The sequence below is a fragment of the Gopherus evgoodei genome, chromosome 4, assembly GCF_007399415.2.
Source record: "Gopherus evgoodei ecotype Sinaloan lineage chromosome 4, rGopEvg1_v1.p, whole genome shotgun sequence".
NCBI classification, from domain to species: Eukaryota; Metazoa; Chordata; order Testudines; family Testudinidae; genus Gopherus; species Gopherus evgoodei.
The window spans coordinates 99,208,412-99,341,283 of record NC_044325.1 but is presented as its reverse complement, the minus strand read 5'-3'; the positions used below and the strand labels follow the sequence as shown (position 1 = coordinate 99,341,283).

Genomic DNA, 132,872 nt, shown 5'->3' with positions numbered 1-132,872 from the left:
GTCGCTGGTGTAGATATATGGGCAGAGTTGGCATTGAGGTTTGTTGCATGGATTGGTTCCTGAGCTAGAGTTACTGTGGTGCGGTGTGCAGTTACTGGTGAGAATATGCTTCAGGTTGGCAGATTTGTATGTGGGCGGGGACTGGCCTGCCACCCAAGGCCTGTGAAAGTGTGGGATCATTGTCCAGGATGGGTTGTAGATCCCTGATGATGCGTTGGAGGGGTTTTAGCTGGGGACTGCATGTGATGGCCAGTGGAGTCCTGTTGGTTTCTTTCTTGGGTTTGTCTTGCAGTAGGAGGCTTCTGGGTACACATCTGGCTCTGTTGATCTGTTTCTTTATTTCCTTGTGCAGGTATTGTAGTTTTGAGAATGCTTGGTGGAGATTTTGTAGGTGTTGGTCTCTGTCTGAGGGGTTAGAGCAGATGCGGCTGTAGCTCAGTACTTGGCTGTAGATAATGGATCGTGTGGTGTGCCCGGGATGGAAGCTGGAGGCATGAAGGTAGGCATAGCGGTCAGTAGGTTTTCGGTATAGGGTGGTGTTAATGTGATCATCACTTATTTGCACCGTGGTGTCTAGGAAGTGGACCTCCTGTGTAGATTGGTCCAGGCTGAGGTTGATGGTGGGGTGGAAACTGTTGAAATCGTGGTGGAATTTTTCCAGAGACTCCTTCCCATGGGTCCAGATGACAAAGATGTCATCAGTGTAGCATAGGTAGAGAAGGGGCGTGAGTGGACGAGAGCTGAGGAAGCGTTGTTCCAGGTCAGCCATAAAAATATTGGCATATTGTGGGGCCATGCGAGTGCTCATAGCGGTGCCACTGATCTGGAGATATATATTGTCATCAAATTTGAAATAGTTGTGTGTGAGGATAAAGGCACAGAGCTCAGCAACCAGTTGTGCTGTAGCATCATCAGGGGTACTGTTCCTGACAGCTAGTATTCCATCTGTGTGTGGGATGTTTGTATAGAGAGCCTCTACATCCGTGGTGGCTAGGATGGTGTTTTCTGGAAGGTCACCAATGCATTGTAGTTTCCTCAGGAAATCAGTGGTGTCACGGAGATAGCTGGGAGTACTGGTGGCATAGGGTCTGATTAGAGAGTCCACATATCCAGACAGTCCTTCAGTGAGAGTGCCAATGCCTGAAATGATGGGGCATCCAGGATTTCCAGGTTTGTGATCTTGGGTAGTAGATAGATCCCCGACCAGGGTTATTCTAAGGGTATGTTGATTTGTTCCGGTGTTAGTGTAGGTGTGTCCTGAGTAGATGGTGCAGTTCCTTAGTGTATTCCTCAGTGGGATCTGAGGGAAGTGGCCTGTAGAATTTGGTATTGGAGAGTTGTCTGGTGGCCTCCTTTTGGTAGTCGGACCTGTTCATGATGACAACAGCACCTCCTTTATCAGCCTCTTGATTATAATGTCAGGGTGGTTTCTGAGGCTGTGGATGGCATTGCATTCTGTGCGATTTAGGTTATGAGGCAAGCGATGTGCCGACGTGCATAGGCAGAATTGTGAAATACAACATCAGCTCAGGATTAAACAAGAACTGAATGGCTTGCCAACTACAAAATCAGTTTCTCCTTCCTTGGTTTTCACCTTACAAGTTTTTTTTTGAATTCTTCACCACCAGTTCATCCCCAACACTTCCCCCACTCCATTTCCTTTTATTGATGGATGAAGACCTGCACTTGAAAGAAGTTAGTTCTCCTCTATAGCAACTGCTGCTCAAATAGGGTACGTCTACACTATGAGATTATTCCGATTTTACATAAACCGGCTTTATAAAACAGATTGTATAAAGTAGAGTGCACGCGGCCACACTAAGCACACTAATTCAACGGTGTGCGTCCATGGTCCGAGGCTAGCATCGCTTTCTGGAGCGTTGCACTGTGGGTAGCTATCTCATAGTTCCCGCAGTCTCCCCCGCCCCTTGGAATTCTGGGTTGAGAGCCCAGTGCCTGATGGGGCAAAAATCATTGTTGCGGGTGGTTCTGGGTACAGCCTCACCCCTCCCTTCGTGAAAGCACAGACAACCATTTCGCACCTTTTTTCCTGGGTGAACTGTGCAAACGCCATAGCACAGCAAGCATGGACCCTGCTCAGGTCAATACTGCAATAGTGGACATTGTAAACACCTCGCGCATTCTTGCCCAGTCTATCCTGAACCGGGACTTGCAAAGCCAGGCGAGGAGGAGGCGGCGGCTACCGCAGCGCGGCGATGAGAGTGATGAGGACATGAACACAGAATTATCTCAAACCGCGGGCCCCTGCGCTTTGGAGATCCTGCTGGTAATGGGGCAGGTTCTAGCCATTGAACGCCGATTTTGGGCCTAGGAAACAAGCACAGACTGGTGGGAGTGCATAGTTTTGCAGGTGTGGGGCGATTCCCAGTGGCTGCAAAACTTTCGCATGCGTAAGGGCACTTTCATGGAACTTTGTAACTTGCTTTCCCCTGCCCTGAAACACCATAATACCAAGATGAGAGCAGCCCTCACAGTGGAGAAGCGAGTGGCAATAGCCCTCTGGAAGCTTGCAACGCCAGACAGCTACCGGTCAGTCGGGAATCAATTTGGAGTGGGAAAATCTACTGTGAGGGCTGCTGTGCTGCAAGTAGCCGAAGCAATCATTAAGCTGCTGCTACGAAAGGTTGTGACTCTGGGAAACGTGCAGGTCATAGTGGATGGCTTTGCTGCAATGGGATTCCCTAACTGTGGGGGGGCGATAGATGGAACCCATATCCCTATCTTGGCACCGGAGCACCAGGGCACCCAGTACATAAACCGCAAGGGATACTTTTCAATAGTGCTGCAAACACTGGTGGATCACAAGGGACGTTTCACCAACATCCACATGGGATGGCCAGGAAGGGTTCATGACACTCGTGTAAACCTTCTGCCCCTCTGAATTGGCAGCAACAAGGGCCAGGTTCAGTATCCAGGGGTTCTGTTTCAGTAACACAATGCATAACCAGCTCGAGCCCCCACCCAGTGACCTGAGACACTTACATACCACACCCCCCTGGGCGCCCCTAGGAGGCAATACTTCCCCTCTTGCAAGCATGGAGTCTGAGTGTAGCAAAATCTTTTTAATAAAGGAAGGAATCAATGCGGCATCCCATTGGAGAAACACCACAAACAGGGTTATAACACAAACCATAAACAAAAACCCACCTCCAAGTACTTTTGGCAATGTCCTTTTTCCCCTTAGGGTTTTAAGTCCAATCACCTGAAAGTCCAACAACCCAAAAGTCTCTGGTCAGTGCCATCCCAGAGTTCGAGAGTTTATCTGTAGAGGTCCCTCCCCCCAGCCTGGGTAGAAAGGGGCACCTTACGTGGTCCGGGGCCAACTGCACTCCCTCTCTGTGGGTTCTGCTTCCGCCTTCTCCATGAACTGCTCCGCTTTACAGCCACTCCACTCTGCTCCTCCAGCCGTCCTCACAAACTGCTCCGCTCCACCAGCTGCTCCGCTCTACGAGCTGCTCCAGTTCTCGCTGCAAACTGCTCGGCTCCACTCGCTCTGTGGGCCGCTCCACCCGTCCCACAGCTACTCCGCTCTGCCAGCCGCTCCGCTCCACCAGCTGTCCCGTGATCCGCTCCAGCTATCCACACAAACTGCTCCACTCCACCAGCTGCTCTGTTCCACAGTATAGCTTCAGGCTCCCCCACTAGTTAGCACAGTACTCAGTGCTCTCAGCTCAGTAATTTCAGCTCTTTAGTGATTTCAACTCTTAGTAGGGGAGCCCCAGTGCTAGTGCACCATTAGCCCAAAGTGCGTTCAGCTCAGTAACCTGTATCTAGATTCTTGGGGGAATAAAAAAATCAACTCTGACATTCCACAATGGAGAGAGGAGGGGGTGGAACTGGTGCTTCTGGCTCCACAAGGAGACTGCACCACCAGGCACAGATACCTGTCCCCAGCCTCTTGCAATTCACTGGGTTTTGGAACCCATGTCCCTTGTCTAGCAAGTACCACCCAACTGAGGTTGAATCATTTCTGTCACAAAGCAGTCCCACAGCTCGGCAGCCTAGGATGGGGTAGGCGTGCCTATGCAAATACATTCTCTGAAATTCTTTCCACCAGATGTCAGGGCAGAGCTCATCCTGACTCTGCTTACACTCGCATCTTCAGAACCACTTCTCTGTTTCAATGGCTCCAGCAAGGGAATTACTTCCCAGACCAGAAAATAACAGTTGGGGATGTTGAAATGCCTATAGTTATCTTGGGGGAACCAGCCTACCCCTTGATGCCATGGCTCATGAAGCCATACACAGGCAGCCTGGACAGTGGTCAGGAGCTGTTCAACTACAGGCTGAGCAAGTGCAGGATGGTGGTGGAACGTGCTTTTGGCCGTTTAAAGGCGCGCTGGCGCACATTCCTGACTCGCTCAGACCTCAGCCAAACCAGTGTCCCCTTTGTTATTGCTGCTTGCTGTGTGCTCCACAATCTCTGTGAGAGTAAGGGGGAGACCTTTATGGTGGGGTGGGAAGCTGAGGCAAATCACCTGGCCGCTGATTATGCACAGCCAGACACCAGGGCGATTAGAAGAGCACACCAGGAAGCAGTGCGCATCAGAGAAGCTTTGAAAACAAGTTTCATCATGGGCCAGGGTACAGTGTGACTGCTGTGTTTGTTTCCCCTTCATGAACGCCACCCCTTTATTGACTCCTTCCCTGCAAGCAACCCACCCTCCCCCTTCGATTACAGCTTGCTTAAGGAAATAAAGTCACTATCATTTAAAAATCATGTATTCTTTATTAAGTCATTCCCTGTAAGCAACTCACCCTCCCCCTTTGATTACAGCTTGCCTAAGGAAATAAAGTCTCTATCGTTTAAAAATCATGTATTCATTATTAAAAAGTAATTATAAAAAGAGGCAGAGAACTGACAAGGTATCCCGGGTGTGGTTTGGGAGGAGGATAGGAAGGAAGGAAAAGGCCATTAAATACACTTCAATGTAATGACAGCCTTTTGGTTGGACTGTAAACTGGGGTGGAGTGGGCAGGTGCACGAAGCCTTCCCCCATGTGTTCTTACATGTCTGGGTGAGGAAGATATGGAACATGGTGAGTGGTGAGGGTGGTTACACATGGGCTGCAGCGACACTCTGTGAGCCCGCTGCTCTTCCTGAAGATCCACCAGACGTCGGAGGATATCAGTTTGATCACGCAGCAGCTCCAGCATTGCATCTCACCACCGCTGATCCTCCTGCCTACAGCTCTGATCTTCCTGCCGCCACCTCTCATCTCGAGCGTCCCTCCTCTCCTCACGTTTGGTCCCTCCTGTCCTCACGTTCACTGGCATCTTTCCTGTACTTTGCTACCACGTCCTTCCACTCATTCAGATGAGCTCTTTCATTGCGGGTTACTTCCATGATTTCTGAGAACATTTCATGTCGCATCTTCTTTTTCCTCCGCCTTATCTGAGAGAGCCTTCGGGATGGAGTAGGGAGGCTTGGAAAAATGTGCAGCTGCATGAGGGAGGGAAAAAAGGGAGAGAAGTATTTTAAAGGATACATTTTACAGAACAATGGTTAAACTCTTTCACAGTGATCAACACTATTCACCTTACATAGCACATGTGATTTCACTACAAGGTCGCATTTTGCATCTTAATATTGAGTGCCTGCGGCTCTGGTGTTACAGATCTCACAGACGCAGGTCCGGGCATCAGAATTCAGCTTGCATGAGGCCATGGTAAGCCATTGTCTTTCGGCTTCTCCAGTCTTCATATACACAGTGCCCTCTGATGCTTCTTTCCTGTTAACATGCAGCAGCAGAAGCCAACCTCTCCATCCAGTTCTCTAGGATGATTGCTTTACCCTTCACCCCACCGCATGGCTGGTATCATGGAAGATCACTGCTCTATGTGCAAGGAAGGATTTCTTTTAAGCAACAGCCCAGTAGGAAAATGGCCATCTCTGTCCCCTTAATTAAATTCCTGAATTTCAACCAGGTTACCATGAACGATATCACTCTGCTGAGGATAACAGAGCGAGATAAAGAACGGATGTTTCTAGAATGCCAGCCATCACCGGGACCATACGCAGCTATGCTTTGTCATGCAATGATACCCGATTACTTGCTACACGCATGGCGTGGTAAACTGTCCTACCATGGTGGACAGAACAAGGCTGCCTTGCCCAGAAACCTTCTGCAAAGGCTTTTGGAGTACCTCCAGGAGCGCTTCTTGGAGATGTCCCTGGAGGATTTCCGCTCTATCCCCAGACACGTTAACAAACTTTTCCAGTAACTTTACTGGCCGTGAATGCATCCCAAGCCCTCATGGCAAATCAATCATTAAAAAACGCTTGCTTTTAAACCATGTTTTATATTTACAAAGGTACACTCACCAGAGGTCGCTTCCATGGCTTCACTGTCTGGGCTAGTGGCTTGCGAGGGCTAGGAGGGTAATTCTGTCTGAGTCACAAAAAGCTCCTGGCTGTTGGGGCTAATGGAGTACTGTGTGCTCGCTGCAAGGTCGTCCTCTTCCTCCTCCTCCTCATCTTCCCCCTCTGCAGAATCCTCATCCATGGTTGAGATTACAACCCCCACCTCGGAATCCACGGACAGGGGTGGGGTAGTGGTGGCGCAGCCCTCTAAAATTGCATGCAGCTCAACGTAGAAGCGGCATGTTTTCGGCCCTGACTCGGACCTTCCGTTTGCTGCTTTGGTTTTCTGGTAGTCTTGTCTGAGCTCCTTAACTTTCAGTCTGCACTGCGGTGAGTCCCTGGTGTGGCCTTTGTCCATCATAGCCTTGGAAATTTTTTCAAATATTTTTTCATTTCGTCTTTTGGAACGGAGTTCTGTTAGCACTGAATCCTCTCCCCATATAGCGATCAGATCCAGTACCTCCCGTGCGGTCCATGCTGGAGCTCTTTTTCGATTCTCAGGAGACTGCATTGCTACCTGTGCTGATGAGCTCAGTGTGGTCACCTGTGCTGATTAGAGCTCCACGCTGGCCAAACAGGAAATGAAATTCAAAAGTTCGCGGGGCTTTTCCTGTATACCTGGCCAGTGCATCTGAGTTCAGACCGCTGTCCAGAGCGGTCACAGTGGTGCACTGTGGGATACCGCCCGGAGGCCAATACCGTCGATTTGCGGCCACACTAACCCTAATCCGATATGGTAATATCGATTTTAGCGCTACTCCTCTCTTTGGGGAGGAGTACAGAAACCGATGTAAAGAGCCCTTTATATCGATATAAAGGGCCTCGTAATGTGAACGGGTGCTGCGTTAAATCAGTTTAACACTGCTAAAATCGGTTTAAACGCCTAGTGTAGACCAGGCATAGACTTCATCTCCTTCCTGGGACTGCTGTTCTTGTCCCTGCAGCACTAAGAGGAGGTAGGAGCTCTTGAGTGTCAGCTGCTGACTTAGGAGGTGGACGTAGGTGCTAAACCTCCTATCACCAGTTCCCCTTCATGATAAAGTGGTGGCCTTTGTAGGCCAATCTGTCTCCACCCACCTTATGCCACTGGGGATACTGAGGTATCATGTTCCTACTCCAGATTTTCATTAAATTTACTTGTAATAGATCTCTGCCCTGATCATCTGGGACTTAATTGTTTGGCTTGCAGTTTGTCTCTTCCTGCTTGAGTGATGTATGGTGGAAGTCTGAGAATTGTATGATTCCGGAGACTGCACAATGAATTCAAGTATGATTTGACTGTGAAATATAACACTCTAAAAGTGGCCTTATGAGGTTCTATTTTTGTCTACTTACTGTATCTCAAGTATCCTCAGTTTACAAGTAGAAAGATCAAAGGCTGATAGACTTTTCTTTTAAATCTAAGAATCAGACTGTTTTTGTTCTCATGCAGCAACAGTAATACATTCTATAGGCTTACATAGGGATTCACTTGCATCTAATCCATCTATTCACATGTAGAAATCAAATTTTACTGTTAACGAAGGTGTAATAAAATAAAATTAAAAGCTTACATTAATTGCCTAGGTAAGCATGTTTGACTCTGGACACAGGATCAGATCTGTTGAGTAAAAAGGTACCATCTTCAGTCACTTTTTTAGATTAAAATTGCTCTCTTAGTCCCTGGCTATGTGGTCCTTGTTAAATCCATAACTCGCTTATTTTTTGTTAGGTTTACAATAAGCATATCCGTAGTATGTTTTAACATGTGAGGGACACCAGTCATCAATTGCTTTCTTCATGTGTCCATTGTTCTGACATTTCTTGAGGAAGCCATCCCAAAAATTACCAGAGGAAAATGCCAGCACACCAATGACAGACTAAAAGTTGAAAGCATGGTGCTTTTTGTTTTAAATGCCAATATCCAGTCTAAGTATTTAGCATAATCAAACTTTCATGTTGATATGGAGATTGCATAGAGTCTTCTGTCTTATTATCTCATCTCTGGATTGAACAATGGTCAGATGATTATGTTGGGTATATTAGACTTTTTCAGCAGTCTGATATTGACTGTGTAGCCCAGGGGTGGGCAAACTGTGGCCCACGGGCCACATCCAGCCAGTGGGACCGGCCTGCCTGGCCCCTGAGCTCCTGGCCTGGGAGGCTTCCACCCCCGTGCTGCTCCGCAGCCTCAGATCACTCACTCCACTGCCGGCACACTGCTCTGGGAGGCAAGCTCCTGGAGCAGTGCAGCTGCAGAGCCTGGCCTAATCTGGTGCTCTGTGCTGCGTGGCAGCATGGCCCGGCACCGCCAGCCACTGGTGCTCCAGGCAGTGTGGAAAGGGGGCACAGAGCAAGGGGGGTCAGAGTGGTGGTCAGGGGGTGGGGGTGTGGATGTGGACGGTGGTCGGGAGGAGGTAACCTGGGGGTGGAATGGGGGCAGAGATCCCGGGGGCAGTCAGGAAGGAGAGGGGGTTGGATGGGGTGGCAGGGAGCAGTCGGGGCAAGGGTTCTGGGGGAAGTCAGGGAACAGGGAAAAGGGGTGATTGGATGGGGCAGGGGTCCCATCAGGAATGAGAGGATGGATTGGATGGGGCAGCGGGGGTCTAGGAGCAGTCAGGGGACAGGGAGCAGAGTGTGTGGATGGGGCATGGATCACAGAGGAGCCGTCAGGGAACAGGGGGGTTGGATGGGGCAGGAGTTCTGGGAGCAGGAGAAGATAGGAGGTGGGGGCCACGACCCCTTACCATAACTAATCCTCCATACAATTTACAAAACCCGATGCGGCACTCAGGCCAAAAAGTTTGCCCACCCTGGTGTAGCCTATAGGTATGGATATTTGCTAGGTGAGGCATAGGTATAAAGTAAGGCAATAATGCAATGAGCTTACTAGCTTCAAGGCCTGGAAGATAGTAGCTTAGTTAAATTAATCAAGGCATAAAGTCCCAAAAGCATAAGCTAACCAAGTGCATGGCTATGTTTGCAGATGTAGAGCGCTGTGAGTTAAAGCAGCCCTCGGAGAGCGCAGAAGGGAAAGCACTGCAGTGTATTCACATTGTCAGATTCAAGTGCTCTGGTGTGGCCACATTAGCAGCTCTTGCAATGCCACAGAGAGCAGTGCATTGTGGTAGCTATCCCAGCGTTCAAGTGGCTGCAATGTGCTTTTCAAATGGGTGGGGTGGGGGGGGGAGTGTGACAGGGAATGTTGTGTGTATTTGGGGGAAGCGGAGTTTTTGGAGTGCTGAGAGTGTCAGCATGCTGTCTTATAAGTTCAAACAGCAGCAGACCCCCACACCCCGTCGCCTCTCGTGACATGCTCACAGCAAGCAGCATTTCAGCAAGCATAGTTGTTTTGTCCCAGAGCAGATAAGCATGCCGGAGTCAGAAATGGAGCTTTGAAAGGGGATATCAGCATTCCTACAGCCAAGTTCAAAACAATGAGAAGAGTGACCACGTGACTTAAGGGGATTATGGGACATTTCCAGAGGCCGGTCACAGTGCAGTAATGCAACACCTCGTTCACACTGATGCCTGGGCGCTTCAGCCAAGGCATAGCAAGCGTTATGCTTCTTGTGGATGTGGATTACCAGGAGTGCTCCAGCTGCAGAGTCCAAGCACTCTAGGTGTCTTGCCAGTGTGGCCGGGTTTGGAGTTAGGGCACCTGGGGCTGTAAGTTGCTCTAACTTGCAAGTATAGCCAAGCTTCAACAGTAACTCTAGATTTTAAGATATTACAAGATAGAATTCTGTAATGACTTAACTGCTGACAGGTAACTACAGGATGTTACTTTATACCATCTTGGAATATTTTAAGTTTGGGACATTAGCAGATGTCTGAATACAAGAATGCCATAGTAACTAATGGGTATCCATGTTAATAAGCTTGAGGTAAAAGGATTAATAACTGATGGGAGACAGGTGAGGAACTACAAATAAGGTAAAGGGGCTGAAATCCCTACTCAATATGCATTAGGCATAGTGGCAACAGTATAACACACCATAAAAGCTGTATCCTGGCCAGTGTATGCTGGGAGATGCCAGAATGATGACTGATGATGATGGTTAGGGGGAAGATGAAGATATCTAAAACTTCTGGTTGCTCTGTAAGTATATGGATGCTCAGATCATTCTGTACTATCTTTACCTACATTACTGGGTTGGAATGTTTGTAACTTTGCTAACTGTGTTAATAAAACTATTAGTTACAGAAGGTTTTACCTAGATGTGAGTGTTGTCATTGGTGTGCACACTGGGGCTCCCAACAGTAATTCTGCTAATGCTAGGCCTGATCTTGGGACAAGAACCTACCAGATTTCAGAGTGCTAATTAGGGAAACGAAATTAGTCATATAATCAATATATAATATATATCTTTATCGGACAATAGTGGGTGGGTGTTGCTATGTATGACATGGGTCGAAGAGGTTACTGTATTTTGGTTCTGTTATTTCCTCGGGCAGCTTCTGAGAGAGCAGTGATTGGCTATTGCTCATACTTCCCATGACTCTCTTGGGGAGAAACTGCCAGATTTCATCTTTTTAAGCCTGTTTGTATTAGTGTAACTGAGACTGCTGGGGTAGACCACAATATTTTGGGTTGGAATATAATTAGTATGATGTTCTGAGCTACACTTTATCCTCAGCAAAGCCAGAATTTTTATCCTTCTTGTTCACCCAATGGCTGGTTTCATGTTCTTGAGTGCATTCCAGACTAGTGAGAGGTTGTCACCACCTGCCCTGTAAGCCTGGGTACCTTAGATGCTCTGCTGCTGTGGCTCACAGCCTAGACAGTCAGCAGACGAGCTTGCTGCAGTTTCCTGAATGTCTGTGTGCTTTGCAGCCCTGATTCAGCACTGTGACCCCAGCAGCTTGCCTGTGACACATTAGCCTTGCCCTGATCTCCACCAGCCTTGGTTACTATTTGTAGGGTGACCCCAAGACATCCCCAGTCCTGAATTTCCCCCAAATCATTTGCCCTGCAGTGTCCATCCCTCTCCTGGGATGCTTAGGGAAGACTAAAGTTCTTTGCTCCTTTTAAAGAGACAAAAGAACAGCAGCTTGTTGCTTTAACTGGAGTTAACAATCATTTCAGTTCCAACACATCACTGGGTTGGTTGGCTTAGATTGAAAGTAAAACAAGTGTATTAATAAAGAGGTTTTAAATGACATTAAGCACAAGGGATAAGGAAAATAGTTACAAGCAAATAAAAGTAAAATATGCTTTCTAGTGGCTAAGGCCTAGTCTAAGCTAGAAATTGAGATTAGTTTACTATGTTGGTCAGGGGATGAAAAATTCACATCCTTGAGTGGCGTAGTTAAGGTAACCTAAATCCCAGTGTAGCTAACTCTAAGTTGATGGAAGAATTTTTCTGTCAACCTAGTTGCTGCCTCTTGGAGAGGTGGATTACCTATGATGATGGGTGAATCACTCAGGTTGGCCTAGGTAGTGTCTATACTGAAGCTCTACAGTGGTGCAAATGTGCTGCTGTAGCGTTTTATGTATTGACAAGCCCTTAGGCTTAACTCAACATGCGACACTTGATTCAAGGTAGATGTCTTACCAATCTCTTTCTTTCCTGCCGTGGCTGAGTTTCTCTGTCATGTGCTGGTTTCCATTGACTTTGTTGATGAAAGAGCTTTGTGGGTTTCTCACCTGTATGCAGTCCCCAGACACTTCAGCACTGTTGGTTGAAGGGCCTATCTTTCTCAGCTTGCAAGAGCTCTGGCTCCATGTGTCCGTGCAGTGATAGATGCCATGATGTTTTTGACTCTCTCCTTATATCTTTGGATGACCTCATGCTTCTGTCCTTTTTCTGAGGACTTCCCTTCCCACGCTACTTCATAAGTAGATGGGGCTTTCATTGTTTGGATTCCATCATGCTTAATTTACAGAGGAGACAGGTAGATAGCGGTCTCCCTTCTGTCTAGGGGAGAACGTGTATCTCTCCCTTTGTTTGGTCATAGACTTTAAAGTATAAAATTGGTGAGTATCCATAATTCCTTATATAATGTTAATACATTATGGGGGAAAATATGGATTGGCAAGAAAAGAAGGTATGAAAACTGACCTCGGCTGCTTCTCACACCGACCCTGTTGCCAAGTTACAAACCTGTGGCAGGTACTGCACTTATACAGACATCCACAGGCAGAGACACACCCAACTGAATAACACAAATGCTTCTCCCAGCCACTCATGAACCAACAGTAGTGAGGCTCCAGTTGGTTCTCTCCATCTCCCCAGTCTTGCACCCCAGAACTGTACCATCTTGTACTGGTCAGAAACCTGACCAGTGTAAGTTCATTACCTAGTCTGTTCCCCCTGGATGTGGAGGAGACACACTAGCCTTTGTAAACTGAGCTGAGATTTCCTTAGCTCTTCAACCAGAATGCACTGTTTAGGTAAATTTTAAAACAGATTTATTAACTACAGAAAGATATATAGATTTTAAGTGTGTAAGTAGCAAGTGCAGAAGTGAAAGTAAGCCAGTCCAGTCCGTTACGGTGTACTGGCAAGAGCCAGTACGCCGTGCCGGACCACACTGGCTTCCGTAGCGGGAATTTAAAGGGCTCTGGGCTCCCTGCCACAGCGGGCAGCCCAGAGCCCCTTAAATCCCACCCGTGGCTCCGGCGGCCAGCCTGGGGCTGGATTTAAAGGGCTCTGGGTTGCAGCGGCTGCGGTCAGCCCAGAGCCCTTTAAACCCCCTGCCCGTGGCTCCGGCGGCCAGGCTGGGGTCGGATTTAAAGGGCTATGGGCTGCTGCGGCTGGACTCTGGGCTGCCTTGGCTGCTGTCAACCCAGAGCCTTTCAAATCCTGTCCACAGCTCCGGTGGCTGGGCTGGGGCCGGATTTAAAGGGCTCAGAGCTCCCCTGGCTATGGGAAGCCCAGAGCCCTTTGAATCCCGCCCGCGGCTCTGGCAACCGGAGCTGTGGTGGGGCTTTAAAGGGTCCGGAGCTGGGAGCCCCGGGTTGATTTAAAGGCCCTGGGGCTCCCAGCCACAGCCGATGCCCCAGGACCTTTAAATCTTGAGAGGCCACGCTTCCGGTTGAGGCCACGCTTCTTCCGGGAGAGGCCACGCCCCCCTCAGGACTCCGGCAGTACCGGTAAATCCTGTAAATTACACCCTTTGGCAAGTATGGAGATCATAATTCATTACCTAAGAGACTGAATTTATTTTATTTAAGCTCTATAAACTAAACAAGATTTGAATCAAGCAGTGTCTCACCCTGACAGATGGGCCACAGGTTGCCCACCAATGAACTATACCATCAGGGTAATCTGATTGTGGGGCGCAAGACATTTTGCTGATGTTGACTGTCCGCAGGCACGGTCCCCCGCAACTCCCAGTGGCCACGGTTGGCTGCTCCTGGTGAGTTTGATTCCCCAGCCCTCATTTGCTTTTCAGTTGCCTATGATGTAAAACTGAGCATATGGCTGCATACATTTGTTGACTAATAACTAGAAATAAAGCGTCAAACCTAGCTACATTATTATTAGACAAACGAGGTTTGGGGATTTCCTTTAATGTTCTTCACTCCCATTTTCCATCCATTATATTATATTTTAAATAAATTGCCAAAATAATTGAAACCAGTGTGATTATATTGTGTTGTTTTGACAAATACAATATGCAGAATTTTAAAATATTGTGTGCAGAATTTTTAATTTTTTGGAGCAGACTTCTTAAATTTTTGGTGTGGAATTCCCCCAGAAGTAGATGTATAGCAAGCAGAGTTAATAGCAGTGCTGCTTCAGAATTGTAAACCTAGTGCTCACAGCCTCATTCAGATAGGTGTTTTACTCAAACTAAAAAGGATAATACTGTATCTAAAAAATTCATGACCGTCATGTCATGTACAAACCATGACAAAAATTGTCAGTATGTAATAAGCTCTTAAAGGCAAGTCAAGGTGGGGAGAGAGAGCAAAGATTTAGGAGGAATTGAAAATGGTTTGAGGAAGTGACTTTGCTTATTGCCTGTTATGCCTCTTGATCATCATAGTACAGTTCATCTAGCCATGTCAGCTTCTAGCTGAGCATATGTTTTTTTTAATTTGACTTAAACCGATTTACAGTTCTGGACTAATATAAAAAATAAACAGGTTTCTTTCCTTTAGTAGTTGTATATTAGGTTAGTTGATCATATCAGATTGCGGGAATAGACAATTAGCCTGTTGTAACTGAAAGAAACCTGGGAATGTACTTGCCCCGCCTTGCCTACATCTTCACGTAGTCTGTTGGAAGGTATTCACCTTGCTGGTGTAGCCATGTAGATGTATCCCATTCAAACTGACTTAATGGGATTGTTTCTGACACTTATTCTTCAGGATTAGATTAATTTAGGAATTCTGGTGATGTACAGGCCAACCCTTTATTGCTTTTGACAATGCTGACTGAGTTGTTTTGGGATGTCATGGCCTCTTTGACAACTGTGGGAATTCTCTGGTGGCTTCTGACTTCTTTTTAGGTGTGCAAACACTAAAGTTTGGGGTATGACTGAGTGGGAGTGTAGTGATAACATTGTCATGGTCTTGGCAAATGCTTACGTCAGCCTTACTTCAAGACCTTCCTAGATCCTGTTTTGATAGTTATCCAGAACCAAACAGATCCATTTGAATTTCAAGGCTGGAGATATAAATACTGTCCAGCTACTGGATCAGTGCATTGTTGGTTTGGGCTAGGGGTTCTCAAACTGGGAGTTGTGACCCATCAGGGGGTCACAAGGTTATTATGTGGGGAGTTGTGAACTGTCAGCTTCCACCCCTAAATCACGCTTTGCCTCCAGCATTTATAATAGCGTTTAAACCTAAAAAAAAGTTTTTTAATTTATAAGGGGGGGAGGGGATTGCACTCAGAGGTTTGCTATGTGAAAGGAATTGCGAGAACCACTGGTTTAGGCCATCCCTCCTGCAGATTACTGTGGTTTACACTTTGCCTATGAGTTGACCTTGTGGGGAAGAAGGCTAGAATGCAATGGAAGAAGATGCATTCTAAATCTAAAAAACTACAGATACTTTTTACATGCTATTCTGTAGTTGTAGGAAGCCTAGATTATGTTCCTTTGGCTAAATGCAGTTAGTAGAATCAATGATGGGCTACTCAAGTGATCCAGATGGCCTTAGCTTGGTGGCAGAGTATTGTTGTGAAGAGTTTCTGTTCTCCTCTCCTACCGTGAAGATTTATTTCACAGTTGAGGTTATATCCATTGACTAACATTGGAACAGAAAGACAACATGCCACCCCTCTTTGGAGGAGTTTTGCTGACAGAAGTTTAGGATATACTGGTGGGTTTTGTCCAAATAAAATAGATCCTGGACCCTCAGGATTAGTGAAAGCATGCGGACCAATTATTGAGATTCATTAACTTCCCTTATAGACCAACAGATTTATCTAGGCATAAGCGTTCATGGGCTAAAACCCACTTCATCAGATGCCTGGAGTGGAAAATACAGTAGTATTATAGTAGGAAGCTATATATAGCAGTACATGAAATGATGGGAGTTGCCTTACAAATGGGGGGTCGAGACAAATCAATTAAAGTAGGCTATTATCAACAGAATGAAAAATCATTTTGTAGTGCTAATCAGGGTGACTCATTTAAAACAGTTAACAAGAAGGTGTGAGTAACAGTAGGGGCAAATTAGCATAGGGGGGAAATTAGGTGGGTTTTTTTTTTCTATTCTTGTAGGGACCCATCCACTCCCAGTTTTTATTCAGGCCTAATTTGATGGTGTCCAGTTTGCAAATTAATTCCAGTTCTGCAGTTTCTCATTGGAGTCATTTTTTTTAAGGTGTGTGTTTTTTGTTTGTTTTGCTTTTTAAGAATTGCCACATTTAAGTCTGAGACTTTTCATGTACTGCTGTATATATCTTCCTACTGTATTTTCCACTCCATGCGTCTAATGAAGTGGGTTTAAGCCCACAAAAGTTTATGCCCAAATACATTTGTTAGTCTGTAAGGTGCCACAAGTTCTCCTTATTGTTTTTGCTGATACAACGCTATCGCTCTGGAACCTAACTTCTCTTTGTGAGAACAAAATATCAACCACAGCAAAACATGTTGTGACCCAACCCATGCTCAGACTCATCTGACAATAACCTTGTCTGGCCACATTGGAAAGTTAATGAAAAAGCATTGGCTGGCCAATTTATCTGAATCCCTTTAGTTTCTTCATTACTCGTTAGTCTAGCACCACACCTCAATCTGCCATAGATTGCGTGTTTTAGTATTCTTGCAAGGTAACATGGTTTAAGGCTGGTGGGTGGTAATTTTTTGGTTTTTTTGTTCTGTTGTTTTTCTTCTCTATAACCATTTGTCCTTACCCAATCGGGGGCTATGTACACCCGCCATCCCCATGTGCATCCTTATAATATGATTGTGTGGTATCCAATGCAAAGTTTGTCATGTCGGGTGTCTTCGGAAGGCTTATGATACACTGAGCATTGTTATAGTAATGTTATAGGTTGTAATTTCATGTATATAGTTATGAGGCTGAAAATGTGTCCTCATGGCTTAAAACAAGCCCAGGCAAAACTCTTCAAGAGCAGAGGGGCAGTTCGCACCTCTTCAGGGCATGTATGGGACAAACCCAGTCCGGCCTCACTAGAACAAAGGACACTGGCCTAGGCAGCAACAAAGGATCTGTTGGACTCTCGAGTGAGTTACCTCCCCCTTCCCTTGGTCAGTTTGGGACTGCAATGAGGTAATGCTCACCTGACTCTGAAAGAAGGGTGTAGGGGGCAAAGCCAAGAGGGAAGAAAGACATGATAAAAGGGAGAGATGTTTGCCATGCACGCTCTCTCTTCAACCTCCATCTACAGACACCACCACCAAGCGACTGAAGTGCTTATCAAAGGGGAAAGCCTGGCTGAAGGGCAACCAGCCAGCCTGTGGTGAGAAGCATCTAAGTTTGTAAGGGCACTGAAAGTATTAAGATCAGCTTATAATCCATTTTGCCTTTATTTCATTTGACCATATCTGACTTCTTGTGCTTTGATTTAGATTTTAAATGATTTTATTTTTTGTAGTTAATAAATTCGTTTGTTTTATTCTACCTGAAGCAGTGCATTTGATTTGAAGCATGTCAGACTCCTCTTGATCTGGTACATATCAATTTCTTTGTTAAATTGACAAACTTGTAAGCCTGCAGCATCCAGTGGGCCATAACTGGACACTGCAAGACGAAGGTTCCTAGGATTGTGTCTGGGACTGGAGATATTAGCTCGTGTCATTCGGTTGCACAGTCCAAGCAGTGGCTGGCCAAAAGTGCTCACTCACGTAGCTGGGAGCAGCTTACATGCCAGAGGCTGTGCGTGAACAACCCAGGAGTGGGGGTTCTCACAGCAGAGCAAGCTAAGGGTGGCTCCCAGAGTTGAGGATTGGGGTGACCTAGCAGATCACCAGCCCAGATAATGGGAACGTCACACCTGCTACTTGTGCTTGCCAAAGCTCAGATTTTAGGTATGCTTCTAGTCTTAAATGGTCCACTTGTTAGCATTATGTACCTTTATTTCCCATCCCATCTTTCTTATACCCACTCTTGTCTCTTTTTATTGGACTTAAACTAAAACTTGAACATCTGTTGGAGCTAAACTCTTAATACAGAATTTCAAGAAAGTGTCGGACAATAGAGGGATGATCCTCCCTTTGGAACTTTGTTACTAAGGCAGCCAAATCCTTTGTGTCCAGACAAATCTAGAAAATATCCTTCTGATTCAGCAAAACATATAAAATAGCAATGTAGATTTCAGAAGTATCTCTTATCTAGAGATTCAATTATCTTAATGTATTACAAAGCAATAAGTTAAATATTTGCTGCACTGACTGAAGAAAAACAGAGCAGCCATTATATGCCCTACAATACTACTTGCTCAGTCTTAGACACTAGAACGTTTTACTGAAAGAGGAAATATTGGCCAGGAAGCTAGACTTATTGTTCCCCATTGATCTGTTTGTTAAGTGCCTGGTGAGTTTTAATGTCCATCGGAGGTGGGCTGAAGGAACCTTTTTTGAACATTTTATTCAAAGCATCTCTGAATTTTCAGCATGGAATTCAGGCCCTGAATTCTGGGCTAAACTACACTGACATAAATTCTCTCCAAAAGTGTTCAACAGAAGCTTCCCATGGAGGATACAGAACTACATGGTTAAGAAAAAATTGTCTTGGTCTTTTATGTGAACGAACAGTACAGAAATAGGCTAGTCACCCAACTGTTTAAATTATTTCTGCTTTAAATCAAGAACCTTTAAAAAACCATTTGTATTAAATCCTCTAAACTGTCATAATCTCTCTTCCCACTCTTGCTTGTTACTAGTTCTGTGAATAATGGCAACTGTCGGTCTGCCAGATTCCAAGTGACCCACTTCCCAGAAACCCAAGAGATACTACTTTGTAAGAATTTTGGTGTTGCACGTGCTAGATTTGACATCACTGAAGCGATCAGGAATATCTGGATGTTTGTAAAAGAAATAGCTGTTTTATATAAATCATATGGTTAACCCAAGGAACAAAAGCACTTCTCTTTCTAGCTTAATGATGATTTTTAGCACTTTGTATCTCATCCAAATCTGAAAGGAATTTTTCAAACAAAGATGACCTGCTGCAAACAATGATGGTGGGAGCTTCTAAAAAGAAAAGGTAACAAGAATCCCTTAAGTGTTAGGCCAAAGGTTCTCAAACTGTGGTCCATGGACCACCTGTGATCCACAAGCTCTATTCAGGTGGTCCGCAGATAGTTCCCTCTAAGGTGCGTGCCTGGGTGGCTGCAGACAAGAGAATGAAGGGCCACCTGCCTAATTAGTGGAACCACGCAGGTGTGACTCCACTAATTAGGTGCCTAAACCCTGGAGAAGATGCACATGTAAAGTGAGGTGGTGGCCTTGTAGGGGGAATAGAGGGCAGTGGAGTGAGAAGAGGAAGTGGGGGGAATTTGGAACATGAAGGGCTGCAGCGTCCAGAGAGAGGCGACTTTCCCCAGCTCTAGGGCTGAGGCTGGTGGGGAGAGATGGCCCTCCTTTCCAGCCTCAGCTCTGTGGCTGCCGCGGTGGGGGAGATACCTCCTGCTTCTCAGCCCCAGTTCTGGGGCTGCCATGATGGGGGAAGGGGGGAGAGACTCCCCCCATCCTTCTTGGCCCCAGCTCGGGGGGCTGCCACAGCAGAGGAGAGAGGACACATCCATCACATTAGAAAGGTCAGACTACTGATATTAAAATACGAGTTGTGTGCTTTTATTTGTAGAACAGAACCCCCTCCCCTTTTTTTTTCCTAATATAGTGCTTTTATCCCAAGTGCTTTACAATATCTATCTAATGGTGCAAACAACATTTGGAAAGATCATTAAAGGTCCGCCGAGACCCTCAGCAATTTTCAAGTGGTCCACAAAGAAAAAAGTTTGAGAACCACGGTGTTAGGTAATATTAGTTTCTTCCTTAAAATATTTATTAATGTCAAAAATGTCATATGGCTAGCCAGTGGAATTCACATCTTTAATACAAGTACCGTCCAACTTCAGATAACCTCAGATTATTCATGAGCTGGCTTTCAGTCCCTGCATGTGCTAACGGGTATGATTTTTGCAAGCACTGTTGCAACCATAAGTATTTCTGTAACACAGTCAGTGCAAAAGTTGCTATGTACAGTGCATTTGTATTGACTCACCGTTAGCCTTGCTCAGAGCAAGTGCAATCCCTAAGCACCATGTCTCCATTAGCGTTGCTTGCTCTGCTTTGGTTCAGTGTCTGCGTAGACAGCAAGCACTGGTTTAATGTTTGCAAGGAGTACTCTCTGTGAATATGGTATACCGTGTGCAGCAAAAACAGAGACTATTTGAATTTGCTCCCTATTACGGCTTTTACTGGCTTAGTGGCGCTGTACTAGTTTTAGCATTGCAGTTGAGTTATTTTAGACTTGATAAATCACTATAGGTAACACCTCATAAAACAAAATAGAGGCTTGGATGGCCACAGTCTAAAACAGTCATGCCTGGGAACTTTTTGACCTTTGCTGTCCTTTTTCTTTTCACTTTCTTTTCTAGTATCAGACTCTGTCATAAGCTGTATCTCTTGTTTACTAAAATACGTATCATTACAAAATGCTTTTTTGGAGAGATTAAAATATGTTAATCCTGTTTGTACTGGGTTCTGTACAAACAGGTGAAATCCTGTTTGAGACCTCGGGACACTACATTAGAAATAAATAGCAACAAAGGTAATTCTTACTCCCTATATAATTTAGAATCTAAAACACACTTGTACAAAGGTTTGGGGATGAGGATATAGCATTAAAGCATCTGAAGATGTTGGTGAATTAGTACAGTTTTCAGTTTTATGTTGTGATGGAGGTAGGGTAAGGAAATGGCAGAGAGAGAACTTAGAGTAAGAGAGTAGGGAAGGAAGAAAAAGATAAATGGTTACAATTCTTCACCTTCCTAGCAATCATTAGTAGGCAGGATTTTATAGGCTCAGCTGCAAAAGGGAGTGTTAAGGAGAGATTCTTGAAAAAATAATTGCTGTATTTTTTTAAGTGTTTTGCCCACTGTCATGCATAAGGGGAATATCAGAGAAATCATGGAAGTGCTTGAGGATATGTCCACACTGCAATAAAAGAACTGAGGCTGGTCTGGGTGAGCTAACTTGGGCTCACGGTGCAGGGCTATAAAATAGTTATGTAATTGGGGCCCTCCCTCCTTGCAGCCCCAGAGCTCAGGCTATAGCTGAATCCAAACATCTACACTGCAGTTTCATAGCCCTGCAGACTGAGCCCCATGAGCCCAGGTCAGCTGACCTGGACCTGCCGTCGGTCTTTTATTGCAGTGTAGACTTACCCCATAGGAGAAGATGGGGAAGGTAGGAGTGAAAGCAGGAATGTTGGACATAATGAGTCACTTGATAAGAAACTTTTGCTTTCATGCAAAGCTGAAAGGGGAAATGACTAAAGGTCAATGGGCTAGTCATTTTTCTTTAAGTTCATAGTAATTAAGGATGAGGGTGTAGCCTCAAGTTACTATTAGACAATATTGCCCTCTGCCTTTTCAAGTGAACTTATTCAAAAGCTTACTTGCTCGAAGTTCTTTCCAGTATGAAATCTACCAGATGATAACTTGGTCAAAATAATTGTCCAATTGGAGATTTAAGTGTTGTTCTGTTCAGGGACCGTCACAGGTGTATGGGTGTGGCTTTAGGTGCTTCATATAGTCCTTTAATGTGTACAGTGCAAGAATTCATATTCTCATTCTCAGCTCTTGGATAAGAATCTTTAGCAAATAATTAACAAGCCGTATGCCTTGCTGCCTGAAACGTCTAGAATTGAAACCTAGCCTACTCAGGTAGCTGGACTGCTTGCTAGAAATGACTTGGCTCATAATTCAATACAAGAGGAGGCTCTGAGGAAAAGCACTGTAGAATATTGTTGGACAGTGACTTCAGTATCAAGGATACTGGTGGTGTGGCTACATGGCTTGATATTGATATAAGAATATTATTTAGTCACCTACCTCACGGGTATTGTGAGGATTGTAAAGAATCTTGAAGATGGAAAGCAGGCATAATTATCACTATAGTGCTAGATCAGGGGTTGGCAACCTGTGGCACGCATGCCAAAGATGGCACGTGAGCTGATTTTTAATGGCACGCTATGGCTTGCCGGGACTCCAGTGTGCCATTAAAAATCCTGCCAGCTCGGCAAGCCGCAGGGTGCACGCTCCAGGGCCGAAGTGTCTGGCCGAGTGCACAAGCCGCTGGCCCCTCCCCCGCCTTCCCTCCTTCCCTTGGAGCTCTGCCGCCGCGCGCACAGCGCTCAGGGAGCCAGGGCTGCGCACTCCCGCAGGGCAGTGTTTGGCTCTGCAGGGAGGGAAAGACGCTCCCTGCTCATCCGGAGCCCTGCTGCCGTGTGTGCAGCATTCTGAGGAGCGGGGCTGCGCACTCCCGCGGGACAGCATATCTGGCTCTGCTTGGAGCCTCGTGGTAAGGGGGCCGGGGGGGAGGGGTTGGATAAGGGGTGGGGGCAGTCAGAGGACAGGGAGCAGGGTGTGTTGGATGGGGGTGGGATCCCAAGGGGGGGTGGCTGGGGTGGGGGTCTCTGGAGGGGGCAGTCAGGAAGCAGGAGGGTGGATGGGGCATGGGAGTCCCGGGGTCTGTTAGGGGGTGGGGCGTGGATAGGGGTCAGGGGACAAGGAGAAAGGAGGCTCCTGGGGAGGGCAGTTAGGGTGGGGGGGGTCTCTGGAGGGGGTGGTCAGGGGACAAAGAGCTGTGGGGGTTGGATGAGTCGGGAGTTCTGGGGGGGAGCTGTCAGGAGGCTGGGGTGTGGAGAGGGGTTGGGGCAGGCAGGGAGCAGGGGGGGTTGTATGGGTCCAGAGTTCTGGGGATCCTCTCAGGGGGCAGGGAGTGGTTGGATAGGCATGGGAGTCCAGGGGGTCTGTCTGGGGGCGGGGGTGTGGATAAGGTTAGGGGCAGTCAGGGGACAAGGAACAGGGAGGCTTAGATAGGGGATAGGGTCCTGGGGGGCAGTCAGGGAACAAGGAGCATGGGGGTTGGAGGTTCTGGGGGAGGCAGTCACCCAGCCCCCTGCCCTGAGCCCTGCCCCCAACACACACACCGCAGGCCCCTGCCCTGAGCCCTGTACCTTCTTCATATGTACCCAGCCCTCTGACTCCTTCACCCCCCGCACGACCCCAGTCTGACTCTGGCACCCCCACACATACCCAGCCTCCCCCCGTCCTGACTCTTGCACCCCCCTCACATGCCCCCAGCCCTCTGCCCTGACTCCTGCACCCCCCTACATCCCATGCATTCCGCATATTCCCACCCCTATCCCCACCCTGAGCACCAAATGGGAGCTCCTGCACCCTTCCCCCACATCACCACCTGCACCCCTCACACCAAATGGGAGCTGCCCAGGTAAGTGCCCACACACCCAAACCTCCTGCCCCAACCCTGAGCCCCTTCCCTCATTCTAGCCCCTGGCCAGATCTTTCACCTATGCTCAGTGCACTCCCACCCTCAGCTCAGTACAGAGAGAGGAAGAGAATGGGCCAGAAACAGGGAGAAGGTAGGTACCCACTGTATGTGGCCAGGGCCAGGACCCCAAACTGGCAGCAGGGCGAGCGAGTCTGGCAGCTGGGATCCCGGCTGACAGGAGCTGGCGGATGGAACCCGAGCCCACTGCCAAACTGGGGTCCCGGCCGCCAGCCCTGCACAGCCTGCTGCCGGTCTGGGGTTCTGGCTGCCGGACCCTTCCCAGCTTGGGTCCCAGATGCAGGCCCCACTCAGCCCGCTGCCAGCCTAGGTGAACAGAACCCCAGACCAGCAGCAGGCTGAGCAGGCTGGCAGTGTAAGATCAACATTTTAAATTAATTTTAAATGAAGCTTCTTAAACATTTTGAAAACCTTGTTATATAATATATAGACTTGTAGAGAGACTTCTAAAAACATTAAAATGTATCACCGGCACGCAAAACCTTAAATTAGAGTGAATAAATGAAGACTCGGCACACCACTTCTGAAAGGTTGCCGACCCCTGTATTAGATCTTCTCCCGTGTGGAAAATTATGCTGCAGTTCCTCACTATTGGAGTAGGCAGTGTCATGTCTCATGCATGTCTTAAGAGTTTACTGCTTGCAGTGGTTCAGATGAGTCATGGAACTGCAGATCAATGCTTCAGATTAGTTAGGAAAGTCTACCTTGTGGCATTCTCAGTTCCTCTTCTTCCACCTACTCTAAAACCTTCCTCTTTTCATTAGCTGTTCTAGTAAGGTAATCATTAGTTGGGTAAGAAGTGTGAGACAGCTACAAGAATAACATTCTTTGAATATACTGTTTGTGTAGATCTGCACTAACACTCCTCTTCCCCCCACCAATGACTTTCTGGTTGTAATGGCTTGATACACAGTTTTGTAGTGTAGATCTTCATAGATAATTGTGTATACAAAATGCAGTTACTAATAAGTAACCTTCCTGTTAAGGTAGATATTTCTGTATTCATGGATTGTTTCATCGTAACAAAATATAAAGCCACATTGTTGCAGGCACAGAGGGTGCCGGAGGCAAGCAACAGTGGTTCATTGCCCCGAGCGCGTAGCGCCAATAAACACACCAGGATGGAGAAGCAAGCAAAGTTTATTTGAGATCTCAAAGCGGTGCTGGGAGACTTAGCATGCCTCAGATCCAGCACCCCTACGCAAGCGGCTTCCTCCTTTTATATCCCAGTTGCTTTCTGAGAACTTTTTCTTGCTGACTAGCTGATCTCTCACTCCCCCCTCCTTTCCCATCCAGCTGCAGTATCTTTTCTCACTCAATCTTTTGTCTTCCCCTTTCCTCCCCCCTCTCCGCTGCTGAGACATGTATACTGTATCTAAAAGCGACCTTGAAACTTGCTTCAATTTAGCTCCAGTGTGTTACAGCAGGGAGCTGGCTGCTACAATTAGAAAACTAACTGCTGACATTACATTTTACAGCTCTTAACATATTAGGTTACACTAGGTTACACAAAGTGTTTAACATGGAGGAACATTGGTTCATTGAGGCCTACAGCAGGAGGAATTCACTGACACTTGTGGTCTATCACCCTCCCGAGTTACCTAGGGTTATGCCTAGTGACACCAACAACATGTTATAGTATTTATTTTAAAGATATGCTCCTTAAATAGTAGGAGTAATTATGTTCCAGGAGCAGTGGACTGTCTGGTATATTAAACTTCACCAAATAATTTTGAAAGAGCAGAAACACGAAGGTTGACTTTCCCAAGATCACAGTCGGAGTTAGTTTAATTTCAGATTTCTCACTCAAGATATATTTCTTGCTTCTAGCCCAGTTCTTTAGTCACTAGAACTTACTCTCTGCATCTATAACTAATTGTAAGGAGATGCTTTAAAATTTGACCTAATGTGTCAGGGTTAGTGGAATGAATGTTGAGGATTGCCTCTTAAGATTCTGACATGACTTTTCAGTTGCCATCTTTCTCCCTATGATTTCCTCCTTTGTGATCTTGGATAAATGCGAGTTAAGAAAGTCAAATAGTCTTTTGAGGTCTTTACTTCAGCCACACCTTGAGCATGCTGAAACTCAAAACAAGGGTGTGTGAGTATTATGTGACGCTTATGCTAAAGTGCTTTCTTGTAAAATCTATAGTCTGTGTGACTTCTAAAACGTATGCTGCTAAACAGTTTATAGCAGGAAACCAAAGAATACTCTAGGTCTCTTGGATTTGCTAGCCTTTTGGTATTGCACCTCATATAGTATCCAGCAAGTGCCCCATAACACACAGTCCTTGGATAAAGAATAGTACATACATCTACTAGGTGCAGTATACTTGTCACATCATGGTGAGATTTGTGCTTTGGAATGTATTATGATCAGAGGTTAGAATGCACATAACGTGGATGGCTTATTCTTTTGCCTCATCCTATTATCCCTGTGTCCATTTCTGTCTCAGTTAAACTTCATTTGCAACAAGGATGCCTCTAACTTTCATCTGGAAGGAGTGAACTCATAAATCCTAAATCTGGTTCTGTCCTGACTACTACGGTAGCATTGGGGAAGAATCTTTGGTTTTATCTGTAAAAGGGGGATACTACTTAATTTCGTCCAAGTATAGTGGTGAGGATAGATGTCCGTACAGGATGTTGAAAAAATAATGTACTACTTAAATACTAAGTACCATAATCTAAATATGGGCCCAACCTTGTGAGTTTGGATTTTTATGTGAATTTTCCAAGTTCAGATGTGTATGCATCCAGATATCTGTTTTAATTGTAATTTTAATTCCTCCTCTCACTGACTTTGTTCCTTTTGTTCACTTTCACTTCCTTGTCTTGGTTTAGTTTCTGTAAACCCAAAGCAGAAAAAAAATCTTGGTTTTTGTTAGTTTTAATATACTTTTAAAAGTTACGTGCATTTTCCTGCAAAAATTGCAATATTTTCCAACTTTGCTTGTAAAGAAATGGCTGAAAAACTAACAGGTAATTAATTAGACATTTTCTAAATTTTGGTTTGGTAACTAGTTTAATAACAGGAGCACAGAGAATTAGACTAGACTGAATAAATTCTGTTGTGCTCTGTTTGAATCCAAGCAACTATATTTGATTGTAAGAATCTTCACTTTATTTAAAAAAAAAAAAAAAACAAAAAAAAAAACTTCTGAGGAAAGTGTACTACATTATTAAGTATCTCTAGATAATCGGAACCTGGCTGTAACAAAAGGTGAATGTTGGCCATAAAACAGCTGATGCTGTCAACATATTGATACAGCTTGCTTGTTTCTGTTTGCTATTAAGAACTTGAAGAATAATTTTTCCTCTGGGAACTAGGATTGGCTTTGTTTGGCTTTAAATTATTGCAAGTAATAAAAAGCCATACCAAAACTAATACTGTTAACTAGCACCTGCAAATAGAACTGTATGAATAACTGACTTTTTTAAAATTTAATTTAATTTTTTATTTTATTTGCTGGCCCTTCTGAAAAATCAAATTTTAGTTTTGGGTCAAATGAACTTGTTTAAATTTGAGCTTTTTAAAACAATTTTCTGTTTTTAATAAACCTGAAGTAAATACTGAATAAAAAAATTAGAAAATTTTCAGTAGAGTTTGTCAAAACCAAACTTATTTATTTTTTATGCCTAGCTTTTGCAGATGAAACAACTTGGCAAAATTAGATATACGTTCACAATGTTTCTGTCAGTCAATCTGCTTTTTGGCCAAAACAGTTTTTTGGCCAAAATTCACCCACCTCTATTTTCAAGTCCTCAATTTTTGTGTGTGAGGGGTTGGGGTGGGGAGGTGTTTCAGTTATGTGAAGCTGTAATTCTGTTGTCTTCCTGAAATATATTAAAGGATTCAACCAAATGTTTGCCCAATGAGTGGGACACCTATTGACTCCCAACAGGTTCAAGATTGGACTACAACTGTTGTAAACAAAGTCTGAGAAATATTGTGATAGTGGGTATGTAGGTAGGAACAAGAATTTTAGTTGATCGTTGAAAAGGTTCGTATATCTCTGAAAACCGAAGCAAAGCACTTCCGTGCTATCCTGTGAGTACTATGCAGTTTGGAGTAACACTTTACCTTTCACAGCAGGCCCCAAGTTTTGTTCTTTTCTTGGGGAATTCTTTAGTGCAATTTTTGTGAATTTTCCAAATCTTTGGCTTGTAGGCATGTTCCAATACACAAGTGATATTATTGTAAGAAATTACTACGTTATCTTTGAGGTGTAAGTACTTATTCTTGTTTTTGCAGGTACTTATTTAAGGCCATATCTACACTGCACTTTCGTTGTTAAAACTTTTGTCACTCAGAGTTGTGAAAAAAACACACCCCGAATGACAAAAGTTTTGGCTACAAAAAGCACTGATTTGGCTGCTGCAGGTGCGGCCTGAGCCCGCCGCCCCGGGGACATCGGCTGGCCCCGCTGCAGGCAGCGCCAGCGCCTTACGGGGGAGCTGGGGTGACCGCGGCCCTGCCAGTACAGCCTCCGCCTAAGAACCCCCCCCCCAGGAAATTGGCGGGGGCCCGGCCCCTTTGTGTATCTCGGGCTGTTTGTGGCGCCCATCACCCTGAGCGCCTCTGACAGACAGTGGCAAGGAGTAGGCAATCCATGGCACCTGTGCTGAAGGCGGCAGTGGCCCTTGCACTGCCCGGCTCCTGGCCACCAGCCTGGGGGGCTCTGCATTTTAATTCTGAGTGAAGCTTCTTAAACATTTTACAAACCTTATTTACTTTACATACAACAATAGTTTAGTGACCGATATATATTATAGACCAGGGGTTGGCAACCTCTGGCACGCAGCTCGCCAGGGTTGGCACTCTGGTGGGCCGGGTGATTTGTTTGCCTGCCGCGTCGGCAGCTTCGGTGGATTGCGGCTCCCACTAGCTGTGGTTTGCTGCTCCAGGCCACTGGGGGCAGCGGGAAGTGGTGCAGGCCACGGGATGTGTTGGCTGTGGCTTCCTGCTGCCCCCTTTGGCCTGGAGCGGTGAACCACGGCCAGTGGGAGCCGCAATCCCCTGAACCTGCTGACGCGGCAGGTAAACAAACCAGCCTGGCCCGCCAGGGTGCTTACCCTGGCGGGCCACGTGCCAGAGGTTGCCAACCCGTTATAGACTTATAGAAAGAGACCTTCTAAAAAGATTAAAATGTATTACTGGCACGCGAAACCTTAAATTAGAGTGAATTAGAGGGTTTGAGCATTGGCCTACTAAACCCATGGTTGTGAGTTCAATCCTTGAGGGGGCCATTTGGGGATTGGTCCTGCTTTGAGCAAGGGGTTGGACTAGATGATCTCCTGAGGTCTCTTCCAACTCTAATAATCTATGACTGTGCTTTGTTGGTGGAACCACTCTCCCACTGACGAAGCTACTGCCCCCTGTTCAGGGTGGCTACATTTTGTCTCCAGGAGAGCTCTCTCCGGGGACAGACGCTACACTGTGCACCATATAAGGGCACAACTGTAGCAGCACAGCTGCGCCATTGTAAGGTGCTCAGTGTAGACATAGCCTAAAACTCCCTGCCCTCTTTGTGCTTTTTGGTATAAGGGACTTTGCTGCGACAGGGAGGTATACTGTCATAGTCATTGAAGGTCAGAAGGGACCACGAAATCATCTAATGTGACCACCTTTATCACAGGCCACCAGCACGCACACACTAATGCCAACAGCTGAAATTAGACCACAGTCTTACTGCCCACTGAACACTATACTATTATATACCAAGACAGAGAATAAAAGAGACCGAAGTGCACCAGTGTCTGAGGCTACCCTATCCACTGTCTGATTTCCTGGCCTCTGATGCTTCAGAGGGAAGAAGACCAGGTGACCTCCCCCTAAAACTTATTCTTGCGGGCATTGAGGGGAATCCTTTCCTGACTACTGCAGGTAACTGTCTGAAGCCCTGAAGCATGAGCTTTAGGAAAATAAGTTATAAACCAGGAGGGACCTCTAGGGCTGTTGAGCCTGTCCTTACCATCACAAGCAACCCCATCATACAGTTAAATTCATCAGTTTGTCCAGCTCTTAAAAAGTGAGGAGTTGTGTAGGCAAACAACTAGGGGAAGGGGCTTGTTCCAGAACCTCACTCTTGTTTGATGGTTAGAACCTTCTTCTAATTTCCAGCCTGAATTTGTTCATGGCCAGTTTATATCCATTTCTTCTTGTGCCTGTATGGCCCTTTAGCTTTAATAGCTATTCACCCTTCTTGCTGTTTACACTTCGCCCACATGTGTTGATGGAAAGTAATCATATCCCCTTTCAGCTGCTTTTTTTGCTAAGCTAAACAAGCTGAGCTCTTCCTCTCTCCTCATAAGATAAGCTATCCATCCCCATAATCATCCTAGTAGCGCTTCTCTTCAGCTATTCTAATTTGAGTTAACCTTTCCTGAACATGGGTGGCCCAGAATTGTACACAATATTCAAGGTCTTACCCAGTTTCTTGTACAATGGCATTAATATTTGTCTATCTCTACTGGAAATACCTCACCTGATGCATCTCAGGATCACTTTTGCCTTTTTTTGCAGCCGCATCACGTCAGTGGTCTGAATTCAGCCAGTGATTGAGCAGTGTACCCAGGTCTCTTTCTTCCTCTGTTTTTCTTCCAACTGATGAGCCTTTAATTTGTAGCAGAAATTCTTAGTATGAATCTTTTAGAGCCAGCAGTTGGCATACCTGGGTCCTGTTTTCACTGAACATTTTTCAAGTATCTACATGTGATCGTGTATTAATGATCTGAACACAAGAACAGCCGTACTGGGTCAGACCAAAGACCCATCTAGCCCAATATCCTGTCTTCCGACAGTGGTCAATTCCAGGTGCCTCAGAGGGAATTAATAGAACAGGTAATCATCAAGTGATACATCCCCTGTCGCCTATTCGCAGCTTCTGGCAAACAGAATCTAGGGACACCATCCCTCCCATCCTGGCTAATAGCCATTAATGGACCTATCCTCCCTGAATTTATCTAGTTCTTTTTGGAAGCGTGTTATAGTCTTGGCCTTCACAACATCCTCTGGCAAAGAGTTCCAAAGGTTGACACTGTGTTGTGTGAAGAAATACTACTTTTTGTTTGTTTTAAACCTGCTGCCTATTAATTTCATTGAGTGACCCCTATTTCTTGTGTTATGAGAAGGAGTAAATAACACCAGTCATGATTTTATAGACCTCTATCAGATACCCCCTTAGTCTCTGTTCCAAGCTGAAAAGTCCCAGTCTTATTAACCTCTCCTGATATGGAAGCCATTCTATACCCCCAATCATTTTTATTGCCCTTTTCTGAACCTTTTCCAATTCCAAAATATCTTTTCTGGGGATGGGACAACCACAGCTGCATGCAGTATTCAAGATGTGGGCATACCATGGATTTATATAGAAGCAATATATTTTCTGTCTTATTATCTAGCCCTTTTTTAATGATTCCCAACATTGTTTGCTTTTTTGACCGCTGCTGCACATTGAGTGAATGTTTTCAGAGAACTGTCCACAATGATTCCCAAGATCTTCCTTGAGTGGTAACAGCTAATTTAGACTTCATCATTTAATGTTTATAGTTGGGATTGTGTTTTCCAATGTGCATTACTTTGCATTTATCAGCATTGACTTTAATCTGCTATTTCATTGCCCAGTCATCCAGTTTTGCAAGATCCTGTTGTAGTCAGCTTTTGACTTAATTATCTTGTAGTTTTGTTTCACCTGCACTATTTACCCCTTTTTCCAGATTGTTTCTGAATATGTTGAATAGGCCTGATCCCAGTAAAAACCTTTGGGAGACATCACTATTTATCTCTGTGCATTCTGAAAACTGATCATTTATTTCTACCCTTTGTTCCCTAGCTTTTAACCAGTGACAAAGAGTCCTGTGGCACCTTATAGACTAACAAAAGTATTGGAGCATAAGCTTTTGTGGGTGAATACCCACTTCGTCAGATGCATGGGTTGATGGATTTCCACTCCACATGGCTAAATGCAGTGCCTTGCATGGTGCGTCTGACAAAGTGGGTTTTCATCCATGAAAGCTTGTGCTCCAATACTTCTGTTAGTCTATAAGGTACAACAGGACTCTCAGTCTGGATCTGTAAAAAGTGACAAACATGGCTGCCCCTCTGATCTTTTAACCAGTTACCAATCCATGAGAGGACCTTCCCTCTTATCCCATGACCACTTACTTTGCTTGAGAGCCTTTGATGAGGAACCTGGTCAAAGGCTTTCTGAAAGTCCAAGTACACTATACTCACTGGATCCCCCTTGTCCACATGCTTGTTGACTCCCTCAAAGAATTCTAGTAGATTGGTGAGGCATGATTTCCCAACAAATTATGTTCATCTGTGTTTGACGATTTTGTTCTTTACTAATAGTTTCAACTGGTTTGCCTGGTACTAAAGTCAGGCTTACCAGCCTGTAATTGCTGGGATGAGCTCTGGATCCCTTTTTAAAAATTGGCATCACCTTAGCTATCTTCCAGTCATTTGGTACAGAAACTGATGTAAATGATAGGTTACAAACAACAGTTAGTAGTTCTGCAATTTCACATTTGAGTTCCTTCAGAACTCTTGGGTGAATACCATCTGGTCCTGGTGTCTTCTAATTGTTTAGATTTGTTCCATAACCATCTCTAATCTCACCTCAGTCTTGGACAGTTCCTCAGATTTGTCGTGTGAAAAGAATGGCTCAGGTTTGGGAATCCCCCTGAGATGTGAAGACAGATACAAAGAATTAATTTAGTTTCTCCGCAATGGCCTTATTGTACTTGAGTGCTCCTTAGCGTCTTGATCGTCCAGTGGCCCCACTGGTTGTTTAGCAGGCTTCTTGCTTTGGATGTGCTTAGCAATTTTTTTTTATTATTGCTTTCTTCGTCTTTGGCTAGTTATTCCTTAAATTCTTTTTGGCCTTCCTAATTCTATTTTTACACTTCATTTGCCAGAGTTTATGCTCCTTTCTATTTTTCTCGTTAGGATTTTAACTTCCACTTTTTAAAGGACGCCTTTTTGTGTCTCACTGCTGCTTTTACTTTGTTGTTTAGCCATGGTGTCACTTTTTTGGTTCTGATTATGTTTTTTAATTTGAGGTATACATTTAAGTTGAGCCCCAATTATGGTATCTTTAAAAAGTTGCCATGCAGCTTGCAGAGATTTCACTTTTGACACTGTACCTTTTAATTTTGGTTTAACTAACTTCCTCATTTTTGTGTAGTCCCTCTTTCTGAAATTAAATACTCCAGAAGCCTAGCACTGTAGCGTTTTCCCTGCCACAGGGATGTTAAAGTTAATTATGTTATGGTCACTCTTACCCAATGTTCTAGCTATAGTCACTTCTTGGACCAGATCTTGCTCTCCACTTGGGACTAAATCAAGAATTGCCTTTCCTCTTGTGGGTTCTAGGGCTAGCTGCTCCAAGAAGCAGTCATTTAAGGTGTCAAACTTCATCTTTGCATCCTGTCCTGAGGTACCCAGTCAATATGGGGATAGTTGAAACAGTCACTATCACCATCCTGGTGAGGTGATCGGTAATATATCTTATCTGCTATAATCTTATTATTAGAGCATGGAATTATTATACATAGAGAGTCTATGGTACCGTTTTGGTTCATTTAAGATTTTTACTTAATTTGTTTTTATACTTTTTTTCCATACATAGTGCCACTCTCCCACCAGCACAACTGGTTCTGTCCTTCCGATATATTTTGTACTCTGGTATTACTGTGTCCCATTGATTATTCTCTTTCCACCAAGTTTCTGTGATGCCAATTATATCAATATCCTCATTTAATACAAGGCACTCTAGTTCACCCATCTTATTATTATCTTCTAGCATTTGTATATAAGCACTTTAAAAACTTGTCGCTTTTTAGCTGTCTGCTGTTACATGATGTAATTGAATGGGACTTCCCCCCCACCACCCGTTCAACTGTTTCTCATCAGATCCTACCTGTATTTTATAATCTTCCATCCTCTCCTCCTTATTGGGACACAGAGAATCTCCATTAATAGATCCTCCCCTAAGGGATGTCTCTGTCTGAACAACATGCTCCTCTGCACCTGTTGGCTTTCCACCAGTCCTTAGTTTAAAAACTGCTCTATGACCTTTTTAATTTTAAGTGCCAGCAGTCTGGTTCCATTTAGGTTTAGGTAACGCCCATCCCTCCTGTATAGGTTCCCCCTTTCCCAGAAGTTTCCCCAGTTCCTAATACATCTGAGCTCCCCCCTACACTATTGTCTCATTTACACCTTTAGACCCTGCAGTTGTCTGTCTAACTGGCCCTGCGTTTGGAACTGGAAACATTTCAGAGAATGCTACCATGGAGGTCCTGGACTTCAATCTCTTACCTAGCAGCCTAAATTTGGCCTCCAAGTCCTCTCTCCTATCCTTCTGTATGTCATTGGTACCTACGTGTACCACGACCACCAGTTTCTTACCAGCACTACACACAAATCTATCTAGATGTCTCAAGATCTGCAGTCCTTGCACCAGACAGGCAAGGAACCGTATAGTTCTCCCGATCATCACAAACCCCGCTATCTATGTTTCTAATGATCAAATCCCCCATAACTATTACCTGTATCTTCATAATAACTGGAGTTCCCTTCCCTGGAAAGTTATCCTCAATGCGAGAGGATACCACGACATCATCTGGAAGGAGGGTCCGAACTATGGAATTATTTTTCTGCTCCAGTTGGATGTTCTCCTTCCCCTCCTCAACAGCACAATGGCTGTCAGACTGGAGGTAGGACCATTCTACGGTGTCCTGGAAAGTCTCATATATGTACCTCTCTGTCTATTTTAGCTCCTCCAGTTCAGCCACTCTGATCTCCAGAGCCCGTACACAGTCTCTTAGGGCCAGGAGCTCCATGCACCAAATGCGCACATACACTACCTGCCCATATCATACATGCTTTATTCAGTGCAATAAACTGAATAGCCCCCACTCTGTTGCTGGACTTCTACCTGCATTCTCTTTTTACTCCTGTAGCTCATTCCTTTGATGTTTAGTTTTTGTCAGGGGGTGGTTTTGGCTTTAAGTTTAAAGAATGTTAAGTATATTTAGCTGCCCCCCCCCCCAACAAACTTACTTGAAGGGTCATGTAAGTGCTCCTCCTTCAGCTTGAGAACTCCCTTGCAGAACTCCCCTGTTAGCCGCTCCTGTTCACTAGCTCCTCCGGCCGCTTAGGAACGGGCTTCCTGAGTAGCCCCGCCCCCTGGTTAAGGATTGATGGATGCTAAAGGACTTGGGGATCAAAACCTCATTAAGAAGCTCTCAGCCTTGCCTGGCAGGCTGCTAGGTTCAGCACACAGTTCCCCAAACAGAGCACGTGACCAGTCCAGCAGCAAGGATACCAAAAACACGCACACTACAGACAACAAACTTACCTTAAACTTTCTGTATCAGCCACCCAGTTTTTATTGGTCCTATAAGTGGTTAATTAAAGTGGGTATATACACTTTTTGTTTATATTGTACAGTCTCTTTAAAACTCCATCTATCTAGCTCTGCAAAGCAGGTGGCTTATTTCACTCAATGAAAAAAGAAAATATTGTTGGCTAAATACTTAGAGCCAGTTCTGAATAACCAAAAACTAAGGGAGAAATTGGGATGGGGCAGAGGGAGAAATCTTGAATTGTGCAAGTGGCATGGATCCAGATCGTGTAAAAGATGTAAAAGGTATTCTGTGAATTGCTTCTAAAACCTATGGCATTTGCTTAAACTTAATACCTACTTGTGTAAGAAGGAAGGGGATACCGATAGATAAAGAATGTGGTCCGTGAGCTACTTTCAACCACAGGACTGAATGTTCATATCTTTGCATTATAATGAAGGAGGTACAGATCTATAGGCCTGCATAAAGTGAGATTTTTCTAATATATTCTTATTAAACTTTAAGGTCATAATGGTATCCATCCCTGAATACTATGAAGGAAAGAATGTCCTCCTCACAGGAGCTACTGGCTTCATGGGAAAGGTGCTTCTGGAAAAGCTACTAAGGTCCTGCCCTAAAGTGAAAGCAGTTTATATATTGGTGAGACATAAAGCAGGACAGATGCCTCAAGAACGAATGGAAGAAATGATCAGCTGTAAGGTATGTCTCTGGAAGCTTTGTGTTAACTGACTAAAGAAGTGATACAAACCGTTTTTCCCCATTATAAAGAAACTTGTGAAATAGTGAGCAACCGTCAACATGTTGGAACAGGTTTTTTGCTGTACAAACTTCCAGATAACTGACTGCTGTGGTATTGATAACTAAATATCAGGATTGCATTGACTTGTAACAAATTTAAAGGAAAATAGACGTCTCCCTCCTGGAGACAGAGGGACACATACAGCAGATGAACATAATGAAGCTTGTTTTCTGCCATTTAAACTTGCGGACAGATACACATTCTTTGAATGTCATATACCATATTATATGCTTTGTTTTTTAAAGTTCTGCTGATGACTTTTTTTGTGCTTTGCATTCAAATGAAAAGCCCAGTGATAAGTTTTACAGTGATGGTAAGAGGATGTACATTTCAAGTGGAGTGTCTTGCCCACTTTCAGCTTTGTTAAAAGGTCTTGTTTTTAATGCAGCTATCTTGTATGTTAGAGTACAAAGCAGTGTTGAAATGTCAAATGGTTGTCATGTAAATGACTTGTGTTTTACAGTCTGCTAATAAAATGTGTAGTCACCTGTAGGGAGATAGTGTTTTCCCTTATGGATAGAGCATTGACCACTGACTCAGGAGACTTGTGTTCTAGTCCCAATTCAGCATCTGGCCTGCTGTATGCCCTGGGACAAGTTACTTCAGCTCTGTGTGCCTTAGTTTCCCTATCTTTAAAATAGGGAGAAAAATCCCTTCTTTTTAGAGTGCTTTGAGGTCTATTGATAGAAAGCACTCTAAGAGCTAGGTAGTATTTATTATTATTATTATTATTATTAGAGCTTCCCCAAGGTGAATTAGCTGGAAGACGGTGTGAAAATATTGGAGAAGATGTAAAATTAAATGTGTGGTTTACAGTGAAATTAAATTACCCTTGTCTACAGTTTCTGTACCACTTAACTATTGTAGTTTAGAAATATGGTCAAATTGGTGCAACCCCTTAGTGTGCATGAAGTTATACTGTATGGAGGAGGTGCTTATCAACATAGCTTATTTCTTTAAACTTACCAAAATAAGCTATGCCCATATTTCAAAATATTCTCAGTAGATTTTTTTATAATAGAGTTGTGGAGGTCTAGCACCCCACATTTCCCATGAATTTTGGTTGGTTAGTAATCTACATTACAGTGTGAGCCTACTATGAAACCTCTTTTCAATTTTGGAATTTCAGTGATTTCTCTTTGACAAAGTAACTGTTAATATTTTGCTACCCTAGGTACTTGGTGCTTTGGGCTAATGAAAGTAAATAATGCTGGAGATGCTGTTTAAAAGTGCAAAGTTTCAAAAAGTTCAGTGAATAGATTGTTGGATCTGGAATAGATCTGGGCAAGGAGAAGTCTGGAGATATATGTGAGAAGGGAGGGACAGGCGGTAGAAACAAAAATGAAACCATTTGAGCAACATATTTCAGAAGTCTTGATCTTTCTGGGTGTAGCCTTCATTGATTTGAGTTCTACCATACTATTCTCTCACTAGAAAGGAAAACCTATAATGGCAGCAGGCTGTAAGCAGACCCAGTTTGAGTCTTTTATCTCATCGATCTCCAAGTTGTGAAGAACGTGTATTAAGGTTATAACAACCAACAGGAATGCACTTTTATGTAGAAATCCATGATTAAATAGTCTTCCTGACTAGTGATTTAAATCAAATCAACCCTGGTTGGCTGGCAGAGTTCTCACTTGCACCTCAGGAGGCTTGGACGTAGCAATAACTGGCAATATAGTAGTATCTGACCTCATCCTAATATCATCTGGCATCTCCTCTGTGTCCAGCACAACTCCACATTTGTACTCCTGTTCAAACACTCCCATGAAGCCTTCCTGTCTTCTGTTACACCACTGTTCTAGGGACTGCTAACAGTAAATGGTATACATTACCCGGGACAATGAGTCACATTTTGAGAGCTAAGGTAAATTGCTCTGAGGAACTCCTCAGAGCAAGGATCAGTGGATTTTAAGAACTTAAGTTTCCCCAGCGTTGCTCCTCCTCCTCCTCCTTGCTGATGTCCATATCTTGGGAATAGATGTAGTACTCTAATTAGTTGGGCAAATTTATTTTGTCTGAATCTCTTCTCTCCCCCTCCCCCCCCCCCCAAATAAATAAATAAATAAAAGATCTCGGGTTAAATAAAACATTTCATTAACTTGTGTCTAGTTTACATTGTTGTGGTCAAAACAAAACTTGAGAGATGCTGAAATACAGCACAACTAAATATTAATAGAAGCAGAAATAAGAATTTGGGCGTGTCCTCTCCTACCTCCCAGGTGACTGCATAAAGTCTCAATGAATGTATATCTATGTATTTATACAAAGTAAAATAGCTTCAACAGGAGAGACTGGGACACCCACCCCAGAATACCATATAACCTGGTGGTTAGGATGTTCAGGTAGGATCAGGGAGTCCTGTGTTCAAATCCTTGCTCCAGAGTGGGGATTTGAACCTGGGTTCCCCATATCCCAGGTGAGTGCCCTAACTGCTGTGATAAAGGTTATATCAAGACACAACCAATAACAACAAGCTTGAAATGAAATGTTTTTTAACTTTTTTCAATTCACTGAACCTTAAGTTCAGTTCAGATTGAATTGAACAACTTTCAATCTTCCAGAACTGCCAGCAAACTGACAAATCAGTTATTCATACAGTTCTAACTGTAATCTCCCTGAGGGACTCCCTAGGGAAGCAATTGGAAAGACCTGAGTTAAGACTCTGTGGGGCTGTCATGTATCAGGCATTATCTTAACAGGTGTTTTGAGTTTGCTGGATCCCACAGGTTTGTGTTTTGGCTGTCAACTTCTGCATTCTGGAAGGCTGCAAGGTACTTGCAGCTAAACAGCATTGGCTCCCTTGTTTATGGACTATTTTTTGTTAAAGAATTTCCTGTCTAGAGAGAGTAGTGGCAGCTGGGAGGAATGACTGAAGGACCCTTCTTAAGAGGGCTTCCGGGACACACTTTGCTGTTTTAGTTGGGATTGGTCCTGCTTTGAGCAGGTGGTTGGACTAGATAACCTCCTGAGGTCCCTTCCAACCCTGATATTCTGTATTTCTATGATTCTATGACTAGTGGCTTCCAGCCTCTCCCTGCCCCAGTACAGTTGGAGGGGTTATGGGAAGAATCATGGGACTGGAAGGCACCTCAAGAGGTCATCTTAATCCAGTCCCGTACCCTCATAGCAGGACTAACTACACCTCTACCCCATTATAACGCCACCCAATATAACACTAATTTGGATATAAAGCAGTAAAGCAGCGCTTGGGTGGGAGAGCGAGGGGGGGCTGTGCACTCCGGTGGATCAAATCAAGTTCAATATAATGCGGTAAGATTTTTTTTGGCTCCCGAGGACAGAGTTATGTTGAGGTTGAGGTGTATTATCTAGATTATAGACCATTCTTGATGGGTGTTTGTCTAATCTGCTCTTAAAAATCTCCAATGATGCATATTCCACAAGCTCCCTAGGCAATTTGTTCCAGTGCTTAACCACCCTGACAGGAAGTTTATCGTAATGTCCAACCTAAACTGCCCTTGCTTCTTGTCCTATCCTCAGGTTATGGAGAAATTTTTTTCCCTTCTTCCTTGTAACAACCTTTTACGTACTTGAAAACTCTTATCATATCTGCGGTCAATCTTCTCTTCTCCAGACTAAACAGACCCAGTTTTTTCAATCTTCCCTCATAAGTTGTGTTTTCTAGACCTTTAATCATTTTTGTTGCTCTTCTCTGGACTTTCTCCAATTTGTTCACATCTTTCCCGGGATATGGTGCCTAGAACTGGATAAAATACTTCAGTTGAGGCCTAATCAGCACCGAGTATAGAGGAAGAATTACTTATCGTGTCTTGCTTACAACAGGCCTTCTAATACATCCCAGAATGTTTGCTTTATTTGCAAGTGTTACACTGTTGACTCATATTTAGATTGTGATCCACTATGACCCCGGATCCCTTTTCTGCAGTACTCCTTTGCAGGCAGTCATTTCCCATTTTGTATGTGTGCAATTGATTTTTCTTTTAAGTGGAGTATTTTGAATTTGTCCTTATTGAATTTCATCCTGTTTACTTAGACTACTTCTCCAATTTGTCCAGATCATTTTGAATTTTAATTCTGTCCTCCAAAGCACTTGCAACCCCTTCCAGCTTGGTATCATCTGCAAACTTTATAAGTGTACTCTCTATGCCATTATCTAAATCATTGATGAAGATTTTGAACAGAACCGGACCCAGAACTGATCCCTGCAGGACCCCACTGGATATGCCACTGATAACTACTCTCTGGGAACAGTTTTCCAAACAGTTATGCAGCCAACTTACAGTAGTTCCATCTAGGTTGTGTTTCCTAGTTTGTTTATGAGAAGGTCATGCAAGACAGCATCAAAAGCCTTACTAAAGTCAAGATATGCCACATCTACTGCTTCCCCTCTATCCACAAGGCTTGTTACCCTGTCAAAGAAAGTTGTTAGGTTGGTTTGAGACAATTTGTTCTTGACCATGCATGCTGACTATTGCTTATCACCTCATTATCTTCTAAATATTTGCAAATTGATTGCTTAATTATTTGCTCCTGGTACTGAAGTTAAGCTGACTGGACAACCTGGGGAATTACAGACCTTATGTCTTTAGACTGGCACTATATTTGCCTTTTTTGAAGTCCTCTGGATTCTCTCCATCTTCCAGAGATAATCACTGATGTCTCAGGTATCTCCTCAGTCAGCTCCTTGAATATTCTAGGATGTATTTTATCAGGCCCTTGTGACATGAAGACATCTAACTTGTCCAAGTAATTTTTAACCTGTTTCCCTATTTTAGTCTTTGATCCTACCTCATTTTCACTGACATTCACTATGTTAGATGTCCAATCACTGCTAACCTTTTTGGTGAAAACTGAAACAGAAATGATTTAGTACTTCTGCCATTTCCACATTTTCTGTTGTTGTTTGTCTCTCACCCCTTTCCCCTGCCCCAATTGAGTAATGAGCCTACCTTGTCCTTTGTCGTCATCTTGCTTCTAATGTATTTGTAGAATGTTTTCTTGTTAGCCTTTATGTCTCTAGCTAGTTTAATCTCATTTTGTGCCTTGGTCTTTCTAATCTTGTCCTACATACTTGTGGTGTTTAACATTCATCCTTTGTAATTTGATCTATTTTCCACTTTTTGTGGGACTCTTTTGAGTTTCAGAAAATTGAAGATCTGGGTAAGCCGAACTGTCTATCTTTCCTACTCAGTGGGGTAGTTTGCTCTTGTGCCCTTAAATTCTCTTTGAAAAACTGCCCACTCTCTTAAACTGTTTTCCCCCTTAGACTTGCTTCCCATGGGATCTTACCTACCAACTTCCTGAGTTTGCTAACATCTGCCTTTTTGAAATCCATTGGTTTTTATTGTGCTGTTTTCTCTCCTACCATTCCTTAGAATCATGAGCTCTACCATTTCATGAAAACTTTCACCTAAGCTGCCTTCCACTTTCAAATTATCAGCCAGTTCCTCCCCATTTTAACTGATTAAAGAAAACTGATTTACTATCAGTTCATGCCTTCTGTGTAACTATATTGGCATTCAGCCAACTTCTCTCCTATTCCAATTGAAGTAACTTTGAGGAACAAAGAACCTCTGTTAAATCCAGAAGCATGGCGGCTGTTCTCAATTCCTTCTGGGGATACAGGAATCAAGAGTTCAGGAACATTTAAATCCTAGTCAGATGCTTAGCCACTTCATTGGATTTCATTTACTGCTTCAGTTGCCATTTGGTTATAGAAACTAAGGAGTCTTTCCTTTTTTATTCTTTTCAGCTTTACTCTACCACCATGCACTGACCTGTATAATGGTATAGTCAAGAATAGCAGTTGTGTTTTAAGCTCGAAGAAGTCTCAGGTTGACCAAATAACTTCTGATGTGTCTATATAAATGTGAAGAGAACTCAGCACAAAGCTATGTCTAGAGCAGTGGTGAGCAACCTGCAGACAATCAGAGTAATCTGATTGCAGGCTGCGAGACATTTTGCTGGCGTTGACCATCTGCATTGGTCCCTGTGGCTTGCTGCTTCCCACAGCTCCCATTGGCCGGGGACGGCGAACTGCAGCCACTGGGATCAGTGGCGGGCCATGCCTGTGGACAATCAACATTTGCAAAATACCTCACGGCCTGCAATCAGATTACCCCCAATGGGTAATGGTTCTCGCATGGTTCTCGCCACTAGTCTAGAGAGATTCTTCACATGATCTGACATCTTTAACTCTGATTTGCAGTAGCACTTTATATGTTCAAAAAGTAGTATTTGAAAAGCATAGACGTCACCATTACTTGTTTTGCAAAATTAGGTGTCTTAGCAAAGTTATACCCCCTTTTCATGGAAAGCACAACCTTGAAAGCTCAGTCTTTAAACAACACTTTCAGTAGTAGTAGTTGCTACCTAACTGGAGGCTTCTTTCATTTTTGTTAATGTGATGTTGGATTAAAACATTTTGATATGGTGTTCTGTTCAAATTGATGTTAATCTAAACTGAGCTTCCTGTCTGACTGGGATATTGACGTAAACGCTAAGGTTCTGTTGTACTGATACATTAAAACCATAGCATGTTGAACTTCCATTGCTGTTAGTTTGTTACCCCTGTAAATTTTCTGGGCATCTAATGGAGAGGAAAAAGACAAGGATTTTGTATTTGTATGTAATACACCAAATATATGGTGATAATCCATGCAATTAAAATACAGATGTGATTAACACATTTATTGTACCTCTCTAACAGCCTCATGTCATGGTATATTTCCCCAATCTGAACCTTAGAGTCCAAAAGTTGGGTACCAGCATGAATTCCTCTAAGCTTAATTACCAGCTTAGATCTGATAAGCTGCCACCAATCAGGAATTCCAGTGCCTGATACACTCTGGTCCCCCCAAAACCTTCCCTGGGGACCCCCAAGACCCAGACCCCCTGGATCTTAACACAAGGAAAGTAAACCCCTTTCCTCACTATTGCCTTTCCTAGGATTTCCCTCTCTGGGTTACCCTGGAAGATTACCATGATTCAAACTCCTTGAATCTTAAAACAGGGGGGAATGTCCCCCCCCCTTCTCCCTCACCCAGAGGCAAAACAGATTCAAGCTCCATGAATCTAAAACAAAGGGATTCCCCTTCCTTCCCTCCCTCCCTCCCTCCCTGTTAAGTACAGACTCAATTCCTTGAGTCTCAACAAGGGGGAAAAATCAGACAGGTCTTAAAAGTAAAACTTTTTATTAAAAGAAAGAAAAAAGTAAAAGGTGTCTCTGTACTTTAGATGGTAAAAGTTACAGGGTCTGTCAGCTTATAGAAACTGGAGAAAAAGCCGCCTCCAACAGAAATACAATTTAAAATACTTCCAGCAAACTACACATTTGCAAATACAGAAACAATCAAAAGACTATAACCACCTTTCTTACTAAAATACTCACTATAAAAACTGTAGCAGGGAGATTGGCAAGAAAACTGGTTGCCCGTCTAGTCCCTTCCAGGACCCAGAGAGAACAAAGCCAAACCCAAAAACACAAACAAAGGCTTCCCTCCACCGAGATTTGAAAGTATCTTGTCTCCTGATTGGTCTCCTGGTCAGGTGTTTGGTTCCCTGTTTGTTAACCCTTTACAGGTAAAAGAGACATTAACCCTTAACTATCTGTTTATGACACCTCATTTTTCATCTGCCTACTAAACTGTTGTTCCTGGGATTTACTCTGACATTCCAACCCATTGAGCAATCTTAAATCCTCCCGTCTCTTTTGCAACTACCTGCAAGAGAAGTGAGGTTTTTATTCATTCTTTGTCAATTGTGAAATTTTCCCCAGAATGACACCTGGCTTAAGCCCATGGTGTGTGTTCATTCTTGGATCATCAACACATCTTCTAGACCTAAATGTCATGGGATTAAAGACTGATATCTGGAGTCCTCTCACTTCTAGACTGTAGTATTATACAGGGGAAGATGTTTTGCTTTTTAGCTCTGAATGGGCCAGAGATGATAGACTGTAAGTTGACTATAGCTACTTTAGTTAATTTTTAAATGCTTTCTGTGGCTCTGTTGGAGCCCTGAGCATTTGGACTTGTGGGAGCTTAAGGAGTTTAGCTTTAAGGACAGGAAAAGTAGTTCCAATAAATAAAGTTGAAAAAAAATAAAAGCGTCATGCATGTTCAGCTTTATCATTAACTTGGAATGACCTGCAAAATTCACTGACTGCTTTGCCAGTTGAATAACTTGCCCATCCCAACTTGTACTGATATGTGATATGAAATTTTACAATCATATTTTTAGTATCCATTATGTTTGAGGGAAATAAAACTCCATGTTATAGGCAGAAAATATTTTTAGTTAATTGCCCCCTTTCCTGCTACATTTAAAAAAAAAAAAAAAAAAAAGCTCATTTCTGAAATCTTTGTGTGAATTTTTATTTTTAGTCCTGATTTTCTTTTGACAGCTCTTTGACAGGTTAAGAGATGAACAGCCTGAATTTAAAGAGAAAATAATAGCAGTTCCTAGTGAACTTACGCAGTCTGAACTGGACCTTAGTGAGCAGGACAAAGAAAAGCTCATAGACTGCATTAATATTGTATTCCATTGTGCTGCTACAGTCAGATTCAATGAAACACTGAGGTGAGTATAAAGCTTGATATATATATAAAAAAAAAACTAATGTAATTTAATTATATTAGTGTATTCCTCAAGAGAACACCAGCTTGAAAATAACATTTATCTGCAAAATCTTATAAACAAACAAAAACCCTTGGTTCTTCCTGAATTTCACTGCATATAGAGTCAATTTAATTTTTTTCCTCTGTATAAAGAAACTCCCCAAGAAGCTTTTAACCCTTAGGATTTAAAGGATAAGTATAAAGGTCCATCATTGAGGAAAGACCAATATGAAGATTGTGCCAGGCCCCAGGCTTGGTACAGGCACAAGGTGTACAGAAAGTTAAGTTATGTTGCTGCTTGTACTGGTCTTGGCACCTTCATGTGTCTTGTGAGCTCCTGCTGTGATGGCTCCTGATATATGTCTAGCTGGTGGATAATAAATGGATGTGGATGGGCTAGAGCAAGATTCATCTGGCTCAGCAGTTGAGCTGAACCACCACCCATTTCATGAACCACTCATGGAAAGAGTGCACAGGTATATGTAATTTCATGGTCAGCCTTTTTGGAAGGTAAGGGTGTACTGAGAACAAAAATGTTCTCGTTCTGAGGGTATGGGGATAAAATTCTAGCTCTTGCTGCTTCATCTGACAGTGGGGTCAGAGAATCAAATATATGCTAAGGGTGGGGGCAGGGGAAGAGAAGATATGTGATGAGGTGGAAGGAGAAAGTAATGGCAGAGGGATAGCAATACACATTAGAGGAAGTGTGGGGAGAAATAAGAAATAAAAAGGAGAAGAGTGAGGTGAAAACTACTAGGAAGATTTCTAAAGAGATTGAGGGGAAAACTACTGAAAGCTTAAAGAAAAGACTTTTGTAGGAGAAAAGGACTAACAAAAGCAAAAGAGATAAAGTAAGCTTTGGTATATCCATTTTTAGTAGAAATTTTTTTAATATTGAAATGTTACAGTACATTTTTGACATTTATTGCTATATGAAAAATCTCTCTTCAGGAAGGAGGAGGGAAAGAAACTTGGCCATATTAGAGTGAAAGGCAGGGTTAGGAACCCCTCGTTTCTGAGTCCCTGCAAATACTGATCATGGCCCTCTGGGACTGCTACATGATGAAAATGAGCAAACCCCCTTTTTATACTTCTCACAAATTCTTTTAATTAGGCGGTTCCCTTGTGTCACTAGCATAAGAATTTAGCTAAAGAGCTAGGTTTACAGAGGCCTTTAGTGGTGAAAAATCCTTCTGGATTGGGGACATGATGCCTCAAGCCTCCTGTAATTTCCACTCTGCTGGCAGATCTGGAATCTCCTGAAGCAGAACACAAGTGGACGGAGCTGGCTGGGAAGGGCTACTGGAAGTGTGCTGAACTGATATTTCTCTTGGGCAGTCTTCGCTGACAAGTCCCCCTAGGAAGCCCTTGGTCAGAACTTAATTCGCTGCTGTTGAGTCTCTGCCTCATCTCTCTCCTGCACCCAGAGAGTTGACTCAAACTCAAAATATTCATCTTCTGAACTAAAAAGCAAGCACAGAACATGTTTGGACTTTGTTTCAGAACTTTTTCCATTTCCTAAGTTAGAAATGCAGGGAATTTTTCATGGGTCAATTCTTTTGGTCTTTTGAAAGCGCTGAAGATTGAAGCCAAAATAGGTTATGAAAAAATCTAACACTTGTTTAGATAACATTTAACTTGGTCCTGCTAGTGAAGGCAGGGGAGTGGACTCGATGACCTTTCAAGGTCCCTTCCAGTTCTAGGAGATAGCTATATCTCCTATTATTATTTATTATTATTTTGTAAAATGATTGTGCTTTTGCTGCAATGGAGTGGGGATTGTTTGAAAAATTGATATGAGATTACTGAAAAACTGTGATCTCTATGTAACTCTACTTATGTTAAAGCAAAAAAAACCAAAAAACCCTCAAACTTATATTCAATATTAATATAACACTTTATCCCAGCAAAATTTTGACAACCTTATAAATAGTCCACCAGTATTACTGAAATGCCAGTCAGGGGAGGAAGGCAACAGCCCATAGTAATATAATAGAAATGGAAAGAATACCTTACTTATGTGAAATTTTATAGGTGAAATTTGTGTGTCCAGAAAGTCACAGCCCAGATACTAGCTAAATTAAATTTGCATTCATCCCTAGCCTTTCGGAAAGTGCCATGGAAATTTTAATTAGAAGCAATCAATACCGTGGTATCTTTGGTTGCCTTCCTCTATACAAGACCCCATGACTAACATAATGCCCATCCTTCCCCCAACCCTCCCCCGCATATCTGGTTATTACCTGAGCACTGACTCAGAAGGGAGAGTTTCACCTATTGACTTGCCAACATGAAGTCTTTGGAGACCTCCCACTGAAGTATTGACCAGGGCAGATCTTGCCTAGCTTGATGTGTTAACTGCCTGATGTGGATGGCTCTGCAGGTTTATATATGAATATCTATTGATACCGGGTTAGACACCTTGTGTGAGGGTCAGAGGTGAAGAAAACAAGAGAGCTTAGCATTATAGATTGCATGTAAACATTTTTCACTCCCTTGTTTTTAGTTGAGAAGAATTTTATTTTAGGAAAATAAAGAAGTTTCATAACTTGACTAGAGTGTATGCCATATAAGCAGAGGAATTTTTTTAGATGGTACACAAAGATGGAACTAAAAACAGTGGCATGAAATTAGTGAAAACTAGTCTGAGTACTTAAAAACTTCCATATTATGGGTTCTGAGACTGGAACAGTCTTGCAAGGAAAGTGGTGCAAGCCATTTCTAGGGACACCTGAAAATCAACTGGACAAGATGTGGGAAAATGTTATGTCTGCGTTGGTAGAGGGATGTGAATAGATGACCACATGAGACTTTTCATCTCAATTTATGATTCTCTGACATGATTACTCTTACTCATCTTCATTTGTCTATTTTCTTTAACAGAGATGCTGTTCAGTTAAATGTGATTGCCACACAACAGCTCATCATCTTGGCCCAGCGAATGAAGAATTTGGAGGTGTTCATGCATGTTTCAACAGCATATGCTTATTGCAATCGAAAGCACATTGAAGAAATCATATATCCACCCCCTGTTGACCCCAAGAAACTGATAGGTTCTTTGGAGTATGTTTTGAATCTTTATGGTTTTTTCCTGACTAATCCACACCCACTTGCTGTTCTCTTCTCGAGTACTATTACACATTGATAAAAGGCTTTGAAAAGCATAATATAAAAAAACTATAACATGGGTGAGGCAATTATCTCCATTTTACAGATAAGGAAACTAAGGTATAGGAAGGTCGTGACTTATTTTAGATCACTTACTCAAGAATTGAGATAAATGTCTGTTTTTCCATACAGAATACTACCTCCTCAAAGCCAAATGATAAATATTGAATATATCAAACTAAACATACAATTAGATGCCAAAAGTTAAAACCATCTAAAGCACTAGCAACCCTATAAAACCCCATCAAGCAATCCTAATAAAAAGATAGTGTCTATTATTTAGCAATTCAATATAAAGTTAAATGTCTATGCTGTAGCATGTAAACATAAAATATAGCAAAACTTAAAGTTCAAACCAAACAAATCTTTGTTTTCCTAAAGTATTCTAAAGTTGCATGGTTTTAAACTTCAGTTTCCAATTCACAATTCATCATCTCGTTGAAAGAAATTGAAGATCATTGGGGGAGGGGGTTGTATTTGAAATAAGAGTAGTTTTAAAAAAAATCAAATTTGGACTCAAGAATTGAACCTGGATTCAGAACACTGCATTACAATAAAAATAGTGTGTAGAGGCAAACTTTTTTTGCAGTCTGCCTGACCGTGAATGGTTGTAGTGATGGGCAAGTGTGACTGCAACAGGGACTGAGATGGAGACTGCAAAGGAAGGATAACCTCTTGCTCTTTGTATTAGAACCTCTTGATGTCAAAAATAGCCAAAACTAAACTTGTTCTTCATTAATCCCGTGCTGTTTTTCTGACTACTCTGAGGGGATATCTCGAGAGCAGACAGAGCCCCCTTCCAATTGTGAAAATACAGCATACTTTCTGCCCAACAAACTTCAATGAATAAAACAAAACTATATGAAGGGTAAACTCCCTCTGGTTCAGATGTGTGGTATAGTTGTGGCAAATACAGTAAAGTTTGAGTTCTAGCATCAAGTGGGAAAAGCAGTAAACAAGCCGAAACTAGCTGCCCATCTGTAAGGTGCACAAAAGATTTCATTTAGCCAACTGTAACTAGACCTAGGTTCTAGTGGGTTAATTTTCTGAAGCTGCTGCAGAGGATAGACAAAAAGCTTGAGTGAGTTGGAATAAAATGTAAGGTTTAGTAGCCTGGATTTCAGTAGGGAAGAAAAGAGAATCTGATTCTAGTAAAGAGAATAAAGAATACCCATGGATAGTAGTTAAGGGGACATCAGTGTAATAAATTTCACAAAGGTGTAATTTTTGCAGTATGTAACCTCGGATTACTGTAACAAATATTGAAGATGAGTTGTTTTTCTTGAACATTTTCACTGTTTACTTCTACAATAAATGTAGATCCAAAAAGATTTCAAGTTGTTATCTTTCCTCAAAGTAATTTCAAGTATTGTAACTGCCCTTGACTCCCCTATCAATTTTTGTGGTAATTTTTCTCTTTAAGGTAACTGTCCAAATTTATTTTTTTTATTAGATTCTAATTAATTGGATCTCAACTTGATCTCTTAAACGTAAAGTGGCGGATGATGGTGGGTAGAATATGAGCCTTTCAAAAAGGCTGTCTGTTATGGCAGAAGTAATAGAAATAATAAATGTAGTATAGGAAAACTTTTTTTTCATAAGAATGCATTTGCCATTTTTCTTATTTTGGAGCAACAAGAAACACTTGTAGAAATTCTCAAATTTTTATTTTATGAATCTGAAGGCATGGATTAACTGTGCTGTGAATACTTCATAGACAAAGTTAGGGGTTGGATAGTCTGTTTAGCACTTGATTGAAAGGCCATTGGATCAGAGTTCAGACAAGCATGCACTTAAATGCAGAAATAAGACACTGCTTTCCATTGCAGCTTTGCTGGATTTTGTCCAAGTAACTGAAAGCCTGGGTAATGAAAGATTGTGAATCCTTTTTGAAGTAAGTTGATTGCATGCATTATTGGGCTAATCTGAAGCTACAGATAAAAGTACTATGTATTAACCCAATAACATAAGGATAGACAGGATATGGATAATTGAGTTATGAAGTTAGAAATTTAGCTTTACCAACTAGAAAAAACCAAATATATCTAAATGATCACTATACTCTCTTTGCACTAACTTCCTCTGTAAAATCAGAGTCTTGAAATGAGCTTAATCCTCACATCAGTTTATAGAAGTTGACTATTTGGGAGCTTCTACGTGGAAGTGTAGAATTACTTTTTTAAGTTTTGTAACTGCCTATTCAGGGAAGAAGGTGTTGGGCTGGTAGGAATCTAGCATGTAACTAATTTAATGTGTGAAAAACTTGGCAAAACTAAAAGCTGGTCGAGTAGGGAAATACTTTTTTTAAATAACTGATAAGGGCCTTGTGTAAAGCAACATATGTTGTGGCATCAGAAATGGCTGCATAATTAGTATTAACAACAGTTGTCAAGACGTTGTATAAATCTTTCTTAAGACCCAAACACGGGTCTTCAGTGCCTAGGTAGAATAGGTAAGACCTCAGTGTTAAGTAACCATGAAAAAGTCCTCTATAGAACACATTCTAATGATACTCCATTATCTATCTTAAAGAATTAAGGCCTGAACTGAATTTCACAGAATTTGAACCTGTTTCCAGAAGTCTAGATATTTCAAAGCTAGTGCCTAGGTTTCATGAATAAATATATGCATCTAAAGTGAAAACAAGGCAGCATCAGAATATGGGAGGGATATTGAGAGAGATTAAATGTATTTCTGGTTCTGCTGCTGCTTTGTGTGACCATGACGATGTATGTAAGCCTTTCAATGCCTCAGTTTCCCCAGCTGTAAACTAGTCATGATACTACATCGGTGAGGTAGGTATTATGATGCTTGGCCTTTTGTAGAATGCTTTGAAATGCTCAGATGAGATGCTGTACAAGCATGGTGGAAAAAATGGTATTAAAAATAAACATTTAATTTTTAATTTGAAATTATTGCTGCCATTTTGTTGTAATATTTTTAAAAGCACAAATCAAAAAGGAAAAATTAAGCAGTACAATGTTTGCGACTGACCTTGTAAAGAAAGTCATACTGCTGAACTGGTGATAGTCGGCACCTGAAATTACAGTTAGTTGAAATGCTAAACCTGTTTTTTACAGTAGTATTCTCTTCTGCAAGGGCAGAGAGAATATTCTTCATTTCAGTTTATGCAACTACTTCAGTTTCATGACCAATTGATTCAAAATTAAGAAACAGAGTGATTGGGAATCAAAAAAGTAGGAAAGCTTTTTTCTCTTAGTCTGTGCATAAAACAGAGGTGTGAAAGGATGAGATCTCCTAATGCTGAAGTGTTTCTAGTCACCTCAAGAATCAATTCAATTCACTAACTACAGATCATCTTTTCTTTTTTTAATAATTATTTTAAATGCAAAACATATTTTAATAAACTTTGTTCTTAGGTACCCGGTGCATTTGATGTTGTTTAATAAATATGTAATTTTAAAATGTTATTTGTACATTTTAACTGAATTTTACTTTCTATCCAATTGGAGTTTGACACAAGTCAGGAGTTATTTTAAAAAATTGAATAAATAGAAAATGATGAATGATGCATTTCTTAACATGATAAAATAAAGTAAAAATTAAGACAGACTAAATGTATATTAAACTATATAATTGCTTAAAATATGAAGTTAAATATAAGGTATCCTGGTAATCAAAAAGTAACAATTTTTATAAAGGCTATAGTTAATTGCAAATTTCATTTTAATGATTACCAGCCAGGAGACTAAACATTCTTTTAGGGTAAATAACTAAATTCAAATGCAAAACAAGATTAAAATCAATTTAAATCAAGGTTTCCTACTTACTGATTTAAACCATAATTAAAATTGGTGACTTAAATCACTATAATTTTAAATCCTTTCACCCTGTGTACAAATGCATGTCAAAATGAATACTGTGTGCATTTGGTATTTTTTCTAATAAATAACTTCCTTCATTTTTAATGTTAGTGTTAGGTAATCCTGATGTCATGTGTCATTCTGTATAAAGGGGAGTTACTCCCATGTTCCTGAGGCTGGTACTCAGAAGCTTAGAGATAAGTACCTCTACTTGTGATAGCTATTGAAATGTGGAAGTAACTCAGCAACCTCTTGATGTGTTAGATGTTGGGACTATGTAAATATGAACACGTTTTGTGTGAAATACAGTAGAAATTGCTTATTCAAAGCATAAGAAGTCTAAGCATTGTGTGGCTTGAAAGGAAGGAGAATCCGTTATTTTTCAAGATAAATTTAGGAACATACCACCACAAAAAAAAAATAGTTCCATGCTTCACTGCAGTGTATGTTAAATTCTACCAGCTGCCACAACCCCTAGTTTGGTTGGAACCTAACAACTTGATGATACTAAGCCAGCAGAAGTGTCACACAATCTCTGGCCTTTTTTGATGTGTGACTCTTCTGGAAAATATCTGGAATACTCACATCAAATGGATTAGATTATCATTTCGGCTTTATAGCACATGCATCAACTGGAACTATAGATGGGTACGTTGGAGAATAATAGATCCCTTTCTTTTTTTGGCACCCAGAACAAGATACTTAGTTAACAGCACACTTATAAATCTATAACTAGTTATGGGAGTTATATATTGGTTGAAAATCGTGTTTTTCAGAAATGCAGAGGTAGAAACCAGTTCCTTTACTGTTACTTGAGTATTGTGGTAGAGGAGGACACAGTGTAATTTCTGCTGGTCTGCTACTGCATATAAACACTCTGAAAACCTGGACAGTTGCCTGCAGAATTCAGCTGAAGGACAAACTTGGAGATGTGGAGAAAAGCACTGGGGGTGTTGAAAAAGGGAAAAGGATATGGGGTTGTTTGACTGGCAGTGCAACATGCTCTCCTATGCGTGCATACTGCAAATGTGCTCTAGTGGATGTGGGTCAAGGAGTGAGTAGCTTTTTGAAGGCTGCTTGAATGTACAGCAGGCACTAATGTGGGTACAGGAGTAGTTCATGTAAATTGGGCTGAAAGTGAAGGCAGCAACCAGGAACCTGCAGCACTCAGTGACTCTACAAGAACATAACAACCTCACTGCGACAGTCCTGGTTCAAACTGTGTGGCCTACTAGAGAGTGGGAAACAGAAGTGGGGCCACAAAACGCAGGAAAAGGTATAAAAGTTGGTTCTATTTAAAAAACAAAAAAAAGCCCTAAATAGGTGCTAAACAAATAAGATGGACTGAAAATGGACCAAAAAACATTGGCAGCCATTGTTCTGTGACATGGTGCAGAGAAACATGCATCCAAAAGATCTGTAAGCAGGGGATGGGCTGTGAGCTGCTTGTTACTAAGCCTGTGCTACTATAATTTCCCTTAGAAATGTTACTTGTGGTTTTCTCTCCAGATCCCTCCCCTGAAGGAAGGGTGGTATCCCATTTGTGCAGTATGCTGTTACAGGGCAAGAATCTTCAAGACTAGATTAAGTTTAAAAAACAGAGGAAGCATTCAGATGAAGTAAAGGGTTGGAAAATAAGGATGAGATTCCCCCAGTGCACGTACAGCTCTCATTAAATATATTAGGGGTTTGCATGTGTACATGACAAGGCAGAATTTGGGCCCAAATGTGGCGGGATTGCTACCTTTCCAGCTCTTGTCTTTGCAGAGATCACTGAAGAGCGCTGCATATAAAAGCATGGGAAGAGATCTTTATGGGCTAAACTAAGTTGTAGTTTACTGTAACTTTCTGCCCCGCACCTTGAAAAACATTTAAAATGCACCAAATTAGGTTCCCTTTGGATTCCTTCATTTTTTAACCCTCTGTAGATCCAGGCCTACCTACCAAAGTGTGAATTACATACACCCTTGCACATCATATCTGGATTTGATTCACTAAATGTAAGGGAACATAAATTGTAACTAATACTAAGGAGCCAGAAGAGAATAGTAAAGCAAGAGGAGCGTGTACAGAAAAGGCCTTAAACATCTTTTTTCCTAGTCTAAAAATAGCGTTCAGTGTTTTAAGTGCTGTTTAAATTGTTCTGTGGCCTTTTTTTATACAGTGGTCCCTTCTCTGGCTCAAAATTTATGAAAAACCTAGTATAAACAGCTTTTAATACCTTTTAAAAACATGATAGCTGGTTATGGTCTCCCCTGATTTTACCAATACTAGCTGATTTTTAAAGGTGTTTAAAACTCGTTTTTAATAAATACCAATATATTCAGCAAGTCTGGACAAAGTGTAAGAAGTAAGTCTATTTCAGTTTTCACCTTCTAGATGTTTAGTATGTAACTTACACCATTTTAGGCTCCCTTGTAAGGTAATCTAAGTAGGTGTAAGGAAGCTTTCAGGTGTGGTCTATACGCACACGGTTGCACCGGTTTAACTAAAGGCGTGACTTTTTAAATTTTTTTAAAATTGATTTAATTTAAACTGGTAATGCTTCTATGCTCAGACAAACCTTCATTACACACCAACTAACATGACTTCTCTCAGTTTGAGCCTATGCCTATAGGAGGGTTTTTCACCTTGCTCACTGTGTTATTTGGAAAAACTGTTTAACATCTTGGAAGAGCCAAGAAAATTAACTTAACATATATAGCTGGCATGTAGTAGAAAATGTAAACATTAAATCAGAAGGGGGTAGGCAGAAAAGTGGCAATATAAAATCTTGAAGATGACAGTCTCGTCATTAGCCATAACTAATGGACCAAGTCCACTAATTGTGTATCAAATATGCACTCTGTCCCCTCACTTTTTTAAAAAAAATATGGTATGAATTAATTCACTACAGAAAAATGGGGGAGAATGAATTGTGAATTGATATGTATTAAAAAGTATGTTTTGCTTTTATTTTAAACCAAGTTTGCAAGCAGTTCTGGGATTTTACTGGATATTATTTTATTTTGTCCTATCAATTTTTGTGTTGCAATTGAACTTCTGGAAATGTGGTGGTGCACAGTGCATTCAGTTGTGGGTTTTCTTGTGCAGTGATCTGTTGCTTTTGAGAAATCTTGTATTGATCAGAGATCAGTTTATATCCATTTTCTTCTTTTTATATTGCCATTTAATAATTCCTGTAAATTCTTCTTCCTTCAAAAATAACCCTTCAGATTTTTAACTCAATTCATAAAATAAACTTTAATTTCTAGAGCACATTGCAATGTTTCTAAACATAATGGGGTTGGTCTATGTAAGAAAACTTTAACCTGAATAATTAAATAAGCTACGCCAGTGCAAGCCCTTATTTTTAGATATACTTACAAGTTTAAATTATACTTGTACCCATGTTGCTTTGGGATAAGTGATTTGTTTTTTTAAATCTCTTTTTAAGTATAGTGGGTTTTAAATCAATTTAGCCTTTATTGGTGCAAGAGTTCTAATGTAGACCAGCCCTTAGTCTCCTGAAATTGACATCAAATTCTTCTTTCAGTACAGTTCTTCCACACTTTACTCACCTCCAGTCTGAGAGAGCTGTTGATTAAACAGAGTGAGCATTAAGGGCTAAATGCTGTTAGTGTTCAACTGTTATTTTTTGCTTCTAATGAGATCAGGCTTTGGCTTCTAAATAAAGGAAACTGTTTCTCATAAGTGAAATCTGAGGGAGTTGTACAGATTGCAAAACTGAGCTTGGTGTAAATTATCTGCAGAACATCACTATTGTACAACCTACATATATGTGCTTGCATACCAGCGTCAAAAGTGCTGATTTATCTGAGAACTGATTTTTCAGAGGTGCTATGCTTGTTAGTTTTTGTGCAAAATGGTGCTCGCATCTCTGAAAATGAGGCTATTGGGTTTTTAAATTCATTGATGATCTGATATTGGACACTAGGGCTGTTACAGAGCTTTGAAGTGGCAGTATTAAATTACTTCCAAAGCTTTTCCTAAAGCAACTTGTAAAACTTACCAATAAAACACTACAGCAAAATTCCTTGCTTTACTGTGTTTATGCCATTCTTTGTCTACCTTGCTTCTGTGGAACTTTACAGCTTCAATTTCTCATGATTGTTGCTTTGAAATAAATGAGGCAGTCATAAGCATTTTTTCTTGATAAGTTTGTTTTTAATTTCTCTGCTTTCTTTCAGACTTATGTACTCCTTTTAAGTGAATTGTACAGTAAATTAAATTGTTGTCTTTTTTGATTCTTTAGGTGGATGGATGATGGTCTAGTGAATGACATTACTCCAAAACTGATAGGAGACAGACCTAATACTTACACTTATACAAAAGCCTTAGCAGAATATGTTGTGCAGCAGGAAGGTGCAAAATTAAACATAGCCATTATACGGCCATCAATTGTTGGTGCCAGCTGGAAGGAGCCTTTCCCTGTAAGTCTTTTTTTTGAGCCTCCCTCTGAATGTTCTACAATCCATGTTTCTTGACCTGTAACCTATGCATGCATCCTTGATAGCCTGTATTGCTAGGGATCTAGTTCAGAAGTTTATAGAAATCCAAGTTGAAACTTAGTCACTTGTGGATAGCAAACTGAGTTACAAATCTGCCTCATTTGGTTGACAGCTTTCTGTGTGTAGGTTTTTGTATAAGAAACCCATAGATTTAAAGGATAAATTACTCTGATCTCTGGATTGTATGGGCCTATCAAGTGAATTAAGAAATATTTGTTAAAATGCAGGAAGGGTATATTTAGTTGGAACTACTGGAGTGAATATGATGCTTTCCTAAAGCGATATTTTTCACTATATACACACTTAACTGTTCATCCAAAACTTTTTCTGATAAGGAGACTAAATAGTGTAGCCTTTTGGAAAGTAGTTTTGTCTTCAGTGAGTTTCTGCGTATCTATAAAGAACGGAAGTTTCTCTCATTAGTTAGTTCCCATGACTTCTAAGTGACTAAAACACATGCAAAACTAAAGCCTTGATCTTTTATTTTTCTTTGCCACATTTGTGCTTCCTGATCCTGGAGATGCCTTTACGGACCCTTCTCCCCTTCAACTTGCAAGAGAAACTAGGGATTAACAGAGCACAGAAATGCCCTGGAGCGCCCCCTGTTTGTAACCACCCTACATGACAGCCATAGGAAAGGGAGTGTTTTAGATGTTCTTCTTCGAGTGACTGCTCATATCCATTCCAGGTAGGTGTATGCGCCGCGCGTGCACGTCTGCCGGAAACTTTTTACCCTAGCAACTCCAGTGGGCCGGCAGGTCGCCCCCTAGAGTGGCGCCAGTATGGCACCAGATATATACCCCTGCCGGCCCGCCCGCTCCTCAGTTCCTTCTTACCGCCGTGTCGGTTGCTGGAACTGTGGAGTGCGGCTTGCTGACCTCCACGTCCCTAGCTCTCCTGTTTGTCGCTTGACTTGTAAATAATTCTTAGTTAAGTAGTAGATAGTCTTTTAGTATAGAAATAGTTAGTTAGAATCTTGTAAATAGTTATCGAATGTTGCCTGCGGTTGGGCTGTTGCCCTCCCCGGCACCCGGCACCGGTCCCATGCCTGGCGCGCCGGGTTTCAAGCAGTGCTCGGCGTGCAAGAAGCCGATGCCCACGAGCGATCCCCACGACGCGTGCCTTAAGCGCCTAGGGGAATCGCACATTAGCGACAAGTGCCGCATTTGCAAGGCTTTTAAGCCTCGCACTAAAAAGGAGAGAGACCAAAGACTCCATGCTCTCCTTATGGAAGCGGCTCTGTCTCCGGCACCGGCGGGGCAGGCAGCCAGTTCTACTTCGGCACCGGACTGCACCGGCACCGGCAAGACTCCCCGGCACCAACCATCTCCAGCACCGGGAGCAGATCTACGTCCCTCGGCATCTGCGACACCATCAAGGCAGGCCCGAGTGGACCACCCAGCACCTACCTTAGCCGCGGCACCGCCTGCAGGACTGCTGTCAACTCCGGGCCTGGAAGGTCCGTCGAGTCCAGCCCCAACTAGCTCCCCCATAAGATCAGGGGTCGAGCTAAGGGTCCCGTCGACGCCGGAGACTTTCGCCTCGGCTCGGGACTTAATTGCACTGACGGAGCCATCTCAGCCTCAGCCTGCACCCCCGGGACGCATAACTTCCAGGGGCAAGCCGATGCTTCAAGCACTGTCTCCCGAGTCCCGGCACCGATCACCCCGGAGGCGTGAACACTCACGCTCGGGGCGCCGCTCGGAGTCCCGGCACCGGTCGCCCAGACGGTACCGATCGTACTCGCGGCACCGATCACCATCCGCACGGTCCCGGTCGGGCTCATCTCACCTCCGGCACCGAGACTCCAGGAGCCGTTCACCTCGGCGTTCGGCCCCACGGTCGACCTCCCGGCACCGAACCGGTGGCAGGTCCTGAACCCGGTCGACCTCCTGGCACCGCGCTGGTGGTAGGTCCCGGTCTCCGCTGCCGTCCCGGCACCGTGTTCTCAGAAGGTCGCGGTCCCGCTCCCGGCACCGACATCGCTCCCGATCCCGGTCGGGTTCTCGGCACAGATCATCACGCCGTTCTTGGTCCCGATCCCGGTACCGATGTGGGTCGTGGCACCGAGCCTCGGCACCGAGGGGAGCGTCAGTCAAAGCGCATAGAGCTGCATACCAACCTAGCTCAATGCCCCCCTGGCCTTCTAGGGAGCCGTCAGTCTCCTCCCACACTGACAGTGCCTATGCCATGGCACAGGACAGGCACGCGGCCTTGTTCCAAGACCCTCCACCACAAGAACGAGGGCCTCCACAGTGGGGGTTTTGGACCCCATGGGCATACTCTCAGGCCCAGGGTCCGCAACACATTACCCCCCGCCCTGTGGCGGAGCGCAGACCACCGGAGGCGACGGTGTCTAAACCCCCTCACTCCCCGGAAACAGACGGTACTCACCAGGACCCAGAGCTCCCTCCAGAAACGGAGGTGCAGCCCCTCACGGAACCCCCCCGTGGACACTTTGTTGCCGGGGGTCTCCTCGTCCTCGTCTCCGGATGAGGCAGTGGTGGGTACCTCGTCCTCCAGTCCCCCCCCCACTGGATTTGTGGGCACACCAAGACCTCCTCTGCCGAGTGCCACAGAACCTGAACTTGCAGGCAGAGGAGGTGTCGGAAATTGAGGACCCGGTGGTGAGCATCCTTTCAGCTGATGCGCCCACCAGAGTGGCCCTACTCTTCATAAAAATGATCCAGACTAATGCCACTAACATCTGTCAGTCACCGGTCTCCATCCCTCCGACCGCTCGAGGGGTGGAGCGAAAGTACATGGCCCCCTCAAAGGGCTATGAATACTTATATGTTCACCCGACCCCCTGCTCGTTAGTGGTCCAGTCAGTGAACGATAGGGAGCGCCACGGGCAAGAGGCCCCAGCGCCCAAGTCGAAGGAGGCGAGGCGGATGGACCTCCTGGGCCGCAAGGTCTATTCGGCGGGGGCGCTGCAGCTCCGGGTATCAAACCGAGAGGCCCTCCTCAGCCGCTACTCCTTCAATTCCTGGGTAGCGGCAGGGAAGTTTGCGGAGCTCTTGCCCCAGGATGCACGCCAGGAATTTTCCACCATCCTGGACGAGGGCAAGAAAGTAGCAAGAACATCGCTACAGGCCTCCCTTGATGCTGCCGACTCGGCCGCTCGGACTCTAGCTTCGGGGCTCATGATGCGCCGGATCTCTTGGCTGCAGGTCTCTGGCCTTCTGCCGGAGCTCCAGCACACAATCCAGGACCTCCCCTTCGAAGGCCAGGGCCTGTTTTCGGATAAAACAGACCCTAGACTGAAAGATCTTAAAGATAACAGGGTCATAATAAGGTCGCTGGGCATGCATACGCCGGCGACACAACGCAGGCCATTCAGGCAGCAAAACCAGCAGCAGCAGCGGCGGCCATACCCTCAGTTCCGCCCGCGGCAGGACCCTTCGAGGCGCTGAGGCAGGAACAACCTCCGCAGGCAGTCTGGTGAGCAAACGGGGCAGAACCAAGGCTCCACCAAGGCCCCTCCAGGGCCTAAGCCTTCATTTTGAAGGTGCGCCCGAGGGCGCAGTACCAGTTTCCCCTCCAGATCTTTCCCCGCAGTTTTCCAACCGCCTTTCCTTTTTCCTCCCGGCGTGGACCCAAATAACGTCGGACCGTTGGGTCTTGCGTACGGTGCAGGCCGGTTATCACCTGCAGTTTTCTTCGCCCCCACCCTCCCATCCACCATCCCCGTCCCTCTTCAGGGACCCCTCTCACGAGCAATTCCTCCGTCAGGAAGTGCACGCACTCCTTGCCAAGGGAGCCATAGAGGCGGTCCCGGAGAACGAGAAGGGCAAGGGGTTTTATTCCCGTTACTTTCTAATCCCCAAATCCAAGGGCGGTCTCAGGCCCATCCTTGACCTGCGGGAACTCAACAAGTATATCGTGATGTTGAAGTTCCGCATGGTATCCCTTGGAACCATCATCCCATCCCTGGATCCTGGAGACTGGTACGCCGCCCTCGATATGCAGGACGCCTACTTTCATATCTCTATTGCCCCCCAACACAGGCGTTTCCTCCGCTTTGTGGCCGACCGCCAACATTACCAATTTGCGGTCCTTCCGTTTGGCCTCTCTACGGCCCCGAGAGTGTTTACAAAATGCATGGCAGTCGTCGTCGCACACCTTCGACGTTGCCGCATCCACGTCTTCCCCTACTTGGACGACTGGCTGATCCGAGGCACGTCGGAACTGCAGGTCTGCGACCATGTCGCCAGGATCAGCACCCTCTTTGCGGCCTTGGGCCTCGTAATCAATGTATCCACGCAGCGGATAGAGTTTATCGGGGCCGTTCTAGACTCTGCCCTGGCCAGGGCCTTGTTACCCTTGCCCAGGTTCCAGTCGTTGTCGGATATCATTCTACGGTTGCGAGAGGCCCCGCTGACCTCAATACGAACATGTCTGGTCCTCCTAGGCCGCATGGCAGCCTGCACGTTTGTAACGGCATATGCCCGACTCCGCATGAGACCTCTTCAATCATGGCTCATTGCGCAGTATCGGCCGGCCAGACAATCGTTGGACACGGTCGTCACCGTCCCTCAGAGGGTGCTGGACTCTCTTCGCTGGTGGCTGGACCAATCCGTAGTCTGTGCGGGGCTCCCGTTCCATCCGCCCCAACCTTCGGCATCCCTGACCACGGACGCCTCCGATCTGGGCTGGGGGGCTCACTGCGGCACCCAGAGAACTCAAGGCTTGTGGACACCACAAGAGATCAACCTCCATATCAACGTACGAGAGTTGAGAGCGGTCCGCCTTGCTTGTCAAGCGTTTGTCCACCTCCTTCAAGGTCGTTGTGTCCCGGTGTTCACCAACAACACGACGACCATGTTTTACATCAACAAGCAAGGCGGCACCAGGTCCTCTCCCCTCTGTCTCGAGGCGATATGTCTCTGAGAGTTTTGCATAGCCCATTCGATTCACCTTTCCGCCTCCTATCTCCCGGGAGTGCGGAACACCCTAGCGGATCGGCTGAGCAGATCCTTCCATTCGCACGAGTGGTTCCTCCGTCCGGACGTCACCCTCTCACTCTTCCAGAGGTGGGGTCGTCCCCGGCTGGACCTCTTCGCGTCCAGGGTGAACAGGAAGTGTCGGACATTCTGCTCCTTCCAGGGTCGGGAGCCAGGGTCTCTAGCGGATGCATTCCTGATCCCATGGACAGCCCACCTGTGTTATGCTTTCCCTCCCATTCCACTGATTCACAGAGTTCTCATCAAGGTGCGCAGAGACAGAGCCCGGGTGATTCTCATAGCTCCAGCATGGGCCAGACAGCACTGGTACCCCATGTTGCTGGACCTCTCAGTAGCCAACCCAGTTACCCTGCCCCTTCATCAGGACCTGATCACTCAGGACCATGGCAGGCTTTGTCACCCGGACCTTCCGTCTCTACACCTTACGGCATGGCTCCTGCGTGGTTGACAGACTCCGAGTTGCGATGTTCCACCCCGGTTCGCGAGGTTCTCATGGGCAGCAGAAAGCCTTCCACCAGAGCGACTTACACAGCTAAGTGGAAGCGTTTCTCCTGCTGGTGTTCAGAGAAAGCTCTTCGCCCTATGGAGACTCCCGTCACCACTCTTTTGGACTACATCTGGTCCCTTAAGACCCAGGGTCTGGCATTGTCGTCCCTCCAAGTCCACCTAGCCGCCATCTCCGCGTTTCATCCTGGAGTGGACGGATGTTCTGTCTTCTCTCACCCTATGGTGGCGAGATTCCTGAAGGGGCTGGAGCGGCTTTATCCACAGATTCGCCCTCCGGCCCCTTCATGGGACCTCAACCTGGTCCTGACTCGGCTCATGGGCCCTCCATTCGAGCCATTAGCTACTTGCTCCCTGCTCTACCTCTCGTGGAAGACCGCCTTCCTTGTGGCCATTACCTCTGCTAGACGAGTGTCAGAGCTGAGGGCCCTCACGGTGGACCCACCATATACCGTCTTCCATAGAGACAAGGTACAGCTGAGGCCTCACCCTGCCTTTCTTCCCAAGGTGGTCTCAGCTTTCCATGTGAACCAAGAGATTTTCCTCCCAGTCTTCTTCCCCAAGCCCCATTCGTCCCGCAGGGAGCAGCAGCTCCACTCGCTAGATGTCCGACGGGCACTAGCATTTTATGCGGACAGGACCAAACCCTTCCGCAAGTCCCCTCAGTTATTTGTGGCAGTAGCGGACCGGGTCAAGGGGCTGCCGATTTCCTCCCAAAGGTTATCTTCATGGGTTACCTCCTGCATCAGGACCTGCTACGACCTGGCCCAAGTTCCGACAGGCCGTGTGACTGCTCACTCCACCAGAGCACAGGCATCATCGCTGGCTTTCCTCGTCCGCGTGCCAATACAAGAGATCTGTAGGGCGGCGACCTGGTTATCGGTCCATACATTCGCTTCCCATTACACCCTGGTCCAGCAGTCCAGAGATGATGCGGCCTTTGGTTCTGCAGTGCTCCAGGCCGCGACTTCTCACTCCGACCCCACAGCCTTGGTAAGGCTTGGGAATCACCTACCTGGAATGGATATGAGCAATCACTCGAAGAAGAAAAGACGGTTACTCACCTTTGTAACTGTTGTTCTTCGAGATGTGTTGCTCATATCTATTCCACACCCGCCCTCCTTTCCCACTGTCGGAGTAGCCGGCAAGAAGGAACTGAGGGGCGGGCGGGCCGGCAGGGGTATATATCTGGTGCCATACTGGCGCCACTCTAGGAGGCGACCTGCCGGCCCACTGCAGTTGCTAGGGTAAAAAGTTTCCGGCAGACGTGCACGCGCGGCGCGTACACCTACCTGGAATGGATATGAGCAACACATCTCGAAGAACAACAATTACAAAGGTGAGTAACCGTCTTTTGCTTTAGCAGCTGAATGCTATCTGACTTTTCTCCCAATCTGGGCTAGTCCTCTTGTGACTAGTTTTGGGGCTGTTTTCCTAACTCGGGAGAAAATCTTTCTCAGGCTCTTACAGATCACCAAAATCAGAACTGTCCTTCCTTTTGATACTGAATGTAGACATTAAAAATTGAGACTCCTACTCTAGAAAATGACAAGAAATCTAATAAGGGACAGCAAAATTGTTTATCTACTTCTCTGGGTCACTGGAAGTAGCTCAGGTCAAAGTATGTCTTGACTTCATAGCTGCTGTTAGGAAACTTCCTTCAAACTGTAAACCTGTGTTATAAAATTATTTTAATCCCACCATTTATTTGGTAAGAAGTGAATACACAGCAGCTCATTTTGAGGAGCTAGTTAAATTGCGTGTGGCTCTTCTGCTGGAGGAGTTGTAGCTGTTAATTAAATGCTGTCACAGGTACACAAACTGAAAGCACCTTTTATATTTGAAACAAAAGTAGGAGTGAGGAAGTAAAATGTTGTCTCCTTTAAATTGTAACAGTAAATGTTTGTCAAATACAAACTCTATGTTGAACTCAGTAAACTTCTACTGAAATTGCTTTTGGTTTCTTTACGCAATAGGGATGGATTGATAACTTTAATGGGCCCAGTGGTCTTTTTATTGCGGTAAGTAAACATTTTAATACAACTGTCTTTGAAAGGAAACACATTACTTGAAATGTTTTATTGATGTCTCTTCTGTTTTTGTTATTTAAGGCAGGAAAAGGAATTCTTCGAACAATAAGAGCCTCCAACAGTGCAGTTGCAGATCTTGTTCCAGTAGATGTAGTTGTCAACACAACACTGGCTGCAGCTTGGTATTCTGGAGTTAATAGGTATAGCAGGTGACAATGCAGTTATTTTTAATTAGCCCCAAAAGTGGTTGTGTGATGTTTTTATAAACCTAACCATCTATTGACTGCTCGTCTATAGTTTGCTTTTCCCACACTATTATGGAATTTAAGATTCACCATATTAGCCCATTAAGCCAATGGCCAGTATCTGATGATGTGTTTAGTCAGTAGTGCAATACTGTAGATGAGGGGGAAATTCCTTCCTGATCCTTATAGCTGTCAATTTAAATTATAAATATTAGAGTTGAAGCTTAAATATTTGTTTCATGAGAGAGAGAGGAATTATTACAACAGCTGTTGGGAAGAAAAATTCTTGAAGTACGGAGATAAAATAAAGGTAATTAGATTGGTCCTCCCCTTTATCCAAACTCCAGAATTCAGGGGACAAGAGTGATTTGGATAAATAATTCTGGTTTGGGCTATTGTGTACCAAATTTTAGTTTATTTTTAATTAATTATATGTGCTGCTTTTTTCAGACCAAGAAACATCATGGTGTACAATTGCACAACAGGTGGCACCAATCCTTTCCACTGGGGTGAAGTTGGTATGCTGTGTTCTTTCTATACATGTTATCTGTAAACTTCAATAGAAATTTTTTTATTGAATAATAAAAGGCCCAAAATGTGGCCGTTAGATAATGTGTATTTTTATAAAACCCTTGTATCAACTTTAATAACTTCTCTGTAAGGACTTGAGAACACAGATTTTAAAATGTTAACATTTTTATAATCCAAAATTCAGCTGTCATACCTCTCAACTTTGCAATGTGTTCTATCACTTTTTAATTTTATCCTCTGTTCCATGTTTCTTCCCCCTCCATTCACTGTTTATTTTCCTGGTAGTAGCTCTTCCCAGTCCCACCTTCATCTGAAATGTGGAAGTACTACAGTTTTCCTAATAATTCCCACAACCTAATCTGCCTGCAGTTCGTGGGTAGAGTGAGTAAAGCACTGATCACAGGGAGCAGTAGAGACCCCATGATGTTGGCAAAGTATTCACCGCTGGGTTTAGCGGCTGTCTTGCTAAACGCACCTAGAACTTCTTGTTCTGTGTTTGTACAGTGCCTACCACAGTGAGGTCCTGGTCCATGACTCGTAAGCACTACAGTAATACAAGTAACAAATAATAGAACAATAGTCCAAAAGTGAGATGGATTTTGCACAGAGCAGTACACTTGAGAGGTATGATGGCAACTTTTGCTTTTAAGTAGTCAGATTGATGTAGTTATTGTTTTTTTACCTTTAGATAGTCACATGAGGTATCAAATACAGAAAAATAATCCTTAAATTTGGCCACCTATTTTCAGCTCTTAACATACTTTGAATTAGTCTAATCTGTTTCTGCAATATTTTAATATTAGACATATAATGTTTGTTTTCTTATATGAAAATGTAAGATTTCTAACATTTTAATGCATATGTTCTCTTATCTTTATGATCAGAAGTTTTAATAGGTTTGGAATATATTTATTCCAAATGTATAAATATTTAATTTCAGAGACTGCCCTGTAGCTAGTTTTAAATTAGTTCTAAAGATTTTCTCTGCACTGAGGTTTTTTCTTAATTGGTGCAGTTCATATTCTCTCTCACACACACACACAAATAAATAAATAAATAAATAAATAAAAACATTTCAACCATTTAATCTTCCAAGCAACTTGGTTTCAACCATTTAATCTTCCAAGCAAATTGGTTGGAGAACTACTGGTTTTTAGTTAAATCACAACTTACTTTGGTTTCTTGGAGAAAATGTGTTCTTACTACAATGTGAAAAATATGGGAGATATTTAGAAAGCTGAAGTAAATATGCATGTACCTACTTAAGGGCCCAATCCTGCATTTCTTTCACAGCTGAAGTTTCTGTTGACCTCAGTGAGTGTTGGATGTGCAAGAAATGCAGAATAAAACCCTAATACAGTTTTTTTCTTTAAATGTTTAAGAAGTGAATCATTTGTTAAAATGTCTTTTGAAATGCAGATCAAATGTTTAGAAATGGCAATGATATCATTAAAAGGAAGGTTAAAATAATTTGTACTATAACAGATTAGGATTATTGCTAAATATATAGTATACAAAGCTATTTTATTTAAATTGTTTACAACCAGAAGATTGAATAGTGTTTTTTTCTTAAGTAAGAAAGAGGGACAGAAAGAGAGACGCTACAGTGAAGTACAATATTAAAAACAAACAATAGAATTGTGGGTTTATGAAGTACCTCTTGGGACAAAGAGTGACAGTCCAATAGCAATTCAAGTTGAACAGTTTCATAATTTTGTTTTAGTTGATGGGAGGTGGCAGAAATGTTAGAAAAGTTTTTTGTATTTAAAGTAACATTAAGAGTAAGTACTGTACTGTAATGTACTTTGAAAACCATTAAATTTTACATGGTTATTATCAAACCTATTACACAACTTTTCTTCTTCAGAATACCATGTAATTTCCACTTTCAAGAGGAATCCTCTCGAACAGGCCTTCAGACGGCCCAATGTAAATCTAACCTCTAATCATCTTTTATATCATTACTGGATTGCTGTAAGCCATAAGGCCCCGGCATTCCTGTATGATATCTACCTCAGGATTACTGGAAGAAGCCCAAGGTAATGGTGACTAGAGCTGTCTTACCTGTTCCTCTGTTTAAACAAACCCATGTTTACATGAAAATGTATATTAATACTGAATTATTTTCCAGATTTTGCTTGCTTATTAAGGTCGAGTCATCTCTAAATAAGAGAAGATCCTTGAATTCAAGACTTTTTCACTCCCTGCCAGTAATGAGAATGCATTGTCTGGGTATTTTATTTTGTTCTAGGATCTGAATAATCATTGTGATGTTGGGATAACTTGAATTCAAGACCTAACTACAGGCTCTCTTGGAATAATAAATATTCAAAATATTTTAATCCTTATTTTTCCTACAGTGTATTACCTAAATTTGAATTTCAAGATGAATCCTTTAGAACAAGCACTAAGGCGCCCCAATGTTAATATGCATTCCAACTTCCTTTTGCATCAGTATTGGACTGCGGTCAGCCATATACTACCTGCAGTATTGCGTGATGTTGTTCTCAGGTTGACAGGTCAGAAACCGTGGTAAGAATGACAGTGCTAAAAGGTGGTGGAGGCTTGTAGAGATGATAATCGCATGAGCTTTACCTTAGATCTACTAATACAAGCAATAACAATAAACTGGCTGGGAATTCCGAGAGGATTAATGACTGTCTAGGAAGAGTTGACTTTGAACTGTTCCTCAGGCTGGTAATGCTTGTCAGTCACTAAGCCCTAAGAAATGTCCTGCTTTGAGGTCATTATTGCTATTATAAACTGAATGTGGAGAGAGAAATTCCACAAACATGGCACGCAATTTTTATATTTTGTTGTAGATGATGCAGTTTCATATCTTATGCAGGACTTTTCCAGATAATTACTTGTATTGTCTCAACATTCCATTCAGTTTATAATATTTAATTTCTTTATTAGGCTAACTTTTTGAAGTGGGAAAATGGTATAATGTTTAGCTTAAATAATAAAAACTAAATTACACAGAATGAGGTCTAACTACTACTTCCTTTCTATTGTTCCTGACTTCAAAAGCAGTATAATCCTCTAGACTTCTCTGCTGCATTTATATGGCAAGCCTGGTTTTCGAAATATTTATTTTCCAACTACATTGCAATCATAGTAGAGAGTCGAAATAGTGTATATGATCAATGAGTCATTCACTATCCCAGAATCTAGATCTTGTTATTGGGAAAAACAAAGTTTTTCATCAGTCCATTTTTAAAAAATGACTCTCACTGGGCCAGTAAGAATATTTTAAGATTTATTTAACATATGCCAGACCTGCTTGACCGTGGAATTGTCTCAATAAAAGATATTGGCAAAAAGTGAAGAAAACACTCCCGTTTGCACATAACATGCAATAACATTTCTTAGACTGTAATATGTTCAGGGCAAGAACCATCTCTTTATTTTTTTGTTTGTACAACGCATAACACAGTGGGGCTCTAGCCTCTACATGCTACCACAAGACAAATAATAATTTCTTATAATAATTAATGATGTATACATTTAATAACTTTCCACTCCATCTGGCTAGCCTTTAGCTTTCATTACTAGATGGCACAAGTTAGAGCAGTCCAGAGTCTTCCAAACGTGGTGAAATCTGTACAGTCAAACTGACATCAATATTGTTCTCCCTGTAACTACTTCACAATAGTGTTTTGTTTGTTATTGTCCTTTGTGTGCTATTTCTATGCTGTGTCTTGGAGTATTAACACACTTAAAATGATTTTCTGAAGTGTGTGTTCAACTGCTGTATCTAATATGCAAATAATGACATACTATAAATGAGAAATCCACTGTAATTTTTATTCCGCAATGCTTTGTCATGTAATTGATGTATGATACTGCCAAAGGAGAAGGAAAATCTTAACAGAAGTAAAAAACTTTCTTGAGGTTACTTCTACAGTTCAGACAAGTTGTATGACATTCCCTACAAACTGTTCATCAAAGTAACAGCAGGAGCTTTGTGTTCACAGAATTTTCTTTCCAAATTCTTAGTCTCGCTTTACATGATCAAATCATGTTTTCTGACATGCTTCATTTAATCATGTCAGCACTTTAAACATTTTTATTCTTGAGGTGTCTGTTTTTGTTTATCAGAATTTCTGCATCTGGAGGAAATGTTAGAAAAATTAAAAGCAATTTAAAACTCTTAGGTTAACCTAGGTTACAGTGTCATACAAAAACTTGAGGAAGGAGTAGGGATGGTGGAGGGGTTTAACACTTGTCCCAAATTTTGTGCAAACAGTATTAGTGTAGGCCTTGTATCTATAGGTCTATAAAGTCATGACTGGTGTTAGAAAGTAAATAAGGAAGTGTTATTTACTCCTCATAACACAAGAACTAGGGATCACCAAATGAAATTAATAGGCAGCAGGTTTAAAACAGAAGTATTTGTTCCACACAACACACAGTGAATCTGTGGAACTCCTTGCCAGAAGATGTAAAGGCCAAGACTATGACAAGGTTCAAAAAAGAACTAGATAAGTTCATGGAGGATAGGTCCATCAATGGCTATTAGCCAGGATTGGCAAGGATGGTGTCCCTAGCCTCTTTGTCTGAAGCTGGGAATGGGCAACAGGGGATGGATCACTTGATTACCTGTTCTGTTCATTCCCTCTGGGGCACCTGGCACTGGCCACTGTTGGAAAACAGAATACTGGGCTTGATGGACTGACTCAATATGGCTGTTCTTAAATTCTTCTTTTTTTTCTTATAGGAATTGATGTGAGACTGATCTGATTTTTATAATTATACAAATGTTGTTCTTTTTGGTAAATGGTATAATAATCATCCTTGGCAGTGTTACTGGCAGCACATCCTTAGCTCAGAATGTGCTATGTGTGAAGTAATCTGACCACTTCTATTTAAAAACTAAACAAACCCCAAAAACGTAACAATGCTTTGCACTTACCTTATTTGTATGTTTGTACAGGGCACAATAATGTCCTGTCCTCTAGGCATTACAAATAATAATTCAGCATCTTTTATCTAAGGATTTCAAACCACTTACAAACACTAACTCATTAAAGCTTCTCAGTATCCCTGTAGAAAGATGGAAGATATGGCAATCATGAATTTAGAGATCTATCCAAAAGCTGTTGTTTGAAGTAGTTTTAATAAAAAATGAAGTGATAAATTGTGAAGCCAGGGTTAAAAATATCATTTTATGTGATCTTATTTCAGATCTAGGTTATCTAGAGTAGGGATTATTTTAACTTTGTAAAACACCCCACACGTTGTTGATGTATTATAAACCATGAGTGAATGAAGGGTACATTTACTCAGAAAATGGAGGTGTATTTTTCTGTTGGGCATGAAAATTTTCCCTTCCAAGCCTGATGCATCTGTGAAGACTGCAGAGTTGTTGGAAAGATATGTAGGATTCCAACTGATGCATAAATGTTATACACTTGTATTGGAATTTTGGTCCAAAAAATGGACATAATTTAACAAGGAATTTAAAAGCTTACTGGGCACTTTAAAAAAAACAGTTTTAAAGAAACTAATGCTATAATTATTCAGGTCTATTCTCAGTCACCTCCAGGTCTGTTCTCTTGGTGTTTTCTTCCTAACTGAACCTTAAAACAGGCTGTCAAATGGCACAACAGTTATCATTACTGCTAATGTTACAAGAGTCCTGGTGAAATCATTATTGTTTACCAACTGGTTTATAAGATGGTAGGTTATAAGATGTATTCCATCTTCACCACTGGAGCTGGCCTGGCCTGGCCTTACTGCTTTGAATTTACAACTCTGTTATCGCATGTCTCTGGTGCTTTTCTCCTTCAGTTTGTATGTGTGTTTTGGTTTTGATTTTTAAAAGGCATTTGTGGTGCTCAAGCCTTAGTGTGACCAGAATATTGAATCCTCATCCCCATGTTTTTGGCCTGAAGTGATGTCTTAGCTGTCTCCCTTTTGACATCCATCCCATCTGTGCATGCATACACCTTCTGTATCATATAAAAGCCAGTAAGAGGGAATTATTGCCGCTTCTTTCATCCACATCTTATATTGGAGTTCCGTTAAAATATAGCATTTTTAGCTTGTACGCAATCCCAAGTCCTTACATAGCATATTGCGCAGCTGCACCATTCCCTACTACTCACATACTGAGCACCCATGAAGGAAATAAGAGACTGATGCATGGCACATTCCAGCACCACATATATCTGCCTTTCCTTTCTGTGAGTTCCTTTGATACAGCTCTTTGCTGTGTACTTAGGCATGAATATATGCCATTCTATATGACTATGTTCCACAGCACACTAAAACTTTGCAGGTATGTTCTCCTGTCATGATCATAACATTGCAAGTGTTTGATGAACTACACTGCGATGTTTGTGGCCAAGGACCTACCAGTAGTCTGCCCAATGGAACATATAGAAACAGTGAATTAAGTATCTAGCAGAAAAGCAGCTAGATAAGGGCTTTAAGAAATTGTTTGAGATCTTCTGTCCTTATTTTGTTTAGGGGATATAAATGTTTGTTTTTATTACAAATTCTCTCCTGCACTTTCATTCCATGCCTCATGAAGAAACTGCAAAAATTATGCCCTATTTTAAGGTGGCAGATTTCTCTCAGTAACTTTTTCTGTACGTAGAATACATATGCAAACACTCGCAAAGAGTTAAGAGTAATAGCAATAAAAGATTATCCAAAGGCTTATACATCAGCAGAGCTATGTTTTAATGAAGGCACTAGCTCTTATTTTTCAGTAGAACTATTTGTAACGTGGAGATGTTTTCTAGATTTTTTTCAGCAAAACTTTAATAAAGCAAGGGAACTTTGAATGAAACTTGTACTTTTGATGATATTTTACATATTTGAATTGCTTAGTTAACTGTTTTTGTTTTTAAATCCTTGTTCATATTTAATATATTCTATTTTTTCTCTTATTTAATTTTGAGCTCATGAAAGTATGGGATGAGTAGCACCGGCTAACCTCTACAAATTATTAGCACATTCTCTGTGTGCCTCATTAACAATGGCTGGCATTTAGTTCTTTGAGATAAATAAATATATTGAAAAACTCTGACCATTTTATAATTGTTAGGAGAAAGTGTGATACAGTATTATCTGATCATATTGTTCTATTGCCTCGTTATTTGTGTATGTTATGTTTATTTACATATGTCTAACAATTGTCTTTGCAACAATCTAAAATATGTATTTTAAAAAACACTTCCGGTTGTTAATGTCGTCACAGAGGAACTTGATGTTCTTTGTGTCCTCTGAATTCCCACTTGTTGGTGGGGGATGGTGCCCCCTGAAGTTGAATTACAGAATCTCTACCAAAGTCGTGTCCGTTGGAGCTGCACTAGTGTCTCCTAGTGATGTCAACTACTGACATCTTATTGTACATAAGGAAGGGTATTCCCTATCTCTCTCAGTTCCTTCTCTTCTGCAACAAGGAGCATTAGGAACTTTGCTACTTCTGCTTAGTATAATCTCCCTGTTTAGTTTAGCTTAATCTAATTTTTGTTTCTTTGTCTGAAGAAAGAGCAGCCCTTTCCCATTTGCAGTCTCAGAATGCTCAGAGCAGCCTAAGGCATTAAGCCAAGTTCTACTTGCTCATTCATTTACTGAGAATCAGACATCTGCACTATTTGATTGGTTTGGGCAAGGCCACTCCCTTTGAGAGTGAGCCAGAAGAGGAACTTTCAGGATCTCCACACCACACCTCCTCATCTGAATAACTCTGGGTTCCTCCAGCTGGTGGGGTTCCTATGGGGTATCTTAGGGAGCCCTAAGAGTTCAGTTTGATATGGTTTGTCAGACTGGCTCACCGCACAAACATGGCATCAGCATGGTCTCTGTACCTGGTCCCAGTGACTTTGCCTCTGCCACAACAACTTTTCACTTGTGCTGGCAGTGGCAACTATGCAACCAGAAGCCTCACCTTGAACTCCAGCCTTGCCAATAAATCCATCAGTTCCAGTACCTGCTTCATTATCCTTACTGAAATTGCCACTTCAGCTTCAGACAGGATGATGACAATGACCTCCCTATTAATGGGACATCAGCAGATGAAAACACTTACCCTTCAATGGTTTCCCCACCATTTGCATGAGCCACTGAACAGGATGGCGCACACACTGCAGCAGGATTGCCTGTTTGATATCTTTCAACCAAAACTGAAGGGTGGACTTTTTCTCCCTATCTGAAAGTGCCTACTCAATTCAGATAGATAGATAGCTTGCTCACACCCTTCTCATTGCCAGCAGTCTCCTGCAGGGACAACAGATGTATCCAGTTCCGATAGAGGATTTTTCCTTTTTCTCCTAGCACCTCATTTCTGAGGGCATGAAAAGAAATCAGAGCACAAGATCTCAAGCACTCAGCTCCTCTGAACAAGGAAGTTCATGATTCTCCCACAAGTGGGAATGCACAGAGGTCCTTGAGGAAAGTTACTAGTAACTGTTTGAATCTCTTTTGTGCATTTATGCTTTCTGCCCACATTCCCTTCTATCTCAGAATTCTCTTCACATTTTGGGGCTTCATGGTCCAGGAGAAAAAGCTGAGGGCAGGGAGAAGGAGGGGGTAATAGCTGAACTCCCTTATACATTGATGTTGGCCATTGACCTCACTAAGGGGTGCATTCATATAGTTCAATGGACTCTGTCTTGGTTGAGGTTCCCTGACTCAACATCAAGGAGCACCATATCCCACCTATAAGTGTGACTGCTCAGAGGCAACTCTCAAAGAACAGTTACCTGTAAGTGACCTTTGTTGCTCACTGTGAACGGTCATTCAACTATCTGAAGCAATGGTCCAAAAGCAGTTTCATATTGGTGGTGGGTTTTGTTTCTTGTGCCTCTCCTTCCCCTTGTTTACACTGATTAGTATATTCAGTTATAAGGATCGGACTGGAAATGATTTATTTGGAGTCTGCAAAAGCAGGAAAAAAATGGATCCCTTTTTGAGCCAGTAAGGTAAAGGATGATGGTTTGTATAAGTGCCATTTGGAGCCAGATATAACATGACTGACTAGCCTTGGCATTACAGTACCAAGCACAATTCGCTGTCTGGCAAGACGGAGAACTTGCTTGTTATGCACACTTCCATTTTGGGCAAAACTCATTGTTTCATGAATCCATGTTCAGCTGTTCTGGTCAGCAAGGAATTTGCCCAGATCGATTCTTATAATTGAATCCCACTGTACTCCAAATGTTATGTTTTACAAAGTGGCTTAAGTTGAGCGATAAAGGATGATAGAATATTTCTGCATGTTTGGGGTTAGATCCTCCGGAGTGGCTGCTTTGCACTGCTCTGTAGGCATTGCCAGTTAGGAATGGATTGCGCCTCTCAAGGAAGACCCTCCTTGAACCACTCTCCACTTTGTGGCCAGCAAAGCAGAGACAATGACTGGCAGCGGGGCCAGGCCAGGCCATGCATTTGCTATGTCAATCCTCTGCTACTTGAGGCTGTTTCTAGCCATAATAGGGCTGCTCTCATTTGGGCCAGTTCCCCTGAACTTGAGCTGCCACTAAGCTTAGGGGAGTGCAAATACAAACTTCTTTGCATACACGTTCCTCCTTTTCCTCCTCTCTCCCTGCCCCCCATCAGCCGCACTATAGAATTTGGCTGTAAATACTTTTCATCAAGTTAAATTATTATGCATAAGAATAGATATTTTTATTATGAATAATAAGTCTTTTCACCTGTTAATGTTTTAGAATTGCAAGAAAAATTAGTAGGAAGATGCTCTTCTAATATCTATCTTCTTTTGTTATATTTCTTTTCTAAATACTTTGAAAGGTAGAACCATTAGAACACCATTTTAGGTTGCTGAATCAATTTCAGATTGCAGCAGCTGGCGACAATTGGATCTCCAGTACATTTAAAAATAAAAATATAAAATATGCAGGAATATTCTATTTATCTGTTAAAGGTGGTCATGCTTGGTTTGCTGGGTGATTTGGGAGTTCCTGTATTGGTATTAATGCACTGTGTTATGGGGAAATTGAGAGGTGGTTTGGACAGTATGGGTATGTTGGTTTTGGATATTTTTTTTTTGCTATTGTAATCTGTAAATCCCTTTCCTTGGGCAATAGGATGATGAAAACAATAACCCGTCTTCACAAGGCCATGATGTTAATAGAATACTTTACAAGCAATTCTTGGATTTGGAACACTGAGAATGTCAATATGCTAATGAACCAACTAAGCCCTGAAGACAAAAAGGCAAGTAAACTTTGTGTAATACACCTCTTATCAGTCATTTAAGGATTTAAAAGAAGTGAATCTATTTTCTTAAGACTGGATAATGGAAGTTTAATTAAAATAAATAAATTAATTTAAAAAAAAAACCAAAACAACTGATTAACTATAACTGTCTGTGATTTTTTGTACACCATGAATAAGGTAGGTGAAATGGTCTTTGAAAACACACACACGTAGCATAAATTTTTTGCCCCAGTGTGGTAAGGTGTAATATGGACAAAGCAGTTTTTTCAATATTAGGCAGCAGCGTAACTTGATGTTTTTTTTAATTAACTGTGCTCTTTTCATATGAGGGGAAAGGAGCTGCGCTTGCTGAAACAATTTATGAAAGTAGCTTCCGCCCCCATTTTGATAGTAAAAAATGGCTCCATACTGTGATCTGTAAGAAATAGGACCTTATGTGGTTATTGTGATGCTGGCAGACCAGATACCAGCTCTTGCCAGGGCTTGAGGCCTCAGCTGAACATTGACAAATTCCTGATGCTAAAACAATCTAGTTCCCCTATATGTTAGCATGGTTAAGATGGGTACTGGATTTATAACAATGTGTTTTGTGTTTATGAAATGCTTGTAGGGTGCTGCATTTATTGATCTCACTTATCTCTGTAGCCCATGGTATAAACTTATATTGAGTGTTTGCATTGTAAACCTCTGTAATTGTGTAGCTCACCAAACCATAAAAGAAGCATTGATTAAGGTAAAGTGCTTGTCCTATAGACAGGATGGACCTTTGAAGGCAAATTATATATTGTACAGCATTAAAGAACAGAGACTTTGACTGCATTTCTAACTCCCTCCAGGAAGGAGAGGTCTGCGCATGAACTCGTCCCATAAGCTTAGCTTCACGAGTGAGAGTACATAAAAATTCCTGATAGGGAGCAGCTGGATTTTTATGTGGTCTGGACTGTCGGAAGGGGGGGTAAAGATTCCTAAACATAAGTAAGAGATCCCCATGCTGCTTGGCATTGGTTAGCCCTAAAAGACATTCAGTGTTGACAGATTGCTATAACTCTCAGCTTTTGGAACCATAGACTGTAACTCATTTCTGTATATGTTTGTCTGCTTTAACCTGTAAATAACATGCTCGTTTCTTTTTCCTAGTTAACAAATCCATAGTTAGTTTACTATAGGATTGGCTGTAAGCATTGTCTTTGGTTTGAAGTCTGAGATACAAATTGACTTGGAGTAAGTGACTGATCTGTTGGGACTGGAAGACACCTGAATCTTTTGTGATCTGTGATGTATTGCAACCAGCTGTCACTAAGTCCAGCATGTCTGGGTGGCAAGATTAAACTGGAATGCTCAAGAGAACTGTCTGTAACGCCAGATAAGACTATTATAGTGCTTTAGGAGGTCGCATTTGTTACTGGGTTGGTGAATTCTAATTATAGAACATACCACCAATTTGAGGTGTCTGCCCTGCTTTTTAACTATGCAGTTGGCATGCATAGTCATGGGTCACTCCAGACGGTGTGAAAATTGGTGTAGTGTTTGCAGGATTCACATGCCACAATTGGGCTTCTAGATCATAACGCCAGTGCTGTTAAAAGTTTAAATTTAAACTTTTTTGAGAGTTTTTAAGGGTTAAAGATTAGTCGCAATGAGTGAATCAGCCATATCATGGTCTTGACACAAAAGACCTTGGAAAGTTATGTAAAAATAGGGGGATAGCCCATTAAAAGCCTCAGATTAGGAACTGAGAGCTTGGCTCATAAGCTTTGACCAGGGGTCCAAGGGCCCTGCTTCCCCAGATGCTGCAGGGGAACAGGCCCAGTTGCAGTACCTGGCAGCCCAGGAAGTATGCGAGCAAGAGAGAATGATGGCAGAGCTATGGATCAGGGATACTAGATAAGCTGAGGAGAGAGCACACTGGAGACACATAGAACATATGGCGGCAGCCAACAAACAGATTGAAGAGAGAGCCTACCAGAGAATCATGGAACAATAAGAGGCTGAGGAGAGAGCTCACACATTGCAACTGAAAATACTGGGGCATTTTCAACCAATGAATCCCTCCCCCCACACTGCCCCCAGCACCAGGGAGTAGGAGAAAATCTGCCTGACTTACAAAGAGACTGACTGACTGTGTGGAAGAGTTCCTGTCCACATTTTGAGACTATATGGTATCCACAAGATCGCAGAGGATAAGTGAATGCCTATCCTCTTGACCAGGTTAATCAGGAAAGCTAGAGAAGTTTTTAATTATATGGAGGAAGGTGATGCTTAGATGTAAAAGAAAATCTATTGAAAAGGTTTAAAATTACATCTGAGTCCTATCAGTTGAAATATAGAAAGCTTAAGATGTTTGACAGTATCACTTGTTGAATATGTGCGTAAAATGTGTAATTTTATAAGAAAATGGATAAGGAGGGCAGGGACTGAAGGCAGATATGAAAAACTGTTTGATCTGGTGGCTCAGAAGCAATTGATTATACATGAGATGAATATCGAAGCTGAGATGATGGCTACTGCCTTTTAAACCATTTTTAGCAGAGCATGTTTTCACAGGGAAATCTTGTCTGAGCAGGGTGCAAATTTCATGTCTTTAGTTTTCAAAAAGTTATGGGAATTGTATGGAGTGAGGCATACAAAGGCTACCCTCTATCATCCAGAAACTAATGATGAGGTGGAGAGATTTAATGGGGCTTTGAAAGGTATGTTGAAGATGTATGTTACCAGCTGAGAGAGTGACTGGGATGCATTACTCCCTTATTTGTTGTTTGCATATAGAAGCATTCCCCAAGAATCTGTCGTCTTTGCCCCCTTTAATCTACTTTATGGGAGATGTGGGGCTACCCCTAGATTTTATTCAAAGCTCTTGGGAGGGCAGTACAGAGGAGATAGGCCAGCCTGTAGGGAGGTAGTCACTCATTTTAAAGAGAATTTAAAGGCTAAGATGGATTTTGTGCAGCAGAACGTAGAAAGGAGTCAGCCTTTTGAGACCTCTTGGTATGACAGGCGTGCTGAAGAAAGATCTTTTGACTTAGGAGATTTGGTGTTAGAGTTGATTCCAGTGAGGAAAAACAAAATGCAGGATTTTGGGGAAGGACCTTTTCAGATGATTGAGTGAATGAGGTCATTTATGAAATAAGGAAGTGCCATGGCAGGGGAGCTGTATAAACTATACATGTCAATAGATTGAAACCTTACCATGAAAGGGAGATGCTAGTGAATATGATTTGTTGTACTGATGAGGGAACATTTACTGCTCCTTCAATTGATTTGGTCAGGGAGGGAAAGGAAGAGATTCTTTTGGAGAGCACTGAGATGTGTGCGGGTTTGATCCCAATCCAGAAGCAGATTTTAGCCAGAGCCGGACTAAGACCTTTAGAGGTGCTAAACACTAAAAGACTATGGTGCCCTCTCATATGTAATTCAGAATAAATACTATACCATAAAATAAAATTTTATTTTTCAAAATGACACAACTTACATGTAATCAAAATTCTGGATAAGTTAATCAAAGCTGACTCGACGAAGCATGTCTGCTTCCATACACAGTAGGGAAAGTGAATCAAGTCTGTCCTGATACGTTGTTCTCTGAGGGTTTTTTATTCTTTTCAGCTGAGAAAGTGTTTTGAGGAGCAGTTAGTAATCATCAGTGTTAGAAAAATACATAGTGCGATCTCTACATTTGGAAATACACATTATATCCATCTTTCAATATTGTGTCATGAAGATCAATGTGACTGAATTTCATTTTTCCTGTTTCATTAAACTTTGTGCACATTAACAATGGAACTGCCATACTTCTCAACAGAGATTCGTGTTCAAGTCAACAGGGTATGAGTCAACTAGCTTTTGAGAATCTTGTGAATATTGTTCATCAAATAAGTCCATATCGTTTAGAAAAGAAAATCTACTTCATACTACTTTGTACACTTCACCTCTCCTCTTCATATGAGCTTCAAGAGTATCAATTATAGCGTAGTAAGTAGATATGCAAAATTTGTCTCTAGGATTCAATGTTGTTTCTGTTGCACTTCTATCGTTTGCTTGTTTTTTCCTGATTCGCGTGCATGATGGCTTCTTTATAGTTAGGCAAGATATCTTTTGATATGTCTTCAAATCTTTTGAAATCATTCCTCAGTGTGTAAGTCGTCTGCTAATGATTGACAGAGGTCTGCACATGTTTTCAAATCCAGTTCTTTTTCTTGGAGAGCTTGACTTTTGTGTGGTAAACATGTTGTTGTAAAATTTTATTCCACATGGTCAACATGAATACAAACTATAGTTCCTGCATCTTGTTTGCAATGTTTTCTGCCTCTTATATAGTTTCTCCCTTTTGTGATTGGTCTTCAGCTATACTTTCTAATGCATTCACAATCTGAGTAGGACTCCAGAATTGCACTTGTTGCACTGCATGTGCCTCCCAGCGAGTATTAGAAAGATTTCAACACACAATCATTGCCCAAATATGTTTTAAGAACTGCTCATCGGTGTGTTGAGGCAGAGAAAAATGTATAAAGTAACTGGACTGTTGAGAAGAACCTTACTGCCACAGACCACAATCAACAGCACTGCGGCCAACAAGATTGAGAGAGTGTGCAGCACATGGTATGAGTATGGCATATTTGTTCTGTTCTAAAAGCTGCTTCTGCATTCCTTGATAACACCCTGACATATTGGCAGCGTTGTCATAAGATTGACCTCTGCACTTTGAGAAATCCTATTTTGCAAACTTGGCACAGATAATGCAGTTCTTGATTTGCCATTTCTTCACAGTGTGGCTTTTCAAACTGAGGAATGTTATAAATCGTTCAACTGGTTTTCCATCTGTGGGAGACACATCTTAGTACAATACTCAATTGATCAAAATGTGAAAGATCAGGTGTAGAGTGGACAGATAAACTGAAGTACCCAGCAGTCCTTATTTCATCCACAACAGCTGAACGAACTTTGTCACTCATTAGACCAATGAGTTCATCACATATTGGCTTGGTCCACACTATGCATTTAAACCAAATTTAGCAGCATTAAACTGATTTAACTCTACACCCGTCCACACAACGAGGCCCTTAATATCGATATAAAGGGCTCTTTAAACCGATTTCTGTACTCCTCCCCGACGAGAGGAGTAGCGCTGAAATTGATATTGCCATGTAAAATTAGGGTTAATGTGGCCGCAAATCGACGGTATTGGCCTCCGGGCGGTATCCCACAGTGCACCATTGTGACCACTCTGGAAACTCAGATGCACTGGCCAGGTAGACAGGAAAAGACCCACGAACATTTGAATTTCATTTCCTGTTTGCCCAGCGTGGAGCTCTGATCAACATGGGTGGCAATGCAGTCACAAATTGAAAAAGAGCTCCAGCATGGACCGAGCAGGAGATACTGGATCTGATCGCTGTGTGAAGAGACGAATCTGTTCTATCAGAGCTCCGTTACAGAAGATGAAATGACAAAGCATTTGAAAAAATCTCCAGGCTATGATAGAAAGAGGCCACAGTGGGGACAAGTGTAACGAGAAGTCAAAGAATCAAATGGACGCTCATGGAGGGAGGGAGAGGAGACTGAGGACGCCAGCTCTCCCACAGTTCCCGTAGTCTCCGAAAAGCATTTGCATTCTTGGCTGAGCTCCCAATGCCTGAAGGATCAAAAACATTGTCCGGGGTGGTTCAGGGTATATCTCGTCAATTTACTCCACCTCCCCCCCATGAAAGAAAAGGGAAAAAATCGTTTCTTGCCATTTTTCAATGTCACCGTATGTCTACTGCATGCTGCTGGTAGACACGGTGTTGCGGCGCTGAACAGCAGCATCCCCTCCCCCTCTATTCCTAATGGCAGATGGTGCAAAATGGTGGAAAACCGTCGTCATCCCATGAGTGCTCCTGGCTGGCCTCGGTGAGGTCGGCCGGGGGCACCTGGGTAAAAATGGGAATGACTCCCGGTCATTCCCGGCAGATGGTACAGAATGGCTGGTAACCATCCTCAACATAGCAACTGGAGGCTGAGCTCTATCAGCTCCCCCCCTTTCATGTCTAAAGAAAAGATTCTGTACTGCCTGGACAATCATAGCAGTTGGAGGCTTCCTCCCCCTCATTTTATCTCACTAAAAAGTCAGTTTCTTATTCCTGCATTCTTTATTACTTCATCACACAAATGGGGGGACACTGCCACGGTAGTCCAGGAGGGTTGGGGAAGGAGGGAATCAACAGGTGGGGTTATTGCAGGGGCACCGCCTACAATGGCATGCAGCTCATCATTTCTGCAGGATCTCTGGGGCTCTGACTCGGAGCAGCTGTGCTCTCTGGCTCTCTAGTAGACTTACCCCATATTCTAGGCAGGACTGACTCTATTTTTAGACAAAATATAAAGAAGGGAATGACCCAGCGAGTCATTCCCATTTTTGTCCATGCGCCCCCGGCCGACCTCAGCGAGGCCAGCCAGGAGCACCCATAACAGCAACAGATGGTACAAAATGATTGATAACCATCAGCTCATCGCCAATTTCCAATTGCAAACTGTACAAAATGATTGATAACCGTCAGCTCATCACCAGTTTACCATGGCAGACGGTGCAATAGGGATGGTAATCGTCTCTGCTACCCTGCAAAGGCAAATGAATGCTGCTGTGTAGCACTGCAGTACCGCTTCTGTCAGGAGCATCCAGTACACATACGGTGACAGTGACAAAAGGCAAAACAGGCTCCATGGTTGCCATGCTATGGCATCTGCAAGGGCAATCGAGGGAAAATCACTTAGAAAAGTTAGATGCCTGCAAGTCACCAGGGCCTGATGAAATGCATCCTAGAATACTCAAGGAGTTAATAGAGGAGGTATCTGAGCCTCTAGCTATTATCTTTGGGAAATCATGGGAGACGGGGGAGATTCCAGAAGACTGGAAGGGGGCAAATATAGTGCCCATCTATAAAAAGGGAAATAAAAACAACCCAGGAAACTACAGACCAGTTAGTTTAACTTCTGTGCCAGGGAAGATAATGGAGCAGGTAATCAAAGAAATCATCTGCAAACACTTGGAAGGTGGTAAGGTGATAGGGAATAGCCAGCATGGATTTGTAAAGAACAAATCATGTCAAACTAACCTGATAGCGTTCTTTGATAGGATAACGAGCCTTGTGGATAAGGGAGAAGCGGTGGATGTGATATACCTAGACTTTAGTAAGGCATTTGATACAGTTTCGCATGATATTCTTATAGATAAGCTAGGAAAGTACAATTTAGATGGGGCTACTATAAGGTGGGTGCATAACTGGCTGGATAACCGTACTCAGAGAGTAGTTGTTAATGGCTCCCAATCCTGCTGGAAAGGTATAACAAGTGGGGTTCCGCAGGGGTCTGTTTTGGGACCGGTTCTGTTCAATATCTTCATCAACGATTTAGATGTTGGCACAGAAAGTACGCTTATTAAGTTTGCGGACGATACCAAACTGGGAGGGATTGCAACTGCTCTGGAGGACAGGGTCAAAATTCAAAATGATCTGGACAAATTGGAGAAATGGTCTGAGGTAAACAGGATGAAGTTCAATAAAGATAAATGCAAAGTGCTCCACTTAGGAAGGAACAATCAGTTTCACACATACAGAATGGGAAAAGACTGTCTAGGAAGGAGTATGGCAGAAAGAGATCTAGGGGTCATAGTGGACCACAAGCTTAATATGAGTGAACAGTGTGATACTGTTGCAAAAAAAGCAAACATGATTCTGGGATGCATTAACAGGTGTGTTGTAAACAAGACACGAGAAGTCATTCTTCTGCTTTACTCTGCGCTGGTTAGGCCTCAACTGGAGTATTGTGTCCAGTTCTGGGCACCGCATTTCAAGAAAGATGTGGAGAAATTGGAGAGGGTCCAGAGAAGAGCAACAAGAATGATTAAAGGTCTTGAGAACATGACCTATGAAGGAAGGCTGAAGGAATTGGGTTTGTTTAGTTTGGAAAAGAGAAGACTGAGAGGGGACCTGATAGCAGTTTTCAGGTATCTAAAAGGGTGTCATCAGGAGGAGGGAGAAAACTTGTTCACCTTAGCCTCCAATGATAGAACAAGAAGCAATGGGCTTAAACTGCAGCAAGGGAGATTTAGGTTGGACATTAGGAAAAAGTTCCTAACTGTCAGGGTAGTTAAACACTGGAATAGATTGCCTAGGGAAGTTGTGGAATCTCCATCTCTGGAGATATTTAAGAGTAGGTTAGATAAATGTCTATCAGGGATGGTCTAGACAGTATTTGGTCCTGCCATGAGGGCAGGGGACTGGACTCAATGACCTCTCGAGGTCCCTTCCAGTCCTAGAGTCTATGAGTCTATAAAAAGGATGCAAAATGGTTGTCTTCCCTTGCTTTCCCGGAGGAAGGATTGAGTGACGACATTTACCCAGAATCACCCGCGACACTGTTTTTGCACCATCATGCACTGGGATCTCAACCTAGAATTCCAATGGGCGGAGGAGACTGCAGGAACTATGAGATAACTACGGGATAGCTACTCACAGTGCAATGCTCCAGAAATCAGTACATGGATGCACACCACCGAATTAATGTGCTTAGTGTGGCCACGTGCTCTCGACTTTATACAATCTGTATTACAAAACCGGTTTCTGTAAAATCGGAATAATCCCGTAGTGTAGACATACCCATTGTCTTGGATGAGTATGATGGGTTACCTTTGCCAGTATTCCCATATTTTGCGATATGGCCTGCTAAAAAATGGGTCAAACTGAGCCACAAGCTCCAACAATCCCAAGAATTTCCATTCTGCAATGATCCAGATGTGTCATTTGATCCCCGGAAAGGCAGACCATATTCAGCTAATGTTTGAATAACAGCTATAACACGCTGCAAGACAGGTTGCCAGTATTCATGCTCCTCTTTAATTTGTTCTTCCAATTTTTGTGTCAATTCAAATCCCTGTCTTCGATTTAAATGTCAACATTGAATCTCTGAACAACATGAAAATAGCACTACTCACAATTAAAACAGTATTCTGCCAGTCACTAAATTCATCTGCAGCAAACCAGGATGTTGAAGATTTATATACAAAAAGTTTGCAACAAAACAGTACACAGACCCTGTTGATGGTGAATACAGTAGCCATTTTTGAGTGTGTTTCTCACCATTCGCTTTCATGCCGAAAAATTATTTTTATGAACAATATCTTGTTTGTTTGCCACTGGTAAAAGTCTGATGTGATTTCTCAAATGGCCCAGTGTGATGTTGACAGTCATTTGGTCCATGATCTATCCAGTAAGCTGCTACATCTGTACTGAAATCAACTCGCATACCAAGATCTTTTCTCCTATTGTTTACAGCATGAGCCGGTTCAGTCTTTGACATATCCACACCTTCTAGAACAATGTCTGTTTTACCACCAGGAGTAGGATGATCAGTTACAGTAACTGACACATCCAAATGTTCTGGAATGGTGTTTGTTTCACCAATAGAAGGATCAGTCTCTGAAACACCTACAGGTTTTGGAACAATGTCTGTGCTACTGAGAGAAGATGTTGCTTCTGATGGATTTGCTTTGAAAAATGTCAGCTTTAGTGACATTTTCCAAAATCTTCCAATTTTTTTTCTTTTTTTCTTTTTCTTCTGCCAGTTTGCATTTGTGTGTGTGTGTGTGTATATATATATATGTATGTATGTATGTGCCGGAGAAAAACTTAGTTCTCACTTATTTTTTTGGGTACAGCAAAGTCAGATACTTTATTCTGTTTAGCAGCTACAGCAGGGAGAGAGTGCACTAGGACGTAGGGTCTCCCCTTCCTAGACAGGTCTCTCAAAAGGTAAACAATTACAGCAAGCATTTATACTTTTGTTACAGACAATAATAAGCAACAGCTGCATTTTGTTTATACATAGGTCATCTTCATATCTTGTTTTTCTCTCTTAAGAGATTCCAGTCTACATTTCGTACTGTCTACACATTATCTACACAAGGTCGCAACAACTTCTCACACATTTCTTTTCCACTCGCCTCACACAATCCTCGCTTCTACAAATCTTGCGTTATTAGGGTTACAGTTAGCCTAACTGTTGCTAACAGAGACTGTCATGCATTAAGTTCCTCTACAAATCCCTGTCGGTTCTTTCTCTACTTCCACTATCTATATAGATATATCTATCTATCTATCTAATCTATCTATAATAAAACAAATTTATGGCAATACATAACGGGATCTGGTTTCCTCGCATTATTTCAATCTACGTTAGTAGGACACCCCCTTGGTTTAGGTGGGGATAAATAAGTAGTGGAGTGTAAGGAAGTCTAACAAAGTTCTGATTTTTTTCCCCATGATGACTGCTTCGATGCTTTTTTTTTGCAATATCAAATACCAAATTTTTTCCCAAAAACCCCTCATTTTTTTTTGTGCCCCCTGCTTTGCTGGTGCCCTAAGCACGTGCTTAGTTTGCCTATTGTGTAATCCCGCCCTGATTAACCCCTTTGAAGCACTGCAGACAGGTATTTTCCAACCAGCCAGGTTTAACTGACAAGATTGTCCATTTCATTGAAACTCAGGGCTATGACCTCGTAGGAAAGCATATCATGCTGACAGAGACACGTAGAAGGAAATTCAGGAGGAAGTGGAAAGCATGCTGGATATGGGGGTGATTACTAAATCAAAAAGTTCCTTGGTGTCATCTCCTATTGTCATGGTACCTAAAAAGGATAAAAACCATGAGGTTGAGTGTGGACTTTAGGAAGTTAAATGCTATTACCCAACCTGACCCATATCCTACAACCTGACTAGAGTACCTTTGCTGGATCTGTTGGGGAGTGCAAAATTCATAAGCACTCTGGACTTTTCTCAATTGGCAAATTCTCTTGTATGCTGATGCCCAAGAAAAATTTGCTTTTATAGTGGAATTTGGCCTATAGGAGTGTAGAGTTATGCCTTTTGGATTAATTTAATGCAGGGGCCACCTTCTAGAGGCTTGTCAATGAAGTGTTGCAGGGATTGCAGACCTTAGCCAGGGCCTGTATAAATGACTTGGCTCAATACTTTCCTGTTCAGTCTAGTCCAAACTAATTTTAAAAAAACTAAATTTGAGTCTAAGAGCTATTTTCTAACATGGATTAAAATAAGTGATGTGGGTGAATGCCTTAGTTGAGCTTTAATATAGTTTTCAGACAAAAATAAATCCACATCCACATTATTTAGGGAAAACCATCCTGAAATCTACTCGCAACAGTAATAGTTAAAGCACAGTCTTGCTTCTAGGGACAGGGCCTGGAAAAAGATCAGGAGTCACTCTTCTATTACAATCCCAGTCTTTTTTTCCAAAACAAGAAAACGTTTGAAAAGCATCTCAGAGCAATCTTTGAGACCACAGATATATGCCTGTTTACTCATTTCGTACAAAGTACATAAATCCAGGAACAAAGAAAACAAGCTCCAGGTTTTTTATCAGCCCTGGGTTGATCTCTTTCAAGGACTGCTTTATATAGCAATAATAAGGCTCTTGGACCAAAATTCAGAAAGTGCTGTTAAAACTAAATAACTTTAATTGCCCCGTGTCTCTTCTGGCACAGGTGTCTTTGTTTAGTATGGGTCTGAGCCTTTTTGTTCTCACTAATGTGGTTACGTACACTCGGACTGCGGCAGAAGATGCCAAACATGGCAACTGGTTCTTTCTCTATAAGTAAAGTTTTGGCATAACCTAACCCAGTCTTCTGCACTGCTGGAAAAAATTATGCAAAGTTTCTTGTCTTATTCCTGAGTTACCAAGTGGTCTTCAGATAGTGTGAAAGATGTTGCTAAAGCAGGAATATATGGTTCTTTTACCTGTAGAATGTCTTCTACAGCAAGAATACATTTGTGGAGTACATGTATCTTATGTACGTAATCTAGCACTTTGTAAACTGGTAAGAGTCACTCTGAAAAAGTACATCTAAGATGGAGAGGGGAAAAATGTAACTATAATAAACGCACTATAAAGAGTGCAAATTATCTGAGGAACTCCAAACACTTTTTTTTAATTAAATGGTAACTAAGCCTCATTTACCATGAACAGAAGTAGCATTATTTTATACTAGTTGATGCTGAACACCTACAACTCATCTTGGGCTGGTCTTTACTAGATGATTTCATCATGTTTAAATGGTATTATGAAGAGTTGAGTTTGTCCTGGTCAGTTGTGGCCAGCATTGTGGATGCTAATATAGTTCTTCACTAGAAGACCATCCCATTTGGAAAAAGCCCATTGAAAGTCCTCAGAAGATACTGTTCCTCAGAATCTTATAGGTTCATATCCATAGTACCTAGGCATCAGCACAACTAAAACATACATACACACGCACCTAGATGGAAGCACTTTCATTTGTCAAAAATGTTTTATTTTGGTTTGAAGGCTTTGAACTGATGATTTCCTTCCCCGTTTCTTTTTTCAATTAAAAATTGCGCTCTGTTCTTTTCCTTCCTCCTCCTTTGATGGGGATGTGTGTGCATGCATGCTCATTCTGGATGAAGGTGGACCAGAGCATGTGTATGCGATCATAAATGAACGGTGAGGTGCAAAATGTGAAAGTTAATTAAAACAATTAGTAAGAAGCAAGATAAACATGCATTGTAAAAAAAAAACAGTATTACATTGATTAACATTGATGTTATATAAAATATCCTGGGAATATTATTGAGTGACACTAAATGAAAGTAACCTAGAAAAAGCCAGTGATAAAGAATAGGTTTTGGAAACATGATTAGAAGTTAATCATCCCAAAACTCAGGGTAAAATGTCAGAAATAACTATAAAAACATAGTGCAGCTACTTCTCTTCCATTGAACTAGAGATGTGGTAGTGTTTTGATTTTAAGTTTGAAGGCTGTGCAGGTTTTAATGGGGGAGTGGACACACTGCACTTTATATTGTTTGATCAAACAGAACAGCCAGTTGGTATCTGTTTTTTCAAACTTAATCCCAGATCATCTTCCTTAACTAAGCAATTCTGGACTGCTAGTCTCTTGTTCTGACCTTCAAGGAGAATAGGAGTATACTTTGGATTGTTGCAAAGCCACCAAATAGCCTTTGCCTACAGAGAAGTTTCCTAAAATTGAAGAATGTGCCCAAAGTAATTTTTGAACAATTTGAAAGTTAAATAATGGACTTTCTTGATGTGAAATGAAAATATAGAATATCTTAAACATTATGATTTAAAACTTTTTTAATTTTGAGAACTTTCAAGCATAATTCATATTGGCACTAGAAAGTTTTATTTCTAGATTGTTTGACAGTACATTTGCATTTTATGTGCATGTTTTGAAATGTATGTTAATCTTCTCAATGTTTTGAATATTGAAATAAGATAACTTGTTAGAAGGAGAGAGGAGACTGTGAAGCTGCTTATTTTGTGAATTGGCAACATGGATGCTAAGGAGTTAGCATATGTAATATCAACTTTATGAATCTGGATAAATTACCAAGGACATTTTTCCAGCTTACAGAACTGTTTACTTAACTTTTGCTCTTGTCATGATCTATCTAGTTCTGTTTTCGGAAATCTGTAGCATTTGTAAGGTTAAAACCTCTAGAAAATTGTAGTGTTTTATGAGACTTGTCATGACTGCCATCACAGACTGTTTTTATATTAGGGAATCCAGAAATCCACACTGCAAAATTAAGTTCCTAAAGCTACCAGAGTGATGAAGAAACTCCTAGGTGGTAACCACATAGAATACATACAGAATGTAAAGTCCTGCAAGTCAAGTGTTTTAAAAGAACTGCATAGGTGACAAAGAAAATGGTTGAAGGACTAAAATAACAAAATCTTAGACCATTCAATCTATTGTGGCGTTAAATAGTACTAAAGAATAACGTACATGTCATCAGTTTGAACACCTCACAATGGAAAACAGTAGTATAAATGCGTAGGCCTTTTTAGACAGTTTGTCTACACTTGGCTCACAGTGGTGTAGATGTCAGGGTCCTAGAGCCCAGGCTGCAGCCTGAACGCCTGAATCACAGTTAAACAACCTTTTAGCTTGAGCTCTGTGAGCCCAAGTCAGCTGGCATGGGCCAGCCATGAGTTTTTAATTGCAGTATAGACATACCCACAAACTCTGTAAGACCAAGCAACACACTTCTAAGAAATTTTCCAGATGGGGAAAATGTGTCACTGAGTCATTAGCTATCTTGCTGAAGGTCACACATTAAGCCTGTGGTAGAGCCAGAAAATAAAATCTAGATCTTTGGACTTGAGGGTTTTTTTTATAAAAGCACGGGACACAATTATTTCCTTGCAATCATTTTGTGATGGAGATATCTGACCATGACATGTCAAATGTTTGTTGTTGCGTTATGAGACTGAAGTGTAAAATTAATGTAATGATTTTTTTCTTAAAAGTTTTAACCGTTAGGTTCTCTTTTTATGTAGGTGTTTAATTTTGATGTTCGACAGTTACACTGGGCAGAGTACATGGAGAACTACTGTATGGGAACTAAGAAATATGTACTGAATGAAGAAATGTCTGGTCTTCCTGCAGCTAGGAAACACTTGAAGAAGTAGGTTTGCATTTCAGTGATTTCTTCATATATTACCCTTTGTGCATATTGTTTCCTTGTCTACCTCTGTCCCTTCTTGTCCTATGGCTTAATCATGCTTTTTTAATATAATTCTAATGGAGTAATCTATTCCCTCTCTGACTAACAAAGTGATCAATCCATTCTTATCAGAGTTTGTTGTAATGCTTTGGAAGACTGGTTCTGTGTGGAAATGAAAGGGTCTGTCTTGTATTCCCTCACTGTGCAATAGAGGAGCCACTCTCTCAGCTGGTTCTGTTGTCTGCTGAGTCATTCTGTTGTAGCTCCTCTGTTCTCCCTCCTAACCTCCCCTGACATCGCCCCCCACCCTCCCATCCCCATACATTGGGCAATGCATTGTTGCCATGAGAACTGTTCTGTCCAGTTCAGTATTAAGCATGCTTCAGTCAGTGGTAGCCTTTTCTATATTAAACTTTTCTTTCTGAGCTGAAAGAGATTTGGGCTCTGGAATGTCCTTTTTCTCGGGTCTGGTGTTCAGTCCAGACTGGGAGCCTGTTTAGCCATATACAGCCGCCAGCTGCCTAGAGTTTGAAGGAATCTGCTTCTAGAATCTAGAACAGATGTAGGGGCTTAGCAGAGGATTGGCCTTTCAGATAAACTACTACTGTGTAGAACTGTTTTCTTGGGTGAAGGATGGATAGGCTTTGGCAGTGTGAGAATAAGAGAATGGCCTGGATTTAGTTTCGTAGAGAGACAGACATCTGGCCATGACATGAAACATTAACTGCACTGCAATAGGTGGGCAAATACCAGCTTTGGAAAAAAATGGCATGCAAAGCAATTTCGTCTGTTTCCTGGGTGCCTGAGCTTTGGCTGGGATCCTTCCATCTGCTTTCACAGTGCCAACTGGGATACTGTCAAAATTTGGTAGCCAGTGAATTCTATCCCTTTCAGTATGTGAGTTTTTTAGGGCTTAGTGAATTAGAGAGGTTGGCCTACTTTCTTTCTGAGTGGTCTAACCAATCTGCATGCAGAACATACCAGTTCTACACAGGTTGTAATCAGTAAAACCATTTTTACTCTGTCTGGCCATTCTGGCAGAGAATGGGAAGAGCAGTGTGCTACTATGTCTTGTCTCTAGTAAGATTTAAAAAAAGACCAAGCTGCACAGCAGAAGAGCCAGTTAAAGATCACCAGAGCTTTGTCTATTGAGCAGTTCTGCCGCCAGTTACTAAGGAAGAGTGAGAAGAGAATTTGGTGTCATCTAGTGTCTGGAAGCGCAGTAATCTAGTAACTACAGTTATGATGCTTAGATGAATTGGACACCACGTGAAAATAAACAAAAAGCCACTAAATCACTTGCATTAAGGCAGCTTTGACTGTCTTCAGCATCTCTCACATTGATACTGAGTAACACTTGTTTATCACAAACTGTGAATGGCTTCCTTTGTCAGTAACTTTTCTCCTGTGTTACTATAGAGGTCCCATGGTATCTCCATGTATAAAGTTGTATTGTTATCTCCACTACTTTCATATGTAAATCCTGCACCACTGATTATGAGAACATTTTAAATATTTTTGTCCAGATGCTACAGTGATATGTGCTCTGGAAATTCATAAACTTAATCGTCTTGATATGTAGATTTCAGTGCAACTTTTACAGTGCTTAGTCACAATGTCTTTTTTTGTTTGGTGTGAACTCTGTTTAGCCAACAGAGTAGTTTTAAAATTCACTAAGCAGTTTATCTATCTTTGTAAAGAGAAGAATCAATTTAATTACATATGTCTACCTTAAGGACAGCTCTCTCTCCAGTCAGGGAGCAAGAGAACACTTTTTATATGATACAAATAGTGTTATAACTAATTTTTTTAAAAAAGGCTGCAAACAGGCAAATAATTCAGCCAGTCTAGAGAGTGAAGTAGTTCTATCGTGTCTGCCAGTTGACTTCATTTTTTTTGAGCTCAGTTGACTTCATTTTTTTTGAGCTATGTCTGCAGTACTCATACTAATTGTGCTTATTTTAAATTAAAAAGACCCAAAACTGAATGACCGCAGATTAGAGAAGCTACAAAGTTCTGTTACATGGTTTAGAGCCACCATCTTGGATTCACACCTGTGAAGACTACCTACCTTCAGAGATGCATTACAAAGAAAATTAAATATTTTTAAGCTTTTTAAATGATCTGAGATTCTGTCTTCAAAAGGAGTAAGTCTAAAGTTGTAGGTGCATTCTAGGGTTCCCATAGCTGAAAAACCTACAATTTTTTTTTTTGTCATCCATAGTTAGTCAGTACTGTGTATGCTAAACCTGTTAAAGAAATGAATGGTGCACGTTCTGGAAACTAAGGATTAGTGTCCTTTCTAAAAATACATGGGAAAACCATGTTTTGGCCTTGAATTTGCTTGATAAATATCCTTTACTGTTGGCATGTTATATTTCTGTTTATTCTGTGGTACAGTTACCAGCCCAGTTTTGTGGCTTTCCTCTCCATTCCTGTCAAGCCCCTTTCTCAATGATTAAGTCTGGTCCCAGCCCTCTGGGATAACTGCTGATGAGCTGCTGCCACTTCATTCAGTTAATTTGGCCCACAGTGCTACTTGGGGTGTGAAAAGCGTGGAATGCCTTATATTCCATAATAAATTAGAGGTTGTCCTCTATAGCATCTTGCACCTGCACTGCTCAGTGTTTTTTCAACACTTACAATTTTTACATTTCTTTAATTCTTTCCCAGGTTAAGGAACATACGTTATGGCTTCAATACAGTCCTTGTGATCCTGATCTGGCGTATCTTTATTGCAAGATCACAAATGGCGAGAAACATCTGGTACTTCGTGGTTAGTCTGTGTTACAAGTTCCTCTCCTACTTTAGAGCATCCAGTACTATGAGATACTGAAGAGAAGAATTTTAGCATTAGGACATCTATGCATATGGTTGTCTAATTGCACAAAGCCTGTAAAATGTACTTTGTCATCTCATCTTTTGTAAAAACATGAAATCATCTTAGACCTGGAGTGTGAAATATATACAGTACAGTATATGTAATGTTTAATTGTGTATTCCATGAAAACTTAGAAAATAAAACAGTTGAATACTGGATCAAATTGGCATTAGACAAATGTATTAGTATTACAAACAAAAATTTATCCACAGCAAGTTTAACTCTTTGGCCTGGGCAGAAACATTTGGATTATTGATCAATATAACTGTGCAATTCTGGAATGCATTTGATTGAAATCTGCCTTAACAATTAACGTCTGGTTTTAATTTTTACTGTAAATAGGCACATTCAGTAAGAACAAAATATTGACTCAATTTGTAGACCTATTTATTGGAGACTCTCCTAGATTAGTGACTTTTGTGCCCTTGCAAACTCATATGAGTGACTGTGGATCTTCGTAAATTACTGAAAGCTCCTTAATGTTGTTCTGTTCTTGACTTCTATCACCTTTCCCTCATTTCCTTCCTCAAAGATGGCAAGGATATGATGAAGACTCCTTCATTAAAAGAAATGCATCTCTCTTAATTGAAAGGCTAGTTGTCTGATCTAGTCTTCAAAGTGCACACACTGATTATTTCTGCCCTTATACACTGTCATGAAATTCCCATTAAAGTTAATCAGAACCATTTGCGTGTCTGAAAGCAAAATCAATCCTTGTATTGAAAAAAGAAATAAAAGAAAAGGAACAATAACCGTGAAAAGAACAAAGATGCAAGCTGTTGAATTTCTTCGCCCTAGGTGATGGCTAGATCAGGAACACAGAGACAATAATTACATGCCTAGTTCAAGAATAACCTCTCCCAGAGGAATTTCCATAGTCTTTGCTACTACTTATATTAGTCATAGAATATATTTTAAGTTCTGGTTGGCTAAAACAAATTGTATATTCTCCGTCAGATAAAAATGGTTTAGCAAGGTATGCTATCTCCCATAATCATAATCCCAGCAAAATTATCTTACTATGTGAAGGATTGAAGTTAACATACTTGCAAGAAACACATTAAATAATGATCCAACACAAACCTGCATTTCACTGGGGCAGTAGAGAGAAGAGGAATCCTGCACATCTTAAATAAATTAAGAATTATTTTAAGTTTACAATATTTAGTAGCAAACTCTTGGCTAAAATTGAAGATCTATTTTTCTGCACGTCTATTTTGTTTTAGCAGGAGAAATACGTATTGACTAACTGCAAGAAACAGCTGAATTCTATTTTAATGTAACACATAATGAATTTCCCTTTATATCTCAATTGCCTACAATTCTATTTTAAAACATTTTTAACATTGCTTTTATTTGACACACTGATCTGCACCCTTACATGATATGTTCTCTTTAAAATGATCAGTTTATGCTGTACTTAAATTCAGTATGTGTTTTTGAATATGCCTGGAAAGGGAAATTTTGAATTAATCATACAAAAATTACATAAAACATATATACATTTGTTTGTTTTCTTTTCCCATTTGAAGTAAGTGTGCATGAGCTTATTTTGCTGTTCTTGTGAAAAGCTAACTTGAAAGGAAAACACTTTATTTCACATGGGTGTATATCTAATTTTGGAAAGAGAACAGCTTCCTTTGTTGAAGCTGAATACTCTGTAGTAAGTACTTAAAACCTTACCTCCTTTTAAAGATTCTTGTGTGTATATTCTTTACAGTGATACAAAACTATAATGATTTAGGACCACACCATGAAGTGTGAGATACCTCCGACGATGGTTGAAACTACAATAAATTGTGGCTTTTGTGATTCAAAGTGTTACACTTAACTGTAATAATCCTAATGTATTTGTCATAGCTGCCTCCCTGTGCATCTTCTGTTATTGGACTTGAAAATATACTGTTAATGAAATGTAGATTTTCTGCAGAAAGTGCCTGGAATCTAATGACCCACCTTTTCTGGTCTTGGTATGTGGGTGAACTTTGAAAGAGGCCCAAATATATCAAGATTGTGAAATTAATAGTTAAACAACTTTTTCTCTCTGTAACAATAACTTGTTTTTTACAGTTCCTTTAAACTGAGCAACTGAGAACTATGAAGCCACTGAATTGATTTTTCTTGTCCATAGCACTCTTTAAAGGAAACTCTGCTATTGAATGAATAAATGACTGAAGTAATTGCATCATTTTGAGCATAATAATCTCTAATCTTTCCCATGTAAACTTAACCATTTAAAACCCCCAGGCTTTTCTTTATAATTGAGACTATGGTTAGCTGTGGATTACTATTTTTGTTTCATACACAAACTCATCAGTCACCCTGTTTAATTCATGATAGTGATTTATCACATTAAGTACATTTATTCTGTCATTCCACATGAATCAGCCATTAAAATTTTGTCTGAAGGCACTTTTTTCCCATACAGGACACTATATTTTTGCTTTTTTCCCCTCGTATTAATGTTTTCAGTTTTCTGTTTCCAGAACTATAAATATTAATGAGAACATAGTGGATCTATATTTTGATACCGTAAGATTAACGTGTCCTGTAACTCATTAAATAACAGTGAATTTTGACATGTTAAGTAGGAGGAATAGCAGTCTGAAAACAGATGGTCATTAAACGGGTATACCGGTATTTAAAATATGGGACCAAGGGAAAAGTGCTTTTTTTTCTATAATGGGATTTTCTGCCATAGGAACAGATACTCTAAAAGAAATGTTAAATCTGTAAGCTTTTATAAGACATCAATAGAAACATCGGGTGCCTTTGTTTGTAAACCAAAAATAAACAAATCCCTTAAATATGCCGTTTATAATATTTATTGCATCTTTACATATCCTGAATTTCTCAAGTTTTGAGTTAAATTGTGTGGAATACATAATTGAAAATAGGATTTACAGAATTCAAGGTTATACTGTCTTGATAAGCTCTTTGTAGTTACATACTCATTTTTGTGTTTTCTTACCCTTACCAACTAGACTTTCTGTATCTCTCATGCTGTTCTTTTTATTTAAGAGGACAGAGCACAGACTAAGATTTTTATGAGGTATTGCTCAAGTGCATAGCTAGGAATATTTGGTTATATTGAAGTTTATTACTAACTATCAACATCTCTTTGTTGGTAATGTCAATTTCTCTATATCACAGTGCATGAAGACTTCCTTTTGCAGGTAAAAGGGTTGAAGGTTAGGAGGAAAATGAACCTAAATATGAAAGCTAAGGAAATACTAGTTAACATCGCAAGTTTATCCTCACCAAATGTGCAGTACACCGTGGCTTTGCAGTAAGCTGTAGTCTTTAAGTTTGCGTGAGTGAATTGCAATCACTGTACCACAGAGATGGAAAACCTGGAACTTCTGAGGAGAATGCAGGAGGAAGTGTAGCTCTGTACAAAAACAGTGTTCATAACTCACCAAGACTAAGGCATGACATTCATGCCTGTTTTCCCTTGCCCTTTGAAAGATTACACTGGTAAGCATGATAGGTTGGATTTGTTAATTCTGCACACACACAGACGCACACACAGACACACATACACTCTTGTCTAATGTCTAAGACTCAGATATTTGTACTGCAGGAAACTATAAAAAATATACCAAATTTGATAACCTTCCTTCATAAATTCCTGATCTAGTATTAACAATAATGTACAGGGATGGTTATGTCAGACTGAAGTAAATGTCAGATCTAAGGAACATGTGTTCTTTTATATAGGAGAGATGAGAGGTGTAGATAAAATATTAACTAGCACTAAATTTGCATACTTCATATGATACTGGGGGACAAACTAATAATTTAATACAGAAACGAAGCTAGGACACTGCTGTAGACAAATGTCGGCAAGCACTTAAAATATATTCTATTCATGTTATCCTTTTAAAAAATTGCTTGCTTAACATGGAAAAGATTAAAATAAGTGTTCACAGTACTTGTGACTTGCTAGAAGCTATGCAACAGCTCAGTGAACAGTGTAAGTGTGAATTACCCACTTCTGCTTCGAATCTGCAGTTTAGTGATCTGTATAAGGGAGAGGGCAAACTGGGTTCAGAGGGCGTCATTTTTTCCTTTTTAACTTCAAGCTTTTCTTAAATTTATTATAGTGCCTCTTGCAATGCATCTACTTTGGCTTTGTCTGTTTGAAGAAGCTTACTGTTTCTTTTGTCTGCTTCAGATGACTGGATGAATAAAAGGTTAGTTAACTTGACCACCAGTCCTATTTCTCTGTCCCCTCAAGGTAAATTTTAACTGTGCTTCCACTTTCAGGATTTATAAGCTCAAACCCATTTTTCCTCCAACACTATCTTGTTACTTTCTGTGGTATGAGATTGGCAGTCTCTTTGGCTTTCTCTACTCTTCAACAGATCTGTGACTCATATTGATAGATAATTAGTAATTAGACTACCATCTTTTCTTTTCACAATATGGAGGGGCTGAAACAATGACAGCTTTGAGCAATTTTAACTGTGTGCATTACTGTGGAAAATGAAAATAATGACTAATTGGTGAGGTTCAAAGTTCTGATTAGTTTAGAAATGTACTGAGATAAAATTTAAAGCATTAAGAATGGTGGTTTGAATGCAATGTGTGGGATTTTTCTCTTAATTCTAATTGCATCCTATCAACTTCTAGAATGGTGGCTGGTAACAGTGGCCTTTAATTTCACTTACTAATTGAATGGTTGTTCCTCTCAGGGCAGTAATTGCAAGGACACTCTGATTTTCCCCAAAGTGAATACACTTTTATTTTTATTGTTGGGTTTCATTGTGGTAGGCACTGTCGAGATACAGATAGTAAAAACTTAAGTTTTTTTAAAAGTGCAGTATGTGGCATTTCTCTGACCATCATAGCCAGCATTCTGTAGCAGTCTAGTGAGCAAAAACTAAAACCCCAACATTGTTGAGGGTAATCTAGTCTCTCTCCTTTTAAAAAAGTGAAACAGAAGATCAGACAAAATCTAAAATTGTGATGTTCTAGAATTGCTAGGTGAGTGCTTGGTCTCCCTGGAAAGGGATGAGAGACCTAGCAACAATCTACTCTGCTTCTTCCCATCCACATGCATTGTTGACTTGTTTGGACTTGACCTGTATAAATCTTCCTAATAGTACTTCAGTGGCACTGTACACTGGACTTCACATGCAAAATAAGTGAAATAGCTAAAAGGTTGCAGTAATGTACAAAACTTGTTGATGTTATGATGCAAGTAAGGCATTAAATAAAAAACCCTGAAGTATCATTGTTTAATCTCTAAGGGACCCCTTGATCCTAGTTTGGCGCATTAGTGAAAGGAGACAGAATGCAAGTAAGTAATAATGATTCCTTTTGATAAAATACACGCTAATACATCTGGTCAAAACTTCCCATACACCCTGGCCTGGTCTACACTACGCGTTTAAACCGAATTTAGCAGCATTAAATCAATTTAACCCTGCACCCATCCACACAACGAGGCCCTTTATATCGATATAAAGGGCTCTTCAAAATGGTTTCTGTACTCCTCCCCGACGAGAGGAGTAGCGCTGAAATTGGTATTGCCATGTCGGATTAGGGTTAGTGTGGCCGCAAATCGACAGTATTGGCCTCCAGGCGGTATTCCACAGTGCACCACTGTGACCGCTCTGGAAGGCAATCTGAACTCGGATGCACTGGCCAGGTAGTCAGGAAAAGCCCCGCGAACTTTTGAATTGCGTTTCCTGTTTGCCCAGCGTGGAGCTCTGATCAGCACAGGTGGCAATGCAGTCACAAATTGAAAAAGAGCTCCAGCATGGACCGAGCAGGAGAAACTGGATCTGATCGCTGTATGGGGAGACAAATCTGCTCTATCAGAGCTCCGTTACAGAAGATGAAATGACAGAGCATTTGACAAAATCTCCAGGCTATGACAGAAAGAGGTCACAGCAGGGACTCAGCACAGTGCTGCGTGACAAGCGTAACGGAAAGCCAAAGAATCAAATGGACGCTCATGGAGGGAGGGATGGGGGGATTGAGGACTCCAGCTCTCCCACAGTTCCCAAGTCTCCGAAAAGCATTTGCATTCTTGGCTGAGCTCCCAATGCCTGAAGGGTCAAAAACATTGTCTGGGGTGGTTCAGGGTATATCTCATCAATTTACACCCCCTTCCCCTCATGAAAGAAAAGGGGACAAAATCGTTTCTTGCCATTTTTCAATGTCACCGTATGTCTACTGCATGCTGCTGGTAGACACGGTGCTGCGGCGCTGAACAGCAGCATCCCTTCCCCTTCTTTTGCTGATGGCAGGCGGTATGAAATGGTGGAAAACCGTCATCAGCCCATGAGTGCTCCTGGCTGGCCTCGGTGAGGTCAGCCGGAGGCGCCTAGTTAAAAATGGGAATGACTCCCGGTCATTCCCGGCAGATGGTACAGAATGGCTAGTAACCATCCTCATCATAGCAACTGGAGGCTGAGCTCTATCAGCCCCCCCCTTTCATGTCTAAAGAAAAGATTCTGTACTGCCTGGACTATCATAGCAGCTGGAGGCTTCCTCCCCCTCATTTTATCTCACTAAAAAGTCAGTTTCTTATTCCTGCATTCTTTATTACTTCATCACACAAATGGGGGGACACTGCCACAGTAGCCCAGGAGGGTTGGGGGAGGAGGGAATCAACAGGTGGGGTTATTGCAGGGGCACTGCCTACAATGGCATGCAGCTCAACATTTCTGCAGGATCTCTGGGGCTCTGACCCGGAGCGGCTGTGCTCTCTGGCTCTCTAGTAGACTTGCCCCATATACTAGGCAGGACTGACTCTATTTTTAGACAAAATATAAAGAAGGGAATGACCCAGCGAGTCATTCTCATTTTTGTTCATGCGCCCCCGGGCAACCTCAGCGAGGCCAGCCAGGAGCACCCATGACAGCAACAGACGGTACAAAATGATTGATAACCATCATTGCCAATTTCCAATTGCAAACGGTACAATATGATTAATAACCGTCAGCTCATCGCCAATTTACAATGGCAGATGGTGCAATACGGATGGTAACGGTCTCTACTACCTTGCAAAGGCAAATGAATGCTACCGCCTCTGTCTGCAGCATCCAGTACACATACGGTGACAGTTTCAAAAGGCAAAACAGGCTCCATGGTTGCCGTGCTGTGGCGTCTGCCAGGGCAATCCAGGGAAAAAGGGTACGAAATGATTGTCTGCCGTTGCTTTCACGGAGGAAGGATTGAGTGACGACATTTACCTAGAATCACCCGGGACACTTTTTGCACTATCATTCATTGGGATCTCAACCCAGAATTCCAATGGGCGGGGGAGACTGCAGGAACTATGGGATAGCTACCCACAGTGCAATGCTCCAGAAATCAATGCTAGCCTCGGTATATGGACGCACACCACCGAATTAATGTGCTTAGTGTGGCCACGTGCACTTGACTTTATACAATCTGTTTTACAAAACTGGTTTCTGTAAAATCGGAATAATCCTGTAGTGTAGACATACCCCCAGGTAATCAATTGGAGTGATAAACCTGGAAGGTAGTAATATCGAGAGATCTTTGCACAGTAATTTATGTGAATTTGTAATTGGCTAAGACAGTCCCTTTCTATATGCCTCTGGTGAGATACACTAGATACACCTGGAATATAATGTTTAGTTCTGGGCTTGCAGTTTACTGAATACTCTCTCCTTTAGTCATTTTTCCAGTATGCAACGAAAGTGGAGTGTGGAGCAGCTTTATAAAGAAAGATTAAATAACAGCTAAACATACAGCTAAGCAATGATGAGAAGGGGGCAGAGAGTATAACAGTCCTCTACAAGCATATGAAAGATGGAAATATTTAGATTGGTACAGTAACTCCTCACTTAAAGTCGTCCTGGTTAACGTTGTTTCATTGTTACGTTGCTGATCAATTAGGGAACATACACGTTTAAAGTTGTGCAATGCTCTTTTCTAATGTCGTTTAGCAGCCACCTGCTTTGTCCACTGCTTGCAGGAAGAGCAGCCTGTTGCAGCTAGCTGGTGGGGGCTTGGAACCAGGGTGGACCGGAGCCCCGCTATCAGCTCCCCTAAGTTCCCTGTGCTGCAACCAGCCCAGCAGGCTAGCAATCGGCAGTTCAGCTGTCCCTCCCCCCACTGCCATATGCTGCTCCTGCCCTCTGCCTTAGAGCTGCTTCCAGAGACTCCTGCTCCCTGGGAAAGGGGGTGGGGGGAGCTAATGTCAGGGTATCCCCCTCTCCCCTGCTCCTGCACGCCGCTTATCCCTTCATATAGAGCAGAGAGGGGACATGGAGGGAGAGACAGGGAGCTTGGGGCAGCAGCTGCTGTCTCAACTTCCTGATCCACTTAAAAAGACAATGCACTTAAGAGTGGGTCAGCGTACTTAAAAGAGCAGTGTGCATTGCGCGCTCTCTCTCCCACACACAAGGTGTGTGTCTGTCTCTGTCTGCTATGTTGTCTCCCCTCCCTCGTGTTCGTGCTGCCTTGTGTGAGAGGCTACATTAACAACAATGTGTGAACCCTTGAGGGCTCAGCTGAGTGCTAGTTCATCATTTAGCAGTAAGGCATTCCCCGGGAAATATCCCTTCTTCTTCCACCCTCTAACATCACCACCTCAACTAAGCTTCACAATCATCATAGCTGTGAACAGAATTAAATTGTTTGTTTAAAACATATACTGTGTGTATATCTATATCTATATAGTTTTTTGTCTGCTGAAAAAAATTTCCCTGGAACCTAACCCCCACCCTATTGACATTTAATTCTTATGGGGAAATTGGATTCACTTAACATCGTTTTGCTTAAACTCGCATTTTTCAGTAACATAACTACAGCGTTAAGCGAGGAATTACTGTACAAGGGCAGTAATGGGTGATATTATAAAATGGGGCAATTCAGGCTAAATATTAGGAACATCTTACTAGTAGGCAGAATATTGTATTTAAAGCCTCTTGTGGAAAGTGGTGGAAGCTTTATTGCTTGGGAACTAGTCAATAACTATGAAGCAAAAGAGAATGCATAGAAGGAATCATCCTGTATTGAGGTGGACCAGATGACTTGAAATCCAGGACCTCCATGGTAGCATTCTCTGAAATGCTAAATTAAATTAAATCAAAATAGAACCAGATTGACCTTTTTAATTTTAAGTGCCAGTGTAGGGCAGTTTTTAAACTTAGGGCTGGGGGAAAGCCGACAGGTGCGGAGGAGCATGTAGTTCGGTCAGAGGCATCCTTTAGGGGAAGATCTATTAGTGGAGATTCTTTTATTTCCTAGTAAAGAGGAGAGGATGGAGGATGATAAAAATTTGGATAGGATCTGATGAGAAACAGTCCAATGAAAGAGTCCCATTCAATTACATCATGTAATAACAGACAGCTAAAAAGTGACAACTTTTTAAAGTGCTTATATACCAATGCTAGAAGTTTAAATATTAAGATGGGTGAACTAGAATGTCTCGTATTAAATGAGGCTATTGATGTAATAGGCATCACAGAAACTTGGTGGAATGAGGATAATCAATGGGGCATAGCAATACCAGAGTACAAAATATATCAGAAGGACAGAACAGATCATGCTGGTGGGGGATGGTATTATATGTGAAAGAATCAAATGAAGTAAAAATCTTAAATGAACCAAACTGTACCATAGAATCTCTATGGATAATAATTCCATGCTCTAATAAGACAATAACAGATGAGATATATTACTGACCACCTGACCAGGATGGTGATAGTGACTGTGACATGCTCAGGGAGATGAGAGAGGCTATAAAAAAAAATAATGGGGGATTTCAGCTATCACCATATTGACTGGGTACCTCAGGATGGGATGCAGAGATGAAGTTTCTTGACCCCTTAAATGGCTGCTTATTGGAGTAACTAGTCCTGGAACCCACAAGAGGAAAGGCAAGTCTTGATTTTTGTCCTAAGTGGAGTGCAGGATCTGGTCCAAGAGGTGACTATCGCTGGACCATTTGGTAATAGTGACCACAAAATATTTAAATTTAACATCTCTGTGGCGCGGAAAACACAACAGCAGCTTAACACTAGCATTTAATTCAGAAAGGGGGATTACACAAAAATGAGGAAGTTAGTTAAACCGAAATTAAAAGGTATAGTGCCAAAAGTGAAATCCCTGCAAGCTGCATGGAAACTTTTTAAAGACACCATAACTGAGGCTCAACTTAAATGTATACTTCAAATTAAAAAACATAATCAGAACCAAAAAACTGCCACCGTAACTAAACAATAAAGTAAAAAAAAGAAGTGAGACAAAAAGGGCATCCTTTAGAAGTTAAATTCTAATGAGGAAAATAGAAAGGAGCATAAACCCTCTGGCAAACAAAGTGTAAAAATATAATTAGGAAGGCCAAAAAGAATTTGAAGAACAGCTAGCCAAAGACTCAAAAAATAATAGCAAAAAATCTAAGCACATCCGAAGCAAGAAGCCTGCTAAACAACCAGTGGGGCCACTGGATGATCAAGATGCTAAAGGAGCACTCAAGGATGATAAGGCCATTGCGGAGAAATTAAATGGATTATTTGCATCAGTCTTCACTCACATCTTCAGCCGTGAGTTTCCCAAACCTGAGTCATTCTGTTTAGATGACAAATCTGAGGAACTGTCCAAGATTGAGGTGTTACTAGAGGAGGTTTTGGAACAAATTGATAAACTAAACAGTTTATAAGACACCAGAACCAGATGGTATTCACCCAAGAGTTCTGAAGCAACTCAAATGTGAAATTGTAGAACTACTAACTGTAATTTGTAACCTATCATTTAAATCAGCTTCTGTACCAAATGACTGGAGGATAGCTAATGGAGGTGATGCCAATTTTTAAAAAGGGCTCCAGAGGTGATCCTGGCAATTACAGGCCAGTAAGGCATACTTCAGTACCAGGCAAACTGATTGAAAATATAGTAAAGAATAAAATTGTTAGACAAATAAATAAACATAATTTGTTGTGGAAGAGTCAACATGATTTTTGTAAAGGGAAATCATGCCTCACCAATCTACTAGAATTCTTTGAAGGAGTCAACAAGCATGTAGTTGCCAGAAGCTGGGAATGAGCGACGGGATGAATCACTTGATGATTACCTGTTCTGTTCATTCCCTCTGGCGCACCTGGCACTGGCCACTGTCAGACAGGATACTGGGCTAGATGGACCTTTTTGACCTGATCTAGTATGGCCATTTTAATGTTTTTGTATTCTTTTTCATTTTGAAGTTCATGTCTAGCCAGTAGAAGGGGAATTGAACATCATTCATCTTGACTGGCTACAACTAGACAACTCTGTTTCAGACAGGAGTATAGAGGAATTGCTTTCCAGGTTCTTAAGTAAATTTTAGCTCCTGTAAAATGTACCAGAACTAGAGAACTATTTTTGCATAGAACAGATACATCGACAACTGCACAAACCTCCCTACACTGCCTTGCCAATTTGTCTGTGACCAAGAAACAAGAGGCTTCAATATTTGTCTTCATGCTCACTTGTACCTTAGCATCTCTGCTTATCCTGTCAGTGTTGGCTTGTGTTTACTTTTGTGCATAGGGCTTGCAATGAGAGTACAGTTAATTTCACATGAGCAAGTAACAGCAGCAAGCAGCAATTTACATATCTTCAGCCATGATCCAGATTCAAACCAGTGAAAGATTCTAAATCCCACTCTGAGTTGAAAGTTAAAGAAAAAAATGAAAACCCAAAGACAGGATTGTGTGGTGATCCCATTCTAGGTGGTACAAATGGTGAGTTAGATCATGAGCATGTGAGGTGGATAACTTGATAAGTTATGAGGCGAAGCTTATCCATCTTGACAGTAAAAAGTGACAGAGTCCTGTGGCACCTTATAGACTAACAGACATTTGGAGCATAAGCTTTTGTGGTACATGTGTCTGACGAAGTGGGTATTCACCCACAAAAGCTTATGCTCCAACACATCTGTTAGTCTGTAAGGCGTCCCAGGACTCTTTGTTGCTTTACAGATCCAGACTAACACGGCTACCCTTCTGATACATCTCAACAGTGTTCCTTTAAGTATTACATGTATTATATAGAAGCACCTAAAAGCTTCATTGTGCTCAGAGCTGTACAAACACCCAGGAAGATGATGTTCCTGCCCTATATAGTTTACAATCTAAATAGAAAAATTTGATAAGTATGTTTCTTGTATATTTTTAATTTCCCCAAAACTGTTCCCTCACCTACCCAGTCCAGGTGCATCAGCAAATGTGCTCCAACATTGTTAACCCAATGGGCCCTTCTTCCACCTTGTCCATCCTACAGAAATACTTTCAGCTTCAGGACTTGGGGGAGGAGGAGAAGCAGTGAAACAGATGGTGCCTTGCCTGTATTAAAGTGTTAATGATAGGGCACTGCAGTCATTGCTGGCAACCCCAGCTGCTGTTCCCCTACCCCTCTGGGAGATTCTCTTTGAAACTTGACAGTTGGAGGGCTTCCTGAAGGGAGGCTGCTTGGCTGGCTGGCTGTGGTATATGAGAATGACACAAGAAACAGGTGGGTGGGAGGAATATACACTGCAGAGCCAACTCTTGTATAGGAGAAACTAGGTCAGATAGATGATTTAAAGCAATCAAAAATAATTTCTTGTATGTCAAGTATCAGAGGGTAGCCGTGTTAGTCTGGATCTGTAAAAGCAGCAAAGAATCCTGTGGCACCTTATAGACTAACAGACGTTTTGGAGCATGAGCTTTCGTGGGTGAATACCCACTTCCTCAGATGCATGTAATGGAAATATCCAGGGGCAGGTATATATATATGTGTGCTAGCAAGCAAGCTAGAGATAACGAGGTCAGTTCAATCAGGGAGGATGAGGCCCTGTTCTAGCAGTTGAGGTGTGAAAACCAAGAGAGGAGAAACTGGTTCTGTAATTGGCAAGCCATTCACAGTCTTTGTTCAATCCTGAGCTGATGGTGTCAAATTTGCAGATGAACTGAAGCTCAGCAGTTTCTCTTTGAAGTCTGGTCCTGAAGTTTTTTTGCTGCAGGATGGCCACCTTAAGGTCTGCTATAGTGTGGCCAGGGAGGTTGAAGTGCTCTCCTACAGGTTTTTGTATATTGCCATTCCTAATGTCTGATTTGTGTCCATTTATCCTTTTCTGTAGAGACTGTCCAGTTTGGCCGATGTACATAGCAGAGGGGCATTGCTGGCATATGATGGCGTATATTACATTGGTGGATGTGCAGGTGAATGAACCAGTGATGGTGTGGCTGATCTGGTTAGGTCCTGTGATGGTGTTGCTGGTGTAGATATGTGGGCAGAGTTGGCATCGAGGTTTGTTGCATGGATTGGTTCCTGAGCAAGAGTTATTATGGTGTGGTGTGCAGTTACTGGTGAGAATATGTTTCAGGTTGGCAGGTTGTCTGTGGGCAAGGATTGGCCTGCCACCCAAGGCCTGTGAAAGTGTGGGATCATTGTCCAGGATGGGTTGTAGATCCTTGATGATGCGTTGGAGGGGTTTTAGCTGGGGGCTGTATGTGATGGCCAGTGGAGTCCTGTTGGTTTCTCTCTTGGGTTTGTCTTGCAGTAGGAGGCTTCTGGGTACACGTCTGGCTCTGTTGATCTGTTTCCTTATTTCCTCGTGCGGGTATTGTAGTTTTGAGAATGCTTGGTGGAGATTTTGTAGGTGTTGGTCTCTGTCTGAGGGGTTAGAGCAGATGCGGTTGTACCTCAGTGCTTGGCTGTAGACAATGGATCGTGTGATGTGCCTGGGATGGAAGCTGGAGGCATGAAGGTAGGCATAGCGGTCGGTGGGTTTTCGATATAGGGTGGTGTTAATGTGACCATCACTTATTTGCACCGTGGTGTCAAGAAAGTGGACCTCCCGTGTAGATTGGTCCAGGCTGAGGTTGATGGTGGGGTGGAAGCTGTTGAAATCATGGTGGAATTTTTCCAGAGTCTCCTTCCCATGGGTCCAGATGATGAAGATGTCATCAATGTAGCGTAGATAGAGAAGGGGTGTGAGTGGACGAGATCTGAGGAAGCGTTGTTCCAGGTCGGCCATGAAGATATTGGCATATTGTGGGGCCATGCGGGGGCCCATAGCAGTGCCACTGATCTGGAGATATATATTGTCATCAAATTTGAAATAGTTGTGTGTAAGTATAAAGGCACAGAGCTCAGCAGCCAGTTATGCTGTGGCATCATCAGGGATAGTGTTCCTGACAGCTTGTATTCCATCTGTGTGTGGGATGTTTGTGTAGAGAGCCTCTACATCCATGGTGGCTAGGATGGTGTTTTCTGGGAGGTCACCAATGCATTGTAGTTTCCTCAGGAAATCAGTGGTGTCACGGAGATAGCTGGGAGTTCTGGTGGCATAGGGTCTGAGTAGAGAGTCCATATATCCAGATAGTCCTTCAGTGAGAGTGCCAATGCCCGAGATGATGGGGCGTCCAGGATTTCTGGGTTTGTGGATCTTGGGTAGTAGATAGAATAACCCTGGTCGGGGCTCTAGGGGTATGTTGATTTCTTCTGGTGTTAGTGTAGGAAGTGTCCTGAGTAGATGCTGTAGTTTCTTAGTGTATTCCTCAGTGGGATCTGAGGGAAGTGGCCTGTAGAATTTGGTATTGGAGAGTTGTCTGGCTGCCTCCTTTTGATAGTCAGACCTGTTCATGATGACAACGGCACCTCCTTTATCAGCCTCTTTGATGATAATGTCAGGGTGGTTTCTGAGGCTGTGGATGGCATTGCGTTCTGCACGACTTAGGTTGTGAGGCAAGCGATGTTGTTGTTCCACGATTTCTGCCTGTGCACGCCGGCGGAAGCATTCAATGTATAGGTCCAGGCTGTCATTTCGACCTTCAGGAGGAGTCCATGTGGAGTTCTTTTTCTTGTGCTGTTGGTGGGAGGGCACCCGTGTATCACTGCACTGTTCAGTGTTGTCCTGGAAGTATTCTTTGAGTCGGAGACGGCGAAAGTAGGCTTCCAGATCGCCACAGAACTGTATCATGTTGGTGGGGGTGGCAGGGCAGAAAGAGAGTCCCCGAGATAGGACAGACTTTTCTTCTGGGCTGAGTGTGTAGTTGGATAGATTGACGATATTGCTGGGTGGATTAGGGATACCACTGTTGTGGCCCCATGTGGCAGGTAGGAGTTTAGACAGCTTACAGTCCTTTTTCCTTTGAAGAGAGGTGAAGTGAGTAATGTAGATCTCCTGTCTTATTCTAGTGAAGTCCGTTTGTATAGAAGTTTGGTTATTAATGAGAGTCTCCAGGTTGGAGAGCTCTTTTTTGATGTTTTCCTGTTTGCTGTATAGGATGCTGATCAGGTGGTTCCTCAGTTTTTTTGATAGAGTATGACATAATCTCTCACTGTGGACTGTGTAGTATGTAGATAGCAGTGGATTTTTTACCTTTAGTCCACCTAGCCACCATCCTAGCCACCATGGATGTAGAGGCTCTCTACACAAACATCCCACACACAGATGGAATACAAGCTGTCAGGAACACTATCCCTGATGATGCCACAGCATAACTGGCTGCTGAGCTCTGTGCCTTTATACTTACACACAACTATTTCAAATTTGATGACAATATATATCTCCAGATCAGTGGCACTGCTATGGGCCCCCGCATGGCCCCACAATATGCCAATATCTTCATGGCCGACCTGGAACAACGCTTCCTCAGATCTCGTCCACTCACACCCCTTCTCTATCTACGCTACATTGATGACATCTTCATCATCTGGACCCATGGGAAGGAGACTCTGGAAAAATTCCACCATGATTTCAACAGCTTCCACCCCACCATCAACCTCAGCCTGGACCAATCTACACGGGAGGTCCACTTTCTTGACACCACGGTGCAAATAAGTGATGGTCACATTAACACCACCCTATATCGAAAACCCACCGACCGCTATGCCTACCTTCATGCCTCCAGCTTCCATCCCGGGCACATCACACGATCCATTGTCTACAGCCAAGCACTGAGGTACAACCGCATCTGCTCTAACCCCTCAGACAGAGACCAACACCTACAAAATCTCCACCAAGCATTCTCAAAACTACAATACCCGCACGAGGAAATAAGGAAACAGATCAACAGAGCCAGACGTGTACCCAGAAGCCTCCTACTGCAAGACAAACCCAAGAGAGAAACCAACAGGACTCCACTGGCCATCACATACAGCCCCCAGCTAAAACCCCTCCAACGCATCATCAAGGATCTACAACCCATCCTGGACAATGATCCCACACTTTCACAGGCCTTGGGTGGCAGGCCAATCCTTGCCCACAGACAACCTGCCAACCTGAAACATATTCTCACCAGTAACTGCACACCACACCATAATAACTCTTGCTCAGGAACCAATCCATGCAACAAACCTCGATGCCAACTCTGCCCACATATCTACACCAGCAACACCATCACAGGACCTAACCAGATCAGCCACACCATCACTGGTTCATTCACCTGCACATCCACCAATGTAATATACGCCATCATATGCCAGCAATGCCCCTCTGCTATGTACATCGGCCAAACTGGACAGTCTCTACAGAAAAGGATAAATGGACACAAATCAGACATTAGGAATGGCAATATACAAAAACCTGTAGGAGAGCACTTCAACCTCCCTGGCCACACTATAGCAGACCTTAAGGTGGCCATCCTGCAGCAAAAAAACTTCAGGACCAGACTTCAAAGAGAAACTGCTGAGCTTCAGTTCATCTGCAAATTTGACACCATCAGCTCAGGATTGAACAAAGACTGTGAATGGCTTGCCAATTACAGAACCAGTTTCTCCTCTCTTGGTTTTCACACCTCAACTGCTAGAACAGGGCCTCATCCTCCCTGATTGAACTGACCTCGTTATCTCTAGCTTGCTTGCTAGCACACATATATATATACCTGCCCCTGGATATTTCCATTACATGCATCTGAGGAAGTGGGTATTCACCCACGAAAGCTCATGCTCCAAAACGTCTGTTAGTCTATAAGGTGCCACAGGATTCTTTGCTGCTTTTTCTTGTATGTGTACAGTAAGGGACTATTTCCTGATTCTCATAAAGTTTTTAGATGTATTAGTACACGTGATTAGATGGAGGCATGACACTTCCTGACCCATCTCTTATGCCTTCACCTTTTTCAAGTCTCTTCACAAATCCAGTTATTTAAGGAGGTGCTTAAACTATTGTTTTAAATATATTAAAAACAACAATGCTGTGTAACTTTCCTGAGATGGTGTGGTTGGGTGTGAACCTTCCAAATAACCCCATCATTTTGTATGGCTTTGTCTTTCAAACCTCTCTTGCCCCAAGACCCCCTATTTTGTCTCCTGTTTCTTTAACATAGACATTTAGCAGTATAGCTAAGGGAGTTGCTTTTTTTGTGTTTTGTAAAGCACCAATATACACCTGTAGTGCTAAATTTCTGGCTAATAAATAACTAAGGTACAGTGATGCATATTCTGCTATTGGTTAAAACTATGCAACCCTACTGAAGTCCATGAGTTTCACCAGTGTAATTGATAAAAAGTGGGCACACTGTGTCAAAAATTCCCTGTTGCGCAGGGTCTCAAGCTTTAAATGTAACCTCTTCTCAACTGGAAACTTGAATATCGGTCCCCCTAAATAATCCAGTAGTAGAGGATTCATGGAGAGATTTCAAACTGTAATCTTCTGTCTTTATACCAAGGGAGCCTCTGTTCTTCACTCAACTTTAAGCCTTTATATAATCTGTGACCAAGCTATCTGAGAGAGCACCATTCTCCCCCACATTTTTTTTGCAGGATGCTTCTACACTGTTTCTGGTTTAATCATTTCTCAGCAATAGGACTTTCTCAGTGGAAGGTCCAGATTTCTGAAGCTACTTTCTCTTGTTCCACCACAATCTGTATTTGGCATTCTTTTGGAGCACTTTGTTTCAGCCAGCTTTTGAAATCTTGTTGTCTCAGTTAACATTAAGGATTGGGGCTTTTGTGCTGGCTTGGGGAGCCAAGCATTCGGCATTTTGTCCTGAAAAGGTAGTACATTTTTGGCTGTAAATATTTTAGTGACTGAGGTACCTTAGGAACTAAATAAAACATGGTTTAGGTTTTCTTGTTCAGCAGGAATATGACTAATATTGTTATTGGAAACAAATAAGATTCCTCCTTCCAACATGGCTACAACAAATATCTTTCTAAACTATGTACTTACCTAAAGTGCATAGGTTTAGTAGCAAGCAGAATTAATCTAACTTGTTTTTAATATGCAGTTGCAGTTTTTAAACTACAAAATGAATCTTTGACACTGACATCTGTGGTTTTCCTCTGTTAAATATTTCATTTGGAAAAAGAAGCCTGTAAGGTAATTTTTACTGTTTCTGACCCTCATTTAAAACCAAGCCCATTCATTTTTAATAGGAATGTGCTGCACTTAGCCTAATAAGTCAGTTTCCGGATGCGTTAGTTACTCTTTCATGCTGGCTTCTACATTCCAGAGCAAATACTGGATGCTAAGCAACCTGTGCCTGGGAGTACAATGGGCTAAGTAGCAGAGAATGTGACTTGGAATTATAAAGAGAATCGGGTTACTGTGCGTATTTAGTGACGGAATGTATGTCGTGCAATTGAGTACTATAAAAGCTGCTCTAGTAATTATCTGAATTTGGGTTAGATATATACTGAAAAGGAATTATTCTTTTTTTGAAAAAAAGCATAGTTAAGCTATCATTTTTAGAAACTAATGTCCAGTGTTAGTTTGGAGCTCATGTGAAAGGAATATTGTGATTGATTTAAATGAAATTCTATGAGTTTGTAAACTAAAAATACTTTTTAAGTGGGCAAATGCCAGACTTCATAGAGCAGAAATACTGAAACACAGAGCTGTAGCATATAAAGGCACCTTCCACTATTTATTTATTTATTTTTCTGTTTGTTTATTTTTAGGTGGTGGAAACTCTTGTCAAATAACCCTGCTTCTAATTATATCCTTACTTTAACCTTTACCATAAAAGTATTGGGACTACAGGGCATTATTAAAACCAGTCACTGTCAGAGCAATAAGGCAGTACTGACAAACATCCATTAATTTTTGTTTAAAATGGCAAGATTGCACTTGATTTCTCTAACTTATTTTGGAAGTAGGAAAAATCCTATTTCTTGCTTGTTGGACTTTTGTTGAAATGCAAGAAATTAGTCCCCACAGTGCCAGCAATGATCTGTACAGTTGGCATATAACTCAGATGAGGGGAATCTGAACACAGATGCTCCCATCACTCAAAGTAGCTTCACAGGTGCTTGGCATCCAGGTTTAATGAGTAATCTTTTCATGTCAGGCATCCCTGAGGATGAGCTAGACATGCAGTGTCAAGACAGAATAGGTTGTCTAAAATGGGCCTGTCCACAGACAGTAAAAGCAGTGTCCTATAAGCTGACTGTGAGAGACAACTGAACACTCAGATAATTTAAAAAAAAAAAAAAGCAACCTCATTTCTGAAATTCTCACTGTGACGTTCCCCTGTGGTGTTATCTGGACCAGTGATCTGCTAGGCCACTCCAATCCTTGACTCTGGGAGCCAGCCTTACCCTGCTCTGCTGTGAGAATCCCCACTCCTGGGTTGTTCATGCACAGCCTTGGGCATGTAAGCTGCTCCCAGCTACTTGCAAGCGAATGACACTAGCCAATATCTCTGGTCCCAGAAACAACCCTAGGAACCTCCATCTTGCAGTGTCCAGTTATGCCCATTGGATGCTGCAAGCTTTTATAAGTTTATCACATTCTTTGTTACATTTCTATAAGTTTGTCAATTTATCAGGCTTGTTATCCCAAGGGGAGCCTCTGACACACTTCAAGCTGAATGCACTGCTCCAGGTAGAATAAACAAACAGATTTATTAGCTATAAAAATAGATTTTAAGTGATTATAAGTCAAAGCATAACAAGTCAGATTTGGTCAAATGAAATAAAAGCAAAACACATTATAAGCTGATCTGAACACTTTCAGTGTCCTTCGAAACTTAGATGCTTCTCACCTCAGGCTGGCTGATTATTTTTCAGTCAGGCTCTTCCCTTTGATTAGCATTTCAGTCACTTGGTGAGGGTGGTGTCTGTAGATGGAGGTGGAAGAGAGAGAGCATGGCAAATGTCTCTCCCTTTTATCTTGTCCTTTCTTTCCTCTTGGCTTTGCGTCCCCCCCCCCCCCGCTTCAGAGTCAGAGGCGGTGTGGGGCTCGAGGGGGGGGCAATCCTGCAGCTGTAGTTTGCCCACTCCTGGCCTGGAGGTAGGCTGGGGTGGCAGGTGTGGTCTGCTGAAAATAGCCGTGTGGGCCACGTGTTTGAGACCCCTGGTCTAACATTCTTTTGTTCCCGCCTAAGCCAGTGTCCATTGTTCCTGTGAAGCTGGGCTGGGTTTGTCCCATCCATGCCCTAACAAGATGTGAACCGCTTCTCTGTTCTTTGAGAGGTTTTTGCATGGGCTTGCTTTAAGCCATGAGGACACATTTTCAGCCTCATAACCATATACATGAAATTACAGCCTATAACATTACAATAACATTACTATAACAGTTACTATAACATCACTAAAACCATGCTCAGTGCATCATGAGCCTTCCAAAGACACCCAACATGACAAACTTTGCATTGGAGACCACACAATCATTTTATAAAGATGAACATGGGGGTGTAGGGTGTTCCCACAAGGTACAGAGTTTCACACTCACCATAACCACTTCAAAATTACTTTTCTTGAATTCATGTCTGCAAGTCTCTACTTTCAAACCTGCCCAGAAATGATAAATGAAAACTTGCCATTGAAGAGTGTGACAAAGGAATGAAAGGTATGACACTGGTGTTTTGTCTGATAATATGAGAGTTTTGACATAGCAAGCCATGTACGTAACTCTTGTAGGTGTGCATTTAGGCCCTAATCAGGTAATCTGCTCTGCTTGGGTGGACATCTGCACCTATGTAGAACCCCAGTGAAGTCAGTCGAGCTCTGTGCAGGGATCTGTCCACACTGAACAGCTTGCAAGGTTTCAGCTGAAAGGGGTGAAAATGTGCAGACAGTTCTAATTGAAACTGATTTTCATCCTTGACTACTGCATGTGCTGTAGTATTAGATTAGAAACACTTTGGGGCTGGGACCATCTTTTATTTTCTGTTTGTACAGCACCTACCACAATGGGTTCCTGTTCCAGGACTGGGACCCCAAGACACTACAACAATACAAATAATAATGTTAAGATACTAGGTAGCCGTGCTTATATTTAATGTAAACCTATAAGGGGCTGCCATAACAATAGGGACTATAGAAATTAGTAAGATTACTAGCGAAAAAATGTGCAATGTTTTGAAGGAATGATGCATAATTACTCTTCTGGTTTAGCCAATCAAACTGTAAGGCTTGCCTGTCCTGTCTTTACTATATGAATGAATAAAAGAAAATAATGTCTGTAAAGATTAGAACTGTTTATTGGAAACAATATTAAACACAAAGCCCAGATCTGTGCTAGTTGGCAATTAGCATGTTCTATAGCAGGGGTCGGTAACTTTTCAGAAGTGGTGTGCCGAGTCTTCATTTATTCACTCTCATTTAAGGTTTCACATGCCAGTAATACATTTTAATGTTTTTAAAAGGTCTTTCTATAAGTCTGTAATATATAACTAAACTATTGTTGTATGTAAAGTAAATAAGGTTTTTAAAATGTTTAAGAAGCTTCATTTAAAATTAAATTAAAATGCAGAGCCCCCTTGACCGGTGGCCAGGACCCCTGGGCAGTGAGAGTGCCACTGAAAATCAGCTCGTGTGCCTCCTTCGGCACGCATACCATAAGTCGCCTACTCCTGTTCTCTACTAACAGAGGCTTGCAGTCCTATGGCCTCAGGAGACACATACCACTTATATATAATCCACTACTGTGGAGTTCGAAGGCAAACAAATAAAAAAAACAAAAAAAATAGCTGCTGTATGTAACCACCCATTTCTTTCACATTAATTACCACACAATTGATAGCACTTCCTGTAATGCGGTGTAACCAAGTAGCTCTTTGAGGACAAAGTATGGCTAATTTAAAGCTGTATTTCTTCGTTAACAATAAATACTACATTATGGCTATCGACGATACATTTTTGGAAAAGACAAGCATTGCAATATAAAAATAGCATCTCTAATTGCAATTAATCTTCAGGATTTACTATAGTTTGCCTGCAGACCTTCAAAATACGTATGTAGTTTTTCAGTGTCACTACTTTTTCTCCATGTGATGTTCTAATTGTTAACAGCCAAAAGTGACCAAATGAAAAATATGCAACAGGAAGTATGTTTCCTATACCTTGTTGAGAACTAAAGGACTATTGTGCCAACCTTAGCATTATAGATATACTGGAAATACACTACATAGATATACTACAAGACTATACACTGACTTATGTCTCCAAGATAGTGATTCACTTTTAGTTAAGGATTAAGTTAATTACTGCACCTGCAGAAAAATTCTCTGGTGCTGACAAATTAGAGTATTTTTGCAGAGAGTGTCTTCTCCAAACCCCTACTGAGCTTTCTTGGAAAAGAAATATGTCTGGAGGGTCTAATCCTTCAGCTGGTTACTCAGACAAATAGTACTTTGAGCAGCCCAATTGACTTGATATGATTGCTCATGTGCATAAGGGTTTGAAGTCTCTGCTCCACAGCAGCAAGTGAGAGTTGACAACACAGAGCACATTGGAAGATCGGGACCCTTATTTGTATCACCAGGGTTTTGAATGGCTGACAGATGGTAAATGGACTTTCAGCCGAAAAGCTTTAACAGAGACAAAACTTATATACGTTCAGGAGCGCCGCCAGCTTTTTTGGCGCCCTAAGTGACGGAAGGTCCCACCCCCGAAATACCGACGACGACCAGGGTGACCGAAGATCCAGCCGCCGTGGTTGCCACCCCCCAAATGTTAGGTGACCTAGGCAACTACCTAGGTTGCCTAATGGGTTGCGCCGGCCCTGTATACATGTAGTGAAGGGTGACCATGAATGAGATGAACAAGAAGAGATCAAGGATGAGGGAGGTGGTGTAGTGGTGAGGAAAACAATACGTTCACTTACATCCCATATATGGGACTTCGATCTCATTACTCAGCTGAACACAGACATGGGAGCTGACAAATTGTGCATGTTGGTGGAAAAGCTATTTTATTTGTCTCCCCAACTGAGATTTGTTTGTATTGAGCTTTGTTCTGGAGTTAATTTTTGCAGGAGAGTTGAAAGCACAGCAAAGCGATGTTTCAGCATGGAAGTGCTGACACAGCTTTAATTACAGCATCACAGATGCTACTGCTGCTGCTTAATTGAACTTGTGGACTGACGAATTCATGTTCTGAACAGAAAGGGTAGGAGGGACCAGAGGAAAAGGTTAAAAAACAGGAATTGCGCAAATGACTTTTGCTCTTAGAACTTTGCTGCTTTTATCTAACATTTTGGATGGTGAGGCTTGATATTTATTGTACACTTTACTTTTTGAAAAGCAAATACTGTTACTATGTTCTAGCAAATTACAACTCCAGACACTGATCCATCGCTGCTGGGCAGTTCTTTCAGGACTGTTAATTTCATTTGTGATAGCTTCTGTGTGTAATTGTTTGTTCTGCTCGCCTACTTATCTCCTTTACATACTGCAAAGTAATACTGTGCACACCCAACTCTTGGCACTGGTCCTGTTTTCCTCCTACCCTAGGCAGAGAAATTCTAATGCTTAGTACTAAGTAACTTGCATACCTGCAACATCACTTGCAACCCTGGTGGTTGAGATACCGTCAGTATTTCCATGGCAAACTCTGGCATCTGTGGCTAAAATTCCTTTTAGGATGGAACTTAGCAAATAGACTCCGGGCCTGTCTCTGCTGCTATTGAGGCTAATGATACAGAATCCAGGCCTAGATTGGGAAGTGTGTTTTGGTGGGGTACTAAACTTGTATTATGCCAGTGATGCTTTGTATTGCTGTAGATTCATAGATTCTAGGGTCAGAAGGGACCAATGTGATCATCTAGTCCGACCCCATGCACAAAGCAGGCCACAGAACCCTATCCATCCACTTCTATAACAAACCCATAACCTATGCCTGAGTTACTGAAGTCTTCAAATTGTAGTTTGAAGACCTCAAGCTGCAGAGAATTCACCAGCAATTGACCCATTCCCCACGCTGCAGGGGAAGGCAAAAAACCTCCAGGGCCTCTGCCAATCTGCCCTGGAGGAAAATTCCTTCCCAACCCCAAATATGGCGATCAGCTAAACCCTGAGCATGTGGGCAAGACTCACCAGCCAGCACTCAGAAAAGAATTCTCTGCAGTAACTCAGATCCTATCCCATCCAACATCCCATCACCCACCACTGGGCATACTTACCTGGCAATCAAAGATCAATTGCCAAAATTAAGCTCTCCCATCAGACCATCCCTTCCATAAACTTATCAAGCTTAATCTTAAAGCCAGATATGTCTTTTGCCCCCACTACTCCCCTTGGAAGGCTCTTCCAGGACTTCACTCCTCTAATGGTTAGAAACCTTTGTCTAATTTCAAGTCTAAACTTCCTAGTGTCCAGTTTATACCCATTCGTTCTTGTATCTACATTGGTACTAAGCTTAAATAATTCCTCTCCCTCCCTAATATTAATCCCTCTGATATATTTATAAAGAGCAAGCATATCCCCCCTCAGCCTTCTTTTGGTTAGACTAAACAAGCCAAGCTCTTTGAGTCTCCTTTCATATGACAGGTTTTCCATTCCTCCTATCATCCTAGTAGCCGGTCTCTGAACCTGTTCCAGTTTGAATTCATCCTTCTTAAACATGGGAGACCAGAACTGCACACAGTATTCCAGGTGGGGTCTCACCAGCGCTTTATATAACGGTACTAACACTTCCTTATCTTTGCTGGAAATACCTCGCCTGATGCATCCTAAAACCGCATTAGCTTTTTTCACGGCCGTATCACATTGGTGGCTCATAGTCATCCTGTGATCTACCAATACCCCAAGGTCCTTCTTCTCCTCTATTGCTTCCAACTGATGCATCCCCAATCTAGATCTAAAGTTCTTATTATTAATCCCTAAGTGCATGACCTTGCACTTTTCACTATTAAATTTCATCCTATTACTATTACTCCAGTTTACAAGGTCATCCAGATTTTCCTGTATGATATCCCGGTCCTTCTCCGTGTTAGCAATACCCCCCAGCTTCGTGTCATCCGCGAACTTTATTAGCACATTCCCGCTTTTTGTGCCAAGGTCAGTAATAAAAAGGTTAAATAAGATTGGTCCCAGAACTGATCCTTGAGGAACTCCACTAGTAACCTCCTTCCAGCCTGACAGTTCCCCCTTCAGTACGACCCGTTGTAGTCTCCCCTTTAACCAGTTCCTTATCCACCTTTCAATTTTCATATTGATTCCCATCTTTTCCAATTTGACTAATAATTCTGCATGTGGAACAGTGTCAAATGCCTTACTGAAATCGAGGTAAATTAGGTCTACCACATTTCCTTTGTCTAAATAGTCTGTTACCTTCTCAAAGAAGGAGATCAGGTTGGTTTGGCACGATCTACCTTTAGTAAAACCATGTTGTACTTTGTCCCAATTACCATTGACCTCAATGTCCTTAACTACTTTCTCCTTCAAAATTTTTTCCAAGACCTTACATACTACAGATGTTAAACTAACAGGCCTATAGTTACTCGGATCACTCTTTCTCCCTTTCTTAAAGATAGGAACTACGTTAGTAATTCTCCAGGCGTACGGTACAACCCCCGAGTTTACCAATTCATTAAAAATTCTCGCTAATGGGGTTGCAATTTCATGCGCCAGTTCCTTTAATATTCTTGGATGAAGATTGTCCGGGCCCTCCGATTTTGTCCCATTAAGCTGTTCAAGTATGGCTTCTACTCAGATGTGGTAATATCCACCTCCATATCCTCATTCCCATTTGTCATCCTTCCATTACCCCTAAGCTCCCCATTAGCCTTATTAAAGACTGAGGCAAAGTACTTATTTAGATATTGGGCCATGCCTAGGTTATCCTTAATCTCCTTTCCACCCTCAGTGTTTAGCGGTCCCACTTCTTCTTTCTTTGTTTTCTTCTTATTTATATGGCTATAGAACCTTTTACTATTGGTTTTAATTCCCTTTGCAAGGTTCAACTTTACTTGGCTTTTAGCCTTTCTCACTTTATCCCTACCTGTTCTGACCTCACTAAGATAGCTTTCCTTGCTAATCCCACCCTTCTTCCACTCCTTGTAGCTCATGTTTTCCAAGGATCTCAAAGTGCTTTACAAATGTTAATTAACTAAAGCTTCACAACCCCCTTTCGAGGTGGGGAAATATAATTACAACCATTTTATAGATTGGAAAACAACCAGACAGGTGAAGGAATCAGTCCAAATGCCCATTGGAGTCAAGTATCTCGATTGTCATCAGCAGGCATTGGATTAGGCCTTGGAGCCCCAGTACAGTAAAAGATTTAAGAATGTGGCTACATTACAGATGGAAACCCTTAAAAATGAAGGCCTTTTCTGCTCATGGACATAGAAAATCTGACTTTTTTTTTTGAATAGTAGCATAGGGGTTTGCCTGGGATTAGGAGCACGGGTGCAACAGGACTACTTACTACTTCAGTCTACTTGGAAACTGCCATTGCTATCAGTGAGACAAGGTGGGAGATAGTATCTTCTATTGGACCAACTTCTGTTGGTGAGAGACACAAGCGTGCACGCTCTCTCTGTCTCTCTAACAGTTGGTTCAATAAAAGATATTACCTCACCCACCTTGTCTCTCTCAAACCCTGGGACCAATACAGCTACAACTACATTGCATTGCTATCAATGGGAAGTTTGCACAAAGATCAAGGGTAAATTAGGCTTTTTTGTACCCTGCACTCACATGTGACTGGAGTTTTGTCCTTGAAAATCATCTCAGATCAGTAACTGAACCAGTCCTGAACACACAATGCTTTGAGAATATCAGTAAACCACAAATGATGTGAAATAGTCTTTGATCCCATAGTTTGCTAATGTTGTCTGTTACTATTTGTCTTGACTACGTAGACAGTGACCTACCCTGTCTCCTTCCGTTTGTACTGCATTAGGACAATGGGGCTTTGACCTTCTTCTGTGTGTGTGAGCGCGCACATAAAATAGGGGGTCCGTAAGAGAGCCGCTGGGAGATGGGTGGAATCAGCATACACTACTTGGTTGTCCTGGCCCTATCCTCTCACTAGCCATATACCTGTTGATAGTGGAACCACCCCATAACCTGCACAGATTGAATTAGAGGGGTGCAAAGGCCTTAGAATGCCACAACTTCCTTATGTCCAGACTACCTGCCTGTAAGGGCCCTTCACATAACACAGGAAGAAAGGTTACATTCCCTAAAAGGACTTGACTTTGTAAGCAAAACTGGCAACTTGGTTTTGCATCATGTTGGTCAAAAGGAGTTTCCCAGTAAAGAATGGAGGAGAGGCATGTCTCAATCTGGAGATGAGGAAAAAGGAGCTGTAGGCCATTGGCAGACATTATTGTTTCCTCCCCTTCAAGCACTTAAGTCTGTATTGCTGATGGATTCCTATTTTCCAACTACTTTTTTTCTTAGGCTTTTTATGTGAAGTGGCAGCTCATGAAAGTGAGGGGCTAATGTTTCTGGCTTCAGCAAGGCCTCCTCTGGGCAGTGCTCAGCAAATCCCCATATATGGTTCTGCCAGTACTTCTCACCCTTGACCATGTTCCATGTCCTTGTCCCAGGTGTGGGTCTCTCAAACATTGCCTGCCAGATGTGTGCAATTAGAAGGATTATTTGATATGGGTAACTGGAGGTGAGGCTGAGCCTCTTGAGTCTTCACTCAGGGGTAGGGATAGCTCAGTGGTTTGAGCATTGGCCCACTAAACCCATGCTTGTGAGTTCAATCCTTGAGGGGCCACTTAAAAATCTGGGGCAAAAAATCAGTACTTGGTCCTGTTAATGAAGGCAGGGGGCTGGACTCAATTATCTTTCAGGGTCCCTTCCAGTTCTATGAGATAGGTATACCTCCATAAATTAAAAGTCCAAATTCAGCTCTCCTGAAATGAAGAGTGAATGCTTTGGCCTATGGATCAAAATGCCCCTAGAGTGGACCAAGACTTTCCCAGAAACTCCCCAAACCCACTTGCATACATGATTCTTATTTTGCTTAAAATGGAAACAGAACTTGCCTCTGTTTTAAATTGTTCATCACAAATGCCAAAGGCATGGTGGGGGAAGGGGGTGGAGGCAAATTCAGCCTCTCAGCAACACTGAATTCAGCACAAGGACTGAGCAGGGGAAGGCAAAAATAGTTTCATGTTTCCTTTATGCCTGTCTTCTGCTGGGGCTAGTTCAGCCCCCAACCACGTTAGAGTAGCCTAATTTCCTCCTGGTTGCCTGTGTTAGCTATGGGCTGTTCCTAAAAGTGGGAAGACTCAGTTTAGGAACTCCTGGCCATAACTCCTCTCACCCAGGAAGGCCCGTACCCCAGGGAGTTCTTGTGGGAGTGGCACTGGCAGAGGATGGCCATTAGCAGCTTCATCCCTGAGAGCTCTAGCTATACCAGCCTAACCCCCAGTGCAGATCATTTTAGGTCACGGGAAGAATTCTTCCATTGACCTTATTACTGCCTCCCAGGGAGGTGGATTACCTACATTGATGGGAGAAACCTTCCTATTGTCATAGGTAGTGTCTACACTAAAGTGCTACAGCGGTGCAGCCCCTCCCCACACCCTTTCGATATGCTTCAGAGCCTGAGCTCCGGCCCCTGAGCCATGGCTTCAAAGCACTGTCTGCACATTTTTATATCACTAGTTTACACCCCGCTAAGCCAAGTTTGCCCTAGCCTGGGAAGTACACTTCCATGGGCTGTGTAGACATACCTTGAGGGGCTAAAGCAAGGGTATCAGAGCCTTCCCAAAAGAGGGGAGCTGGGGGCCCCCAGAGCCTCCCCCTCCGAGGCCCCTTCCCTTCCCTCCCAAGGGTCTGCTCCTAGCGAAGCCAGAGCGAGGAAGGGGAGACTGCCCCCCTTAGAGGGTGGGGCCAAAAGCAGTCCCCTGCCAGTATTCCTGCTCCCAGTCCAGGGCAGGTGGAGGGACCCACGCTTCCCACAGCTGCCTGTGCAGCTCTCCCTGACCTGACTCTGGCTTAGGGGCAGGACCTCGGTGCCACAGCCCAGCCATGATAAGAGCAGTGAGGGCAGCGGAGGGGGAGAAGACGTGAACCATGCACCTGCCTGTGGTGTGCCCACTGAAAGCAACCCCTGTCCTGTTTCCCCACCTCCCAGTCTCTCTGCCCAGCGCAGGTGGCAGGTCTATGACTCCCCACAGCTGCCCGCGTGACTCTTACAATGGCCAGGCTGTGGCTCCAAGGCCCACTCCTCCCCCAAGCTGGGTCGAGGAGCTGTCACAGATCTTCCATTTGCCATGGGGTGGGTGAGGGGTGGGGATATGGGCTGCTCTCAGCCTGCATGCCCCCCCCATGCGCACACACTGTGGGCAGGTGGAGGGTCCACATGGCTCCCACAACTTCCTAGGCTCCATACTGACCTGGCCAGGGAGTGGGGCCTTCGGGGGAAGTGGAGGGGAAGAGAGTAGGGTCCACCTCAGTGAAAATTGGCATGCCTGGCCCATCCACTTTCAAAAAGTCGGAGGGCTATGGCCCTCCTCACCCCCATTCCCATCCCCACCCCTGGTTTAGGTGCTACTGGGCTAAAGAATTCGTGAAACAGGGAGAAAGACATAGCTGTTGCCGGGGCTGAACATTGCCAGTAAAGAAATGTGCTATTGTCAAGACTTTAGCCTGTTAAGTCAGTCATAGGTTTCCAGGTTTTTCTCTTGCTCCTCCCACTACCCTTCACCCAACTTCTTGATCCAAGAGCATATATGCTGTTTCCACAGAATATGCCTAAACCCCTTTTCCCCTCTTCCAGCCTGTACTGAGCATGGTGGATTCATTCTGTCACTCCAGATGCACACAGCCTGTGGCTTTTTCTCCCTCTGTGATATTTCAGAGGCCTCCCTGCTGCAGGGAGCAAAGAAGTTGGAGTAGCCATGCCCACAGGGGAGTTGTGGGGAAGATTGGAGACCTAGCAATCATTTTGACAATTTATCAGAGGTGAGAGCAGCATTTTAACCTAGATTCTTGGGGATGGGGATCCCTGCCTCCTCCTATAGATTATCTGCTTGTGCCTTTCCTCCTTGATGAATATTGGTGGGACTACTGGGATTTGTTGATTTCTAGACTTTTATGAAATATTACAGAAAAGAAAAGCAACAAAACCAAGAGTCTTCTATAGAAGTTGAATCAGGCTCCATAAAAACTGTTCTAAAAACAGAATTTAACAGCAAATGAGTGAAATCCCTTCTATGTTTATTGTGCTATCCTATAGAATTTATTGCAGGGATATGATTTTTCTCTGAAATTCTGTGGTATAGTGGGCTGGACAGTTAATGATGTAGGGTTCACTATGACAGGTTTAAAAAGCTCAAACCTGTAGAAAGATTATCAAACCCCAAAGGTCTAATGCAGGAGGGGTTGCTTGATTCAGTCCCCCAGCCCTGCTGACTACATGGAGCCTTGGTGCTGCTTTTCCTAGCTATTGAGAATCTCACAGTCTTTAATGTCGTTATCTTCACAAGACCCTTGTGAGGTCAGGAGGTTCTATTATCCTCATTGGACACATGGGGAAGTGAGGCAGAAAGAGACTGTGTCAATAGGATGTCTGTGGCAAGACAGCAAATGCAAACCAGACCTATTAAGTCCTGAGTTTGTGCCCTCATCACTGGACCATCCTTCCCCTCGTCTCTTTTCCTTTGTGCTACCCATAGCATCAGAAACTGGCTGTTTACTCTTAGCAGCCCCTTGCAGCTGCCAGTTCACTCCCTCTCCCCTAACGTTCCTGTGAATTCCAAGGTGCTCCCTTTCTGGTGGCCCCCAGACAGCAGAGTGTCAGGCTTATTCTTTAAGGGAGAGTTCAGCCAGGGACTCAAAAAGTGTTAAAACATTGTACCCACACAGTGGGCAATCTAAATGAGAGGGGGAAATTTGAGGGTAATAGCCCTTTAATACAGGGGTGGCCAACCTGTGGCTCTGGAGCCACATGCGGCTCTTCAGAAGTTAATATGCGGCTTCTTGTATAGGCACCAACTCCTGGGCTGGAGCTACAGGCGCCAACTTTCCATGTGCTGGGGGGTCCTCACTGCTCAACCCCTGACTCTGTCACAGGCCCTGCCCACTCCACCCCTCCCCACCCCTTTCCCTGAGCGTGCTGTGGCCTTGCTCCTCCCCCATCCCTGCCAGAACCTCCTGCATGCCACAAAACTGCTGATCAGGAGGTGCAGGGAGGGAGCGGGAGGTGCTGATTGGCAGGGCTGCTGGTTCTTGGGAGGTGTTCAGGTGGGGCTGGAGCTGATGGGGGGCTGCTAACTTATTACTATGGCTCTTTGGCAATGTACATTGGTAAATTCTGGCTCCTTCTCAGGCTCGGGTTGGCTACACCTGCCTTTAATAGTACATGAGATTGTGAAAAATGGAGTAATTTGAAGAATCTAATTTACTACTTACTATTTATTCTGTTCTTTTTTACATTTCATCCCATTTGAATAATGAAAATAGATTAGTCAGTTTAATCATCTGTAACTTAAAAACACAAGCAACAAATCTGTTGAGGAAGATCATGCAGTTTTTTGCATGGTTGCTTTCCTGGTCATAATCACTGTATTTAAAATACTAGAGCAGGGGTAGGCAACCTATGGCATGTGTGCTGCAGGCGGCATGCAAGCTGATTTTCGGTGGCACTCACACTGCCCGGGTCCTTGCCACTGGTCCAGGGGGCTCTGCATTTTAATTTAATTTTAAATGAAGCTTCTTAAACATTTTAAAAACCTTATTTACTTGACATACAACAATAGTTTAGTTATATATTATAGATTTATAAAAAGAGACCTTCTAAAAATGTTAAAATGTATTACCGGCACACAAAACCTTAAATTAGAGTGAACAAATGAAGACTCGGCACACCACTTCTGAAAGGTTGTTGACCCCTGTACTAGAGATTATTTGAACTATTTCCTACTGTGGAGGAGGGACAGGATTTGGACTTTTAGATTAGGACACCACACCACAGATGTTTCTGCTGCCTGGGAGCAGGGCAGGATCCCAAAGGCCAGGGTAGGGCTCTGGACCATGGGGCATGCAAGCAGCTTTTTGGGGTCAGGGGAGTAGGGAATGCAGAGGGCACACAAGTTACCGAGGAGAAAGGAACAGCTTTGCTTCTAAGATGTGCTCTGCTTCCACTGAAGTCAACAACTTCAGTGGTGCAGGATCAAGCTCCTACTCCACAGCCCTGGGGAGATGGCTCCTGTCCCTTCCGTCCCCCACAGCACATGGATTTCCTCGGTGTCCAGCAATTACTTGGGCTGGGTACTGGTGAGCGGTATTCGGCTAATATGAGCCTCACTGAAAGTTACTATTCAGGAGATGCAAAGGCACTCTCCTGTCCGTCTAGCCTATTGCATCACTGTAATATTTCAACACTTCCCAAGTATTTAAAAAAAAACAACTATAGCTGTCTTTTTCCTCCTTGTCATCCCTCTAGGAGAAGTAGTTTGAGCAGTGTAAAAGTTTGCTTGATTATTTATATTGGTGTAATCAGTTGTGACAATATTACTGAGGGAAAACTAAGTGCTTTGCCTTTGATGGCTTCTCTCCAGAACAGAGGGGAGGAAAAAGAAAGCAAGCTGTGCAATCCTTTCAATTAGAGATGCACCCAATGCATATTCCATTAGGGCAAGGAACAGTGCAGCTAGTGATATTCTGGAACTATGATCTGGTACGGAGTGGCACAAAACTCTAGGATATTCTGCAGTAATTGTGAGCTGCAGTGTTCTGGAGAATTGTTATGGCACTTTCCTAGAGGAAAAGGGGTGCATTGTATGCCCTCAATGTAAGAAATACTGTTGTTTGGCAGTTTTAGCCAGTTTCTTTGCAGGAAGTTGATATCTGTTGGTTATTTTCTTGTAGAACTGGCAGCAGATGTGCTATCAACATAATGCTGCGCTTAGTAAAAATGTGTCTGTTTCACATGCCAATAAAGTCCCACAGGATGCAAAGTCCCATAGGATAATTTGTGAATATTAATCTGTGTCTGTCTTACTGCAAGATCTTTCACCTATACAGATTTCTTTTAGATGTCTTTGCATTTTGTTTCAAACCTGGATCCATACAAACATGAATAAGATGTGCTAAGCAGGCACAGGCCTATTCAGAACTTGAATGGGGGACCTCCCACTAAAATCCAGTTGTTACAAGAGGTGGTGCTGGCAATTCATTAGTTGCTGATCATTCCTCTGATTCAGTACTAAACCAATGCTGACCACAGTGCCGGGGAGCCATTAGGCTGCTGGAGGAGCCATAAAACCACAGTCCTGGCCATTTAGTCATGAAAGATCCAATGGGACGGTCTACTTGCAAGTTAATGTGGAAATCCTGTCTGAGTTCCAGTCTGGATAACTACTAGAGCTGGTTGGGAAATTTTTAAAATGGGAAATGCCAATTTGTTAAAAATGAAACTATTTGCAAAAATGTATGGGTTTGACTTAATCTTTTATTGGACCCAGAAACGCTAGCACAGCCAATTGCCTGGTGTTTGGGTCTGCCAAGTCTCTGCTTTGCCTAACTGAGAGCAGGGACTTCAACCTGGGTTTCCCACTTCCCGGACAAATGTGCTAACCATTGGGCTATTGGCTGTTGTGGAGTGTGTCTATGACTGTCTGTCTCTCTTCATGTGTTTTGTCAAAAAGAAATAGTAATTCAAAAGTCATTAGAACAAAAGAAAAAGAAAAGTGAAAAATAAATTGTGAAACCTCAAAATTTTTTGCAAAACAGAATTTTTGTTTTCTGGCCAGCCCCAGTAATTATATTCCACCTGTTCTTAAATATCTCTCAATTTCAATTGGAAAGCTGTTCTTCCCTTTCTGTGTTTAAACCTGTCATGTAGTATATACTGAGGCATAAGGCCTGCCATATTCCTCCCCAGCAGGGGCTGCATTTCACTGATGGGGGAAACTGTACAGAGCTTGATTCATTGCCTGTCTGCAGAACTCAAGCAATGTGTTCTTGGAGTGCATTGCATTTGTGCATGCAGACTACAAACCCTTTTTCTCCAGGAGATTGAGAGCTGTCTGGCAAAGCTAGGCAGTGGGCAGAATACATCTCCATGGTAGCCTCCATGGGTCTATGGAACACTGTAGAATGTCAAGCTGCAGGAAAACCCAGGTCAGTTCTTTCCTCCAGCTGTGTGAGTGAAGGGGTTTGTAAATTGCATTCCCTTGTGCCCAGGGATCTGAATCAATCAGTCTATAAATTCACATGGGTTCATACAGTAAGAAATGTAAAATAAACTGTTGCTACTGTTATTCATTATGAAATGTTAACCTGCTTTATGGTTACATTATATCATCACAAATCGCTTGGTCTCTCTGAAGTTATGAAAACAGTTTAACATTTCTCCTAAAAATCTGTTTAAAACATTGTACCCACCCAGTAGGCAATTTAAATTAGGGGGAAATTTGAAGGTAATAGCCCTTTAATAGGACATGAGTTTGTGAAAAATGGAGTAATTTGAAGAATCTTTTAAAAGGATTATGAACTAGATTTTCATACTCTGCCTGCAATGATTTCAGATATCTCGTCTGGTTTGAATGGTGTCTCCCAGCTAGCTTAATCAAAGGCAGTAGAGTAAGGAAATTCAGGGGCTATTTTAAAGAACTTATTAACTATGGAGGGGGGGAGAGGAATGTTGTGCTGCAAACAGTTGTTTTAACTAGTTCACCTCTCCGTCTTTGGCAGTCTGAAGATGTCAGATATAGATCACATCAATCACCATGGTACTGCACTGCCATCTCATGGCAGAACTTAAAACAGATCAAACATGTAGAAGGATGAAGACACTTTAGTGACCTCTTAATTCCGATGTAATGAAAATGACTAAGGCCACGTCCAGACTAGGGCATTAAAATCGATTTTAGATACGCAACTTCAGCTACGTGAATAATGTAGCTGAAGTCGAATTTCTAAAATCGAGGTACTCACCCGTCCAGACAGCACGGCATCGATGTCCGCAGCTCTCCGTGTCGATTCCGGAACTCCGTTCGGGTTGATGTAGTTCCGGAATCGATGTAAGCGCGCTCGGGGATCGATACATCGCGTCCAGACTAGACGCGATATATCAATCCCCGAGCAATCGATTTTAACCCGCCGATGCCGCGGGTTAGGCCACGTCCAGACTAGGTATTAAAATCGATTTTAGATACGCAACTTCAGCTACGGGAATAACGTAGCTGAAGTCGAATTTCTAAAATCGAGGTACTCACCCGTCTGGACGGCGCGGCATTGATGTCCGCGGCTCTCCGTGTCGATTCCGGAACTCCGTTCGGGTTGATGGAGTTCCGGAATCGATGTAAGCGCGCTCGGGGATCGATATATCGCGTCCAGACTAGACGCGATATATCGATCCCCGAGCAATCGATTTTAACCTGCCAATGCCGCGGGTTAGTCTGGACATGCGCTTGGGGTACGTCTGCACTATGGGATTATTTCGATTTTACATAAACTGGTTTTGTAAAACAGATTGTATAAAGTCAAGTGCACGCGGCCACACTAAGCACATTAATTCGGTGGTGTGCGTTCATGGTCCGAGGCTAGCATCGATTTCTGGAGTGTTGCACTGTGGGTAGCTATTCTGTAGCTATCCCATAGTTCCCACAGTCTCCCCCGCCCCTTGGAATTCTGGGTTGAGATCCCAGTGCCTGATGGGGCAAAAATCATTGTCGCGGGTGGTTCTGGGTAAGTGTTATCACTCATTCCTTCCTCCAGGAAAGCAACGGCAGACAATCATTTCACCCCCTTTTTCCCTGGATTGGTCTAGCAGACGTCATAGCACGGCAACCATGGAGCCCGTTCAGCTTTTTTTTACTGTCACCATATGTGTACTGGTTGCCGCTGACAGAGGCAATACTGCAGCACTACACAGCAGCATTCATTTGCTTTTGCATGATAGCAGAGATGGTTATCAGTCGTTCTGTACCGTCTGCTACCATTGTAAATTGGCAATGAGATGACGGTTATCTGTCGTTCTGTACCGGCTGCTGCTATCATGGGTGCCCCTGGCTGAGGTCGGCCCGGGGCGCAAAGGCAAAAATGGGAATGACTCCCTGAGTCAATCCCTCCTTTATGGTATCTAAAAATAGAGTCAGTCCTGCCTAGAATATGGGGCAAGTGTACTAGAGAACCAGTGTACCAGAGAACCAGAGAGCACATCCGCTCCGTGTCAGATCCCGCAGAAATGATGAGCTACATGCCATTCATGGGGGATGCCCCTGCAACAACCCCACCTGTTGCTTCCCTCCTCCTCAACCTTCCTGGGCTACCGTGGCAGTGTCCCCCCCCATTTGTGTCATGAAATTATAAAGAATGTAGGAATAAGAAACAGTGACTTGTTAGTGAGATAAAATGAGGGGGAGGCAGCCTCCAGTTGCTATGATAGTCCAGGCAGGACATTAAACGGTGGCAGGGGAGAGGAGCCCAGCCTCCTGCTGCTATGATAGTCCAGGCAGTACAGAATCTTTTCTTTACATATGAAAGGGAGGGGGCTGATTGAAGCTCAGCCCCCAGTTTCTATGATGAGGACAGTTACCAGCTGTTCTGTACCATCTACTTTTACCCAGGCACCCCCCCAGCTGGCCTCACCTGAGGCCAGCCAGGAGCACTCACGGGCAAATGATGGTACTGCAGGAATCAAACTTATTGTACCTTCTGCCACTGGGGAGGGAAGAGGAGCAGATACTGCTCTTTAGTGCCGCAGCATTGCGTCTGCCAGCATATAGGGTGACATTAAAAAAAGTCAAGAAATGATTTTTTTCCCTTTTCTTTCACGTGCGGGTGGGGAGGGAGTAAATTGATGAGCTATACCCTGACATACCACATAGCCAGACAATGTGTTTGAACCTACAGGCATTGGGAGCTCAGCCAAGAATGCAAATTCTTTTCAGAGACTGCTGTGGACTGTGGGATAGCTGGAGTCCTCAGTATCCCCTCCCTCCCTCCATGAGCATCCATTTGATTCTTTGGCTTTCCGTTACGCTTGTCACGCAGCACTGTGTAGCCTGGAGATTTTTTTCAAACGTTTTGGCATTTCGTCTTCTGTAACGGAGCTCTGATAGAACAGATTCGTCTCCCCATACAGCGATCAGATCCAGTATCTCCCGTACGGTCCATGCTGGAGCTCTTTTTGGATTTGGGACTGCATCGCCACCCGTGCTGATCAGAGCTCCATGCTGGGCAAACAGGAAATGTAATTCAAAAGTTCGCGGGGCTTTTCCTGTTTACCTGGCCAGTGCATCTGAGTTCTGATTGCTGTCCAGTGTGGTCACAGTGATGCACTGTGGGATACCGCCCGGAGGCCAATACCGTTGATTTGCGGCCACACTAACCCTAATCCGATATGGTAATACCAATTTTAGCACTACTCCTCTCTTTGGGGAGGAGTACAGAAACCAGTTTAAAGAGCCCTTTATATTGATATAAAGGGCCTTGTAGTGTGGACGGGTGTGGCGTTAAATCAGTTTAACGCTGCTAAAATCGGTTTAAACGCGTAGTGTAGACCAGGCCTAAGTCTGATTATATTAATGGGGCAGCTGGATGAATATGTGTGTCCAGCTAAATTGTGCTCTCAGGTACACCTCAGCATAGTTGGAAGTGACACAGCTTTGTTGGAGTCTCTGAATTTGTTGAACCTCATTCCCTTTTGAAATAGGCAGAACCCACAATTCCCATTGGGTCACATGCCCATACAGAGTCTGATCCTCTATTCCAGGAGTACGAAAAATGCCCACTGAAGTTAGTGGATATGTAGGTGCACAAGGAATGCAGGAATGGGCCCTTAGCTTGCCAGTAGGGTCTTGGTGGCAGCTGAAACAATGAAATTTTCTTTCACAACTGAAGATGGAGATTCCTGTTCAAGCTTGGATCTCCACTGGATTGGAGTCTGAAGATCTCATCCCTGTTACAATTTGGCTTGGTAGTCCATTTTTGCTCTATAACTGCCTAGGAACAGAATATCAATGATGTTGTACATCAAGAGACTAATTTGCATAAATATAATAATGCTCAAATGCATCCTGGAAGTGGATTTTGCTCTTGTCCCAGTTAGATCATAGAACCATAGGCTTAGAAGGGATTGCAAGGGTCATCTACTCTAACCCCCTGCCAAGACCCAAGATTTGTTGTGTCTAAACCACCCAAGACAGATGGCTCTCCAGCCTCTTCTTGAAAACCTCCAGTGAAGGAAATTCCATGACTTGCCTAAGCAGTCTGTAAGAACAGCAGGACAATGAACAGTTAGTTAGGAAGGTTTTCCTAAGATCTGTTCTAAATCTGCTATGCTGTAGTTTTGAACCCATTGCCTCTTGTCCTTCCCTCTGTGTCAAGAAAGAATTATTTTTCTCCATCTTTTTTATAGCAGCCTTTCAAGTATTTGAAGACCACTAACATGTATCCCCCTTAATCTCCTCTTTTCAAAACTAAATATACCCAGTTACTTCAGCCTTTACTCATATGGTTTGCATTCCGTCTCTTTTGATCATCTTTGTCACTCACCTCTGGATCCTTTCCAGTTTCTCTACATTCTTTCTATATATTGGTGACCAAAACTGGATGCAGTACTCCAGCTGAGGCCTAACCAGCACCAAGTAGAGTGGTACTAACACCTCTCCTACCAGTGACTTGCATGCCTGTTAATGCAACCCAAAATTGCATTTGCTTTTTTTGCAACAGCATTGCATTGCAAAATTTAGGGTCTAGTTGCCTTTGAAAACACCCCTCACTATGTCCCCTGGTGGCAGCTGCAATCCATTGGACTGCACTGGTTGACTGTTCCCGGGGGTCAAGGAGAGGCAGCAAGACATTCTTATGGGAGGGCCTCTCTGCTTTAGAGTTTGTGCCCTCTAATGATCTCCAAATCCTGCACCACATTTTCAGTAGCCAGGAAGGCCAGTTATTGTGAGTGAGAGGGGACGGTCTGTTGTAGTGTCACAGTTATGCAGTTTGCTCAAAAACTGGTACAAACAGAGCTGTGTCAAGGCTCTGAATACTTTTACTCAGTTACATGCACCTAGAAGCAGAGAGGTGGCTGCAAGATAAGTTATTACTCCTGTTTTCCTTGGTGGCCAGAGAAATCATGGCAGCTACAGGAGCATTGTGTAGGCATGAGTACAGGGCCTTTCCAGACTTCTCCTCCTCCTGGACACCCACCCCCTCCAGGTTCCATGGGCACCTAGACAGGCAGCAGCAGCCACCATCATAGCCTCTGTCATTCCCATTCTTCTGGCACCAGAGCTTGCATCATTCCTCCAGCAGGCTTCCACCTTCCTCTGCCTGCAACATGGCAGTCTCTGAAAGGTTCCAGCCTGGAGCTAACAAATACTGTCTGCACCTTCACCCTGCTCCTCCTGCCGGTCCGTCTTAGTCCTCTCCTGTTTGTTTCTTAGACTGTGTGCTCTTTGGTGGTGGGAGTGTCTACCTCTGTGTTTGGAAAACACCTAGTGGTGTGGTTCAGTAGATAAGGTGCTTGACTGGGAGCTGAGACCTTGGATTCTGTTCCTTGCCTTGCCACTGACCTGCTGGGTGACCTTGGACAATTCATATCACCACTCTGTGCCTCAATTTCCCTATCTATAAAATGAGGGGAGGGAGACGGGGGGTGACTACATTGATCACAAACCTTTCTGAGACTGGGTGAGTACAGACTCTTTAATTAACATAACTTTCAGGTTGAGTCAATAAGAAGTCTTCTCCCTCCATCCCCCCATGGGCAGGGGCACTCTGCATTTGTTGACATTGGTCACCTTTCTGCGATAGAAGGATGTGTGTGGGGTTTTTTTTTTCAACCTTAAGGGTAAAATCAGTACTGGTAAGAAAAACAGCTTCAAATATAAACTATTTCAAAGTATAGCTCCTTCTGATATTTGTCATAGAGAAGCACGTCTGTCCTAATAGAATAAGTCATGCTAGTTCAGCAGTAACAGAAATTCACTGGAGACCAGGAAAAATTGGAGTGGTCCGAAAAGAGTGAAGTTGGGAATGAGTATTATCCCTGTTAGCCCTCTATTCACAAGAAGTGGAATTTTCAAAGCTGGCTTTGAAAAAACACGCAGGGGGTTTGGACTGAGTGGATATAAGGTTTTGGGGGTTGGGGGGAGGGGTGTGTGTGTGTGAGGGTACATCTACACTACAGGATTATTCAGATTTTACAGAAACCGGTTTTTTAAAACAGATTGTATAAAGTCGAGTGCACACTGCCACAGTAAACACATTAATTCGGCGATGTGCATCCATGTACCGACACTAGTGTCGATTTCCGGAGCGTTGCACTGTGAGTAGTTATCCCATAGCTATCACATAGTTCCCGCAGTCTCCCCCACCCCTTGAAATTCTGGGTTGAGATCCCAGTGCCTGATGGGGCAAAAAACATTGTCGCGGGTGGTTCTGGGTACAGCCTCACCCCTCCCTCCGTGAAAGCAGCAGACAATCGTTTCGCGCCTTTTTTCCTGGGTGAACTGTGCAAACGCCATAGCACAGCAAGCATGGACCCTGCTCAGATCAAGACCGCAATCATGGACCTTGTAAACACCTCGTGCATTCTCGTGCAGTCTATGCTGAACCAGGATCTGCAAAACCAAGCTAGGAGGAGGCGGCTACGGCAGCACGGTGACGAGAGTGATGAGGACATGGACACAGAATTCTCTGAAACCGTGGGCCCCTGCGCGTTGGAGATCTTGATGGTAATGGGGCAGGTTCTAGCCATTGAACGCCGATTTTGGGCCCAGGAAACAAGCACAGACTGGTGGGACCGCATAGTTTTGCAGATTTGGGACGATTCCCAGTAGCTGCAAAACTTTCGCATGCGTAAGGGCACTTTCATGGAACTTTGTGACTTGCTTTCCCCTCCCCTGAAATGCCAGAATATCAAGATGAGAGCAGCCCTCACAGTGGAGAAGGGAGTGACAATAGCCCTCTGGAAGCTTGCAACGCCAGACAGCTGCCGGTCAGCTGGGAATCAATTTGCAGTGGGAAAATCTACTGTGAGGGCTGCTGTGATGCAAGTAGCCAAAGCAATCATTAAGCTGCTGCTACAAAAGGTAGTGACTCTGGAAAATGTGCAGGTCATAGTGGATGGCTTTACTGCAATGGGATTCCCTAACTGTGGTGGGGCGATAGATGGAACCCATATCCCTATCTTGGCACCAGAGCACCAGGGCACCCAGTACGTAAACCGCAAGGGGTACTGTTCAGTGGTGCTGCCAGCACTGGTGGACCACAAGGGACGTTTCACCAACATCCACGTGGGATGGCCAGGAAGGGTTCATGACGCTCGCATCTTCAG

The 132,872-nt window shown here is 42.6% G+C and overlaps 1 protein-coding gene across 4 annotated transcripts; it reads left to right on the top strand.

Annotated features, from left to right (window-relative positions):
* The first annotated feature begins 35,211 nt into the window (after positions 1 to 35,211).
* LOC115650399 (fatty acyl-CoA reductase 1) lies at positions 35,212 to 95,288 on the top strand. 4 transcript variants are annotated; one of them, XM_030560320.1, is made up of 12 exons: positions 35,212 to 35,404; positions 43,891 to 44,066; positions 46,988 to 47,167; positions 55,352 to 55,529; positions 63,055 to 63,099; positions 63,190 to 63,308; positions 63,804 to 63,871; positions 65,752 to 65,923; positions 73,946 to 74,075; positions 88,443 to 88,570; positions 91,283 to 91,385; positions 94,667 to 95,288. In XM_030560320.1, exons 1-12 carry the CDS (start codon positions 35,216 to 35,218, stop codon positions 94,781 to 94,783), a joined length of 1,605 nt encoding a protein of 534 aa, XP_030416180.1. In that variant the 5' UTR covers positions 35,212 to 35,215; the 3' UTR covers positions 94,784 to 95,288. The 4 variants fall into 4 exon arrangements, with proteins under 4 accessions (XP_030416180.1, XP_030416183.1, XP_030416182.1 ...); XM_030560323.1 differs by lacking the exon at positions 94,667 to 95,288 and having other exon boundaries at positions 91,283 to 94,297; XM_030560322.1 differs by lacking the exons at positions 65,752 to 65,923; positions 94,667 to 95,288 and adding an exon at positions 66,245 to 66,416 and having other exon boundaries at positions 63,190 to 63,317; positions 91,283 to 94,297.
* The last annotated feature ends 37,584 nt before the right edge of the window (positions 95,289 to 132,872 follow it).

Coding starts and splice junctions, on each gene's coding strand:
- LOC115650399 (XM_030560320.1), top strand. CDS start 35,216: ATGGTATCCATCCCTGAATACTATGAAGGAAAGAATGTCCTCCTCACA. Junction 74,076..88,442: donor TAAGCCCTGAAGACAAAAAG/GCAAGTAAACTT, acceptor CTTTTTATGTAG/GTGTTTAATTTTGATGTTCG. Junction 88,571..91,282: donor GCTAGGAAACACTTGAAGAA/GTAGGTTTGCAT, acceptor ATTCTTTCCCAG/GTTAAGGAACATACGTTATG.